The sequence below is a fragment of the Strix aluco genome, chromosome 11 (genome assembly GCF_031877795.1).
Source record: "Strix aluco isolate bStrAlu1 chromosome 11, bStrAlu1.hap1, whole genome shotgun sequence".
Lineage (NCBI taxonomy): Eukaryota > Metazoa > Chordata > Aves > Strigiformes > Strigidae > Strix > Strix aluco.
Genome location: NC_133941.1, coordinates 7,234,013 through 7,378,191, shown reverse-complemented (window position 1 = coordinate 7,378,191; position 144,179 = coordinate 7,234,013). Strand labels below are relative to the sequence as shown.

At 43.3% G+C, this 144,179-nt stretch overlaps 2 protein-coding genes across 6 annotated transcripts; both read right to left on the bottom strand.

Moving 5' to 3' along the window:
• Positions 1-36,624: 36,624 nt before the first annotated feature.
• LOC141928119 (monocarboxylate transporter 2-like) lies at positions 36,625-91,381 on the bottom strand. Of its 2 annotated transcripts, XM_074835805.1 has the most exons (6): positions 91,126-91,381; positions 90,640-90,897; positions 62,165-62,308; positions 56,477-57,352; positions 53,503-53,642; positions 36,625-36,866 (listed from the first exon to the last, which is right to left on the bottom strand). In XM_074835805.1, exons 2-6 carry the CDS (start codon positions 90,854-90,856, stop codon positions 36,804-36,806), a joined length of 1,440 nt encoding a protein of 479 aa, XP_074691906.1. In that variant the 5' UTR covers positions 90,857-90,897; positions 91,126-91,381; the 3' UTR covers positions 36,625-36,803. The 2 variants fall into 2 exon arrangements, with proteins under 2 accessions (XP_074691906.1, XP_074691905.1); XM_074835804.1 differs by lacking the exon at positions 36,625-36,866 and having other exon boundaries at positions 51,187-53,642.
• An 11,510-nt stretch (positions 91,382-102,891) lies between these two features.
• KBTBD8 (kelch repeat and BTB domain containing 8) lies at positions 102,892-113,768 on the bottom strand. Of its 4 annotated transcripts, none has more exons than XM_074835954.1 (4): positions 113,453-113,768; positions 110,842-111,052; positions 109,058-110,172; positions 102,892-106,517 (listed from the first exon to the last, which is right to left on the bottom strand). In XM_074835954.1, exons 1-4 carry the CDS (start codon positions 113,766-113,768, stop codon positions 106,054-106,056), a joined length of 2,106 nt encoding a protein of 701 aa, XP_074692055.1. In that variant the 3' UTR covers positions 102,892-106,053. The 4 variants fall into 4 exon arrangements, with proteins under 4 accessions (XP_074692055.1, XP_074692053.1, XP_074692051.1 ...); XM_074835952.1 differs by having other exon boundaries at positions 113,536-113,552; XM_074835950.1 differs by having other exon boundaries at positions 113,365-113,487.
• Positions 113,769-144,179: the final 30,411 nt, after the last annotated feature.

Sequence of the window (144,179 nt, the reverse complement as noted above, 5' to 3'; positions counted from 1 at the left end):
ATACAATTTGGATCTAGTTAGTGATTTAATTGCTTCATTGTCACTCATGATGTTAATGTGCTGAGACTGGGTGTTATCTCTTCCTTCCTCATAAAACTGTGGTCATTCTTTCAGCATCCCTGTACAAACAATATTGTCCTCAATCAGGCAACGAAGCTCTTGGGGGAGAGACCATTAACTGAGGCAGGAGGAATTGTTCCCTATGTTCTCTTATGGGGCAGTCAGGAAAGAAAAATAGTCATTCCTGAGGCTCTTGCCTACTGGTTCCTACCAAGAGAGTCTTAACCTCTTTACGGCTATGTGGATATATGCTGTACGTCAAGGTTTACTGCACCTCCGGTGCACTGTGCAGAATATGTGCCCCGCCACATTGTTGGCCTCTTTTTGCAAATGGAGCCCTGCTGAGGACAGGGAGGCTTGTCTTGTCTCACTTCGCCTCTCATAGCGCTGTCGGACATGGGCTTCATTCCCTTCCCACATAGCTGAGCAACACAGCAATTTGTCACATCCCCCTGCCACAGAGGAGGTCACGGGCTGGGCACATCTGCGAGCACAACTTGCGTGAGGAGCAGAGCCAAAAAGCAGGCTCTGTGCATCTAAGCATGCAGGACATTTTTTCTCATTTACTTGTATTTATTCCTTCTTCTGCATTCAACAGTGGAAATTTGACTGTGTTCGCACAGTAATATGCTTCAGAAGGATGGTTATTTAGCTGCTGAAGTGTCAATTGAATAACGTTACCACATGGGTCAGGAGCCTTATGCACCTCTTCTGTAAAGAGAAGTGCTCTCTTCTGTACAACACCCCTGTATAAATAGAGGTTGCACATGGGCTTTTGCCTATTCACTGGATAATGTACCCCAGGAAATAGAGATGATCTAATCTCTCTATACAGTTTCTGATTATGACACTAGTATGACAATTTGCTATGAGTTCTGTCCAAGCCTTTCTCATGGTCACAAAGGAAATCTATACTCGGGATGAGCTGTGTATTACCTTCCAAGTCCAACAGAGTGGCCTTTAACCCATCCTTTTGCTAAAGGGTTGAATGGTGATTAGAAAGGACATGCTCAAAGCCCTCCTCCCATCAGCTCTGAAAATCACTGAGCTTTCAGGGCTTTGTTGTGCTTTCGGATTTTATCCATTAAGAATCATGAATAATTGCCTGTTGGAGAGGACAGATGTAATTCTTTCCACATCCTCATGCCAGAGACAAATGCACATCAATGTTTTCATTGTTTTGTGTTGCCTTGTCTGCAGGTTTTGACTGGATGGTTGAACACATAATTCTTTGCATATCTTGGCTATAAATAGCTTTTTGCATGTATGTGTACTAGTATAAGATTTGGTACCTGAAATTATTTTGTTCCATACATGCTTCCCCACATATCCTTCTGTTTGAATACTCAGCCGTGGGATGGTACTGCACAACCTTGTTTACATTTGCTGTGAGCATGTTGCATCTCTGAGGGAAGGAAATGGGTGAGATGCAGGCCTCCCATCTTGGGTGTTTATTTCTGGGAATACAATGCATGCTTACTTTCTTTTCATTTTAAGGTGGGGATCATTTAGAAAAAGCCTGTTTGTACATCAGTGTGGAGTTGCATGGACTGAGGAGTTAGGGACAAAAGCTCGAAGAGAAGGCAGGAGGAAAAACATTGCTGGAGGAAAAGGTAGCTTCAAGAGGAAAAGGCCCAGGGTCTTCCTCCCCTCGGCAATGCAGAGCATAACCCTGCTAAGCAATTTCTTAATCCTCCTTTGATTTTAGCAGAGGTCTGAGTGCATTTGAGATGACCTCTAATGTCTCTACCCTGCAAGAGACACAAAAGCACAGGGTGCTATTTCTTTTCCTGAAGACACTGGGAAATCTCAGTGCTGCACTGCAGAAACTTAATAATATATTTCCAAATATCAGTCACTGAGATCTCATTAAAGTCATTCTCCCAGGCCTCCACCCCATTTTCTATCATATAGTTATTCCTTGAATTGAACAATTAATAAGTAATGGTCACATCTGTACTGATCTCATAATACTCTGTAAACTTTTAAAGACTATTTCAATATATATATTTCAACAGGCCCATTTGGGAGAAGGCTTAGTCCTGCACAGAGACAGTCTTTTGATTTGAACAGAGTCTCATCAGCAGGCGGTTAAATCAGGTCACCAATGGCAGGCAGGGAAAGGACAGGGATGGAAACAGGTAATAATTAATCAAGTCAACTGAAGTTGATGTGAGCCCTTTGCAGGACAGTTGCTGGATGAAATGAGCATCTGTCCCCTGCACACACCAGAAATTTGTCAGAGCTATAAGTGTTTAAAAACCTCTTCAGTACCTGCCCCTGGTCCAAGTCAGAGGTGACATGCAGAAACAACTGAGAACAAACACTTTCTGAAAGGGAGAGAAATCCATGAGCTACTTAAATACTCACAACTGTTACTCTGCCTTATCCTACAATGGCCCAGCAATAGCAGAGATAACCTGAAAACCAAAGATGCAGAGCTGGGCTTCCACCCTCTTCTCCAGCTTGCCCTCTAGTCTATGGCTCAGAGGCAGCCTGGTTTTTAGCTGTGCAGCCGATCCCCCTGCTTGGTGACACCAACAATGCACAAAACCAGCCCCTAATCCTGCTTTTCCCAGCTACCCAAAATAAGTCCCCATTCCTCCCAGGGATGTTTCCATTCCCCAGGACTGTGGCTGAACCCCACAGCTGTGCCCCTTCTAGGTCAGGCTTGGGGACACATGAAAGAAATCCTGAGCCAAAGCATCCTGCATGTACCTATTGCCTCACCGGCCTTTCTGCCCAGGTTTGCACAGGAAGGGATGCAAAATAATTACATTAATAAGCTTGCTCAACTTCTTCCTCTCTGAACAACATCTCAGTAAACAGGAAACCATGGACATAATGAATGAACAGCTTTTTCCTACGGTCAGTTTTTTTGGCTATCCACAGGAAGCACCCATGTCACAGGGATAATCTCTCTCCCTTGGTAAGAGAATAATGTTCGGTGTCATTTCTCTTGTATGCCCTGCAGGAAGCAAGAGCAGGATTTGACTCAGATAAAAGACTCAAATGACCCTTGTAAAAGCAGGAAACCATGCCAGTTTTCAGAGTAACAAAGGTAGATAAAGTGCACGTCAATACACCAGGTCCATGTATTTCACTATTTCTCTCTGACTTACAAATCATTTTTCAGGTAGTCTCAGAACTCTGGTATAGGGCAGAAATCACAGTGGGGTCATATATGCCACCAATTACGAAACCTCTCTGAACTTCTGGGAGGAAAAACCTCCTCCTTTTAAAACATGCATGCTCAGAGTGCCCTGGGTGGAAGTCCTGCTTCACCTCACTGCTCTGCAGTACACAGAAGGCAAAATACTGCTTTGTGTGAAATGTTTATTTTGGAGACTGTGTGTACAGGGGGATGACAATCCCCGTATACTCTGTTTTTGAAAATTAACTTGTCCTGGTTTGCATGTGCACGTGTTTGCTGTTTCTGCCTTATAAATGGAGCGAAGACGTGTCTGTGCTTAATCCAAATGTCACATCAAGCCTGTCAGCAGGAGGCACATTTCAGTGATAAAGGAGCCAAAATAAATGGAGTTCTAGGGAGAAGAGCCTGGGATTCAGGTGGGAGTGGGACAAGGCTCACTGCTGGGATGGCTGGCCCACAGCATAAATTATGAAAGCAGTGCTCTTTCTCTACTATGCACTAGATCCTTCATCCCATCTATTGTGTCCACTGTTTTTCTTTTTATATCTTGTCTTGCCCTATATTTTTTCCCTTTTTCTAAGCCACTGCTAAAAAAAAATATTTACAATTTTATAAGGGAAAGCAATGTATGACAGTTCTTCTCCAACCGTTATCTCCCAAAATAAATTAGAAAAAAAATCCCTCCCTTCTGTCACAGAGAAACTTCCAAACTGTTACTAACAGCAGACAAAGTCCATAAATCATTCCTAAATTGCCTATCAGGCCACAGTTGGGCTTTTATCTACAAAATAAAGTAGGGCAAATATATCAGGTCTATAAAGTTTAAGGACGTACTATTTACCGTTGGTAATTAAAAGCCAAGTGCTCTACAATAGGCACGCTGTTACACTGGACTCCAGGCTGATGTAAATTGGCACAGCTCCATTAGCCACAATGAGGTAAATCACATTAATTTTAGCGGGAGATTTCTTCCTTATACATCTTATTTTGCTACCAAAAGACCAGGTTCTGCTTTCCTTACTTGCATTATATAATCCCAAATTGATTTCAGTGGGACTATTTGAGTTGTAAGGTACTACTCAGCTTGAGTAGGGATGGTTGTACTTGGTCTTTGGTGTGCAATAGATTTTTTTTTTTTTAAAGCCTATAAAACCAGACATTTTCTTTACATACTCTTTTTAAGGACTATAATGTAAGTAGTTATAACTCCTCACATAATTTGTCTTTCTCTTACTTCAATGACAACAGATGGAAATAGTCCTAATCATGGAATTAGCTGGTGCAACTGGCTTCCTCAGGCATTCATACCAGCGAAGGGGTTAAATCAGTCAAGTGATGCCTGTCCCTTCGTGGGACACATAGCGTGCTAATGTCGGGTTTCTGAAGTCACACTACTCTGTCAGCTCTCTCCCTGTCAAGCAGGTGGTGAGTGAAAAGTTATTCAAGAATGGTGTTATGTACCCTTCATGAATTATGCATCTTAAACAAACTTACATGATCTGAAGCACTCAAGTGGAAGCCTTTTAGCTAGAAGCAGGCCACTGGAGAGCTTAGCTACAGATCTCCGATAATGGTTTAAAATAGTTCGCTGTAGTATGTCTGCTCTCATTCCCTCTTTGACTCAGTGGCCCATGCTCTGCTTCATTTCCTTGCTCTGGCTGCAATGGAGCTTCTGAAATCCCTGTAGGAAAAGACGATCTTAAATCATCTTCAATGGTTAAAAAGGCTATGCTTCCTTCTGCTGGAGCTTTGTCTTTTGATGGGCTTGGGAGGGAGGTGCTGCCTTGGTTTGGGTTTATTTTGAAAGAGGGAGAATGAGAGACAGAAATTCTGCCAAGGTCACTGTTTTTTTCCCTTTCAGGAGAAGATAATGAATGTCGTTTTAATATCTACTTTCAGTGAAAGGGAATCTTGCTGTGTCTTCATTGCAGCTGTGAGCTGGTTGAGGAAATGTCTTAGTCACTGTGTCACGTAATCATCCTGTGACAATATTACTTGGTACTAATTAATTTTTTCCTCTTCTGAATGCATTGCTTGGGTGCAAGATATGGCATTTCATTTCTGATCCTCTGATGATGTTAATCTGGTGGGAAGATGGGTGGACTGCCTATTTGCACTCCATAGAGCATGGCTTTTCAGCACCTGAAGTTCCTCAAGCAGAGAGAAAAAATAAATTTTATTTATTTAATTTAATTTAACTTCATCACCCTGTGCAGTCATGCTGGAAGAAGGCTACTTTCTCTAGACACTAAGTTGTGGTTTCATGACGAATATATACCATCAAGCTTCCATTGGATAGGGCTTTATTCTGCTAAAAGGTCCCTCAGCCTGATATAAGTCATTTTAGGTAGAGCAGTAGCATACAAAGGAAGACATTATAGTGCAGCTTATTATAGACTGATTTCAGGAGCACAAGTCACTTGGGATTCAGACTGTGCTGACAGTGTTAATACTACATCTGGCTTCTCCTTTGGTTCTTATGTATTTCTTTGTCCCTCTGTGCAAAGAACAGCAACACCTGCTAACCAAGGACACTGTTTATCTAAGCTTGTCCTGATTCTGTGCAACCACAGGGACTTTGCTACTGATTTCTTTGAGGTAGGAGCAAGCTCATACTCATTAAACCCACAGTGGTAACGTTACAGCTGCTGCCTCCAGAAGCAGCCTGAGATGGGCTATACCTCCACCCCATGTGTTAATATTAGATGGTGGAGATCTGGACAGTAACTTGTAACCTGACCAATCCCATGTGGCCAACTCACCCTGCTCCTGACCAATCCCATGCGGTCAAATCACCCTGCTCCTGACCAATCCTGTGTGGCCAACTCACCCTGCTCCTGACCAATCCTGTGTGGCCAACTCACCCTGCTCCTGACCAGTCAGCTCCTGACCACCCGTTGTCATTTAAAGGCTGGAAAGGGATGTGGCCACCTTTCCTCTGCCACCAGGTGTTTCCTCTGGCCTCTGACATCTCTGTTTCTTGCTTGTGTCTTCTGGCCTTGCTTCTTCCTGCATGATGGAGCAACAGACAGACTTGGGAGATGCAAGTTCTAATGTGAAAGGTCAGATTTTAATTTGATTTAATAGTGCTGTGATTGAAGTTGCTTGGGTTCCACGTGGCCTTCAGTTGTGAGCAATCAATAATCCTTGAGAGACGGCTTACTTGTGGGAGCAACCTTGGGGGCGGGCCATGAGTGAGTAAAGACTCAAGTTGGTATGTGAGACTTTGTACAAACAACAATGCATATGCATGGGAATACTTACATTGTTGAGAGTAATTCTATTCTTGTATAAGTACATTTGAGGAACTAGAATTACTAGGTCAAACTCTTTTGCAGAATTTTGAAGCGGCATCGTTTTCATCTTGTCAAACATTTTGTGAACAAAACCTTCCTAGGGTATTTTGAAACTAACATGTCGCTTAAAAAAATTCACTTTCTGGCTAGTGCTAATACTTTTTTTGAAAAACCGCAGAGGGAAAACAATCAATTTTCTTTAATGGTTTGTAACAGGGTGGGGTAATGAAGCCTTTCCACATTTCATGCTATGTCAAAGATGCACTTTGTATAAATCTGCCAAAAAAGCACCAAGGAAGAAAAGAAAATCTGAGATGCCTCAGTACAAAAAGAAAGAATTGCTTGGTTAAAGTTTGCAAAACACGTTGCTAAAACTTAGAAAATATTGGAATTTTTTGTATGCCTGTTTGTAGGGACTTAGTCTGGTAATTTGCCCTGTACCAGGACTTCAGAGTGAATAAGCAAGGTTTGTCAACTCCTATAGGAAAGGCTTGCATTTGGAAAACCTGGTAAAGAATGTGTGTTTGTGTGTGAGTTTCTGCCTCCTGTATCCCACATCTGAGTGCTTGGGTCAACACGGAGGGGCCAGTTAGGTGGAGTGGGGCAGCGGATGTTGCTACAGCTGAGCAATTTTAAGGTTCTTGTTTGAGAAACAAAGGTTTTGGAGAACAAAATTCAGTTCTTATGGTGTGAAGTTGCTGGATTGGATTTGTGCTCTTTCCCCTTCCTCCTCAGGGTGATATAGTAGTCAAATGATGAAGACTGCACTTAAAAACTCACGTTGCCTATGAAAATCACAGCTCATTCCCTGACTGTGCACAGATTACCAGACCTATTTTTGTCTTTAGTGTTTGTGTAGTCATAAAAAATATTTTCCCTTCAGGTAAAGATTTCTTGAAGTCAAGTTTCTTGTGTGTGCCACACCCTCAAACATGATGAGGACTGCTGCATTTATGGTGTAATTAGCTTTTTAAATGACTGCAGTTTGGACTGAAGGACACAAAGAATTTTTTTAAATGTTTATAATGAGTGTGCTGAGTGGCTGAAGAAATGCATCCTTTCGCTAGCTTAACTCTATATCCAGTGTTTTTGCAAATACATTTCTGGAAATACAGCTTAATATGAAACTTCAACAGCTTGAGCAAAAGTGGATGACATGGAGAGAAATAGGGGTACAAGAATCTAGATGTTCCACTTTCCTCCATATTTCTAAAACAAATCTGAGACAGTCTAGCTAGCCAAACAAGGGTTTAATTGCCAATGTGTCTTCAAGAGAAGAGCTAGCTTTATTGAGTGCAAATGTGTTTTTAAAAAAATCAGAAGAACAAAGGAGCTCAGTGTGATGCTGCAAGACCCCCTGTTAATCACTACTTTGATCAGCCTTTTCCCTCCAAGCTTCCTCAGCACTGGAAAACATCCTCCCTGGCACACAAGCGGGCTCCTTTTGCACTGGAGCACAGTGATCGTCCAGCCACCCTGCAGAGCAGCATACTCTCAGGGGCTCCTACTGCACCAGCTCTGCCCTTTGCTCACCCTTATTGCCATCTCTGGACATCCTTATTCTTATACAAGGATATTAAATCTATAAAATCTATATAAACCAAAACAATTTGGCCAATGTGCCTATAAGTAAACTCCAGAGAACTTCTGAAAATGGATTTTAAAAATCTGATTTTCTCAACTGTAGGTGTAGTAAAAATACAAATTGGAAATTTGGAAAGCAATTACTGCAGTCATTTAAGAGTGCCAGTACATTGGCAAGTCCTTGCCTTCTTTGAGACTAATCTGTTATCCACATTATTGCATAGCATGGTTACTTGGGGAAGGGAGAAAGAAAGAAATGGCAATGTTTGTCTCTTTGAGTGTAAATTGGCCTTGATTTCCTTCACTGACTTCCCCACTGTTCACAGTTGTTCTGCTATGACATTTTGCCTTGGAAGTCGTTCATATCTGCTTAGCGCTGGACACTTACTAAAAGGTTAAAGTAATTTCTCCAGCTGTACTTTGACCAAATTCTGTTTGGAGACTCCATGATCCAGACTGTGGCCAGAGCCCCTGGTGGGAAGTTTGCACCCAGGTGGGAACAGCAGAAGCCAATTGCTTTGCTGAGACCAGAATTTGACCTTTTAGCTGAGCATGTCACATTCATTCTTTGATCCTCTTTTCTTTCCAGAGCCATTTAAGGTGACATTAGAAAGCCAGCCTACAGCTAACTCATCACAGTAAATAAAGGGAAATTATAATTACATAATGAAATTAAGTCCCAGTCCCTAGTTACCTGGCTAATCCCATGGAATAGCATGGGTCTGTTCCTCCTGTCTCCCTTGGACATTACTGAGAGTAAGCCTGCAATATTCTTCTGAGTGTTTAATTGGGTACTTCCTTTCAGATAAAATTCTAATTTAAAACCAGCTATTCAGGTTTTATATGGTAAGTAAAAAAAAAAAAAAAAAATTTTAAAACAAAGTGGATCCATAAGACTACAAAATTATCCTTAAGTGTCACAAAAGGATTCAAGTAAATTTTTAAGCATGTGTAACATCCTTGATCTAACTTGGAGGCACTCAGTCAAACTGTTCCAAAATATCTTTTAAAACCAACTTGCTGAACTGTGTTAAATCTCTGAAAAGACACTCTTATACAGAATTAGACTGGATTAAATTGATTTTACCTTAATTTACTTTAGAAACAAAAATCAAATTATTATTCTTTTAGTCATGAATAACCATGCCTACAAAAAGGTAAACATGATTCAACAAATTCATTTTATGCTGGTGTCTAGTTATAATTTGGATACACTTCCCTAGTTTTGCTATGTAGACAAGTTCTACACCAAGGTAACTTCAGAATAAATCAAAAATTATTCCAGGTTTTCAAGATTCAGCAAGACAAATGCACAGCTGACCTGAGCAAGTGTTGGCTCTTGTATGGAGTAGGAGGTTGCTCTAGATGACCTTTAAAAAATCTGTCCCTCTCCAAATTACTGGTGTGCATTAGTGTAACTGAGTACACTGTGCTAGTTGTCCTCACTGTCAACTTTTATTTAGAGATGAATTTTTATAATGAAGTTCTTTTAAATATTTAAACAGAAGTACTGTTATATTTTTCAAGCTTCCAGATTATTTTTTTTAAATATAGAGATGGAAAACAGATAATTATGGGGGAAAAGAGGCATTCTATCATATGATGATAATATCTCAGCTAGGTTTTTAAAGCCCTGAACTTTGTTTTAAATTTAAACAAACTTAAACTGTCAGAATAAATCTGCTTCATTATGTATAGGGATGATGTTAAGATCTTTGCTTTGTTTGACATATACAAACAAAACTGGAAATATATATTGATAAGAAGTTTTAAATGTTCTGGGGATACACAGAGTCCATTTAAATCAATAGGAAAAAAGTCACAAAATCTGCTTTTTAGAGGTTTTGGATTTACAAGAACCCTTAGGGAAGAATTTTTGGTAGCACTTGTGTTGCTGAATTACACAGGTGCTTTATAAATCTCACCCTTTATCTCCAGTAAAGTCTCACAAATGCAGTCTGCTGGGTTTGATTTACTCAGATTGGCAGAGTTTTACAGGGCTTTTTCAGACTGGCATTTACTAGGAAAGGGGCTGAGCCCTCCCCTGCATTTCACATGGTCTCTGGAAAGGTGATGACTTTTAGTTGCTGCTTCTCAACCAGCCTGCCTTCATATCCTCTGTCTAAAGCTTTATGTCTCTTCAGGTAACACCTGCTTACCTTTATCAGTCAGTGAAATGATTCTCATTACGTGAGGTAGAAACCTGGTTCCTGTTCACACGAACACAGAGATGTCCTTTGGTGTCAGCCCAGACCAACTTTCATCTGTACAAAGGCCCTACACTGCCTTCAAACTCACCAGTGCCACAGGACTTGTTAGTTAAATGTGAAATTATTTTGGTCACAAAGCTCAACAAAATCATTAATGTTTCACTGAAACACTTCGTACGATCTTGAGAAAAGTAATTAGATTGACTTTCAGGTCTTTTAATCCTGTCTGCAAAATGCTTTGAGTTCAAGTGTCAGATACTGGTTAGAATCAAAAAGAATAAGGAAAAATAAAACACAAAAAGAACAAGGAAATATTTTTGTTTTAAAATGATGGATGACATTATTTGTCTCTGCTCCTGTGACTTTGCAGCTGGTTGCAATAATCAGTTTGGGACCACACGAGTGCTTGCTGAGGGTGCACAGCACAGGACTTGAAGTAATCAGACCAAACTTCCTATTGTAACCTTTAGTTCCATGCTGAATCAGGAAAACAGTACATGAAACAACTAACAAAGAAACCAAAGAGTACATAACTTCCTTTACTCCACTGAAAATTACCCTTATGTGCATCTTCAGAGGATCTAGCTTGTTTTGAACCAAGTCTTTCCCAATCTTCCCCTAGAAATACTGTTAAATGGTGCTTGACCTGTCTGAAATAGGACACCTGATTTTTACCAGCTGAGAAATTTTTAGGTTAAGGAGAAATCTGTACTTATAGTAGTCTTACCAACAGACTTCATTTATTCCTGTCAGGGCATACAGCACCCATTTTTAGATGCATTGAGCTGATTGTCTATTTTTTAATTGCATCAGTAATATTTTATATCTGCTGAAGTGGTATTAAAATTTAAATTATTTCAGCAAGCTAATAATTTATTTTCTACCTGGCAGACAGTCTCTCATGCAAAAGGGTAGACAAGAAGAGTGAGAGATGGTATATTAGATATACTTTAAGACTAAAGCACCTTCTGCAGTTCTGTAGGGTGAAGAACAGACACTTTGATATAGTCATTGTGGTTTATTGATCCTATTAACATTATCTTGTGGTAAAATCAATGCTGGAGTTTCAGTCTTGCAGGAGACATGTAAATGAGAAGATGAAAAAACATACCAAGGCAAATGGTTTCCTGATGGAAAAAAAGATATGAAAAGAAATAACAGGAGGAAGGTGTGTGTTAAGCGAAGATAGTACTTGGAGACAGGAGACTGAGTGCAGGACCTTACCAAAAGTCATCCTCAGTGTTTGATATAGAATGTGGTCTCCTGAAAAACCTCTTCACCAACTGGGACATGGCTTTGAAAGGCTGAAAGCTCCTGTTACTTGATCAAACCCTGAGCCCATATGGTCCCTTCTTGTCTCAGATCTTGAATAAATGGGACCTTTCTGCAAGTTCTGCATGTGTTTATGCAGGGTCTGTCTGGGCCAGGCACACAGCAGCAGCCCATCCTGCCATCAGTAATTCAAAACTAAATACAAATGACTGTCTCACGTCTGCAGTGCTTTAACCAGCACCAGTCCGTTAGGTGGGTTTTTTCCGCTTTTGTTCCTTTATACACATCTAGAGAACCAGGCTGTCACCATGAGCTTCTCCACTGCACCTGCAGTCCCACATTTAGGGTGGTCTTAGCCCAGATTTTATGGCAAGAGAAGAAGGGGGCTGCTCAACAAGCTATCTCGGGTTGGATGTACATCTTGCAACTGAAATGTGCTGCCACCTCCCTGTTCTGTGTCTTCAATGAACGCTGCTGCCACAGAGCATTGGGAAAACCCAGAGGTGTTGAACAGGAGAGACAAGAACATGAAAAGAAAATCTTGGGAAACCCTTGCACTCCTTTTGAAGTGTTTTAAAGGATTTTTAGAATCAGATTTTCAAGTAACTGAAAACAGCTCTGAGGCATTCACTCCAATCACAGCATTAACTTGGAATTAAATAGTTCTTGCTCTTCCCCACTGCAATTACTGAATGTGGTTTTTTTTTAACCTGATCAAATCTTTGAAAACAACATGAATTTGTGCAGTCATTTGGTTGAAGGAAGCTGCATTTTTAAAGGGAACTACACAGGATGTGCTCAAGAAATGAAATCCTGCTGGATGAATAGGTTTCACTGGATGCTGAAATCTGCAGGTAGCTCTAATAACATCTTTACCCTTGTGCATTGCAGCAGTAGGGCAGCATCACTCACAGATATCAATGAAGGCTCAGGTCTGCAGGCAGCGATGCACCCAAGCTGACAGGGCCAAAATAAATCTCTGTTCTGCTATAGCTGGGTCTGAACATAATGAAACATCAATGTCCTCTAGATTTATTTGGAGCGAATGGTGGTTTCATTCAGAAGTTTGGGGGTTTTGTTCTTCTTGCACCAAGAAGTCTACCTTTATAACAATGTGTACTTAATGATCAATTAGTAAGTTTCCAAACCACAATCCATATTACAGAATGACAGATTAGAAGTGTTGTGTGAGATCGTTTCCCTCCTGTAGTACACTTAAATTAGTATGGCTTCATTTGCTGAGCAGCTTGATCAGAGGAGCTGTCTGTGCATGAGTGAATGTATAGCTACGTTGTTGGTTTTAAAGTTCATTTGATCTGTAAAATATGAACTTACCTAGTTCTCTGCTCTACCACTTCAGCCATGTTATTAATAAAAGGTAAAATAAAATTTTTGGTAGAAATGTCAGTGATGACATGTAAGTTGTAGACTAAATCATGATCCCCATAAAACCCTCTTATCGATACTTACAAAACCATCATCTGAAAAAGAACCAAGGAAGAAGAGAGCAGCTGTACCAAGTGGTGTCCTGTCCCTGACAGCAATCAGCTGCAAACGGTTAAGGACAAAGGGATGGGCAGGTCTAGGTGGTGGTTCTCTGATGCCTTGGGCCATCCCTGTATGAGAGGTTTCACCCAGCAGCTGGCATCTGAACTACTAAAAGAAAATCTCCCTATCAGTGAGTGAGTCTTCCCTGTTCCCCTTTTGAATCAATTTATATTTTTTACTTTTATAATATTGTTTTGGCAGGAACTTTTGCAGGAATGTTGTTTGAGATTATATCTCCTTTGGTTTGTTTCATTACCTGCTCTCTGGTACATTCATTGTGTTCTCTAGAGCTCCTGCTTTTATGAGAAATAGGGAATAACTGTTTCCTGTTTAGCTTCGATTAACCATGCATTGTAGATCTATATCGTGTACTTCATTGTAGATCTATATTGTGTCCTACCTCAGTTATTTTTAATTTTAGGTACATAAGTAATGCTATTGGCCACTGAGCGCCTAAAATTAAGCATGTTGTAAAGTGCTTGCCTGTGTCAGGGCCAAGGCTTTTGTGCCAGTTAGCTTTCTGATCATCATTAGGCAGAGAAGTATTTAGATGTGCAGGTCTAGCACAGGACCCTTTGTGCTCCCTTTTCTCCACAAAAATAAAGTGCTGCCCAGTGAGAGATCCCTTGTGCTGAGCTTCTGCATGTAACTCCTGGAGATGCTGCTGGCCTCCAGTTCCTGTGTTTAGGACTTGGAGATGCAACCAGTGGAGCAAGACACTGGGTGCATCTGGGCTCCTGACCTTCCAGCCCTGCAGTGCTCCTGGCAGTGATCTTTATGTATGGAATAAGGGGAGCAGCATGTTTGGCCCAGGGGGGTGCTTTCAGGTTAAGTCCTGGCGGTTCCCTGAACCCCCTCCACTGAGTGCAGGGAACAGAGATCAGTGGAAAGGGACATAGTGTTTTGTATTGCATCTGCTTGGCCTTAATGAGCAGCTCCTCTGCTGTGCCTTGGGTCAAGATGTAGGTAAAGGCAAGGCAGAAAGGGCTTGTGTTCCGTCCTGTTGATTCTGGAGCAAACCTTGTTCACTTTGTCTTCTGAAATTGTATTCAGGAAGGATGAGGCCATAGGCACATCTCTGTTACAACAGCCTTCCAGTAAAAACAAACAAACAAAAAAAACCCCACAAAAACAAAACAAAACAAAAAAAACCCCAAACCAAAAAAACCACCAAACAAACCCAAAACTCTATAGTTCAAAAAAATCCCACAATGACTAAACAAATAGATCAAGACTCATTAATAACTACAGACTCCATTGCCAGTTTAACATGAGGAGCAATTTAATTGGGACCTAGACTGCTTTGTGTAGCTTCGTTAATGTAATTGAATAATGCATATTGATTTTTCATGGGGCTCAAATCTTTTTTTTCTTCATCTCTTATAAGAAAGCCTGTTAAGGAATTATTAATCACACTATAATTGCTTTAAGATCTATGCTCTAATTAAAACCATAAATTCTTTATTACATCTTTATTTTAATTAGACATCCAGAAAGACAATAATTTTTACAAGAAAACTTGTACAATAAAATTACCCCGTTTAGCAATGCTTCAAAGAGCCTGGTCTTAGGACACACAGACTCCAGTAGGACTTCCTAAATGAAGACGTGCATGATTCTCTCATAATCAGAATTAAAGATGTCCTCTGAATGTAATTAAGTAACTTTACAATATGATCTTCTCTGTGCAACAAAACTGGGTTCATCCACAGGAGTAAGACTTTACTTTCTCTTCTTGTTTTTCTTTTGTCTTTTAAAAATCTAGGATTGAAGAAGCATGTTCTGAAATTTTAAGAGTCTAATCAAAGGTTTAAAATATAATCCTACTGTAATGAAAATAAGCTTATTATCATAACCACCTTCTGGTATTTTCTTTTGGGTGTCTTTGTTCCTGCTGTGATAAGTGCTTTTTACCTGCCAGGAAGAATTAAAAATAAGCATATTTCCTCATCTGTGTCGAAGGGCCGGATATTTCTCTCATTTAACCTATTGGGAAACTAGGTCCTGGAGAAGAGAGTCTAGCCTTTGGTTTGTGTGTGTGGTTTTTAGGTTTTTTCCAACTGTTGAGTCCTATGGGTCTTTGTTATTAAAAATTGAAGATACTTTAAAAGTACAGTTTCACTTTTTTAAGATTAAAATTATTTCTGTAATGTGAAATAACATTGTGGTTTAAAATGTTAGCTAATCCACATTTTGCTTGGCTTTAAGTCTAGAACTTTATCAGAAAGGTCAATGAATAGCTGACTTGGACAGAAACTTTTCTTAGTATCTAAGCATAATTGAGAGTTCACCTTATCCCAGTTCAGGATAAAATGTCTCAGAGTGCTCAAAATGTTCACAGAGAAAACCTTGTAGGTTCCCCACTTGAAGGTGGGGTATGTGCCAGAAATGCTTATCATGATTCTGCAATCTGTTCGTGCCATGGGTACTTTTTTTATGGCCATAGTCTCACTGCAGTCAGATAAGGAACTTGGGCCAAACAAAACATGTTTTTAACCATATTTATTTTGTGGGAGAAATGTACCAGTTCATTCCTTATGGCGAGGCAGATTCTAAACTGTGGCTGGGTGCAAAGCACCAGGTGTAAACTGCAGCGATACGCTTGTAGCAGAAATGAATGCCTGTATCCTGTTTTCCTTGAAGAATCTGCAGTGTGTCTCCTTTCAAATCCCAGAACACCACTTCAGAGTGATGTGTTACTATTTAGGCCGACAAGGTCTGATTGAAAAGCCAGCTCATAGCCTAGCAGTTGGTAAATGGTAAAAAGATAGGTTTATTTGCCACTAACTCCTCCACTCATCACCAAAGGAAGCTGGTACACAGCCAGTGCATTGCCTAGACACATCACTTGTCAGATAATGTTTTGATGGTCACTTGATGCTCATTCAAAATAGATGAAATAAGGTGTTGCTGGAGGGTTTGTTATAGTGGCAATTAGATTTGCATCTCTGGCCCAGCTGTGATCCTTACCTGTGCCTCAGCAGTGACTGTTCATCTGAGTGATGCCATAGAGGTACCCAGGGGCTGCAGCCCCAAGCTGTTCAGGTGTGGGCTGAAACACAGAAAGAGGGACTTGCAAAGATCCTGGTACTTTCTCTCTTCTCTTCTTTTTTTTTTTTTTTTTTTTTTAACAGCTGCCACTCTTTCCCAGCATTTGTATGGTTCTGTTCTTCTGTGGATATGGCTTTAATTTAACCTCTACTTATTTACGGACTAGACTGCTGATGGTTTCAACATCTCCAAGGCATGGCAGATGCTGACAGTACATGAGCTCAGGGTTTAGGTGCCTCATTCTCAAAGCATTGCCTCCACCTAGGACCTGAAGCCAAACCTGCTGGCCTGATCCCGACCAGATCCCGGGGAGCCTTTCCATTGGTTTCAGTGGGCTTTAAATCAGGATAACTTGATACAGTGGAGGAAAGAAGTGACCTAAGTGTGAATGGAAATGTTTGAAAAATGTGGACATATTCCCTAGAACAGTCTGCCTTGGCAGTGCATAGCAGTCAGTCAGAAGGATGATAGTACCAGCTTTCATCTAAGTGATAATGAAATTATGGGGGTGGAGGGATGCAGGAAAATCTATGCTTGAGATGCAGAGGGGTGCCTGCCGCAGATAGATTAGCAAATAGATCAAACAGCACTGCCAGCCGTGCACTCCTCTGCCTCAAACGTTTCACTTATTCGGCAGTCCTTGTGAAGTTTGCAAGATGTATCTGCCCTAGCTCCTGCTTTAGAGAGTGGGAACATGATGTTTTTTTCAGGCTTGAGTTCTGAGGCTTTGCTTTCCTGATCTGTCTTTGCTTAGCCTGAAAACAACTCAGCAGGTCTTCTGTGGGAATTAAGCAAACAGACTACAAGGCTGGGAGTACGGTTTGAATACTTGAGTTGAGCAGCTGAAGTAGGGAGAGAAGAGATGTAACAGCAAGAGCTCAATTTAAGGTGTGTGTCCTTCTATGGGAAGGGTTAGCTGTATTTCTGGTTTTATTGTTGCTTCGTACATAAGCTGAAGTAAATCAGAATATGGCATTGTTTGTAGCTTGGCTGGTCCCCTCAAACATCATCAAGCTTCAGTTTTACCAGTAGGGCTTTGAAATTTATGAACCTGTGTTTACTGAGATTTTCTCCCAAAAAATAGACAAGAAGGCCAGGATTTGCCATAGAGTTGGCTAACAAGCAGAGCCAGAAGGCTGTCAGTGGAAAATATTAAATATCATTACTTTATAGGTATATTAAAAGTTATTAAATAATAGTTGATTTATAGAGCCCAAAGTACAGTGAGCCACTCAGGTGAATTAATGGGATCAGTCACTCTGAAAATCATCCTCAAACATGGGAAATTTTTAGACATCTCTATCAAGAGAGCAGATATCTATTCAATATTCTTGCTACCCAAATAGAAATCAAAACAATAAATAGGTTCCTATTATGTAGGAAGCAACATTATTTAACCTGTCAATACACTTCAGCAATAAATCAAAAGGGGGTTTTGACATTTCTGGCTTTTGAGCTCCACTAAATGCTTAAGACCTACTATTCATTTAATGGGAATCTCTGGGTAGATACTACTCAAAGATTCAATATCTATTTCTTTAAGAATCAAACAACATATGTCAAGCAATTATTTATGCAGATAATTTGTATGTATTTAGCATCCCTAAGTCACTGATCTTATTATAGATATAATCTGTTTTCCCCCTTTGAGAAACAAATAACCTTTTTTATTATTACAAATGACAGGAAATGGTTATTCTCAATTTCTCACGAATGTGACAGAGGGAGGGAGATATCACATGTCACTATTGAGCAGAAGTATAAAAAAGGAAATCCGTAATGAAATTGTGGAACTCATGGCTGCAGCATGCTGCAGGACCAAGGGAATAAAAGAGAATGCGAAATTAATTGAATAAAAGTCCATTGGAGGCCATTAAATGAATCTCTAGCTTTCAGATTTGTAGCAACTGGGGACATTGGATAACTCAAGACCAAGCAGTTGTAAGAAATAGGGCATCTGTTACTGGACACTTTGGAGGGAGAGTACTAAGCTAGAAAGGGTCTTGCTCTGATCTATGTTGCATGTTTTTAAATGGTAGGAGAAATAAATGAGAAACTTATAAATGATTACTTGTATATAATTATTTACCCTCAGAAGATGCACTAACCAGGCTTGTGTGTCCAACTGTGGGCGGGATTGCAGCTCTCCCACATGTGGGTGCTGCTGAGCAAACCCTGATGCTGGGGCAGAAAGAAGCACCTGTTCAGCCCCACTTCCACTCGGGGCATCCCAACACGCAGGCGCTTGCCAACTGCCCCAGCTTCCCAACGGGCTCATTCTGGTGCCAGCTCAAAGCAGTTTCATAAGAAGTTTCTGTAAATGAGCAGCAAAGCAAGAAATATCCAGAGCAATAACTCTTGTTTAAGCACGGCCAGCAGAACTGGGAACAGCAAGCCTAGCCAAGTGTCTGTGGCCTGTTTGGCGTGGATCAGTGAAGAACACGGTCTTTTTTTCCCCTCCCCTCCTGACTTTGACATGGGTGATCTGAGTAGAGCTTTTTAAGAAAATGGATTATATTGAGGCCATTTTGTAATAGTATCCATTTTAAAGTGTTCATGGCATGACACTAACCCCAGATTCCTTGTTTCCAAGTAGTTCCTCTGCTCTGGATCCATGTGGTGACTCTAGTGTCCCAAATCCACCCCACTTGCCCCCAACCTTGGGACATCTGTAGAGATACAGTCTTTCTAGAGCTGCGTCCATCCCTCTGATCCTATAAAGCTGATCCTCCAAATTGGGTAACTCCAAACACATCCCCTCACCCCACTGCCCTACATGTAGATTTTAGGGTGATATAAAACGCATCTTTCCATTCCCCCAGCGTTACACTGGCTTCCAACCTCCTAATGTGGTGCATATGCCTGAACACCTCTTCTCCCCTCCTGTTTTCTTGAAGCAGGAGCTAACTTCCTTTGTCATTATAGCTGAGTAAGCCTATAGGGACATGAACCACATACCTGCCTGTATTTCTTGGGGACAGTGTGACAGGGCTGCAGAAAGAACAGACTGAAGTTATTTTTCCCTCTATTATTACAGTTCCTGTCTGCACTATAGATCTTTATTGCACAATCCCCACTTGTTCTGCATTCAAAATGTCTCCATGGATGTGGATGCAAATTCCACACATTAGTACACTGACAGGAATTTAATATGAACAGAGAAAGCCAAGTGAAGATTGAAATCTTCAATCCTTTAGACATCCATACCAGCAGTGAAACTGCTAACTGTTATAAATGCCTGGTGACAGTGCAGCTGAACTCCAGGTTCATAGCAGTAAAAAGGCAGGAATTTTATTGTTTCTGCTCAGGTCTGAGAACACCCTGAAGGCTGCTTGTGATGGCACAGTTTGGCCAATATGGATTAGAAAAAATGGGAAAGCCTGTGCTCCACCCAGCTGCCGTTGGCAGCTCTGGCTCAGGTCCTGCCTGACAGCCCTGGGTTGGGGATACATACAGATCATGGTGCTGATTGCTCACATGGGGTAACTGGAGATAATTTTAACTGCCCAGTGATTGTGCTGAGCTCTGATGGAAGACAATCAGTGTGGTAACCAGCAGCTGAGTTGTATGGAAAGATGCATTTCTTACCTCCATGATATTGGGAGCTAAATTATGTCAGAGAGCTTTACACCTGCCTGCCTCAACTGTGACATCTCTGTTTCCCTTCCCTAACCCCCACCTGGCAGTGTGCTTTTCACTTGACCTGCCATCTGATCAGACACAGAATCTGTCCCTTGAGCTCTGTTTGCCCCTCCTGTAAGGGCAGACGAGATGGTGAGTCTTGCTTTGGTGGTGCCTTGAGGGCTGCCGGGCTGCCCCAGACTCCCTGGCGTAAGCACAAGAGCTGCTGCGGTGCTGCTGGGGGCTGAGCACCCAGGTACCTGCAGGGAAGGCTGTTTGCCAGCGGGACCAATCTGTCCAGCCTGCTGCCTCCCAGGGCTGGAAGAGCTTTTTTAGCTGTGAAACCCCAGGGGTGAGCACCTTGCTTGTGGCCAAGCTCTCAGCTGTCAGTTTTGTGAGGCTTGAGACCCAGAACTAACCTCCAGCTCTACCACCGCTGAGGATGGACGACTGTGCCATAGCTGAATGAATAACACCCAGTAAAGGCAACGAGAGGGAGAGGCAGCTACAGTGCAGAAAGTGTTTTGTCCATCAATTGCCCCCAATTCTTCATCCAGAAAGATTAAAAGCTGTTTGTTTGCAGTTATGTGTAATGTCATGCTCTATTTGTCATCTTATTAGCTCTCCTGGGATCATAAGACATGCCTAAATGCTACAGTGCCACATTTTAGAAAACAGCCTACTAAAACTAATTAATAGTGCACCCTAGTTAACACATGCAAACTTGGCATTATTAGTCTAATTAAAAGGATTTTAACAATCTGAGTTCTTTTCCTCTCTCCCCCTCACAGATTCCAACATATGCAAGTCAAGTAAATTAAAATCATTAATCACCATTGGTGCAAATGATATAGGTGCCTGTAACATGGGCTCATCTCTGAAGAGAGACACTAACAGGCCTCATTATGTTTAATTTCACTCCTTAGCAAAGGATAATAAATACAAATTGTAACATCACAATAAAATATTTAATTATTCACGAGTTTGGTAAGAAACATAATTAGCTCACTGGTACGTGTCTTCATTTGGGTGATAATGGATCCAATTTAGGAGCTTAACCATTTCTGGATAGAGGTTGAAAATGAGAATTTTTCCAGGACTTTATTGCTTAAACATAGAGAATGAGCCCATTTCCACAATCTCCATTACCTCCTGTGGAGAAAGCTGTGTGGACATCCCAGCTCACAGGCCTAACAATGTGCCCCATGTACCTGGAGCTCTCCTGCCCCTGAACAGGCTTGGGCTGATCTCTTCAGTCTTGCAGAGATAAGGGAAACTGAGGGCTGATGGTGTTTCCAGAGATGATACCAGAGCAATCCCAAAGAACAAGAGGTCAATATTTTAAGCTTAACATTGGTGGTTTTATTTAATTTGCTGCATAAAGACTCTGCTTTGGGCTTTGCATCTGGTTTGAAATTCAGGGTTTTCCATTCAGTTACAAGAAAGATGAGCCACAGCTGGGGAAGACCTGCTAGAGCATCACAAGTAGTTTAGGTTATGCCCCACTTGCAAAGGAGAGTGGGCTGGATGGAGAGCACGTTTACCCACCCCACCTCCCTCCAGCCCATCTACACCCCCTGACACAAGTCTGGGCATAATAAAAATGTCCCAAGAGCTGCTGGTGGTTGGGCCTGTGGCTTGCAGATGCAGTGTTGTGGCAGCTCAGGGGTGCAGGAGTTAAACCAGTGCACTGCTTGGTGCAGGAGGCAGCTCTGCCAGCAATTTAGCGGCTGCTGTTTGATTTTATGGGATCCTAATTTTATTTATTTTATGTTCTCCTTATTGCACGTATTTAGGTGACAGATGTGTACGTTCCTTAATCTCTTCCTCATTACCCTCTGAAATTGTAGCTGCATTTTGACAGCTTTCAGACAAAGATAAAAGAGGAGAGGAAAACTTCAAACATATGGAAATTTGCAGCGACCCTGGACCGACTCCTGGTGGGGAAATCGCTGAACACATAGTTAGAGGAATTAAAACTGGTGGCCTTTGAGTTCATGGTGTCTAAATGCAGATGTAAGGGAAAGCATTGCTCAAGCAGCCATGATCCCAGCTTTTGATTATGTATCATACAGGAGAGAAGGGAGCTTAGGAGTGGATTAATGCTCTGAACAGATGAATTCAAAATTGTATTTCCAATGCACTTGCCATGCACCTCTGCACTGTAATCTTTGCTTAAGGGAAAAAAACAAAACAAAACAAAAACCACACAAAACAAACCACCAGGAAAACCTAGGATGTCTCAGCACCTGCATGACGCAAACAGTACGATTGAAACTTACTTTTAAAGGTAATTAACAGCCGGGAGATTGATTGGTTTGGCAGAACACAGTGTCTTACCACAACGGGAATGGGAGCTTTATGCCAAAAGTAAGACAAACAAATCACTGTAATTTTTTGCTTAGTTTGAATTCATTTGCATTATTTGCAATACCCATTTTACTTACCCTGTCGTGATGTCCCCTTCACCATTTCCCATTTCTAAATAGATTTTTCAAAGAATCCCCTAAAACATGAATTATATTGTCTTTTTGAAGAAGGCATTCGAATTAGTGCAAGAGAGTGGGAATATAAATTTGCAATCAACATTATAAACACGGTGAGTTATTTCTTCCTCCACTAATTCTTCCGAGCAAGATTTACTGTCTTGGTGAGGTTTTTTTAAATAAATTAAATATAACATGAACTAGATAGTTGTTCACATGGAGCTGGAGCTGGAAAGGCTCATTAATCACTAGTTTAAATCCCAGAGTATCCAGTCATCCTAATTAATGATTCAGTGCTGAACTTTACTCCAGCAGTGGCAGCAGAAGCAAGCTATTACCCATCTCGGTTGGTAGGGACCGCGTGAGTCAGAGGCAATGAACCTTTGGGCTGGTGAGGCAGGGCTGCTGCTACCTGGGCAGCCCATACCGACCCACACCCATAGGGTGGGCAGTGGTCACTGATGCCAAATGCAGCTGCTCCTGCTACCTAAGAGCCACATTTGCAGCATGTGGCTGGTGTAGGGTTCAAACCGCAACGCAGCGGGATGGGTATGGGGTTGAGTACTACAAGGTAACTCTGCACATCTCTGGGGTGAATGGCATCCAGTCACTGCTCCTCAAACAGCAGCAGGCTCCCTAATATGTAACAGGGTGGAGCGAGAGTCAAAGCTAGGGCACCCGCAAGAGAGAGAAGTCATACGTGTCTCCAGCGGGTGCTCTAGAGACTTTTTAGGTAAAATGGAGCATATTTATGGGGGATGAGGGTTTCTAGCCCCCTGAATTCCTAGTAAACTGCTGGCTAAGGGGCTCCTTTTGGTGGAGATGCAGGACTCCGGGAAAGGGAATGTTTTGAAGCCATGTCTATGCATGGTGTCTGAGGTGTCCTCTGAATCTTGTCTGGGGTCCTGATACTTCATGCACGGGAATGGAGCAGCTTTTGTGCAAGTCAGGGCATAATTAAAGGCTGTAGAATTGAAACTCATTCTTGCAATAGGAAAATCATAAATCATAATCCTATTATTCAAATGAATTTACCTGCTCTTTAGGGCTACATTAGTTTTGTATTTCATTTATCTGTGTTTCTAAGGCAAATAATTCACATTCTTTCAGTGCTTTTTTTGCTGTAATGTTTTAGCATGTAAATGCTTTGCATTCCTCACAAATGCCAAGGAAAGGACATTGTTTTTCGGTTTTGTTGTAGGTGCTTTGTTTGTTATATATTGGCAAGAAACTCCACTAGGAAAGTGTACCATCGTGCCTTAGAGAACAAGAGATGCACTCAGGCCCTGGGTTAGCAAAGCAACAAATTTGCTTGCTACAGTCCTGCTGCCTGGAAGTTAATTAATTAGGTGGTCTTGAAGGGTTGAACCTCACTGACTTTGAGGACAGTAGGCTTCTTGTTTCTTTTTTGTTTTGTTATAGGCAAATTCTTACAAGAGAAAGTTAGCTTGAACATAGTCTCAGTGCATGGAAAATCTACTGAGAGTGGGTTTTGCAGTTGCATCAATGTTTTGGACTTAAGGGTTTTTCTTAGCTTTTGTTATAATTAACTTAATCATGAGAGCTCTTAGGACTCTACTCACCTAATTCTTAACACAGAATCAGGGCCTCTGCAGCAGCAAATAATTTTTATTCCTGTTGATTTTTATCCTGGCTAGTGGGAACTAGGAAATTTTAGCATATGTAATTTGAATTATTTCATGAAACATTTAACAAGGGCCTATTTCATTCTTCACTAAGGCAAGTTGATATAAGAAGGATGATGTTATGGTTAATGTAAATCATAATTATTACCAGGTGCATCACTGAACTGCGAAATTGTGCTAAAAATGTAAGTTTTGCTCCATTTCATATTGAAAAATTACTTTGCAGCCTGACAGCCATTAATCTCTGTTACAGGAATGTTATTCTTTATTTTGTTAAATTACAGCACTAAGACATAACAAGGCATAAATTATCAGGCCACAGGAGCCCACTTCACTAGGCTAAGCTGGGCTCAAACCCCTGATGGTGAGAAGAACTAAGTCATCTACACCCACCCCAGTGCTGTCCACCCTGGGGGGCACTTCAGCTCCCCACATAGCCAGGCCTTCAGCAGTTCCATTCCCTGAAACTTGTCTTCTGGACATACCTAAAATTGTTTGTCATGGCAGCACTCCATCTCTGTAGCTCCCACAAGGCTGTACCCTGGGCAGATCTGTGTGCTGGGTGCTCTTCATCTGTTGGCATTGCTAAATCCTCCCTAAAAATAGGTTTTATCATAAAGCAGGGCTCCAGGAAGACTTTCCTTTCTATCCAACAGCTTCATTCTTAAAGCAGGATGGGATATCCAGCTCTGAAGGAGGGGGGATGCAAAACTGTATTGCTTTATTTATCCCCAGGGGATGAATTGACTATTCCAAGGCAGAAGCTTGAAGTACTTTCTGACTTGTAATAACGATGCTTTACCAGAAGTAATTAGCTCTGTGTTGGACTTGGCAGATGGGGAAGTGACATGGCAAGTAGGACTCTAATAGTACTGTGTGTAGTAAGGTCTCTTTTTCTAACAGGAAGAGCACTCGTACAAAGGAATATTTGTTATGAAATACATAAAGTTCCTCAGAGCAAGGCGCTGCTCTTCTCAGTTTATGCCATAACATCAGAGGCATAGAGTCCTAGTAGTTTTTGCTTTATAAGCAGAAGAAGCAACTAAACATGAGTTTCTTACCACTGAATTATTCAATAAAAGCATATAGGTTTTTGAGATGATTCTCCACTAGACTTTTCATGTGCTTCCAGTGAAGTAGTTTTGGTTGGTCCTACTCAATTTACTGTGAATCCAGCTTCCAGCCTAGTGACTTCATGAATGGTATGAAATTCAGGATGATCTTTACTTTTGATGAATATGTCTTTCTGCATATAAATGATACCTCTTCTCTTCCTCTCACTTTTGGCAGCTATTCCAAATCAGTGTAATCATTGTAACTCTTCACAATAAAGTTTTAAAAAACATCATAGAATTGTTCATCACCGTGGCATTGCCTGCCACGCAAAGCTTTAGTCTAAGTAGGTGAATCTTGGGTGCTCTCTCTGAAGTGCCTGTCTCCCCCATTTTGTTGAAGCTCAGCTCCTTGTACTCAAATCACTGTCCAAAAGTCCTGAGGGCCCCTCCAAAGCTTTTTATTGATTGTGCAAGTAATACTTCTCAGAAGACTCTTTATTCATCTTTGACAGCTTCCCAAGACAGGATGAACAGTTTTGATAACATAACTGAGGGATAGACCAGAGAGAAGTCTGTCCGCCTTTAGTGACCATTTTTAATTTTCATTACGTCATCCTCAGGCTGCCGAGCAAAGGGGCTGGAGCGGATGTGTCTGTGTCTTGGCATCTCTTGTCTCTTCACTTGCAAAAAGCAATATTGAAAGTGTTAGAAGTGCACAGCGAAGCTGAAGTGTAGCCTGTGAAAATGATGATAACAGCAAATGGGAAACCATTTAATACTAGATGTGTTGGCTAGCTTGACAGCACTGCACGAATTTTGCCAAACCTGAAATGTATGCTTTGATAGCACAGAGTCAGCAGAAAAGACCCGAGCCAGCTGAATTGCCATGCTTGCGTTCAGAGAAATTGCAGCAACAGATGGAAGTTGTGTTGTACTTCAGGGTTTGCTAGAAGCACGTGAGAGCAATATGGAGCTGCTCTTTACCTAAGCAAGGCAAGAAGGGAGATTAAATACATTTCCCTAAAGTTGGTGACTTGGCCCAAATGGTGCTCGCAGGCTCATGAGTAATTTACCTGATCAAATTTGATTTGCACAGGCATACAATTATGAGCAGCTACCTTCAAATGTTTACTAAAAAATTATTGGCATTTTCCATACTTTAGCATCTGGCATATTATTATATAGAAGGCTTATTTCTCCTGGAAAAGTGTTGAAGTGAAAGGGGTTTTAGTAAGACCGTTACCATTTGATAGCAGGGAATACTGCACCACAAACATTTCTCTATGTGCCATTTTCTGGGCTCTTAAAAGAAATCTAGTGTCTCAGCCAGAAAGAACAGATGTGAGAAAATTACAAAATGGTTGCCAAGCATTATGAATTAACTCTGCTGGTCAGATGTTCAACACCCCTGGTTGATTGTGTGCTAATCTGAAAGTAGAGTAAATCAATCATTATCCAGGCTCAGGATATCTAGGTAGACCATAGGAAGCCTCTTGATTAATACCCCCATCCTCACCTAGATGATGGTTAGCTCTGCAATTCATGGTTAAAACTAAAGGCAGAAAGAATTGCTTTTTAATAACCTTGATAATAACCCTTCTGATAGCTCCATTTAGGCATCATTATTGAATAATAGCCTGTGCATGTCATCAAGTCACTCTGACATTAGAAGAGAAAATACACAAATATCCTGGTCATGCCACTGATCAAAACAAGAGACAAATCCTCTTCTGGGGCAAATTAATGTAGTTCCCTTGATATTAACAGAATGGAGTAGAATTTCTAAACAGACACAGAACCAAAATGATGCTTAAAATTTTTATGCGGTATGTAAAAGATTTTATACGTGTAAGATTCTTCAGAAAGCCTCAACTGCCCCTATGCTGTCATTCTGGCATTGTGCAGCATCTGAACTTGTGTTCAGTGGATTTGTGATAGACTTGAAGCTGCAGGGTGATGCGGGTGGATGGACACAGCAGCCAGGGGAGACCTGAGCCACTGCAGACCACAGAGCTGTGCGGAGATGGTCATGGGGGTGAACCAAAATTGTAGGTCTCAAAGGTTTACAGTCATTTATCACAGCTGCTGTTGTGGCAAAGGAAAGCAAGTCTGGAGAGACCACTGGTACACACACAAACAGAAAAACAAAATGTGGAATATTCCTACACCACTCAGAACACCTTATAGAGGGAGATGTGCTCGTTACTGGAATATGCTCCTGTCAGCTCAGCAGTGCCAGCATCAGTAAACCACAGTGAATTACATCAACTGCCTATTGTCCGGTCCATGACATACTGCATCTGAGCCTGCTCCCAACACTGGCATGTCTCTGCTGATTCAAATGGGAACAAGACTGTGTCCAGCATGAAGTAGCTGATACTCTTTGCACAGTTTGCATAACTTCAGCCACGCATGGCACATGAAACACCCATTTCATGGAAGCTTTGTTTATTTTTTTCCTCCATTAAACCAATTACTAGCTAATCATTTTGTATAAAATAACACAACATGACATTATTAGATCTGATCCATGCAAACCCTTTATGTATAACAGCCTTAGTTTAATTTCATTTGTAGGATTAACAAACAAATCTAACAGCAAAACTGGCGTTAATGAAAGCAAAAGGGAAGGCAAATAAATGTCACCCGTGTTCAAGGCAGTGTTAAATGATGTAAGTTTTAAATTTTCAGCTCTGATGACATGAAGCTAGGAGGAATCTTCATGCCATATAGTCAGCAAAGAGAACTAAAATTATACGATCTCATTATTGACTGTTTCTGTCAAGTTAACACTCTATGGTCCCTGTCAAAGTCCTTTCCTTTTTCTTTTCATGTTAATACTGCATTTATTATGGTATCAGCTCTCTGTGTGTGCACCCATTCCTCTGGATGGCCCTAGCATGAAGCATTTACTGGCTGGGCAGAGAGGTGAGACCTGGGTGAACAGCACAAATCAGTGAGAGGAGAAGAGAACAAAGGAGCAAACATGACTATACAGGTACATGGATGTGACAGCATGCCTGCTGCCTTCTGCAGTTTGTGGACCCTGAGGACTGCTGACAACTGAGGAGCTTGAGGCAAGTCAGCTCAGAAAACAGAGCTGCAAGGTGTCCCACAGGGCTCTGCAAGAAGGTGCAATAAACCCTGTCATTCACCACTGCGCACTGCTGTGCCCTGGGAGCAGCTTACCCTCATCCCGCCTGGTTCATAAGCCATCAGCTGTTTGTTTTGCTGCTTTGAAATTAATATCAGCCATCAGTCCTAAAGGGCTTTTCCAAGGAGATCAGTACTGTCCTCCAGTTCCAAGTGGGCAAGCTGAGGGAGCAGGAGGAGAGGTGATGTGTCGACGTTACTCAGCACCTGCAAAACAAGGCCCTTCTCTTGGGTCTCTTATATGCCAATGGACTGCTCTGCCCTGCAGCAAAGGCTGGGCAACAGATGGCAAACAAAGTCAAGGAGGTGGTGATTGAAAGAGGACAATGTTCAAATCACTTTACCTTTTCCAGATGTATTTAACCAGGGCAACAGATATTTTTCCCTATTTAGGAAACGAAAGACACATTTGCTCTACGTTTTTTCCCCTGAGCTATTCCTTACAGGCATGCTGTAAAGCCAAGATGACAAAGCAATAATGCAGAAGAACCAGGCTTTTTGAAGAAGGATTTGAAAGAGCATTTGCAGGGTAAACATTTCTTACTGTCCTCGTTCAGAGAGCTCTGGCTCTGTTAGGGATGTACAGTACCAATTGTTCTTGAGCTTCTAAGTCCTTCACAACTTTCTGTAGTCTGGTGCTTTGCAAATGCCAGTGAAAAACTCCCTAAAGAATCAAATCCCAGCCTAGCTAAATCAGAGATATAAATTGAAAGATGCCTATAAATCACAGCATGCTTTCGTAACTCCATTCATATGTGAACAATATGTTAGAGCCCCTGTATTAAGCAATGGAGCTGTGCCGAACAGCTCTGTGGACAATTCTGTATTAGCTGCCAAGAAAATACTATTTATCCAAAAGCTTTGCATACAGAAAAACATATACTGACTCCCAGGTGGCTTTTTCCCCACCCCTACTACTTATGGCAGAAAGGAATATTTTGAGCTGACAAGCCAATTAGCTGTCAATTAGCTGATTGATATGCTCAGTGCTAAACACCATGCAGCAGAACAAATTGTCACAGTCCTGGAACCAGGAGTTCAGTTTTAGCACATGCCTTCCTGTCCTGCTCTTTTTAAGTGGCTGTGAGGATTCATCCAGGAGTAGAAACAAATTTTGGTAAAGAAGGGCCCCCCGGGCTTTGCGCTTGCACTGACCCCTCAGCCTTGTGTTTGGGTGGATTTAGAAGGGTTTTGCTTCTCTTTAAGTTTTACTTTGCCAAACTTCAGAATCCATGGTAGCAAGAGGAGCTATGATTTCAGCATAAAACCACCACTGCTTGCTGGGTTGGCTTTTTTTGTCTTATTTACATTATTTCTAGTAATCCTTATTTACAATTACATTTATTCCCACCACTTTTAAGGTGAACTGACACACTTAGTTTGCTGTAAAATAATAAGGATTTTTGGTTTTTAAATAAGTACCTTGAGTTCTTTATTTACCTTCTCCTCTGTGAATATGTAACACACAGTCAGATCTCCTTCTTATGCATTAGTTATACATTACAGATTTTCTTATTCCCTATAACAATGGTTGTTTATTCAGTTACACTGTGGAAGGAAAAGGGACGCAAACCTGCTAATATTAGTGTCGCAGATCCTAAATATACTCCTTTCTTGCTCTCTCTCTCAGTGGAAGCTGACTTCTAATTGCCTAGCTTCATGCCTTCAGAAAGCCATATGATACCCATTTGTCTGTATGCTGGCATTGTTCAATAGCTGAAACAGTTTTTCTCCTTGTCTAGGTCTTATATAATGAAGTTTAAAATTTTCCAGTGGTTTAAAACAGTATTTGCTGCAGTAATTTTATTTTTTTTTCCACAGTTCCTTAAGTTTCTCTTGAAAGGTAAAGACAAAAAGTAATCCTTCTCAACAGTGAGTGGGTCTCTTCTCTCATTTATTAGGGTGATGGTTTTGAGATGCTGATAGAGGAGAGTTATGCTGAAGGAGGGAGATTCTTATTTCCCAACTGCATTCCCCTGGCATGTCCCTGGGTCTGTGCCTCAGCTTTCCCTCCCTTTCTGCGGTGTTTGATGAGGCTGTTTAGCAAAGCAGTTGTGTAGTGCCTACAGTAACTGTGTATCCTGACAGGGTACATGGGAGCTCAGGGGTATATCCAGAATTTCTGATGGATGCTTGGAAGCACTTCTTGGATGTAACTGCAAGACGGCAGAAACAACTGCCTGGCAGTTTAGCAGGGAGCGGTTAATGAGGGTGTTGCACACAAGTGGAGGAGCCTTTGACAGAGTTCAAGTGGGATGTTGTTTTCTTTTAGAGTGGAGTGTAATTTTTATCTGAAGAGTGATGCAGGTTGGAGAGGAGCTGAAGTAAGAGCGTGCTTGATTTCCTGGGTTGATCACGAGCCACAGCGCATTCATTGCCTTCTGTGACTATTTGTGTAGGAACCTGCCCACTTCTTATTTCCACCTTAACGTGACAGGTATGAAACTCTTCTGTTTAAGAAGGCAGAGGGACCCCCAAACGTGACAGCAGTGGTGTCACAGGGAAGCAAAGGAGGTAGGAAATGTGCCACACCTGCAGGGTGAAAGCAGGGATAAAAGGAGCTACTGTACATGCAGGATATCTTCATCCTTTTCCAGCTGTGACATGATGTAAAGAAAACATAAAGGATGCTCAGGATGAATAATTTAGGGGGAAACAAGGGGTATAAAATTGGTGAGCTGTGAATATGTAGCCAAGACAGCGACTTGAAGCTGTGTCTGTGCATCATTTTCAAGGCAATATTGGATTTTAAACTCTTATCTCCAGATGTTAATCCTTAATGGGAGCAAAGCTGGAGTTTGGCTTCCACAACTCAATTTGTAAAATAGCGGCCACATGTTCCCTTTATCCCCCCATTGTTTTTATCACATAAAATGCAAAATTGCAATTCCCCTGTTTAATTTTTCTCCTATACAGTCTTCCCATTCAAAAGAGTTATCATCGAAAAACCTATTAAGCAATTTTTTTGTCTCTTATTATGGGAATATGCGGTTTTACTGCAAAGGGTTACATTTTTCAGAGAGTTGAGCTAGCCTCTGACTCTGTGCCAGTTCATGAGTCCAAATTATTGATCCACTTTGACTTCTAGGGGCCAAATCCTTACCTGGTAGGGTCTTGTTCAACTCCTTAGTACGCACAGAGGCTACCATGGTACACACCAGCCATCCCTACATTCTGCCCTGCTGTTGTGGGCAGCAGAAGGTAACTGTCCTACTTGTTGTCATTAAAACTGATTTTGTATATAGTCAGCTGTACAAAGTGAAAATCCCTTTTTATTTCCATGCTTCCATTTTTGAGTGAGGATTTTTAAGTTTCAATTAGTCTGTGCAATGGAAGATGAGCACTGATGAATATACGGCTGTCTAGTTTAGCCCTACAAGGAGGGATACCTAAAGTTCAGCCCCTTGTTTATTCATGTGTACCTGGGAGAAAATTGCTTCTCTGTCACAGTGGCAGCTGTTGAATTGGAGGGAAAGAGGATTAATAAAAAGTGGTACGCAAGAAATTTGGAGAGGATGGACAAAGCCATGCAGCATTCAAGGGGAAATGATTCAGAATCGATCCAAGCTTTGGGGCTGCAGGGAAGAGCGGTTGGAAGAAGCTGGTAAATAGTTAATACATTTTTCCCTCTGAGGGGCTGACAATATCAGTGACAGGATAACAGCAGCGTGACAGGAGCTTTGCCATACGTGAGCGCGGTGGCTCATCGCAGCACGACACGCTGCTTGCCATGTGCCAGACGGGACATCTGCTCTGGTTGGAGGGGAGGCAGAAACCTCTCACTCCCATCCTTTGTACTTGGGTTTCTTTTAGGTAAGATCTGCCTTCCCCCCAGTTTCTCCAGGGCCTGAGGAAACTACAGGGAAAACAGAATGAGGCACATCTGGAGTGATGCAGCAGCTGGGAAATGCCTAATGCTGCAGGGGACAGTGATATCATGTGGATGGCTGTGACCTTTTCAGTATTCCAGATTTTGATTGATTGGCCATTTCCTCTGTTTCCCAGGCTGTAAACAGGGGAGCAGTGAAATAGGTAGCCAAAATAAACACAGAGTTACGCAGGCTAAGGCAAATTTATGTTGAATTTATGAGAGATAAAATTTTGCTACCTCGTTCCACCCATAAAAATTATAAAGAGAAAAGAAAGTGACATAAAATCAATCCATTTCCATGACAAAGCTCATTATGAGAAGAGAAAATATAGTCCCATATTAACTTGTTCTCATTACTGTTCTAAGATTTATCATGTCAGGTGCAATGTGCAAGGGAGGAAAGGAAAACCTGCTTTGCCCTTACCTTAAAAAGATCAAACAGACAAAATAAGCCAAATAATCCTCATCATGTTCAGTGAGCATGTATTTTGCCAAGCCTCACAAGGGGCACGATTAATTCAAAGGGTCTGACTTTGAGGAGCCCTTCCAGGAGAGATACTCTAGGGCAGGGCAGGTAGCCCTGCCCCGGCTGTTGCTACCAAACCAGCTCTTCCCCGGCATTGGTAAAAACTGGCCCTCGGGGAGGAAGATGCTACCTGAGGGCTTGGCAAGATGAAGGAAACCACTTTGAGTCTGTAACATCGTACCTCTTCTAAAGGGGGGCAGGAAGTGTGTCACAGCTATTAAAATGCATGAAGTTTTTTAATACTTATGAACAAATAACATTAAAGCAGGTAATGTGTTTCCTTTTTTGTGCCACTGCATTTATTCTGAAATGCTTGTTAAATGTAGCAGTTACCTGTTTTCTAGAAATTTACTGTAAATGTAGAAGTTGGGAATCTATAGAGGGCCATGGATATCTCAAGGGTGCTAATTATTTGGCTTGCAAATATACTAGAAAAGTTTTAATTGGAATTGCTGCTTGGCAAAGCACAGAGCTTCATGGCTCCAGCTAAAACCCTGGCCCTACTCCCACCAACATAGCCACAGCCAGGTCAGATCTAGATTGAAATAGCCACGAAAGGAGGTGTAAACAAGGTTCTTCACACTGCAATAAACCAGCCCAAACTCTCACACACGGGTAACAGTGTAGCCCAAGTGCCCCTTCAACTGACTGACTCCCAAATTATGCCACAGACCTAGATCCTTTGGATTGTTTATCAGCAATGGATGAGTTAGGACTGGTCCTTCCCATGTGTTTCAAGTAGCCTGGTAGGAAACAACCATATTCCTTCTGGAGGAACAGGATGATGGGGACAAGCAACTGAGCTGGAAAGGCTGATGCACAGTGTCTTTGAACTTCAGCTCAACTTGACCACCCACTGATGTGGCATGAGGCACCTGTGCAATAGGTTGGAAAGCTTGGATGAATGAGCCCCCCTTGTCACAAAAGCCCAGCAAAGAAGTCATCTGCTCCATCCAACAGGCAGAGCAAGGGGCTGCTCTAGATGTAATGTGGAGCGTCTTGTAACACCACCTAGCTGGTGGGGAGCAGGATTTGGAGTAGGAAACAGCTGATGGAAAAGTAAGAGCAGACCTGAGTTGCTCAGAGCCAGAAAAGGGAATTGCCACACAGGCCAGCCCCAAGGTCAGTTACGTTGTCTGACTGCTGTATTTTACCCACAGTTCTCATACTCAACTCAGCCTAAGCTGAGCAACAAGTCCTAGGAGAGAAGTCCAAACCTGTCTTTGCAGATGGACTCGTTGCTGCATTTGCAATGCAAGTCCACAGCCCTGGCTCTGAGGGGCCATTCGAGAGTCTAGTCTCATCCTCACATGCATTGCTCCTCGTGTACTGCTGAACAGATGCAGTTCATTTTGGAGCTGACATCTGGTGCTGTCAGAGTATATAACTGGTGCTGATTTGCAATGCAAGCTGAATACTCTGACCTTTTTGGTGCATTCATAAGAGATGATAGTCTGTATGCGCTATATAGATAAACTAGTCAGTGTGTGGTATATGCATTTGTTTGCAAGGATGACAAAGAAAAAGTAAATACACAAAATGAAGCCTGACAAATTTGGCTGATGTAAAACCTCACTGGTCAGCTGAAGAAGGGAAGAGATGACAGACAAATGGAGGGTATAATGCCCTGGTAAACACAGGCATTTCCTCAAATCAGGATTACAAATGCTGCTTCTCAATTCAATCAGCCTTGTCCTTACCCATGCAGATAACATTCCCAGCACTCTCCTCTGACTGGCAGAGGATAGCACAGAAGTACTGTGATGCTTTAATAGGATGGTTGCCTTCATTCTTCCAAAATTTGGGAGGGCAATGTGAGGTATAACTGAGGCTGGGACAAAGAGAACCATGTCAGGGATATCTGTACTTCACAGCATAAAATGAATCCTAACATCCACGAAACCTAACCTAGCGCTGACTTGGATGGGAACTTTTGTATGGGGTAATGCAACACCCTGTAGAAAGGGTCTGGAAGTAGGGACTCTCCGGACAGGCCAGGCTTGCTTTCCCATACCTGGCTCTGGGATTTATACTGTTGTATGGCTGGAATTGCTTGAGGTCTTTGGCCTACCTATTTTGTCTCTGCTTTGTGGTATTGTCTTTAAATATCTCAGTCTTTCATGAGTTTACCCCTACATGTCAGATTGGGACCTGGGGAATGGAGAGAGAGGCTCTTTAGGGAGAGGCTTTGCTTTACTTGAATGTTAGCATTCAACTCTCATGCACCCCAAAGCCTGTTGGCACAGGGAAATGTAGGGTCACACAGTGAAGACCCTCAGCTATCAGCTGAGAAGGGCACTTTATGCACTTGTGAAGTGTGAAATGAAGAAGGGATAGTCAGAGGGAGGGTGAGAGAGGCCAAGACCTCTCCTCTGTAAACTCTCACAGTCACACCTGCTGAGAAGGAGACGTGCATCCCCAGCTGTGCTTTGAACTTGCCCTGCATATTGAATTGCATTAAGTGGTGGAAAGCTGAGTGATCACAGGGCTTGACTGTAATGGCAGAGTAGCTTCAATAAAGTCAGTGCAGATAAAAGTGAGATACAAATGTTCATCTGCTAAGAAGCTTGGGCACTAAGTGACATGTTTAAGGGAGAACTGAACAGACCTATCCAAAGCCACAAGTTAGAGCATCCTTCCTCCATACAAAATCAGGTTCCCATACCTGTCTAAAGACTAACACATGCCCAATGAAGGCCAAGACCTTGTGCTGCCAAGAGAGAGTTGCCTGGGTCCTTGAGCCTAGAAGAGACTCATTATGCTGATCCCAGCTTAGTAAATCATAGGATTTCCCTTGGCTCCACCAAAGGTTTGCCCCATTACGGAGATTAAGATTCTAGCTCAAAATCTTTCAGGGACCTTTTGGATAGAGGTAGTTCTTCTGAAGGCATCATGGGGACAGTCACATGGGGGCACCCTGGGTTCCTAAATTCATGGTAGAGGAGGGACTGCAGCTCTCCCTAGGGCTGGTCTCCCCTCTGAGCTCAAGGGGTGAAACACCTCCTTGGGCTCCACGAGTTACAGGAAAAAGTTTCACAGCCTGTACCTCTCCTGCTGTGTCCTCTGCCTATCTGGCTTTCAGCAGTGAGCAGCCTAACAGATTATTGCAATGGCCTTGAGATCTGTGTGTAAAAGTCAGAAGTAAAAAGATTTCTCCTTACAAAACTGGCTCAGAAAAGTTGAATTTTAAATGAGTAGTTCCTTCAGCAGTGGGACTAATAAAAGCTGACTTCTTACAGTTTTGTACTCTGTCATTTGATTTTCTGGTAGCCAGGAAAGGGGAAGACTCCAGGTGAACATTTTCCTGGGTTTGTGTTGCTGATAACATCTTTCCCTTTGTGGACTCTTCCATGGCTGAGTGAGGATGAGGTCTGGCTGCAGCCTTCCCACCAGTGAGGATAGCAGCACCTGTTTTCATGACAGCCAGAGGATCTCAGTTGCCTTTGAAACTGCTGTTCCCCTTCAAATTTGGTGCAGATAGCCACATGGATTCAAAAATTATTCGGGGAGAACAGACATAGACACATAGAGGTACATGGAGTATGATCGTGTGAACCTCACTTGCTTGGGAAAATAGGCTAAAAAATAATAAAATGCAGAAGCCTCGTTATTATCACAGCTGAACAGTCCTTTCTGACATATTCTATTAAGTCGCTTCTGTTTCACTCAGGTTTTGCATTACTGGCTCTCCTTTCCACGAATGACCTTTTCCATGCCAGGCTTTGTAAAACTATTGCCATTCTTCATTTAGAAATTTGCTAAAGTGTGTTTGCAGAAACCATAGACTTTTTTTCTGATGAATAGTCCCTTTTTGAGGAAAGGAACAAAGAATTATGCTGCTGACCTTTCTTTATATTTAACAGGATCTTTTTGCAAGTTGAAAATCATACCGTTGACTCTAAGTAGGAACAGTTCTTCCTATTCTGCGTCAGTGTGTCTATTTGACTGTTTCTTAAGTACATCTGTAATGGTTTTTATAGCACAACATGTTTTGTGGGGAAGCCTCACTTTTTCATTCCTCATAAAACATAACTGAGAAACTGAAAGAATATTATTAAAACATTTGAGACGACATGGATAGGTTAATGGAGTGAAGTACTTAGTGTCCTGTATTTTGATTAGAGAGAACAAAATCTATCATTTATTAAAGCCATATTTCAGTTGTTTTGCAGCTTTTGTGGTATATTCAGGCTTCCTATCTCATGCACAGCACCACCATCTCCCCACAGAGCACAGAGGGAGCAGGGCTCCGATGGCCGGCAGTGATGAATTAATTGAATGTCTTGCTGCTGTATTGCATTTCACCCTGACGGGTGCCCACACCAGCATGGTCCTACGAGAGAACAGAGGGTAAACAAGATTTAGCTTGACCTTCCCAGTTGTATGAAAGTTTTGCTCGATGGCTGCATGTACACAAAATGCTTGTTCTGTGCAGTCTTATTGCCTGCTTCAGTAGTGTTACTTATTTCTTAGGTCATGAGGACTCTGTTGGTGTAGAATATTATTTGCTGCATGAAAAAGCTACTAAACATTCACCTTTACCACTGAACTAGTTATTCCAGGCTCTCTGTTGCTTATCTGAGACATGTTGCCCTTGCAATGTAGTACCTAAGCTTTGGTAATACATAACATCACGTGGTGCACTGAGCAATGATGTTCATTAGCAATTTGTGGTCCCATGGTATGTGCTAAAGGTAGATGAATGAAATCATGCAACTCCAAAGAGCTCATCCAGCAGCTCCTGTTCAACCCAAGCACATCCTTTTTGTGCACCTGTCAAGGGTGTACAAGAGCAAAGCTACGGGTTAGTAACGCTGGTCTTTCTGAGATGTCATGTTATAGATCTAGCAAGGAGCTCGTGCCCAATTACAGTTTGCTTCCTTCTTAAAACCTGCCTCCTGGAAGTCTCCCCAGTTACACCTTGTGTCCTGATCATGCCAGCCGTCTCAGGGATTCACCGTTCCTGATAGGTGTTCTCAGGGTTCGGAAAGATCGCTGGCTCTCCCCGTAAATCACCACTTTCCATTCTGTCTGGCTATAGCCAGGTAATGGGTTTTCATTCTCTCAGCATCTGGCTCGCATCTCACAGCACTGAGCAGACATCTGAGCCAGGGGACCCTGACGCATCGGGTTCAGCTATTTAACTTAATATTCTGCTGTTAAATGTGTTTAGGAGAGGAATACCTTGTGCTGCAGCCCTTTCCCATGCCACTATTCCCACCAATTGCCAGGGCTGGCTTGCAAAGCTGCCATTTCTGGTGCTACAATAAACTGAGGACTACTTCTCCACTGAAGAGCAGAGAAGTGGCACCGAGAAGTCCCATGAACTTCAGGTGCGCAGAAGGACCAGCTCAGCCTGGGCTGACAAGCCTCCCAGCTGATTCAAAAAAAATCTCTTTTGTTCTCCCTCTTTGTTTCATGCAGTAAATAAAAATTAATCCCCCAAGGACCAGAGCATTTAGGTTTAGCGTATTTTTGTTTGTTCAGAGCGTATCAGTCTGTTGTTCTTCCTGGCTAATCAGATAGAGCGGAAGCTAAAACAATCTCAATTTGTTGTTCCATTTTATTCTATACGTAATCACTGCTTCTCGTTTGCCTCTAAATAGCTGCATAAATACACATTAAATGCAGTGACATCTCTTTTGGGACTCGCTCCAGTGTTTCCTGGTTATTTTCTCTATTTGAAAGAGATTAGGTTCTCAGATATTGCCATGTTTCTTTTAAAACCCTCTGTACTGTGTCCATACAGGAATGGATATCATAATGCTGGACCCATTCTTGTCCCCTGCAGACATAAGGGGTTTGGTGACAATGAATGCATAAGAATAACATGTGCCTACATACCATGTGTGAAAGCAGAAAAAAGCTCTTAGTCTGGGTAGCCATGAAGGTTATTTTGGACTGACATTTCTTGCACTAGTCCCTTTTCTCTCAGATTTCTCTCTTCCCGGTCTGTCTCTGACTCTCAAGCTTCCATCCAGTTTGCAGGGATCACTTTGGGTTAGTGGCATGTGGATCCTCCAGAATGGCTGGCTCCTCTTTTTGTCTGGTTTCCATCACCCAGCAGACACATGCTGTCACTTTTGGCTTTTCAAAGAGCCTTCCTGCTCATCACAAGTCTAACGTGTGGATATTAGCACTTTAGGCTTTCAAGATTGAGGTAGATACAGGTGTCAGAATCTGAATTTCTGGTTGGCTGATAACTGTCCTTCTAATGTGAAAAGAGACATTTGATTCCATATACACTAACTGCCAGCTCTAGAAAACTGTGAGCATTAAAATTCTGCATAATTCATAAACTAATTTTGTCCCATCTTCCTGTGCTTTTTGAATTTGTTTCTCAGAGATGAGCTGGAGGAGGAAAGTTCCCAGCACCTGAAGAGAGTGGCTTTCAAATTTATCCATTCAGGTGTGTTTCCAGAGCACCAGTAACCTCAGGCGGGCACGTTCCTCGGGGGCTGCCACATCTGGCCAGCTCAGAGGAGGAGGAGGCTGAGCCCACACCCGTCCTCAGCGCACCACACAGTCACATCATTCATTTTAGCTTTCATTTTCAGTTTGTTCATTTTAGCTGGAGAATCAGCAGAGCAGCCTTGTCAGTTTAAGCCAACCGATAGGTAGGTTTTTGCACTGTGGCGGAATGAGAACTGCTATACCTTGTTCCAGAAGAGACTGTAGTTAACTAAAAATATTTACTGTAGGTTAACTATTTTACTCTAGTAGGGAGGCACGCACCCAAAACATAGACATATCGTGTGAGATTCACATATGAACATAAATATGTGCACACACAGGCATGCTCATTAGCTCTGGTGCTCTTCATTAGGAAGATGATCCCAGCTATCTGGTAAAGCACTGGGATAAATCCTGAGGGTGCCTGAGACAAAGTTATGACTGAGGTCCTATAACATAAATGAAGTTGAAGCCCAGTTCCTGGCATTTTGCATCCTTTTGTATTCCATGTGCTTCTGATATCCATGTGACAATTTGTCATGCCTGGTTATGTCAGCACATCGTGTTCAATTTATTTTCAAGGTGCAAAATGAGAGATGATCAGAGAAGTTCTGAAATATCTGAAACAGAAAAACTATGAGCTTAATTGCAGCATTAGGAGTGAGCGTGGCACTAAGCAGGAGCTGGAAGAGCTCTGCTCCAGGGAAAGCACCTGCTGAGCTGCTCCTTATGGAGGACCACTGCACACTGGTTATTGAACAGTGTGATATTGCTGCCCCCAGTATCCCCAGCGTGTAAGTGGATTGGTGTGGGTGCAGGGCTGGATGGAGGCTGGATGTCCACCAGCCCTGCCTGAGCATATAGGGTAGTGCTGGGCTTGTCATGCTGCCTGCTGCCTCGAGTCTCAGAGCAGGCAGAGGGTAGGGATGGGAGTACCCTTGTAGAAAAGCAAAATATCCTTTTCCTTTGTCTGTTTTTATCTCCCCTCCCAGATTTGCATGTATCTAAGAAAGGAAAATGTCAGTCATAGCACTAACAGAGTCATCTGACAGCAGATAGGAGTCAAGGGGGGAGGAGAGGTGGGGAACAGAGCTCTAAAAGTTTATAACAGAGTATAGTAGAAAAAAAACAGCTAAAACAAAGCAAACAGCAAGGGGAAAGAGAGGGCGTTGTGCATTTCTGCTGCAGAGAAATGCACAGAATTTCTCTGCGAGAAAATGTATCTGTCATGCTGTCGGCTAATTAATGACACCGAAGTTGAAAGTGATGGGGAAAAGCACAGGGGAAGCTGAAAACGCATTGGAAAGGGCATGTACATTCCAAAGGAAAAAAAAAAAAAAAAAAAAAAAAGTCGGATGTAAAAAGCCAAAGGTCGGGCGGGGACTGAGCAAGCCAAAGGCAACCAAAGGGTTTTTAGTGCGGCGCCCAAGAGCAGGGCAAGGCTGATCTCTAGCGGCTGCGGGCACAGCAGCTGCCGGCGGCTGCTGCTTAAATGCTCCCACACCTTCTGCTTTTTGGAGGTGAGGGGTATCTTGCGGGGGTCTCACTCCCAGCACTGCAAGTCAGAGCAGGGAAAATTTGCCCAGATTTTTTTTTTTTTCACCTTTAAATAGCACGCTAGAATGTATTTTCTCTCGCTAAGAAGCCGTTTTTGTAGCAGCGCTACCATGGGTCTCGTGGAGCAGAGCTCTTTCTCCCGTACTGGGTTTCTTGTCGAGAACTGTTTAGATAAAAAAGGAAAACGTTCATTTTACATATTTCTAGAATTTTTTAGATTCTTGTTCAAAGCAATTGTTTCTGGTTTATTCTCTGTGGAATACTTGGTTTGTTTTTACTTTCTCAGTGGTATCCAATCTTGTTCCTCCTATGATTGATGAAGGGAGAAAAGGTGGGAAAAGGAGAGGTAAAACCAGATGCAAAGTATTTTTCATTTGTTTGAAATAGTTTTCTTCCTTGTTCTAACAAAAAAAAAGAAAAAGTGATGGCCTTTCATGCATAATATTTGCAGTGCTATTAATAAAAAGAAAAAAAAAGACATTATTTCTTTGGAAGAAAAAAGGATGGTTCCTCTCCAATAGGAAAATGCAACTCCTCACTAAGCAAAGCACACACTCATGCCGTCATCCAGCCAGCAAAGCAGTTCTTGCTCAAATGTGCACGAGTCGATTAGTGCCTTGTTCACGTATTCTGGTTTCTCAGAGTCTCTGAAAGGGCAATTGGGAAAATCAGACGTCTTTTAGCCACCACTCATAGGAACCAAGAGGAAAGAAGAAATCCAAAACACATTTCAAAACAGGCAAAAATGATGAGCACTATGTACTTTGAAGAGCTATATAATATTGGGTTTGTCAGGCAAGTCATGTCCCCCTGGATTGTGCTGTACCACCTAAACCCACTAATTTGTTCTCAAGCTGCAAGACTAATAGTGACAATACTATTGTTTTTTCAGTCACTGTATGTATTTGTGTTCTACATAATGCTGACAAGTCACTGAAGCAGAAACCACACATTCAGAGCATCACTTATGTGATTGTTATACGCTCACGCATCCTTAATCTATGGGCTTTCTTTTATTAGCTGATAAAACACACAGCAGGGCTGTATATTTCTGTATGTTCCATTAGCAGTCATTGCTTAATAACATTTGCTGATGAACATTGCATAAGTCTAGAGACAAAAGCCTACAAACTTCAGAAAATTATTTCATCCATCACTGTCCATTGAAACTGGGTATTTTTTTTTCCAGATAAAATATTACCTTTCCTTAATTAAAGAAGATATGATTAAGAATACTTCAAATTGATCTAGCACAGTTCATTCAAGGGTGCTTTGCCTATCACATCCTTCTCATTCTGAGCGGTTTTCATTCTGCCCATACAGCAGCTAACACCCCGTGATCTATTCCCCAGCTGGGCTTCTCACAACAACAGCTAATAATATTATCACCAAAGCCACAACAACTTCAGGGAAAGACAGAAACACCTAATCAGCACATAACTGTAATGTAGTGGGAAGGAGCCAAGCTGAGCGATATGGGAATTTACAGAAAGGGCAGGTTTGTTTTTGTGGTTTTAGTGTCCAACACTGGTCTCATTCTCCTCCCACCAACTGCACCACTAAGATCCTCTTTCTTAGGTGAGTACAATCCCTCTGATATTCCTCACGTTTGAAAATCTTGGTAATTAGCATGGCTTAGGGCAGCTCTCGCTCAGTAGTGGAGCTTGGCCAGGGATAGTGGCTTGCGCTGTGCTGCCATAGTCAATGCCCATATTTTGGCTGGAGATAGAGCTATACACCTCAGATTGTGCTTTCAGCCCAGGGAATCTCTTTTTTTTTTCTGCCTCTTGATGAAATCTTTCATTTTTGGCAAAAGCAGGGCTGTCCCCTGCAGCTTCACTATGTGACAAGTGTTTATGGGAAGAAAGAGACCTTGCTCCTCAAGAGAGGGATGGTAAGTCCCATCCATCCTTGAGCCAGGGCAGGTCCCAGTCTTTCCATGTGATGCCAGTGTCCTGAAATTTCCTTAGTGTCTATAATGAAAGTATTTACTACAGGGCATTTTTGGTCTTAACATCACTTTGATGTTAAAGGGAAGAAGGTGTCCAGGTCTTACACAACATAGTAGTTCATGCCATGAGTTGGTCAGGGCTGGGCAGGAGCCTCTGGAGGCTCTTCAGGAGGGCATGGTTAATATGCTCATGCCAGTATAAACTGGAAGCAGAAACCTGTGCAGAGGAAGCTCCCCAGTTTGGGCACCTTAACTGTAGTTCCTTGGAGACCAGTTAGGGTTTTAATAGGGTGGACATTTTCCCAGACTCCTGCTGTGGGGACACTGAAAAGCAGGTACTCAGGGCTCATGCCCCAGCACTTCAAAGCCAACCCTGAATGGCTTCAGAGCCATTTTTTACATTTTGTGGCTGGCTGTCCCTCTCACGGCTCTGGCAGGCAGCACTAAAAGCATTTGTTGCCTTGTGATGAGGAGCTGCGTGACAGCCAACGGGCAATAAAAGTCCTGCAGCAACCCGCTGCTGTCTGTATGGATCCTTAGGCTGATTCATGCCTCTCTCTCTGGCAGCACGGGCCTGACACATCCTGCTCTTTCTGGCGTTAAGGAGAAACCAGTCAGCAGCTTTGCACTTGGAGGAAGCAGCCTGTAGAAAAATGCCGCCTCGTTCGGCTACGCTTGCAACAAGCAGTCCTGGCTACAGAGGCCAAGTGCCCATTTGGTGAGCTCTGCTGCACAGGAAGGTGTAGGGGATGAAAGAATTGCCCTGCTTCTATGCTGTTTGGGGGTCTTCCATAGAGGGACTGATATTTCCTGTGCAGGGTTTCCTTCCCCCTTGCAGTGCAGGCAGGACAGGCTGTGTTCCACCTTGAAGGGGGCACCAAAGGGAATGGTGGCTCTTCCTCCTCTGACTCCCATCCATGTAAGGCTACTGTGCTCCCTCATTTGGAGGTCATAGTGATGGAAGATGCACTTAAAAGCCTTCTTACTTATTTATATGCATACTTACATAGCTGCTACAAGAGCACTGAAGTAGTTTTTGCTATGGGCTTCTGCTTTTCTAGGTTTTTCCAGTTCATATTAATGTCATAACGTCATGACTGCATTTTAAAGTAGGCCTATGGGAAGTGCAGATCATGGTCTGTAGATAAGTGTATGGGTTTCTGTCAGCCCAACGGTCCCAAGTGGTGCTCTGCTGCTCTAGGAGCATTAGAGGCACTGAGTGTGGGGCTCATGGATGTACAGAAAAGCCACAGCTGGTGAAATGATAATGGCTGGTAGACAAGGACCCAGTGATGTCTGAGCAACCCCAGGATGCTTTTAAGCCACTAGGAAGCCCTAGAAACAGCCTGCACACATATGGATAGGACTGTCATGTGCATATGGCATCTGTACTCTGCATGCAGTGTATGCACAGGTAAGTGTGTGAGCAGTGCACAGAGTGCCCAGGACACATCTGCACATCTGGATGTTCTGAACATTGGCCAGAGTTGTCCTTCCAACTGGATGCCGGGGGCCTGGGCTCATGGCTTAAAATGGCACTGGAGTAACAGCCATGAGCTGGAGCAGTTTGTGTCCCTGGTGCTACCTCTAGCAGTCCGGCAGCTTTGTCCCCTTCTCCAAAGCCTCTTTGAACCTACACTCGCATTTCTGTTCACATTATGCAAAACAGAAGCACCTCCAGGAGCAAAGGCCTGCTGTTCTCATCAGTGCTCGCAAACTGCATGTGTCGAGGGGAAAGCCCTGCTCAGCTTGTGTGCTCGCCGTCATTTCTCACAGGTAATGGCTCCTGCTAAATCAGCCCCAAAACATTTCTCCAAACAGTGCTTAACTGCTTACATGCTTAGAAGTAAACCACATTCAGCTGCCTTTAACACCTTTCCATCTCTATTTTTATGCATTAAGATCAATTTCATGAACTTTTCTAGGTAAGAAGATTGCCATCAGCAGGAAGAATGTAGTAAATTAATTATAGATGTATGTTAAATTACTTTCATTACCACCCTCAGTTCTGAGAGGGAGTTGTGTGAGCAGGATGACTGATGAAACAGTGTTTTTACATATTCCCCAGGTAATGGATATTTTTACTCAGCTGCCAGTGTTGTTTCTCAGCTCAGAGAAGCTGGAATTACACATTTTAGAAAATGGAGGTTCAATCTAAAATTAGCCTCCAAACACTGCCAAACAACTGTGGCTAAGACAGACTTGCTGGAATACAAGCTCTCTATTCAGGGTCTTCTACTGGCAGCCCTCAGTGATGTACAAAGATGAGCTTAGGGAGGATTCATCATCTTAACACCAAGTACATCCAAATACAAGGGAGAGGGAGTCACCTGCATTTGGGGTGTTGTTTCTATACACAGTCAAAGACATAACTGCCAAGGCAAAAGTCAACATGAGTGGAAAGTTATTTTCCATATTCACCTTATAACAACCTTGGTGCAGGGTATTTTCTAGGGATTAATGACCAGGCCAGTTTAATGGCTCTCTGCTGAACTTCAGGCTATCAACTTTTCACAGCCTATCATTAATCCCTGGAAAATATCTAGGTTCATGATAGATACGAGTGAAAAATAATACACAGTGTGAAGGTAAGTATATTGCTAGTGTTTCATCATGTACTGGCCCTAATTGCTAACTTCAGATGCACTTCAGAATACAAGTACACTAGCTACAGATTAGTTACACTGTAATTACAAAGCTGCTTCATGGCACTTCTATTTATATAGTGTATAATTACTATCTTTGACTGAAAGCTGAAATCATGATATTATTGTCCCTCATGTTTCATACTGGAATGTATTATACAATACTGTATTTTGAAGGAGATCTGTAACAGGTAAGTCAGAGGACAAATACCAAGTGGGTAAATTAATTCAATATATTTCTAGCCACTGCACTCACATTTTTGGTTTGGTGGTTTTTTGTTTTGTTTTGTTTTGTTTTGTTTTTTTTTTAAAAAATAGTTTGGCAATGGTTTGCTATCAAAAAGAAAAAGATAAACCCAAACAGTTAGATAGTTTTCCAAAACATTGGGTTTAGTGAGAAGGACACCAGCCTTCTGGATATTTGGGATTTTGTAAACGAATCCATTGACTGAGGTCTCCAAATGGAGGCTCATCTTCAGAGAGGTGATGGTTCCTCCTTGTAGACCTCTGTTTAAATATCATAATACAGATGACAAGTTTGCACTCCATGCAGGAGAAGCCCCACGTGGCTGTAGCCCACCCTTTGAGCTGCAGAGACATTTTACTTCTGGTCTTAGTTAATCAGCACAGTCTTTATTAACTTCTTGGATGAGGTATGAGAACTCATTCATCTACCTTGTATCAAGCCACAAGCGCTGTTGTCCAACAAACTTTTGACAGACTTTCTGGAGAACACATCCCATGAAGAAGCACATGTGCTCAAAAAATCTTTCCACATAAATACTCACAATTTCAGGGTTAAGCTGACTTTTGGGAGTAATACTAAGAGATATCAAAAAAAAAAAAAAAGTCCAAAGAAATAAGAAATATGAATCATCACACATCATGTCCAAGATCTTGAGCTGTGAATAAACTTTATTATGTGGGTTGTCCTGCCTGGAAGAGTGGAAAGGAGAGCCCAGCCATGGAGAACAAGTTCTGCTGCCTCCTCAGTCCCCGGCTGTGGTCTGGGGTCGGAGTCAGCGCTGAAGGGAGCTCCCTTCTCGCTTCACATTGTGACTGGCACCTGGCTTTGAGGATCTCTCTTTCCACCAGATTTGAGTTACTCACAGTCTTTTAACACATCAATCCTGACATCGCTGGGGAATGCAGCCCCTCTGTGCAAGGCTTTAGCTTGTGGATTTTCCCTCCGATCTGTTGGAGCAAGGCTGGGACGTGCATGCATGCATGTGCACACGAGGTAGGGACTATCTCGGAAGTCTGAAGCACGTCAGAGAGATTTTCTTCCCCACACTGCCTCTGCAGGAGCAGGCCTGCTGTGGTTTCCATTAGACTTGTAGAAGTGCCAAACAAGCCCCGTAGTCTGCTGGGAGAATAATTAGGCTTGGCAAGTTTGCTCAACAAGCACTTATTGTACATAGTATTAATGGGTGATAGGTAGAGTCTGTGGTTTTTTCACTTAATAATGCATGGATCCTCCTAGACGTCCTAAGGATCTCTCTCTGGATTTATGTTTTCTGATCAGATGGCATAACTAATGGCCGGGGCTGATTACATACTGATTAAAAACTACTTAAAAATCTCATCTATCCAGGAAGGGAATGCCAAGCCCTGTAGTACAAGGGAAGTGCTTGTCCCTATTTCATTTCAGTTGTACCAGTTCATCTGTCACTAGCAGCAGGCGCTGAACGACCTTGCTTTGCACATCAAAGGGAATCCAGGATACATAAGGAATCCAAGGTGTCTGAGCTTAGTCAGAGTTAGACATTAAAGCTGACATCTTCAGTGAATGGGTATCTTCCCCTCCTCAGAAGCCAATGGATTTGATCAGAAAAGCGTAGAAGGTGGGAACTTCATGTGACACATTTTGTTGGGACACCTTTGCACTGAGCAGACAGAAGTCTAAAAACTCTGGAGAGCCTAAGGGAAGCCCGTGTTTCTCTGTGTTTCTTTTCCCATGCATTTAGTCTGGTACGACAAATTACAAATTCATGGGCTGGGGAGCTGGTAGTGGAAAATGGACCATTCAGAGATGATCATGGTGTGATGGGCAGTGCCAGCTGAGGTGTTTGCACCATTAAGGACTATCAGATGGTTAGTTTGAATTCAGACTTTGGCTCCTAGGGGCATAGTGCAGGACCCTGACCTGTGAGTGCATTGAGGACATCCCCATCCTTTCCATCATAAGATACCTCTTAGCTACCTTTGTAGCAATAGATATATATCATTCTTATCCCTCCTAAAATCTGCTGGACATGTATGCCTTAAGGGGAAAGACATAAAACAGAGCTGTGTTCATCAAAAGGCTTTAAACTCTATGCTGGCCTCCTGGGACTGCCTCTAGCCTGTCCCACAGCATTGGCTGGGAAACACTAATTCAGCTAAATGCCAGCTTCTGGTGTGATTTTAACAAGCCTTTGCAGAGAAGCAGTTTCTGCAGTGCTGGACATGCAGTCTCTGAAGAGAGGGTCCTTTGCAGTGTTCAGTTTACAAAAGATAGCTGACTGGGACAGCCGTGGACAGTTATGGCCAAATATCTCTCACTGAGTTATCTATGAATTCAGAGAAACCAAAATGTAAATGCATTTTTTTGAACACTGGGAGGGACTGTTATATTTGGAGGGTACAAACCTCAGTGTCTGTGCTAGACTGTCCATGAATTGCCCAGTCCCTGCTGCAAGAGATATGGTGTTGCTCCTCTGAGGCTTTCCCTCTCTGTTTTGCACTGTAACAGGTTTCTTAGGCTGTCCAGCAAAATTGCATCTTGAATTTCTGACTAAAATATGACCTACAACTCTTTAATGACTTTGTAGTGTTGGAATAGGGGAAAACATGCTTTTAAAAAGTATAGAAACTTATGACAGCCAAATGCAATGCAAAGGTAGTGTGTCTGAATAAGATGGTTTAAAAAGAGAAAAGAAAGTGAAGCATTTTCAGTCCAAATTAATCAGTAATACTAAAGTTGAAGAGACGTAGAGTATGTTTCAGAAAGCAGTAACATATAAACAAATAAATATTTAAAAAAGAAAGATTATTTTTAAATATCATCCAAATGTATGCTGTTTTGGAGGGAGGGGACATATAATTTTTCCCTTGCATAAATATCCTCTCTGCTTGATTGATGGGCTAAGAGCTTGGGTATCCTACACCATGTAGGCTTGCGCTTGTCTAAGCCCCCAGAAACCTGCGCTGTCGAATATGTGGAGGTTCAGCCTCTGCAGACACGTTGAAGTTGCAGGCACAAATGTCACAGCAGGGTCACACCTTGACAGGTGCTTGGGTCTGCAGGACAAGGGGTTGTACATTTTTTAAAAGGGAATTATGTGATGCCATTACCTCTGATAGCAGGGTCTTGACCGTGGTGACATAGAAGATCCCATTTACCTCTATATGTTCATTTTTTTGGTGTCAGAATGTAAATGAGCCTCTCTCCAAACACAAACAAAAGCATAGCAATACTTTAGTGAGTGCCAAAGCAGATGGCAAATCAAGTCTTCGTTTCTGAGCTGCACTGCCATTATGGGAAGCTTTGCTGACAGTTATGAATGTCACTCATCAAAACACCCTCACATGGTTCTGATAAGTCTAAATAGTACTATTTTATAGTCAATGTCACTGTCACTGCAGAGGGCACGAAAGTCGTCTTTTAAATTCATTCCTCAATGCAATCTGAATGCGCCTGTATTGTCTACTAGGCGTTTTCTGAACGCAGCCAAATAAATTTGGCGTCAACTGCCACAGGAACTGTCCTTTTGAATAATCTCTTGTGTTGTCTAAAATGATTGCAAATTTCAAACATATAGGTTGGCACTTCATTTTTTTTGTTTGCTTGCTTGTTTTTAACACAGTTACTACCAAGTTACTTCTCATTCGTGGTTCCAGACTTCTCTGGTCTCCTCATGAGTTTTGTACTTTCTGGACATGGTTTATCCTTTTAATTAAAAGGAGGACAATTATATTGTGTTCTATTGCTCCACATATTGCTGGTGAACATCCTTCCTCTTCGCAGCCATGAGCTCCTCTGTGTGCTGAATGTGAAGGACTGCCCAGAGCAGCATAAAGACACACCAGTGATGGTTGCGAGACTGAAAACTGCAGCCTCCTGCGCTCACTGCGCAAGACAGCCTGGTTTTTACACTCTGTTCCTTAAGTGCTGGGTACTGGTGTCCTCTTGGCCATCACCCCACTGAAGGTTTTCATTAACAGTATAAAATAAAAAGCACCAAAGCTCTTCTTTGTGATGAGCTCAAATCTACAGCTGACCTTGCAGAGCTGTGTCCCCCAGCCTTGCTCATCAGCCTTACTCCAAGGCAGTCCAAGTTACTCCTTTTCCAGGCCAAGACAAGGCTATGTGTGGCAAAGCAGCACCTGGCACAATGTGTGTTGGCAGAAAATGTCCCCTTCTAGTAGCGTGACATTCCACCACGTGGCACAGTCACTGCTTTATCATTCTGTTAAAAAGGGAGCTAGGAAGATGTACAAATTTTGCCACTTCAGAGTAAGCATTAAAATACTTTAATTCCTCCTCTATGCCTTTACATTTGGAAAGCTAAATATAGGGAAGGAAAAATTGAGGGGAATTATAAATAAGAAATGAGTGTGTGGGATAAATCTAAACCCAATGAATGGTACTTGTCACAGCTCCCCCGAAACACCACTCGTGCCTCACTAGCAGAACACGGCTGCAGGGAGTGCTGTGTTCCTGCCTGTTGGCTTCTGTTACGGTTGTTGGGAGTGATGGTTCAGCATCAAAATCAGGCTCTGTAGAAGTTCAAGCAACCTTGGAAACAATGGGCTATTGTTTCTAACAAGATCACAAGATAATGAAATATAAAAGATGTCTAATAATGGCACCCCAATGAAAGTGTTAGCAATCATCCTTGCACGTCTGATATCCCAGATATGCCCCATGTGCCTAGTACATATGTTTATGGTACAACACTCACATCTCTTGACTTTGCTACACAGGTGATTTCCAGACTTAAGCATGCACGTAAATATGAATATTTTGTTCAATCTGCCACACAAATACCTAAATTAGATGCACAGGCAGCTTCTACTCTTTCACAAGAGCTTTTTCTAATGGATATTTCATTTTGCACCAGTCATTTTTAATAACTTAAAATGTTGTTAGGAAAGTTTGAGAGTTTTCCAAGCCTGGATTACAGCTTGAGTCTGCAAGGTGTTGACTTCATGGGATTTGACTCAGCGAAGTATTTCTAGGACTACTTACATGCTTAGAAGTACAGTTATTTGGCATTGTTTTGCTGCATTGATTAGTGAAATGTCTGAACCTATGGTGGGGGGCAGGAGGCAGGGTAACAAGGAAGAGGCAGACCACCCGCCACTGAAAACCAGCCATAATTGCCAAATTTGTATTTAAACACTCTGGCTTCCTACGTGATAGAAATAGTACCATAATCTTAAAGACAGTATATGGTTCTATGACAGGAGGTTGAGTAGGTTAAATGAAGTGGCTACTTAATGTTAGAAGACTTCTGAAGCCGTAAAGAACTACTTATCCAATGTAGCACTTTTTGCCCTCAGGGACAGGTTAACAAAGGTGTCTCTTTTCCAGAGGATTTTCAGAGACAGCTGAACAGAAAGCCCTTTTATTGAAAATGTTACCTGTATTAACAAAATTTAATGATCTAAAAGGCTTGCTTTGGGTTTCTGCTAGACAAAAAGCCTTAGCATCAGCTCCTGCAGTAAGGACAGCTGGGGATCTGGGTCATTGGTCATAAAATTAATTGATGCAACCTGGTGGGAAGGTATGAAAATTGTCTTGTCAGATCCTTGCCACATCATTCTCAGCTGCTTTCAGATTCATGGGCCCACAGAACTGGAGGTGTGAGTCAGGCTGGCCCAGATCACTGAAAAAGTCAAAGAAACTGTGGCAAGATGCTCCCAGTGGTGCTCCTGGAATAAGAGGCTACGACCAAGAGCTGTATTACCATGTACATGGAGCCAGGCTAGAAACCGTGTGAGGATAAACTCCTTACTGAATAGAAAGGCAGCGTTACCCTACAGATCACAGCAGGCAAATGTAAACTCATTTCATTTTTTTTAAAAGTTTTATTAAGTATATGAAAGCTTTTAGAAGGCATATTGGAAAATGTTCAGGACCTTCTATCAATGCCTTTTTTACTGAAATACCATAGGTATATTTGACAGAAATAAAGAGTATTAAAAACACAACAAGGCCTAAGTATATGGTATAGATTTTGTTTTTCAGAGAAAATATAAAATACTACATAAGGATAAAATTTAAGTCCTACTGAATTCAATGGCCAAAGACCATTATTCTTTAGTGGAACAAAAGGCTTCACAGAAAAGGTTTTGTACAAGAAGATATAAGTGATCTAAATTTAAGCATATAGTATATATATGAAAGTATTTGTTCAAGACATTCTTCATAGTGGGTACACAAGTGATAATTAAACACAGTTCTTCAGTGACAAAGTCATGAAAAAATACTATCTGATCACATAAGGGTACCATTGAAGAAAAGAAGAAAAAGGATACCTAGCCTTTGGACTGGTGTTACCCTTGGATTTGGGTGATCTGCCTGAAGAGTCCTTGTTTTTATCTAGTCACTTGGAGCTAAATCCACAAAAGGCTGATGATTCAACTACATGATGCCATGCTCAGCATCCATGGCTCTTGGGCAACAGCTGCTTATTATAAAATACATCAGTGCTTGGTGTCAGAGTCCAGGTCTTTCCAGTTCAAAATTATCACCACTGGATGAGAGCCTCCTACGTGACCTTAGATCCAGCTCTGCATCACTGACCTGGGAAACTTTATTTCATGCAACAGGATGGCATGAGGCCACCAGGTATTGAAGTGCTAGCAACAGGGCGGTGCCTAACCCGGCCCAAACAAGGGGGAGGCAGCTGTGTTTGGATTCCCTCCAGGATGGATGCAACTTAACCACAATAAAAAAATATGGCACAAGGTCACAGCTCTAAGACAGTGTTTAACATCATTAATCCTGAGTAGTACGAAGCACAAATTAACCAGGCTGCACTGCAGAGAGGGCTGTGGTTTGATGCGTGACTATCCGTGGTATTTCCTATTTTCTAGCAGGGGGATACCTGTGCTCAGCAGGGCTTTCAGGCACCTAACTCACAGCAGTGGATCCCATTTCAGCTCTGGCATGCCTAAGCTTTATTCACTGATGCAATGATACTCATAGCTCCTCTGTGCTTCAGTTCTTCATTTGTACAATTAATGATTAGTAAGAACACTTACTGCCTCACAGGGGTAGTGTAAAGAAAAAGCATGCTAAAAATGGTAAGGCACTCAGATATTGGATAATCAGGACTTTGTAACCTTCTAGGGAAAATTTTAAAAGAATTTGCACTGTTCCAATGTAGATCAAAATTTAAACCCTTTAAGACTGCATTTCTGCCCTGCACAGAGGACCTGGAGGAAGGACTCCTGTACCATGTCAGCCTTGTGCTGGCCCCCTGCATAATGTCACCTTTCTCAAGGCATTTTGGTAAATGCAGAGGTCCCTGAGAAGGTCTCTGGTCAAGCCATGATGAGCCACCCCAAGTTAGTTCTTTCCTAGCATGCTCCAGCTACAAGGACAGGCTGCCTTGCTGCCACCTCGCACACTGGCATGTACTACCCTTGTTCTGTTGAAGCAGCAGTCTCATGCTGTATTTAAGATGAATGTAAGGTCTATTTTACATTTCCATGAGATAGAGGTGCAAGTCACAGTGCAGTTGCCAGTGGAAGGCAGCACCAAATCCCTGGGATAATTCTGACACTGCAGTCGAAGAGACTCAAAGAGTTTTGACTGTATGTCAAGAAGATCCAGCCACCACAGTACTCAATGCAAAGCCCGTTCCGGCTGCTGGAAGGACTCTGATGGCCATTGACCTTTTCACTGAGTAAATCTGTAGTACAGGGAATAAAAGGGGGGGGTGTCAGTTACACCCTTACTCAGCCCCTCTAGGAAACGGGAAATACCTAAAGAAAAATGTTGCAGGACCTTTGGTATGCAAATGGATACTGCACTGTGTCCCAGCACTTTATAAGAAACTAGACTTGTTTCTGTTCTAGTCTTCTCCTACAACAAAGAAAAGGATGCACATGGCAGAGCACAGAGCAAAATTTAAAACCCTAGTGTCATTTCACAGCTGGTGTCCACTTAAGCAACCCAGAAGCAATTTCCCGTTCAGCCCATGAGAACAGGTTTAAACTTCATTTGTGCCATTCACTTCCTTCTTTAGTCCTTCTTGTTCCTCTCTCAAAGGTTCCAGCTCAGGCCCATCCTGTGCAGTTTCTTTGTTCCAGTTATTTCTGCCTTCATTTTCTGTCCTTACAGGATCCTCTTTTGGATCCTCTTTTACCTTTCTTTCCTTCTCCTCCTTGGCAAGCATACGATAATTATAATAATTCATGATGAACAGGAAGGTTCCTGCCAGGACCATCACAGCTCCACATTTAATGAACATATATTTATAGTCCCCAAAGGTATCGATAAGAGTTCCTGTAAAACATATAATTAAAAAAAAAAAAAAGAAACTTAGAGGTGAAGGCAAAAATATTGTGTTTTGAGATCCTAAATATAAAGGGACACCCTCGTGGCTTTAGGATAAAATAAGACATTCTCTGGACTTCTGATCTCTTCCACGAATACTCTGATCCTGCAAATACTTCACACATGTTCCACTATATAGCCTGTGGGTAGTTAACATCGATACAGGTAACATTATGAATAATTTGTACAGTTAAGTAGAAGGGGACAGAGAACCTACATTGGGAAGTCTGGACTTTTCAGGCACACCTATTTTTTCCATGCAGAAACTAAGTTCTCCAACCACAGAGTCTGCAGACAGTCTTCACATTGACTCCAGTGATCACCTACAAGGATGTCCGTTCGACTTGGTAGTCCTCAGGCTGCCAACAAAGCAGCAGCTTTTGGGAAGACCTTTGTGAGATGGCACCTGGCCACTGGATATCATCTCAGACTCTTGACAAAGACCCTCCACCTTATTTCACCACGGGTCATTCACCAGCATTAGAGAGGACTCAGCTTTTGGTCACAGCTGCCCTTTCTGCATTTATACTCATGATCTAAAGATGAAAGGGCACTGCGTGGAACTGGGAAACATTAGTTCCAGGGAAAGCAAAGATGATGCTGTCAATGTCAGATAATTTCAATGCCAAGACAAATGTGACAGGTTCCTCTCAAAGGTTAATGCCTCTGCTACGGAGTTACAGAGTAATTGAAGGGAGATGGCTTAATTGAAATGTCAGTGTTCTCCATTATGTCAAAATGTAATGCAAATCTTATTGGGATTATGATCCTGAGCATTAATTCCCATTTACTGGTGCAACACAGACCATTCTTAACATCCCAAATCCTAATTAAAGTAACACCCACTCCTAACCTGGCCTTCACAGTACAGACAGTGCTCCTTGAAACTGGCCCATCATCCATTAGCTCTCTGACTTTTTAGAGTATGTTCTCCTCCTTAGAAAGAGGGACCTTTAATTACTTCCTGACTGACCCCTAATGTTGAAAACTGATGATTAATTATCCCACTGCATTACACTAACAAGGGATTTTATGGTCACCAAATAGATTTCTTGATCACAAAAATATTAATTTTTAACTGGTTTTGGTCAATGGTTCATCCTGAATCATTCCTAGATGTCTTGGTACACCATTTTCAATGCACTGTGTTTTTCATGTTACTGGTGAGACATCAACCAAATGCTAATTGCAACAATTTTCCTTTTCTGCTAATCAGGATGACCTAGAGGTCTCCTAAATAGGTTTCAATGAGAGTTTTAATGAGTAGAGTATTGGAAAATTCAACAGTAGGATAGTCTTGCCTCTTTTCCTTTGAGAATAAGATAAAGTCATAAAACACACTGGGAACAATTTACTTAGTTCATTAAAGCAGAACACTGCAGCAGGTTATTAAAATGCCAAAGAACCAATAAATTTGCTGCTTATTAAAATGGTGGGGAAAACCCTACAAAACTAACATTACTGTTTATTACATAGAACTGTTTAGCCTCATTAGCAGTCTCTGGTCATTAACTTAATCTTCCACACAGAAAATTATATAATTCAGAAAATGGTCATTTTAAAATTGTATTTTCTTTTGTTTGTCATTAATTAAATAATGAATCTCTAAGACAGCAAGAGGATACAGCTGCTTCTGTCACACTGTATGAGCTACATGGTAATATGAAGAATTAAATGGCTCTGCAATATTTGTTATACAGGGTATTAGCCAGATCTCAGTTTTGAATCCAGGTAGTGGGTTTAAACTGCCTTCTTTCTGTGCATTCTTTAAATTTATTGTGATACTGTCATATCAAAAGAATTAGTAGAGTTTAGTGTTTATACATCCAAATACAGACAGCACACACAACCTAATTAAACATTTTAGCATACTTACAGGTGAGCAGTTTCCAAACCAGTTATTCAAGCTTGCGTACAGGTTAAATGCAAATTGCAGGACAGGGCACATAGATAGGATGGTATCTGTACACTGACAGGATGTCACCTATAAAGTCATTTAATTCATAGCCAACTCAGATTTGATAAGGACTGTACTTGAGCCAAATGACAGATTCAAATACGGTGTCTTCCAGACATGGTGTGTTCCTTGTAGAAAAAGAAGTGAGCACATGCTACAAAGGCAAAGAAGCAGAGGCTGTTAAAATCAGAGGAGATCACGGCTCCCGCTTACCTTCGGATGACTGTAAGCCCTGCTGGAGGTTCAATATTGTCAGCATGGACCTTTGAGGGTCTCTGCCTTTTGGTATTTCAAACTATGCCATCCAAAATAAAATCTTTTATTTTCAGAACAGCCTTAAATCTATCAGATGCAGTAAGATGATTGAAATCCACAAGTGGAAGTACTCAGAGCCTTAGAGACAAATAGCAAGGCTTAGGTTTGAGTCAACAAGAGGATTTCACAGAACTCTTGTGTCTTACTGTGCTTAAACTGTGGTGGGCTCCATCCTTTTGCAACAGGAGGAATCTCCAGGAGGAGTCATCTAAAGTGCAAGATTCTTAGGGATGTAGGAAGTTCAAGTTCAGTTCAAGTGTTTGACAGGATCAGTGATGAAAAGATCACTCTCCAAACTGTTGACTTCAAATGGAGGACTACACAGAAAGAAGTAAAGAGGAAATTCTGGAGAAGATATCTAGGACTTGCCTTCCCTGTCCAATTACTAGTGGAAAAACAGTGGGTGGGAAGCAGAGAAAACACATTTAGAGCCACTTCTTACAAACTGTGCTTGCAAGAGTCTAAATATAAGTGACAACCCAGTGGAAGCAGAGGAAGGAAATACACTCACCTCCAATAGGTGGTCCCAGCAATATTGTGCAGCACTCTGCAATGGTGACCAGGCCAACAGCGCTTGTAAACCGGGCAGCTCCCACGAGGTCCATAAGTGTTTCAAAGAGCATGGCACAAACCATGCCAAAAGCCAAGCCAAAAAAGATGGAGTAGACAACGAGCCCTGTGTAGCCGGAAGCCAGTGGGCACAGAAGGTGGCAGGTGCCGTTGAAAGCAATGGAGAAGCTGAAAAAATATTGAATCCGTGGCCTCACCCACTTGCTGTTTGCAATGATGCCAGTGGTAGGTCGGGCAATCATATCCACGATAGCAAGGATCGAAAGGAGGAAAGCAGCTGAATATTCATCAATGCCGATGTGCTTTGCGTAGGGTGCCAGAAAAACAATGGGGGCAAAAAAACCCAGGAACATGAGCACATTTCCAATCAGGTAAATTAAGAACCCTCTGTGCTTAAAGAGGGAAAAATCGAGGTACTGATTGATTTTTTCACAACAGTCCTTTCCTCCTTCCTCTTCTGTTTTGTTCTCCATGGGGACATTTGTGGGACTGCTCATTTCCATGGCATCTTCAGTGACCTCTTCTTTCAGAGCACCCTTCCCTTCCTCAGCCATCTGGGTTTTGACTGATGCTGTGGCTGGACCGATTGGTCTGAAGAGCGCTCCCGCCACACAGCAGTTCAATAAAATTGCCCCAAGAATTAAAAAACTGCCTCTCCAGCCAAAATTGTCGAAAAGGAACTGGTTGAGAGGAGCCAGGGTGCAAAGCATCACAGGGCTCCCTGCCATAGCAAGGCCATTTGCGATGGGTCTTCTCTTCAAAAAGTATTTCCCTATGATTATCACTGATGGCTGGAGGTTGAGAGCAAGGCCGAATCCTGGAACAGAGAAAAATAGTTGTGATACACAAAGGAAGATTTGAGACTCGTTTATTCTGAGCTCGTTGTTTAAGGCAAATTCATGGACAATTGGTCCACTGGTGGGTTTTCAACATGATAGTCTGAATTCAAACTTTGCTCAAGATATCCCTAAGCTTCTGGCTGCTGCATTTGGGTAACTAGACCCCAGAAGGACACCTTCAGTCAGAGAACGCCTCTTCCTTTTGCACTGCAAATCTCTTGGGTGGCAAACCTAGTACAAAGAGTTTGCTGCAGGATAAATTGAAACTACACCCTCAATGAATGCTGGCTGGTTTTGTCCAGACACAGCAGCTTTGTTGGAGGAGAGGATGAATCTATTTAAAAAAATGAAAACTCCCAGTTTGAGAAAGGTTGTTCTGGCTTGGACAGCGCTAACCACCAAAGCACATCCTTCTCACATGCAGTGGGGGCTGGCTCCCCCTTCCACAGGTGGTGGGCACCCAACACTGCTGCCGGGCAGACAGACCTGCACAGAAAATAACATCATCCTTCTCAACCGCTACTAATTTGGTGCTGTGAGCAATTCAGGTCTGATGCAAAAGATTAAGAGGTCTGCAAGTACACAGCAAAACAGCTACTGAGGATGCTAATTAAACAGGACCCTAGAGTGTTTCTTTTAATTAAAATGTATTTTTATTGCATTTGGATATATAAATGGTATTATAAATCTGCATTGTTAATTCAGTTAGCCAGCTTCTCTTGCACAGGTGAAATCTGAAGGCAGACATACCGAATGCTGTGGTGGTCTCAACTTTCTGTGGTTCTGAGAGCACTAGCATATAATAATCTCTTCTTCTCAAACATTTCTATGATGCACAATATTTCCTTAAAAAGTTAAATTTTCAGAACTCCATCAAAATGACATTTAAAAATCATGCCACATACTTTCCACCCTATCATCCAGGAAAGAATGAGCCACATTAGAACAAAGCAGAAATGTAATCCTTGAAGTGATTATATCAGAGAACATGAATCCTGAAAATAGGGTCATGCAGATTTTTTCTTGTTCATTAGTCTATATAATTAGTTTGTTTAACTGTGCAGTACATAATTAGGCATATTGCTTTACAGAAGAGAATTTAGAAAGGTCAAGGTCCTCAAAATTAATTAAGGAACACTATCATTAGTCGCTGATTAGAATCCAACTAATGCAGCAGAATTCAACTGATGTTGAACAAAATTGTGATTTTTGCCAAGTCTAAAATTCTTTTTTTTTTTTTAATTACTTGGAAGTTTACAACATTAAAAATAAATTGCAATGGCAACATATTAAAATTAGTCTAATATGAAACACATTCTTAGCATGAAGTTTTCTAGATAGTTTGTATATTTGGTAGGGCATGTCTTTGGGAAGTAAAGCCTGCTCATAATGCATAAGGGGCCAAATTCACCCCCATGAGAGGGCTGACCTGAGAACTACGGAGGCACAACACAGCCTTGGTTAGATAACACTCTTGACAGCACTCAGATATAGGAATGCATCTTCTTTCACCTGAGAAGTTGCAACACAGTGGATTAGACTTTTCTTTAACTCCCTATTTCCCAGGCTGGTAGGCAAGGGCAGAAATTGGTCCATTGTTTCCACAGAATCATTTTTGTTAGGGACCTACCACATGTCGTGCAGAGAAGGAAAATCAGACTGTATGCCAGCTACCCACTTAAACAATAATCAACTCAAATTTTTTATTATGGGAACATTAATTTGCCAGTCAGACAAATCTAATTTAATATTACCTCATGCTCTTCCCATTAATTAAATCTGGAGAGTTTCAAATTGACTGACTGGAATTTCAATTTACTTTAAGCTTTTGGCTGACTTTAGTTGGAAATATTTATATCCATTTTATTCCAGTTTTCAGAAACTACAGCAGCTTTTCCATGGCTGAAATTGTTACTTAAATAACCACATTTTCTCCCCAGGGATATGACAGAGAGGCCTATCGGTGGTGTTGCATGAACAGAAGCAAGCCTGTGCCAGAACAAGTACCCTTCCCTAGATTAAATACATCTCCCTCAAAGGAAGTACGTGGTGCTACAGGAGTGAACTGTGTAGTTATTGATCTTGTTCTTACTTTATTAGCAAGTGAAGACCCTACCAGATATTTCAATGGTCAATATTTACAGCTGAGGCAAAAAATTCTAGTCTTATTAGCCAACATGCTTCACCCTAGATCCGAATTTAGCTCGTGGCAGTCTAATTGGTACAGATTGAACTAAACTCTGACCAGTTGTTATTGCCTTGTATCTAGCTTTGAAATTTGCTGCTTCTACCTCGACTTGAAGAAGAGGTTGCATGTCTAAACACCTATTTAATGCATCCATGCTGGCATCTATCCAGATCGACAGCTTGCAAACCCCATTTCTTTTTCTAAGCGCTATAGGGAAACAACTGAGGAAGAGAACATGGGTTTTACAGTGTATGCAAAGTGCCTCGTGCAGCCCACAGCTCGGTGCCATCAAGGACAGAGCTGTCTCCGACAGTGGAGCCCAGTCCCTGCTCTGCATGCAAATGGAAAAGACATAATCAAGAAAGCAATTGAGATTGCCGTGTCTAATCCCTCCACCGTAAACAGATACTTCCTGCTCTCCTCCTCTGAAGAAATTTCTATTAATATGCCAAAGGCACAGGACTGTAGCAGAGACCTCCTAGTACCAACTACCTTGTTTTTATCTGCATCCCTGAAAATTACATGAACACGGTCTTTCACATCAGTCTGTTTCCTTTTCAGGCTAGTAGGAAGGGGCCTAGAAAGAGAGTGATGTTTACAGGTTGCTTTACAGTCATTGCACATCACCTTTACAAAAGTCTCTCTCCTCATACAGTAATGCTGTCTCAGCCGCATGATGAGCGGGCAGCTTCATAATTGCCCTTGAATGCTTCCATGTTAGGCCTGACCAGTGAAAGCACTTCAAGCGTAATTAGAGGCATCAAGCATGTTAGCAGTATTACAAGCATCTTCCCTTCTCTGTCAAATTAATATTCCTTCCCCAGCACACACACCATGCCTGGAAATGATGGGTTATTAGCTAAGACCTCATCCATACAGCTGCCCTCATTCAGCAAGCAGAAGGAAAAGATATACACAACAAAAAACATGCTTTGCTCTGAGGAAACGTCACAGCATTAAAGATGAGGAGATATGGGGGCAGTTTGCCCCTGTACCCTGTTGCTGAGACAAGGGTTACGTGTGTGCTTTGAGCACAGCTCATACTGTCAGCTCTCTGGGGTGGGCAATGGACCAGATTTGCAAAGATATTAAGGAGCAAAAAAGAGCAGGGTCTTCATAAATCCTAGGCCCATTGGGGTTAGGCACGAAATTCCCTGTCGGTGTGTTTTTAGAAAAGTACCTCTGAAAATAGGAGTTGGTGGCTTCCTACAGCACTGTTCCTTGCCTGAACCCTTCTGCTCACCAAAATGCACATATTTTTAGCAAAGGATTTACAGTTTCCATGTGCTAATCCAGTGTTAGTCAACTTGCTAGAGGACATTTGTTTAGCAGGGAATGATGCAAGCTCATGCATCAATAAATATTGAATTTATCCATGGGAGACATTGGTTATTTTTATTTCTCATTGTTTTGTTTCTGGAATGTCTTTCAAGGAATCTGCAAGATTTATTCATTCAGTAATAACACAGTTTCATCTAACTACAGTGACTCTTCTTAGAAAGAGTAAGGTTTAAGAGAGGGAAAGAGAATCCTACATGGGGATTTATTCACTACTGTACAGATTTAATAAAGCAATATTGGTGTAGGAGAACAGGGTGACAAACTTTTTGTCCCAATTCACTTTGCTAGTGGGTGATTTTACGATTTTAAATGTTGAGCTCACACTTTTCATGTTCAGAAAGCAGCAACACTTATTGTGGCTGAAGAGAGTTAGGGAACATTCATTAAAACATACACCTTCAACCTCAAAAGCCAATTTTGAACTCATTGTGTCAGATGTCCTAGCTGCACTGGAAGAAACATTGGTTGTACCTTAGACAAAATAATCAAACAAAAATGCTTACAATTAAGCAGCTATATTCACACAGGCGGAGAACTCCAATCCATCTACCATTAAAAGCAATAACCCAGCAACTGCAGCCTTTAAAGATGCTGGACTTAGCCTATGCCTTCTGTTTGAGTTTCCAATATGGAAATTCATATTTCAATACAGACAATTCAAATTGTAACTTCAATAAGGAAATATAGTTTTATTTTTTTCTCAATAGGGAGAATATTGCATATTTTCAATCAACTCCAGTAGTTATTATTTTCAGATAAAGGACCTCCTAACCTTACAAGCAGGCAAAGGGCAAGTAAACTAAAGCAAACCCCTGAAATCTCATTTCACGTATCTCACAGAGGGAAGATAACACACAGTAATATAGGAACACAGGTGCTTTCATCATAGCAGCACTTTGTATCTCGAAGGGCTTGCCTTGCCCAGGGCAGAGCACAGTCAACCTGCATTCGCTTCAACAGGAGCTGAGGGCACTGATGGCCATCCTCACCATCGCCTCTGGCTGAGAGCATTCATCTGCAAAGAGCACATCCCCTGCTAAGATCCCGCACGCAGTGTTCAGCCAGGAACACAGAGCTTAGCGGGGGATATGCTCTTTGCTAAAGTTCATCTGGAGCAGTTAATAAGCAAGGGCCCTTGTCCCACCAGCTTTTCATCTCACCAGCTTCCCATTGCATTTGGCTAAGGTGCCCAATTGTGAATGCCCGAAGCCATCAGAAGTGAACCTCAAGCGTGGGTGGAAAGGAGATGCTTTCTTCTTACCTGTAATGAAGCCCACGCAGATGTAGAGCTGCAGGATGCTGGTGCAGAAGGCAGCTGAGACCATCCCAATGCCACACAGCAGGCCTCCAAATATCACCACGGGTCGGCTGCCATAGCGGTTTACTAAAATACTGCTAATGGGACCTGGGGAAAAAGTGCAAAATAGTCCTTGAGGTAGGTATCTTCTGACAGAAGGGCATGTTTGACACAAAGCAGGTAAAATTCTGCAATATCAGTGCCCCTGAGGTGTTGCTGACAGCATCTAGGGTGACATCAGGAAGAAAATAGAAAAAGAGGGAAGGATGATCCACACTGTGTGGAGATGGCAGCATGTCCCATGCCACACAGCGGCTGTGTAGTCGTTGACAGCTCCTGCCCCCAGGACTTTAAAGTGTCATCAGAGAAGGCAAACAGCAATAACAACTCAGGTGAACACATGATCCCAACATAGGAGCTTCTAGATTTATTATGATGCTAAACCTTACATACAAAGCAGTGGTTCATATTACAAGGCTGATATCATGAATACTGTTGCATTTTTAATGCCTCTATTTAATGCAGTTTCAATACTGCTGACCAGGACTGAAGCTTCAGCAGAACAGTTGTTAATTAAATCTTAATAGCAGTCTGTGTATGCAGAAACAGCTCAGAATGATGGATTAGCTGGAGCTCAAAAGAACTAGTTTGGTCTTGCATTTATGTAAAGAGGTGGTTCAGAAAAGTGCAAAATTATGAAAGAGGGAAATGGGTTAACAAACACTGTGCACACTGAAAGGAAGCATTTTAATCTGAGGAAGTGGAACATGCCAGCAGATTTGGGCGGAGGAGGAAAGAAGGGTGGTCTTGCATATGGTAGTCTCAACCAGTTGGAGGACCAGTAAAAATCAGAATCACAGAATAATATATGTCAGAGGGACTTTGAAGGTCTCAGAACCAACATCCTGCCCAAAGCAGAGCCAACTCTCAAGTTAGATCAGGCTGAGAAGTCAGAACAGGAGAAAGCAAACTGAGCAGGAAAGAGTAGTCCAGAATTCAAGCTATGAGATGTAAGAAAAAGATTCTGTATTACTCAAAAACCCTGAACCAAAATGCTGCAAAAATGATGCTGGCAATGAGGCAAGGGGATACAGGCAGCATTTAGTATCTTATCTTACCTGACTATTTCTGGTCCTGCTCAGCACACAGCAACAGTGTTTCGGAGCCCAGTGTGCCTATTTGCCTTCAATCCCACCATTATGAACAGCCCACACTGTCCACATACCGATTACTGGAAACAGGTATTTTAAGCTTACAGGCATCTATGAAGAGTTTGACTGTGGGATCTACCTCACCATAGAGCCATTTAGTAGGATATTTACCTTTGCTTAAATAATCTCAGCCAGAAATAGTGCCAGAGCTCTTTCCAGGCCCCGCCAACCACGGCACACTTGAGCACAGGAGCCAGACCCAAAAACTCCAATATTCCCTCAGAGCATGGCTGACAGCATCCGAACAAGTTCTCAGATGTTATAATGTGCAAGAATAAAAAACAGTAGGTATGACTGGTTTAATCTAGGGAATAAAGCCCATTGTTACATCTGTAACATATAAAATACTTTCCACTAAATGTCCAAGGTCAAAACACTCAAATGAAATACACGCAGGCACAGTCTTAACAGCTTCCCTGTAACTGTGTGATCTGTGAGTTGGCCCCATTGAATGTACCATTCAATTAAAATTTCTGTGAGTGCATAATTACGTGAAGAGTTTTTTCTCCTAATCCTTTAACTGAATTCACATGCACGCATCCTTTTGCTGCACTGAGCACTACAGAATTCAATGAGAAGTTCTGGGGAAAAAGATACATATGCCAGATGAGCACAGCAGGAAAGGGACCCCACTCTCACTGAGCTTCCCCTGGTCAGGGCTTGGACTTCCATCGTGCTTGAGCTGGTCTCAGTGTGTCCTGTAATTCAATAGACCGAGCCAGTGTTCCTCGGAAAGGCATCAACACATTCCTCTGCAGCCTAAGGGCACACAACTCTTCCATTTTTCAATTTTCCACATGTCCGTGTTTTTCCAGAATCAATCTAATTACTCAACTAAGAAAATGTGGTTTCAATTACCTTCTCCCACTGGAAGAGGGCTTTCACATTAGCCCTAAAACTACAGGATGTCATACTACGGAGCAGAGCATTTAAAGCCCACAAGATTCCTGCTAAGGCCCCTCTCCTGCTCTGACTTGGGGCAGCTTCCAGGAAGAGAAGCCCCTGATATGAGAAGTGAAACAAAATGCTCACATATGTCCCACTCTTGCAGCATCCACCTTGGGAGAAGGGATATATGGATCCACGTCCCTCTCACTGCAGTCCATAAGCTGTTGTATTGGCTTCACCCATCAGTAAGGATGGGTTTGGACCATGACAGCAGATGATGAACTGGAAGGGGCTGAGGGTGGGACACATTCTGCTCTGCTTCCCAGCTATGGGGACAACCCGGGGTAGAGACTGGAGTAGATGAAAGCAAAAGTTCATATCCCAACCACTGGCTTTACAAATGAGAGCACCCTTCCTGTTCCCCTTGGGCACCCTCCATGAACGTGCAGTTTCCTCAACATCCCAACTTCCCAGTGGTCACTTATTAAGCCACGAGACTGCAATTGCTCCCTGCTCTTGTCTTGTGTGGTCTCTCAGCAATGCCTTACAGCAGGTCTGAGTGACCTTCAGCAAACAGCCTTCATCTGCTGCAACCAGCGTTATCAGTTTTACAGGGGGATAATCAGTCACACTTGTTTGTCAGTCCAAGTGGGAGAGCTGTGGTCTCAAAGGCCTTATCTGTCTGGACTGGGCCGAGCTCACAGGGAACTGTGACAAACTTCAGAAGCAACATAAGCCTTTCTCCTTTGCAGCCTGAAACCTTAAGCCCAGGCCCTGTGAGTCTGCTTTGCTAAAGAAGCACAGTGTACAGCATCACTGCACACACTTGCGAGTGACAGCGTTTCATCTCCCTGACCAGCCTCACCCACACAGAACTGAGGGTCAGAGACCTCTAAGGTACTAAGTGCAGCCAGTTAGAGGAGAAAACAGGAGTAGCACATCTGAACCAAACCCTTCCCTCCACTGGAGAATCCACAACGAAGGCCATGATGAGCATTCAACCTGCAGGGAAAGTATCAGCTAGACCTACGCTTTACAACACACCAGAGAATCCAACCAAAGGCCTCAAACAGTTGGGAGACAAAACTTCCCTGAGCTGCTCCTCTTAGGCTGAAGGTTTTGTAATAGTCCTGAGCAGACCTTTCAAATGCACTGAAGCAAATGCAAAATCACATTCCCAAAATTACTTCCACTTAAGTCATTCTGGACCTCAGAAACGTCCGTAGGCTTTAATGGAGCAGCCTTTCAAAAGCTGTCCCATCTCTGGGCAGAAACCAGCACACACAACATGTCACATAGCTGTGCACACTTCAGCATGCAAACCCTGCCAGTTTGGACAGGTGCATGAAGCACAGACAAGTACGCCTTCACCCTGCCCAGATGTCTTCAGTGATCAGCATCACACCCCGCAGATCTAAATGCACCTCTCCTGCCCTGCTCTGCCACACGCCACCTATAGTGTATTTCTTGCAGGGGGCTGTTTAGCCATCAAACATTAGAGAACTTTAACGGCAGTGCTGTGGGGAGCTTCAGAAAACATCAAATAGCTCAAGTCAGGGCAGAGGAATTAAGAAGAGGGAACAACAAAGCCTGCACCACAGTTGTGGGAAATAGGAAACACAATTACTGCTTTGCTTGCAGCTATTGCAAAAATTAAAAGTATGACAGCCCCTGGAAACATGGTGGAATTGAAAAGCAAGACCTGTCATTTACGTTATTCAGCTGACATGGAAAGAATAAAGATGCTGTATATTACCACAGAGAAACCATTTATGGTAACAAGATGTGCAGCTTAGATCCCAAGGCACCTTTACGTGGTAATACCTGCCTGGTCAAATGTGCAGGAACCACAGGCTGCCTGTCCTGGCATCCAAACTAAATCATCCTTCCTTCCTGTGAGCCAACAGTGGGAGACGCTAGCAGGAGTTGGGGTGATTTTTGCCTCTTAATTTACAGAGTAAGGTGAGGACAGGGCAAGAGAAACAGCTGGCAAAGCTACCAGAAAGCTACCATTTACCTGGCTTTACCTTGCAGGAGCAGCCATGAGAACACTAAGTCCCTGAAAAGCCATGGCAAGGAGCAAAAGCCAGCTCAGCTGCTGAGCGTGTCCCCAATGTATGGCTTCTCAGGGACTAGAGCAGTCAGGGCTAGTGTCACCCAGCCAGCACTGTCCCCACAACCCACCACCATGGCAGCACTGCAACTTCTAATGAGGAAATTAGAAGTAAAATCTAATCGCCCCCTTTCACCCCAATGCATTATAAGGACAAGGCTGCCAACACAGGGGTGGTAGCAGCAGGTGCTTTGTGGGAGAGGATGGTGTTTCCACCCATCCAGCCTTAGGAAAGAAGACAGGTCCCTTCCACAGCCCAGCAAGTGGCTTTCTCTGTCCCAACAGACGTCCAGCCACAGCTGTCATTTATCATTCATCACAAGGGGATGACATGAGGCAGTGGAGGATGAGACAGGGGATACTGAGCTTCATCTTGCTGCTGGCTTTGCTCAGAGCCATGCGTGTGGTTCTGCACCTCCCCAGGCTCACAGGGCACTGCTGGAGGACACACTGGCCAGTGGAGCTACCATCATCCTCAGGTAAGAGCAAGGAAAGCCTGCTCAGGAACGCCTTGCTTTACATCCAAAGCCATTGCAGAGTGCGGTGCACACAAAGGGGGTTCTGCCTGCAGTAAAACCCTGCAGGCTGGAGAGCAAGTTTGCACCAAATATCCCCAAAAGATGCTGCTGGGATCATGGCACTCCTGGAAGACTAATGTCATGGAAAGCACTATCCTCAGCCTATATAAATCATGCCGGTTTAGTGTCTGTCCTGTATAAAGCCTCTCTTTTCTCATACCTGTGGCAGATTTCCATTTGTTGTTAGCTGGTACATGAAAGGCCATGTCAAAGAAGCTGATCTTGGTGGCAAGCAAAACACAGGAACTCGCCAGTGGGAAATACAGCAAACCCTAACTCATTTGTTAGCTTGTCCAATTACTTTTCACCTTGAGTTTTGTGTTTGCAGAAGTGAAAAGGACCCTGAAGAAGAGATTGTAAAACCGTAAAGAAAATGCAAAATACCCTGGACTCTTCTCTCTTCTCCTCCACAAAGCCAGGCCATCTTGTCATTTATTCTTTTTGAGCTGCTGAACTATGATCCAGAGAGGATCATAACGCAGAGTTGGCATTTAACAAGAAATATCAATCCAGACTGGCTTAAACTCTTGCAAGTATGACAGTGCTCAAAAAATAGAGAATTGCCTTTCTGTTTTCCTCAATAAGCCTTATGAATTTTTTATGAGCTGCAAAACTTCCAGTGTTGGTGCAAAACACCTATGTATTTTTAACAGGACTAAAACATTCTTCTCTCCCATACCTCTGACCATATATATATCCCTTATTTGTGAAGTTTGGTTTGTCATTTTTTTTAATTTAACCTAATACTAAGAGAAACAGTTTTTCCCCTTTTCTGTGGAACCTGTCTTGGATGAATTTCTGCTGAAATATTTCTGTGCAGGGCTCTCAGAGAGCTAAGAGCAGAGACTCTGAAAGACTGACCCTGTAACCCAGAGGCCTCCATGCAACGTGAGTTTTTTTCCAGGTTTCACAAGACTGACCTTCTGACAGTGTAAAGTGGCACAAAGCCATTGCAAACATCATACGTCTGCTGGTAAGACCATTTGATGGCTGTGCAGATGATAAAATAGCAACACTTTAAAATATTCCACTGCATGGACCCCAGTGCTGGCAGTTTTGGGACCACCAGAGCCCCCATCATTGGGGCTGCAACATGCAGCTCAGCTTTTCCCACCTTTCCGCTGTGACAAGGGGCTCTAAAGAGCTGTTACTGTACAGGGACATTGGTCAGCATCAAAAGAACTGCCCAGATAGATAGTTAATATTTTCCAAAGTACTGTGAAAACACAGATAATACTAAGGAACTCAGCACGACATGACTGGCGTTGACTATGTGGAATCACTGGGGATGTAAGAATGAGCGGAGCATACTCAGCTGGGAAGAAAGGAGGGGAAATCATTTATACTAATAAAACAAAGTCTATTATTACACTAGTAGTAAAACAACGACAGGAGCAGGCCTGCAATTTCCTCAGTAATAATCTCATTCCCTCAGCGGAATAACAACACTGCCTTTGGCCTCATAATTTATCCACCAGGGTACCAGCCCATTGTAACAGAGCAAACTCCTCATTACCCCGCAAATGAAAGCAAGCGCCCTGTGTTATTAACATGGTGCCAGAATCCACCAACCTCCCAAGGCAGAGGGGATCAGCGCCAGCAATCAGCACCCTGTAATGATGCACACCCTGAAAGGGAGGTGGCCTGAGAAAACACGGGGCACAGTCACAAAGGCAGGGGGGAAGGAATGGTGGGGGGGGGGGGGGGGGGGTGTGTTAAAACCTGCAGCCTTTCAGTCTTTTGCTTTGCTTGAAGTCTGAGGTCCAGGACCTGGGTGGCTCATGCTCTGAAGTGTCACCAGGGCTTGGAGAATGGCTGTTCACCGGCTGACTCACAGTAACTGAGCCCTGCACATGCCTGCTCCAGATCACCAGAGAAGAATTGGTGGTACCTGGTAATAATACAGTGTATTATTAGTCTCAGCTGCTTGGTTCAGAGGATTTGTTTTGCACCTGCAATGGCTGAGGATGCCACAGACAACTGGCGATTCCCCAGGCAGTGCTCTGGAGACAGGATGGCCATGCACACCGGGCTGGAGGACAAGTGGCAGTGAGAAAACACCCCAGGTGACACCCATGGTGTCAAATACTCCTCTGCTAGAGCCCAAAGGCAGCTTGCAAAGACCTGTCCACCCCTAACTGCCCTAATGCCTTCTGTTAGTATTACTTTGCATTGCAAATAATCATTTTTAAATAAGGAGGCTGAAGTCCAGCATACTCCATAGCAGCTCCAACAGCTGACCAGTCACCAGAAGCTGTCTCTCTTTCTTCCTCGTAGGTGAGGAAAATGGTCTGTATGTTAAAGGGGCCAAGGGCTGCAGTTTCAGCACAACCCCTGTGAGATGCACAAGCCAAGCATGGGATAGATTGCCTGGACATGCACTACTCGGTCATCAAACTGGTCGATCCAGGCTCTGTGGTGCTGGGTCTCCTAGGCACGATTGGTAACATATCCAGCTGAGAAGGGAGTGGGTGTAATGATCTGCTGCAGAAAACAAGTTGCGGCAGCTCTCCCTCCCCTGCACCCACCAGGCACGTCCTTGGGAAGCCAGGGACCCTGACCTCCCGTCAGAAATACATGCAATTGCCACTGCAGCATCCTGATGTGAAAAAAAAGAAGAAAAGCAAAGCAGACGAGGCCCAGGCTTCAGAAAGACAAAACGTTCTCTTCATTATCCAGCGATCTTATCTGATCAGTGCTTCAGCATTTCAATTTCCAGATTACACAGCTGACACGTGCTGCTCCTGCGGCGCATGGAGGAGCTACAGGCCAACAGCTCCAAAATTGGGGCTGGAGCCAAGGTCCTTCGTGTCACTTCGTATTTAGGCAATTAAATAACCACTCCTGCAAGGGGACGGCATCGCAGGTGCCGAGCATGCAGCTGCCTGCGCTCAGTGGTTTCCCTGGGCTGCTGGTTTGGATCTCACCCACACAGCAGATCACAGCCACTGACCTTCAGAAGGTCACGACTTCACAGTTTTTGAATTTCTTTCCCATGACTTTTTTAGCTAACCTTTTGCTTTGGCAGGACCACAGACTTTCATCCCTTCTGTCATTTGAATCCCAGCTGCAGAACATGAGTTCCCTACGCAGCTGAAACACCTATTCCCTGAGATCAGCAGCCCTTCATTAACCAGTCTTAACACACTGTTCTACGAGAAAATTGGCCCCTACCTGGCCATGCCCCCCAGAGGACTTTGTCTACCTCCTGGAAGCCCTACATAATTTGACCAAGAGACCAGTTATGCTGGTGAGCCATCCAGGGGCTGAAAAGCTGCAATGCTGTGGGACAGGCCGGCATCAACGCTCTTGCACTCCTTCCTACAGCAGCACTCAAAATGACTGGGGGAAGAAGCTTTGACATGTTTGAACTTCACTTGGAGGAGTGGATTATAACTTACACCTGGGCTTAACACCTGACTGCAAAGCATAAACAATCCCCCAACCAAAAGTCTTCGCTTTCTTCTTCCTAGTTCTTACTAATCTTGGTTTTTATAAAGTCTATCACATCTCTATTACTGCTGCCTGGTGACCTTGCTACCTCCAGTGAAGGGCAAAATGATAAAGCTTTGTGACCAAGTCCACGAACACAGAAATATTTCACCTGAACCTATAGTGCTATTATCGCTCTTAAGTAGAACAGGGCTATTTAAAAAAATAAAAAATATAAGCACATACGTGGTGACCTTGCAGGGCTTGAGTGCTCTCTGAGAGTCAGGAGAAGTATATGAATCTGAAGCTCCATCCATTACAGAAATCAAATCATTCCTCATGCAGCTTTCCTAACAAAATCCACGATTGTAATGGTGCTGCTACCCCGGGGATTGCCCCAGCGTGGGAAGATGTCTTGTTTCAATGACACGGGGAGGCTGATTGACTCTTGGTGGGACTCCAAGATGACGATAAGCAAAGGGATGAAGTCCAGCACCAGGCAGCTGAGCTCCGGGTACGCAAGGGGGCACCTGCCTGGGCTTGGGCCACAATGGCAGGATGCTGGATATCCACTGTGAATAAACAGAGATATTCCTTTTGTTTCAGTCTACACAAAATATGCAGGTGGTAAAGCACACGTCTAGGGAAATCCTACAGAAAGCCCTACTTGGGAATTTTTGTTGAACCAATGCTGTAAGCACATAAGTAGAGAGGGCTGACATGATACATTACTGCAAATATCACCTGTCCTCCCCTCCTCTCCCTCCCCTCTCTCATAACCCTCACTCAGCACTGAGGGCTGATGAAGGAGGTGCTCATGCCATTCACACACCCTCGGATAACTGAGGCATCCCAAGGGATGGTCAGACACAACACAGGACCCAGGGGACAGAGGTGCTGGATTTCCTGGAAAGCCCAGCGAGCAGCCGGTGTGCACCACAGATCCACACTGCACCCGTATGGGCTGGGCACCTCCGAATGCAAACTGTGCCCCGGTACTGACCCTTTTATTTCTCTGCTAGGCCTACGTTATAGAAAATGATGGGAAGTCCATAGTGCAACCATCCAAGCATGATGCACAAGGATAATCCCTTTGCTTTTCAGGAGTGAAGCCACTTGTGTGGGAGCTCACAGGCTTGGGGCTCTGGTTTTCTTAAAGAACAAGAAAAAGTGCCAGCACATGCTGTGGAAGCTCATTTCTCAGCAGCAGGAGATGAAAACAGCAGCAACAGCGTGTGAGCACAGTATCTGCAAAAGGACTCGTGCCTTGGAGAGATTATTTCTTAAACCAGATGACAGCCCCGTAGGCTGCTTCACACAGGCAACCTGCTCTCATGCATGCAGGTCTCTTCCCCACAGTGAGGGGGATGCCCAGCCGTTGGGACTCCACACACAGAAATCCACTGTAAAATGCTGGGCAATGCACAGCCCACAATTTTGCCAGGCACCCCCAACACCGAGCTTTTAGCAGGCAAAGCCTCCGCCTGTCAGGGCACATCCTGCCCTGGCACTTGTGGTCCCTCAAGCAACGTCAGAGCCAGAACTGGCTCGCAGAGAGTTTGCACCTCCTGAGCCCTGGCCTGGACTCCGCCACCCACTTGCTGCTTGTCCTTGAAAAAAAACCCACACCTCACATCCCCTGCCTCAGTTTCCCCTTTTAGTGCTGTGGTACTTCTGAAAGAACATTGTAGAGAGGTTGGTGCTGGTCTCTTCTCACAGGTAATTAGCGACAGAACAAGAGGGAACGGCTTTAAACTGCAACAGAGGAGGTTCAGACTGGACATTAGGAAAAAATTTTTCACAGAAAGAGTGGTCAGACAGTGGAATAGGCTGCCCAGGGAGGGGGTGGAGTCACCATCCCTGGGTGTGTTTAAGGGTCGTTTGGATGAGATGCTGGGGGATATGGTGTAGGGGAGAACTTTGTAGAGTAGGGCTGAGGGTTGGACTCGATGATCCCAAGGGTCTTTTCCAACCCGAATGATTCTGTGATTCTGTGATTCTATTTGCAAGCACTTGGGATGGGTGGAGAGCCCTGAGTGAGGTCTTCTGGAGGCAGAGAAGGTTTTGATGAAGTTTGGACCAGACCAGAAGAGAACATTGGCAGTTTTGATTAAGTTAAAAACTGCAGAATCAAACTCATTATTAATATAGCTTCACGCCACCACATGTTGTAAGGTGCTTTCTAAACCTGTCACTGCAATTTATCATGCTAGCAGTGTAATAAAATACAGCTATAAAATTTTGGATTAAATGTTCAAGGTCAATGGTTGACTTTCAGCTTCCCAATCTCTTCCTTGCTGCTTTGGCAGATGCTCTATTAAGCAGTTACAAGCTCTGGGAGAAAGTTTCTTTGGAAAAAAGACTCAGTTGTGGAGCATCTTCAGAACTAAATCTTTAGACATTTCATCCAATTACAAAACAATAAATAATAAATAACAAGAGTAATAAACACTGGCTGGCTCAAGATAAGGCTTTTACTTCAGAAACGCTCTCATTTTTCTTGTGTTTGCAAAAGGTGGCTCTCTGCTCCTATCTTTACAAAATAGGCACAAGGTGATTCCCTAATTTTAACAGAAATTTGGATGTGTAAGAACAGCACCCTGGAGATTTTGAGGGGAATCATACAGCAGCCTATAGCGAGACTGAGACCAAGCCTCCACTGCACTACATAGTGAATAAAAACAATGTATGGTCCTGATGCAACTTAGCGTTTTATGTATTAAGGGGCAACAGAAGCAGCACATATTTACATCTACATGTATACAAACATGCACAAGGCTTAAATGCACAGCAGTTGCAAAGGAAAGAGTGAAATTCTTCAAAATGAGGAAAAAAAGAAAGGTCAGATGTCTACGGCTCTAGCCCCAACTATTCAAACCTATCAGCTGAAATGACTCTGTGTCAGGATCTGGTCTCTGAGTTTCACTCAGATGACTTCTGTTGTTTCATTACAATGATGAAGGGAGCATTTTGGCCACACAGTCACCATAAAAAAACCTGAAAATGCAGATACTGTCCTAAGTACTAAATTATTCTCTCTATTCTGGCACACATACTAGAAAGCCGGCTCATTGTTCAAGCTCTAACAGTTGGCCATAATAAAAGACATTACTTCTTTCCGTGATCCTTACATCTCTTATAGCCTTAGAGGAAACTGTAACAGGTACAAGAACATTGCTGCTATTAAATTAGTGGCATCAATATTTCTTATTTTTAGAATGTTTGGCTGCTTCCCCTGATGCTGAATAGGGCAACTAAATTACTAGCAAATTAATACTGCTTATCTTTTCTTTCCTGGGAGCTCAACTGCCTGCTGCTTTCCTTGGGTAATGGTTATGCCCAGGCACTCATCTGTGGGCTAGCTTGAAATGTGTCACCCTTAAAAATGGGAGAAGGGCAGCTCAGTTTGGTATTGTGAACACAACATGGACGCACAGTCCAGGTCAGGAGGTGTGAAGGCCAAAGGCTTTTGGTTTTGCAATTACATTATTTAAGATTGTCTTCCTGAACAAAACTCATCCTTGTACATGAGACAAGACCTTGGAAACCTTGGTCTTGTGTTGGTATAGCAAAGTCCAAGGAGGCAGTTTGCAAAAGGAAAGCCTGCCAAGGGCATGCAGCAGCACAACGGGTGCCCTACGATGCTCCACATTTTGACAATGTTGGCATGTCCTCATCATCCCCTGAGCCTGATACCTGGGAGCTAAGGGAGCTGAAAACACCTTTAGAGAAGGATGATGGCATCTCCCCTGGTCCCTTATGGACAAATCCTGGTTCCTTTTCTTTCCATCTGTCAAAGACTCTGCTCTGTAATACTTTTCTCATTTGGGGTAAGGAATGAGCTCTTCGTCTATGATTAAAAAAAAAAAAAAAAAAGTAGAAAGATTGCAAAACAGAAATCCTTCCTTATCAGATGGATAGGGTTTCACACTGCAGGTCAGAGAAAAGAAATGTTTCCTTGAGCTACTCACTCACAAACCTCGCAGTTTGCCCTCCACAACTGGAAACATGGACTTGCTGAACACCGGCGAGAACTACAAGTACCCTATCATAAAGTCCAGGCTATCCACTTTACTGCACACTAATCTGTTTTACTACTTGTATTATAGTGACAGAATTGTTTTCTGCAGCCTAGTTCAGATTAAGAAACTGGGGGATAAGACACATTAAAACTTCTGCAATATATACTGCCAGAGCCTCGGCTGGTGTAAAACGGCTTCCTAGGGGAATTAAGCAAAAAGTGAAGGGCAAAACAGTCTCGGCTGCTGATTTTCAGTTTCAGTCTGAAAAACTGGAACTGCTTCGGTGCTACAAGCCAAAGCCTCAGGTGGTCACTGTAAATCTGCATCCATGCTGTCAAAGTCAACAGAGCTACTCCAGTGGAGATTTGGGTTAGTTCATGCAGGTATTTTCAGAAAATATGTTTCATTTGCATTATTTACGAAATGCAAACATAAGCTCTGTTACACAGTAAGCAGCACAGCCTAAAAACAAGTCCGCACACCAAAGAGCGTGCCAAGGAAATGAGGGACTGTCTGCTGAGGATGTTTGCAAACAAAAGCTGTTGTCAGTGAGAGAATCAGACACCCCACACTCTGCCAAGGCGGCGGGTGGCACAGCTGCCCCAAGCTTGGGGCGGGGGGAGCCAAGCTGGCCAGTGGGGTCAGTCCTCGTGGGGGACATCCCCGTGTTCAGATGCCAGCCTCGATGCCCCAAGTTCTGGCTTCGAGAGCCACGGCACAGCCCAGAGACCTGGCCGAACACCAGGGAGGGGACAGCAACACTTACAGCCTTTCCCTGCAGCCCACTGAGCAAACAGCGGAGCCTGTGCACTCTTGAGGAAAGCTTCCAAATCACAGCCATTTACTGCTGCTGGAGCAGGGGGAAGAGGTGGAGGTGAGGCAAGTTTAGGGCTTTCCTTTCATGGCTGGGATGCCCACACCTGACACCAGCAAATGCACCACTTGGCCCCTCCAGCCCCACAGGACACAGGGTCTGACACTTCGCGCAGGAGATGCTCAGTACACCCGCCGTGGTTCCTGCGCGGTTGTAGCCCACCCACCCCTGCACCTCCACGCAGGCTCTGACAGTTCTGCCTCACCACTGCTTTGGGAAAGGAAGAGAAGGAATGGACAAGCCATGGCAATAATTACCTGGTTTGGTCACTCTACTAGTTACTCAGGACTATGTTGAAAGCTTCCTTTGGCATTTTTGGAATTTCTTTTTTTTTCAGAAAAGATTAGCAAAAATCTAGTGTTAAGCTACTTTCTATTTTTTTCAGCAAAGTAAATCAAGCTTTGCTGCACAGGCATCCTAACAGCTCTAACGGGCACCACAGCAGAGCAAGACTTTGGCAGCTCACAGGAACCGTCGCCCCGTTTCTTTAATGAGAATTTCCAAATCACTGAAGTCGTTCATAAGTCAAACCCGCTCTGGCATTAAATGCCCAGTCAATCAAATTAGATGTGTTAAATATGCTCTTGGGCATGTGTGTTTCATTTGCTCCATGTTCTGCAAACTCCCACCACGGCACCGTCTGCAGTCACTGAGCGACTCAGTGTCTCAGCCTGGATCACTGCAGGGAGGGATGATCAAACAACCATAAATCTTATTCAAGAGCAGAGCAGAGGAGGGGAGGACTATTAAATGGACATAACTCTAAGCAACTGCAAGGCAGGTGGGAAGGTACAAAGTACAATCACCTGCAATTAAGTCTAACAGCTGTATCATCCCCCATATTACCGTATAATAGCATAAGCGAGGGTAAAGTTAAAGCTTGAACGCTTGGAGAGAAAGAGAAGAAAGTTGGTTGGAAGGTCTGCAGATGGGAGAAGGCAGAGGCGATCAGAGAAGCATTTCACCTGCTCCAGCACCAGTTTGTTGGCCATAACCTGCACCCCGAGAGGCTCAAGCCCCCCATCTACACTCCCGTGAGCAACTTCAGGTGCTGCCAGGTGCAGGGTTAATCTGCAGAGTATGTTCCTCGCTCGTCATAGTCAGGCGCAAAGCGTCTCTTCCATACCAGAGGGTGAGGGGACATGTTTTTATTGGAAGACAAAGCAGAGCTGGCAGCAACCCAGAGAGGCAGCCAGGGAACCCCCAGCCTACAGGTAACTACTTTGGCACATTTATTGCGGCGTTACGGGACAGGCAATGGAATATGACTTCAGCACATGGCAGTCTGCAGAAGGGACATGATTTCTGGGGCTGGTCCATCAAGGTCTCCCCCCACCCCACAGCAGAGCAAGGTTTCCCACTGCTTCACTGTGGATGATTGGTGGTTGAAATCATAAAATCATCATAGAATCATAGAATGGTTTGGGTTGGAAGGGACCTTAAAGATCACCTAGTTCCAACCCCCCTGCCATGGGCAGGGACACCTTCCACTAGCCCAGGTTGCTCAAAGCCCCGTCCAACCTGGCCTTGAACCCTTCCAGGGAGGGGGCAGCCACAGCTTCTCTGGGCAACCTGTGCCAGGGCCTCACCACCCTCACAGGGAAGAATTTCTTCCTCACATCTAATCTAAATGTACCCTCTTTCAGTTTAAAACCATTACCCCTTGTCCTATCCCTACACTCCTGATCAAGAGTCCCTCCCCACCTTTCCTGTAGCCCCTTTAAGTACTGGGAGGCCACTCTAAGGTCTCCCCAGAGCCTTCTCTTCTCCAGGCTGAACACCCCCAACTCTCTCAGCCTGTCCTCAAAAGGGACATAATCACCACGGTGCCTTGAGTCTCAGCTAACGTCTACCCAAGACTGAGTGCAATGGAAGAAACAGCATTTCCCCAGAAGGCTTACACTCTATGATGCCCTGAGCTGCTGGGAAGACAGAGAGAAATGTGTTAGGCACTCAGCCATCAGGAAGAGCAGCCGTCTCTGCTCTCCATCGGACACATGTAGTACACTCACCTATATTAAAACCCCAATCACAGCCTTCCCAACAAGTGATGTTCTGATTTTAGTACCAGACAACAAAATTTACAGCAGCCTCCGCTCCTTCACATACTTCTGGTACCAAATATTAGCCATCTCTCTTTGACTTCCAAACCATGCACCTTCCTGGACACTAATCTGTAGGCAAATGAACACACCAAAGGCACGGGCTGCCTACTTTTTATTTTTTTACACCTGCCTGCTACAGAGACATTCCACATAATTGACCCCATCCCTTTAAAACAACATTTAAGTAGCATCTAAATGACAAGCGGTCATCCGCCTGCCTCCCCACGACAATGTTTCCCTCCCCACCACAACCCACTTGCTCTCGTTCAGCCTATACAGAGCTTGGCTGTTTCCTTTTCACCGCAGAGTGCTTATTTATATTTATATTTTGCTGGGGCTAAGGCAAAAGTGCTTTTCTCTGCATTTAATAACAAGCCCCAATGGAAATCTATCCCAAAGCCACCGCGCTCCCCAGGGCTCGGGCTCAGAATCCCATCAGGTAGGCCAAGGGGGTAGCCTGGGACAACAGCACTGGCTTAAGTGTAGGATTTCTGTTTCTAAATTACTGCTTGGGTTTTGCCCTCAAAGTGCTCCATTTGTGGGCTCTCAAACAGGGGCTCAGCCCTTGCAGAGCTACCCTCCATGGGACCAAGCCTTTGCAGGTTACAACAGAGTAGATTACAATGGGCTCTGACTCAAGCATCGCTTCCACGTTACAAACCTTTACAAAGCATCTTTACTTTCATTACCAACTCTGCCCTCTAAAAACCACTACAGTGCACTGTTAAGGAAAAAAAAAAACAACCCTTTTTAAAAACAAAGAATATTTTCAGAATTGTTTTAATAGCCAGGATAAATATTGATGAAGTTTCCTGCAATTACAGAGCGTGGTTCCTGTCTACCTCCCATTGCAGATTTAATCAAAGGCAGCCCAAGTTTTTCATTGAGTCATGAAAGTGATATCAAAATCATAAAAAAGGAACAAAGTTATATGCACTGCTTTGCAACTGATAAGAATGATTGACTCTGGTGATTTCATTGCTGCAATTATAAGCTGCCACAATAAACAAGCAGCTACTTCGTTTATTGCTCTACTCCACGCTTACATTTGGCTGAAACCCAGACCCAGCTATTTCACACCAGCCTGTTCTCAGGGCTTTTTCACTGATGCCCACGGAAAGCTTTTGTAGGTAATCTTCTGATTTCTGGGTAGGGGACCACCACTGTTACCCTCAGCATCATGCCATGGTGGTATTTCACAGCTTCTTGGGTGCAAAGTTACAGATTTGTGTCAAAGCAAGGCAGGAGGATGCCAGTGTCTCTTCAAAAAACCAGCTTGCCTGTCCCCTGACCACTCTGACACAAGGAGCAGGGCTGGTGCTGCCCGCCTTTGGGGCAACGGAGGTGCTGCATGACAGGGCCAAGGCCATGCTTTGTTTGTAGTGTCAGAGGAATCCCCCAACGCAGCCGGTGGCCGGGGAAGGGGATACAGCAAAGGGACACACCATGCAGCTCAGCCTCTGGTGCACAGAGGACACCACACCCCTTTACAAAGGCTTCCACATAACACCGTGCCTGTATTAGTGAAGTGAGCCCTATTTTGAAAAGCAGCAAAAGTGTTGCACACCCAGATGGAAATAAAGGGGATGTCAGCACCAAACTGGTCGCAGACCACATTTTCAAAGGCATCTGGAGTCCCCCACAGGCTCAAAACGCAACCAAAGTGGTCAAAAGATGTCTGTACCCACTGAACCCAGTGACAAATTTGCAAGGCTTTGAAAATCCCAGCCAACACTGATTTACCTCCAAAAAACTGCCCTTTAGTCTGTTTAGGCTACACATACAACTTGTTTCCCTAAACAACATTGGAAACACAATCAGAAGATAAAGCTGTTGATAGTGCCCGTGCAGAAGGACGCTGGTGCTTTCCCTGTACGCTGGCCCGGAGCGGAGATTTCTGGCTTATTTCTGCTTTTACAACACACCGCGCCGCAGCAGCTGGTGCAGGTTTACTCACCTGCACCATACGTCGTGGCCAGCATGATCGAGGAGACCCACGCGATCTCGCTATAGGACGTGCCAAAGAAATCCTGGATTTCTTTGAAGAAGATGGCTAAGCCTTTGGGGAAGGCGTACGCGAAGCCGATAGAGATGAAAGCGCCGAAGACCACCGCCCAACCCCAGCCGCCGTCCGGAGGGCCAGGGGCTCGCCCCGTGGTAGCGGGGGGTGGCATGGCCGGGCTGGGGGAGCGGGTGCCCAGCGCTCCTCGGGAAGCTCTGAAACACAAAGGGCAAAGGCCGAGAGTCAGGTGTTGCACCCCCAGACCCCGAGCGACAGCATCGCCCCAACGCAGCTTCAATCTAGGCATTTATTCCTACCGTCGCACCTCACCCCTGCCATTCTGCGCTGCCATTTCACGCAAAGAATATCAGCGATATGTAAGAGTTCCTCCTGGCGTCTGTCCTGGGGCTGGGGGCGAGCGGGACGGTGCCAGAAATGCCCCGTGGAAGCGGGTAAGAATAGAAACGACGGCTCCCACCCGGTGCAGCGCCCCACTCGTGCGTGCCCACACCCCCGACCCCTTCCCCCGAACACGCGTGGGACCCCCCCCGCAGCAGCACCCACCTGCGGGAGCGCGGCGCGGCCACTGACCCCCCCCCCCGCGGCGGCGGGACGGGGCGGGGGAGCCGCCCGCACCGCCCCACGCGGGACCGGCCCGCCCCGGCAGACCCGGGCACAGACCAAACCTCCGCCGGGCTGGACGTGCCTTTCTGCTTTGCCCTTTCCCCCCCTGTTTTTCCTCGCCCCACCCCGCCCCAAGCCGAGGCGCTGCGGGAGGCAGCAGCAGCACCCAGCCACCCATTAATTAAACTATCCTCAGTTATTTAAATAGAAATTATTTTTCTTTTCCCTCTGTGTTTCCACCAGCACCTCTTTTCTCCTCACGAAGTTGCAGGCTGCTCTCCTCTCCCCGAACCACAACATCACTGCAGACTTGTGCGGTTGTCCACCCGCTATTTATGTTCACCAGTTTGTTGTATATTCTAGTTTTTACGTTAAAATCCATTTCGGGGAAACCTTAGCAGTGTTTGCTCTTGCTGGAAAGTTGCAGTTTTGCTACCGGAGTGCATCTTGCTCAACCTTGCCTCCCCCTGGCTTAAGTAACAGCCCCGTGGGTCTTGGAGGAATTCAGCCATGTGCCCTCTCAGCCCCAATTTTGGGAAAATTCACATGGAGATGGCAGTTGGCATCAACGCCCTGTCGCCTCCTGCTCTGCCTCCAGCCTCCTGGAAGAGGGACACGTTCTTCCCTCCATGTGCAACCATGAAGATTAGGGTATGATCTGGGCAGATTTTATAAATCATTTTGGTTGGTAAAAGATATTTCAGCTGCAAATCAACTATACTACCTGCATTGCAAAGATGGGCCTTTCTTCCCCGCTCCCCTAAGCAGAGCTTCCATTCCCCCTTGGCTTCTCTGAATGTTAAGGCTCAGACCAACTCTTTCCTAATCGCCTATAAAGCTGTATTTGAAGAAACAAGTCACACTAGTTAGGCGTGTGGAAATCAGCTGGTTTTAAAATCTGCATTTAAACACCGCCGCTGTTCACGTTTTTCTTTCCTCCTGTTCTTTTTGAGCCAAATGCCACCCACATCCCTGCCTGCCCACACCCTCTGCATGGGGATGCTGGGAGCCCTTCCCAGCTAGTCCAGGAAAGAGAAAATCCCTGCACTCACAAACGGCTTAGTAAGGCTTTGCCGCTGTCCCGTCTCATGCCCTTCTGGGCCTGTTCTTCTCTAATTTTGAATTAACAACGTGGTTTTAATAGCAATACCACTTTAGGTTCAGGTACAAATCCGTCAATCTCTGATGAAACGAGAAGGAGCTCCCCTCCTCCCAATTTCCACCCTCCCTCCAACATTCCCAAAACAGACCCTGTGTTACTGTAAATCCCATTTTCCTACATATCAATGAAGCAGTAATGGAGAGGGGGAAAAAAATCAGTGCCTTGCTCAGTAACTTTCCTGGCACAGTTAACCTAGAACTTTAAAGATCTCCTTCCAACACGTCTGTAAAATGTTTTATTACTACTATTTATTTCTTCCTACAAAACTGAGTAAACTTAAAATGACCAGAAGACCTTTACTCTCAGGTGCAGGGTCACAGCGTGATGACCTGCAGAGTTTTGTTTTGGTACAGCCTAGACCCACTTTATGGGCCATAAGGATACCTGCTTTTACTGCATCGCTTGTACAACGTACACTCCGGCTTGCACGAAGGCTCAGAGTGCAGTGGCGGGCAGTCTGCCATCGCAGGAGACAATTAAAGTCTCTCCAGCATGAAAACCCTGTCTGCAGCTGAACAAGGGGATGACCCAGGGGACAGGGCTGTTTTCCTCTATTTTCCTACAGAGGGATGAGGGTTTGGATTAGTAGAGTTTTTCTAATAAACGGGAATGACATTTGTTTCAGCAGCTGGTTTCTGTGTTCTGCCAAAAATAAAAAATTGGACCAAATCTAAATAAACACACATGAGATCGAACTTGGGCACATCCTTAGCTGCAGTGCAGAAGGTGGGGAGGGCAGATGGAAACCCCTGGGACCAGAGGGGTGAAGCAGCAGGTACAACTCCAGCCACAATCTCAGCTGGAAGGTGGGAGTTTCCTTCCGCAGAAATACTAAATTTGGTGTCATGTTAAAGAACGTCCTCTGCAGCAAACCCTGATGTGACACCTTCTGGGTAAACGTTCATACAAACTGGTGGCAAACACAAAATTGGAGCAGGAAACCAGTTGCAGCAGGAGCTATTGGGGGCAAACAAGTGGTTTCTGAAGATGTCTGAAAACGATTAGTCTCTGCCCTCCCGTTGCTGCTCTGAAGAGATGTTCACAAGCAAAGCACGGCAGCCTGAGGGCAGAGGGTGGGACTGACAGTAGAAAGCCTGGGCTCACTAGGTCAAAAAGGACTTTCCTAACAATTTGGGGAGACTTGGGCTCATCTCACAGCAGCTGCCTACGTGAGTGCTCCCCCTTCATTTCGGGAGCACAAGCTCCCCCCGGGGCTGGGCTCCACTTACTCATCAGCAGACAGCAGACGCTTCCTGGAGGGCAGGTTTTTTAATTTGCTGGCAAGCAGCAACAAAATTGATTAAAATTGCAAAATACCTTTTCAAATGACTCATTTCCCTATCACAGTCCTCCATGTAAATAAATGACTGCTATTGTATTCCCAGAGCTGTTGAAAGAAGAGAGGCAAGGGGGAAGAGTGGCTGGGGGCAAGGCAGAACATGAAACTCTTCCTCTCTCCCCAAAAGCTCCCATTTCCATAGCTTTCCATGACAGTTCCCATAGATATTTTAAGTCATGATTTTTAAATCAAATGAACTAATGTCCTTCACTTACTTAAGTCCAAGGTTGGATAAACAATATTTAAAATATAAGGTCACTGGGAAATAGTGACTAGTGTTGACAACCTTTTTCTTTTTCTGAAAATAAAAAAAAAAAAAGGGGGGGGGAGGGGGAAACCCTGGGCTCCCTTGAGAATGAAAAGCATTTCTATTTGTTCTCAGTGGACCACTTTGGTATTTAGAAAGAATTTTGTTCGAAGCCTTTTACACAAGGCATTTTATTGCAGCCAAAGGTAGGAGCTACAACTCTATAACCCCAGCAGTGTTTTTCCTTCATTGAGTCTTTGAAAGCCAATTAAAGGCTTTAGAAATTGCTTCCACATTAAAGAAAAAAAATACATGCCTAGCTCTGCTGCATCAAAACAGCATTGGGTAAGTGAGCTCCTAAAGAGGTAACTGCACTTCTTTAAAGCATCTGTGATTTTCACTTCCATGGCATACCTGCATTTCTCAAAACTATTCCATTGCCACTTTCCATTTGCTCATAAAAAGCATCAGCAGTGAAATCCAATCCATAACCACAGTCAAAATGGAGCTTCTGCATTAATGAATGAGATTATAAACAGCAATTGTCCGCAAAACCAATGGGCTGGACCCCGTGGCCCAGGGTGCCATACTGTTACTTTCTTCAGTGAAATCTGTCTTAGGAGAGAGATATGCCAATTCTCTGAAAATAGGCCCACACATTTATGTTCCTAATAACATTCTTAACTTTTTCCAAGGGATCAATCCATACTAATATAGATTACTACTTGGGAAGAAGTTTGAATTGAGCAAAATTCTTGGCTCTGGACCCCAACCAGATGCAATCACAAAACGGCAGCCTGGGGACAGACCAATAGCTCCCTGCCTGGCGAGCGCAGAATTACCCTTATTCCCCCGCGCTCTCCTCATGCTGAGCCTGACCAGGCTGATACATTCCTCAGCGTTTAGCCACAAGACTTCCAGCATTCAGGGATTTACCACTAATATTTTCATGCTTGAGGTTTTAATTAAAGGGAACCTAACTCTGCCCGGCAGCTCCCAGTGTGCCGGGCAGAGAGAGGGATGTGGGCAGCACCCCACCAACACAGCACCCACACACGCCCCAAATGGGGCACGTGGGTCAGGCGTGGTCAATCCACACCCCTTGACATCCCTATGGCTATTTTGGGGGGACCTTTAATTTCCACACAGCCTCTTCGTCGCTGTGTGAGATGCTCTGCTGCAGACAGAGCCACCAGCCCCACGTGTCCTTTCACCTGGCAGTGGGGTGACACTGTGCAGAGCCAAGGGACATCAGTGGTGGCACTGCTTGGAACACCCGAGATGCTGGCAGAGCCTCATGGCTCTGCTTTCCACCAACTAATGGTTTACAAAGGGGTCAAGGAGAGGAAAAACAGAAAGCTATGAAATGTCAGATTTGCTCTTCACTAAACCCCAGTATTAATAGTTCAGAGGCCAGGCAGGCAGAGGGATTCATATGACATAAAATAACTCTCTCCAGAGCCAGCAAACCTCTTCAATGGCTCTAGCCCTGCATCCATACTGTCAAACCAGCCAGGTGCATGAAGCATCGCTGCTGGATGTACTGGTTTCCTGGAGATGATAAAATAAACTAAGTAGTGACATCACTTCTGGTTTTCCCCTGTTGCAGGAGTTTAATCAGCAGCCCAAACCAAAACATTTGTGTTGGTAAAAAGATGGCTACAATTTAATCTAAATCTAATAACTGGAATGTTTTCACTGGGGAATTAAAACAAATTATTCCTTTGCTATTGCATCTTCATCTCATTTACATTTTAATCCCAGTAGGATCTTCCTCTGTTATATTTGGAAAATGACTGCAGAGAAAGGGAACAACAACATAGTTGAAGTACTCAAACATGCATTGAGAATTTAGCTGTTAACTTTTATGGCAGAAGTCTGGCTATGCCAAGCCTCGAATGTTTGAAAATTAGGACAAATACTGTGGTTTTTTCCAAACACCACTGAATGCAGAGCCTGCTGGCATTTCAGATCATGCACACAAACACGGGCAAACAAACAGCTGGGGCATAAGGTTGTGTTGAAGGTGTAATTACACATTAGCCAGAGCAGAGCAGGTCACTCTTTCATTTGTACCGAAAGTAAAGAGGACTCTTTACTGGAGAACACTGTGTGGAGAGGGAAGCCTCTGCCTTCCCAGCCTGTGGTTCTCCACTCCCAGACTCAAGCCTTGTTTTCCTTGATGTGAGGTTTTACCACAGGATAAAAAGTTCATACGTTTTTGCTCAAGGAAAACATGTAGTGAATAAAGGCACTTTAGTGTTGTCAAAGAAAACTCAGTACTATAGCCCATTTTATTCCAGTTTGCCTTACCTACTTTGCCTGCTTGTTCTTATTTTGAAGCCAAAGCACACACAAAAAAAAAATAAAGGACCTACATTTCTGCCCTGTCAAGGATGTCCTGGTAAACACAAACTGTCACACAGGTAAAACCCTACAGATCCCCAATGCTGTCACAGTAGCTGATCCCACCAGGGATACCTGGTTACACCAGCGACAGAGACAGCAGCTTCCTCCACCCCAGAGCATCTTCTGCCACTTTCAGCCAACTTAGAGTTTTACATACAATAATTATTTTCATGTGATCCTGTGCATCCCTTCACTTAGGAAGATGTGAAATGATGATAATGTACTAGAAAGGCAGCAACCACTTAAATCCTTGGAGTTGTTTCCAAGGGCAGCATTTGCCCTTGCCTTGAGTTATCCCAACACATATTCCACGCGATGCCTGCTAGGTATCTTAGACCCATTTGCTTGGGATGCTACTTTACTACATTTTTCACCCTGAATTAATTTAGCTGAGATTCACAAGGTCACAGCTTGAAAATACAGAGAGAGTTTCTCTGTGGTGGATGTACCCCCCATGCACTGCAGCCCAAGCACGTGGGCTTGGGCTCACCACTGAGCCCACAGTCTCCTGTGGGTTCTGATGGAAATATTCTTGTGAGAGTTTCTTTACTCATTTCAATGAAAAGGAACCAGGTTAGCAAAGATCTGCAGCTTAGACTGTCAAAACTAATCCAATGAATTGTGACTGCAGGGTCCAAACACATCCAGCCCCTCCACCAGCCCCTCCTCCAAGGCATGGCCCTAAGCAGTTGTGCCACAGCTGCATCCAGAAGATCACTGCTGTCTCCTCCAGCCCAGCTCCAAGGCTGTCCTGCTACAAATAAACTCTCAAGTAATTGTCAACAGGACAGAAAGAGGATCACCTGCCTCAGGGCTGCCTGAATAATGCTTCAACAAGGTGGACAGCTTTAGATCTCAGTAAACCCTCCTGATGTTTGAGAGAGGAGAGATAATACAGGGCCACCATGAAGAGGAATTCCAACTTCAGAACAGCAAAAAGCTGGAACTGCACAATGTTGGCTGAGCCTGAATTGAGGGTCAGTGGCTTGGGGACAGGGGAACGTCACAGGGGTTTGCGAGTAGTCTCTGGAACACTGCTGTTTGCAGATCATAGTACTCTGAGCCATTATATAATGCAGGTATTTTCCCAAAAAATTAACCCCACCTTGCCCTAGTTTTAAGGTATTAGAGGAACAGCCAATTAAAGCTATCATAAAGAGGCAGCTGGGGCTTTGCTGTTTTTTTTTCCCCCCCATCAAATAAAACTATTGTGACAAGTGATCATAACTCCATGAGGACTTCTTCTCTTGTTGTGAGTTACCCCAAGAAATCTTCCTCTAGGACTGTAGCATTCTGGGAGCAGGTACTGCTGTTTGCTGCATATATGTTGAGCACCTTTGATTTGCTTCAAGGACAAGGACGCACGGAGCAGAAGCCAATCTCGGCTGACACCCTGCAGCTCTCATCACCAGTGAGGCTGCTAGACACTGCAAGAGAGCGGGTGGGAAGCAGGTCTGCAGGATCAAGTCTGCAGCCACTCTGCATATAACCAGCTCCTCTTTATAAGGCAGAGAAAACCCAGCAAGCTCCCTCATTACCTTTCAAATTCAGTTAAATATTGTGATAAGGAAACAAAAACCAGAATCAAACATGGGAAGAGATCAGTTCATGCATCACGCGGTGTGGATAGCTGCGTATAACATCACCCGAGGCTGAACAGCCCTCAGTGCCCTTAACACAGGGTGATGCAATACACAATATTACTGTAGGTAAGATGGGACAGGCTCCTGTGCCTGCATTTTCTGTGTTGCTTTGCCCTTCTGGCTGACCGTTGTCCAGCAGATCAAGCACAATGCTTTAGTATTAACTTTCAAGGTCTTACACAGATTGTTCTTTAGGAGCTTGTTGAACTTTTGACACTGTACGTCCATGTTACCCCACAAGATCAAAAAGAGGAGGCTTTTGGTCCAAGTGTAGTATTTGCTCAAGCTTGCTGTAATCCTGGGTTTACAGAGTGACCTTCCCAAGAGCCCCCTAAGTGCCCCAGAAATGACTCCTCGTAAGACAGGCTTCAAAGATGCACCTATTATCTAGGTCGTGTTTATAGGCCACTCCATCACTTAACATTCCTGGAGACCTTTGTGAAACTGTTTACAGACACAGAATTAATTTCTAAAATTTCATTCAGTTCTCAGTCCCCTCTCCTAAATGCCATGCTTGGGGCTGAAATTTGCCATGTTTCTAGTGCTACACATCAGCAGATCAATCTTTGCAGCTGAAGGATGAAATCCTGGCTCCACTAAAGGTGATGGCAAGGTGCCTGCTGACTTCAGTGCAGCCAAAGTTCCACTTAGAAACAATATTCAGTGTTTGTTGAAGCTTTTTTTCTTGTAATTACTCTAGTGCAAAGAAACACATGCTGTCCTAAATGACTACTCTGTGTACAGTTAGCTGTAGCATTTCTGAATATTGTAAAACTGAAGTTGGGGTTTAAAGATATAATTGACTCTGAAGGGATCCTCTGCATGCCCTCAACCACTCTGGGCAGGCTTTGCTGGTGCTTCCCTCCTCCCTCAAACACAGCGTGCAGCTTCACTGGATGCTACAGAGTTGCTCTAGATTTATGCTGAAAGGAAGATCAAACTGAGTATTCAATTACTTATGCACTCAAAAGATATTTATTCCCCAAGATGAAACTCCTAAATCTGTTATTATTGCCATTCCCTCTTCTATTAGTATTAGCATGCTGCTGCTTTCAGATCTATGGAGATGTCAACACCATTTATCAGAAACAACAACTGAAAGATGAGAACATGACAGGGAAACGTTTAGAATTATTAATCATTTGCAAGAACAGAGGAGATAATTGATCTTCCTTAATTCTAGAAGAGTCTATAACCATTACACAGGGATTCTTCCTAAGACTTTTTTTCAAGATCTGTTTCTTTCATAGTTCATTTGTTTTTTTGATTTTTTTTTTTTTTTTTTAAACCCAGATGCTACAGTGACTTAAAAACTGAGTGAGGGAAAGAGCAACAACTACCACACCACAGGACAGACTCCCAGAGAGGAAAGGTGCTCTTGCAGTGATGAACATGGGTGTTTGTGAAAACGCCAGGAAAGGTGGGACAGGACCCCCCCTGCCAGCAGAGTGTTATTAGCCCAACATCTGTGTAAAGGTAAACTCAATGCTGAAAAGGAAAAGTCATCTTGCTTCACAGCATCTCATATTTTCCTGCTGATGCTGACATCCTCCTGTTGTTACATGCAGCATCCGGGAAAGTCAGGTGCGTGCACACGTGGCTGTAGTTTACAATGATAGCTCTGCAGCAATAAGATTTCATGAAAGTCTGTATTTAAAGATGGGAAGATCAATGATGAAAAGCACAAGTTTTATACTCTAACATCTTCTTCTGCCATCAAGATCACTGACAGCAGTTTCCTTGCTGTGCTCTCCTCTGTATCTTTGTCCAGGTGATGACAGCCCTAGCTCAGGGAATGTGGAAAAAGAAAAGCCAGAAATCTCAACCAGTCTGAGACTGTCTAATGCTCAGTTTCAGAAATCCAATTTTCAGAGGGCCCTGAACAGCCCCCACAGCCTGAATCTCTCTTCAGTCCCTTGCTCAGACTCTGTTAGCCCTTCTCAGCTCCTGACATAAAACCACCAGAGCCAAACAGCAGCCAGAGGATACACATTCATTGTTTTAAGGGGAAATAGGTGCTCAGTAGAGCTGCTGATTTAATAACCCTGGAAGTGAACCTTTCTGTCCATCTGCAGCAGAGACTGTAGCCCAAAGAGCCCAGTGAAGCCTCCTCGCTGCCCGGCTGAACAACTCCAGCCACACCTGAAAAGGCTGTTTCTGCAATCAGGGAAGCAGCTCATCCCTCACACCTCTCTGGTCACGTACATCCTCAACCCTGAGCATGCCAGGCAGCGCCGGTGGGTTAGTGACATCAGTACCTGCCCACTGGGAATGGCCTGAGACCAGCTCAGTGGCTCAGTGGCAGTAGGAGCCTTCAGTCTCCCTTGACAAGGGCTGGATTTGAATCAGTAAGTAAGAAGTTGCTTGTTCCTGTGCCAGCTTTCCAAGGCACGCAGATGTCTTGGGAATCGCGTGCTCAATAACACTAGGCATGAGCTGTCAAAAGAGTGAAGACACGGGTTGCCCAGAGTCACAGGCATTGCTCAGGGCACTGACAGAGTGATGTGTATCACTGCCCCAGGTGCCAGGTGAGCCTTACAGAAGCTTTCTTTCACCTTAATCCATCCCATATCAGATGCCAAAACAGCTCTTTTTTTTATTGCCATGTAAAACCAGTTCCTAAAGTGCATGAGATGAGTGTGCACAACTTCTGTGCACACACTGTACCCTGACATTTGTAGTGTGTGACCCAGGAAACCTCCAAAATGCACCCATCCTGAAGGTGAGGGTGTACTGAAAAGATCCTTCCATCTAGAACTTGTTTGTCTTTCCCAAAGTCTGTGTCACTCACTGATCTTGTTTGAGAAAGAATACAGGCTGAGGTAGATGTGTGTCAGTGTGGCTATTCTTATGTTCTTAAGTGTTAATCCTTTTATGTTTCACTGTTGCAAAACAGGCTAAGAAGAACCAAGAGTCTGCTAAGAGCCCAGCAATAACCTCCAGCAGCTGCACCTTGCAGGCATCAGCAACCTAAAAGCAAGATGGTCCTCTACTAACCATTAACAGCAAGGTACACACCAGCGGCTCAGATCAAAGTGGCAGACTGATACCTTGCATCAGTATCCGAGGCAAACATCCCCCTGAGAAAACCCACTTGGTGATTTCATTATGAGGACAAGCAATACCTTCCCACAACCTTTGCACAGTGGCAACTTTTGCAGCTATTGTGGTGCAAGTACTCAATGTTTTAACTTGAAGTAACCAGTGGACACATTTGTCCTTTCAGATAGGTTCTGCAGAGAGAAATCCAAAACAACATCCCTTAATAAATGACTTGCAGCAAGATTTTAGCAACAAAATTAGGGACTATTTAAAAACGTATTTACATACTACCTCAAGATTTACATGCATGTATGCCATGCCTGTTCATCATCAAAACTTCAGGTTTTGAGTTTCCAGCATCTTCTCTACAATCATGAGTGCAAGAAATACATTTTTTGTTTCAAGAAGAAAGCCAAGATATGAACAGAACGAAAGATGCAATACTAAATATGCTGAAATAACTGTTCAAGACTCAAATAATTCCACACATAGCTAGACTTCCGATAAAATTATTTTATCAAAAATTATTTCATTTCAAGAACTGGTGACATCCTATATGTTGCCAATAAAACACTCAGCAGCACTGGTTTTCTCTGTTTTGCCAATGTACATCATCAGAAAACAAAGCCAAACTTGCAGTCAGAGCTTTCCAATAACTTTCTCAAAGAAATATATTCTTCCCTCCCTTTTTGGGGTAGAGATCAGACCTCCTCTTTTCCAAACAAAGATATGGTCTTGCTTCACTTACCTCCTCCGTAGGTGGTAGCACACATGATGGATGTTATCCAGGCAATCTGGCTATAGGAAATGCTGTAAACAGCCTGGAGCTCTTTAAAGTAGATTGTGAAAGCCTTAGGAAAGGTGTATGCAAACCCAACTGAGATGGAGGCTCCGAACACCACTGCCCATCCCCATCCACCATCAGGGGGTACATAGCCCAGGTCTGAAGGGACTGAAGGAGACATGGTCCATCCAGATTTCAGAGCAAAAACCACTTCCCGGTATCCTGGAGAGCAAAGGATATGTATATTTTACAGAACATGCATATAGCATAACCAGGCATGATTTTAAAGTGTAGTAAAATAATTTAGAGGTAAAGAGGATCACCCACTCTTGAACGCTTGATCTTTTGCTGGTTATTAACAGTTTTATTGTTCAGTTTAACACAACCAAAACCATGCTTCCCTCTCCAATAACACTGACCAGCCCTTCTACCTGTATTTTAAGTACATACCTTCAAAATACTCCCATGGCTTCCGTGTTCAGGGATGGATCTCATTCAGAACTGAAGATAATGCCTCCATATTCTCTTCCACATCCAGCCGGTAGCTCAGTGTCTCACCTCAGGAGATGGCTTCTGTAGGTTGCCCCATCACCGTTGCTCAGTTCGCCCCTCCAGAGAGAAGTCAGTGCCACAGTTTTACAATTTTCAGAGTAACCACTTGCGTATTTTTCAGATGTGGGTAGAAAACTTTATGATTTCAGGTTATCCCTGCTTAAAAGAATAATTCCCATTACATGAGCAGCAGGCGATCAGCCCCACAGTCCGTCCAGCTCCCCTCTTCTGCAGAGGGACAAGGCTTTCCTGGCTGCTTGCTTCCCCCAAGCCAACAAGCAAACTGCGAGCAAGTGCTTGCAAAGTGACTGAAGTTTCTCCCTACTTAGGGGCAGCAACTCCTCTTGTGCCTGGCACATACCAGGTTAGCAGATTATGCTCAAGAACAACACAGATCAAAGAAGGCATTCACTCATTTGCATTCTTCCCATTTTCCCTGGCCATTAAAATAAGGGTAAAAAGAAAAAAATTATAATCTACATGCCTCTCAGGAGTTAATCCAAAAGTCTCCTCTCAAGGTCAAGATATTAAACCAGAGAGGAAAGGAGTAGGTCCCACAGCAAAGGGTGCCAGGTAGGTGCACCTGCATCTTTGTGGATAAAAGGTGGTTTATTGTCTTTATATATTCCAAACTCAGAAGCAAGTGAAGCTGATAGGAAGGGCATCATCAGAACTAACGGGAAGTAGCAGGCCCAGATATAAGGTGGACACATTTTGCTGGATGTCAGAGGTAGTAGTCAGCTAACTGGGGAGAGAGGGACCTTTGCTTGTCTTGGAAAAAAAAAAAAGGAAATAAAACCACCTTTGGAATAATATAGTGTAATCTGCATCTATTTGAGAGTCCATTGCCTCTTCAGAGATTCAAACTGTGAGTAGGAGAACACTACTGGAACAGTAGAGAAAAAAATATTATTTTAAGCTATTGATGTACCTACAGATATACTCCTGAATTCATGCTTTCCTTCATCTACTTTTACAGCTGTTAAGTGATAAAACTAATAGGGGGCCCTTACGCTACAGGCTTCAAGCTCCCCCTACGTCTGGACACCTGTGGCATGCACAGCAGAGACACGCTATCTCCTCTCCAACCTCAGCAGCTTGCTGGGGCACCCCCAGATTGTGAATTGAACTTACAGCATTAAGAGGAGCTGAAAGACAGTTCAAGAACACTGTATAAATATAATGAGATCTGGTTCGTAAACTCCCAAACTGCCATAAGCATTTATTCCCTGGTCCTCCCATGAAGACATTGTCCCAGAACCTCCTACTTCTTGTTAATCACTTACTGTCTAACTCAAGTTTATCCACTTCTATTTTATAATGGTTTTGTGCTGATAGTGTTATACAGCTCAGAGGCTTTCTTCCCTTCCCTGGTGTTATGCCCCGATGGTTTTACTGAGAGCAATCATATCCCTTTTAGCCTTTACTTCACCTAGGTAAAGAAGCTGTATTTTTCCCCTCTCCTTAACAAGGACCATGGGAACAGAGAACCTACCTTCCTCTGGTTACCTGTGTCTACACGCTGCCCATCATTTTGGTGGCAGCTAAAGGTGGTGAAAAGGAAAACAGCCCCAGCCAAGGAGAATACCACATTGCTTTTGGATGAGATTTCCAGATACATCAGGAAATATAGGGATGAGTTTAGGAAGCCCTCTGTGAAACACTCATCAGACCTCCATTGAAAGTTTTCAATTCCCCCCAAAGATAATTTTTTCCTATCATAACCTTTCTTCACTGCCTTTTTTATCTGAGACTGTTCAGCTCCATTTACATTTTATTTAAGGGAATTTATGTTAGCCCATGGTCAGTGTTGCAAAGGCATCGCTGCTGGTTCTGGAGTCCCTCAAAGGGCTAGAAATTACACTGGAGAAGGATCACTACCTGTCAGTCTCATTCTCACCTTCATCCCTCAGCATCCACTACCAGCCACTGTGGGTGAGGAGGGCTTGTGGTCAGATCCAGTCTAACAGCACGTAGAAACTGCACTGCACACGTGGCTGCAGGCTTTGCCCCACTGAGACCCATTTGACCATACGTTACCATTTACAGCCCAGGATCCTCACTGGAAGATGAGAGGAAGCTGGGGAAGAAGTCCTTTTGCCCTTCAAATTAAAGCCAGTTTACTCCACTGCTTGTCTGGGATTATCACAGGTATGTCTGCACAGGCAAGTCCAAGCAGGCACGACTACTGGTCACGTTTTGAGGTGGCCACGTGCCTGCGAGTGTGGGGCAGGAGCTGTGCAGCCACACGAGAGGCGGGCTGTGCTTGGGGTAGCATGCCTGTCTGGCATGCGTGGAAAGGGGCAGATGAAGAAACCCATGTTGGTCTGTACCCTCACATGAAAGCACTCTTTAAACAGGCCAAGAGCTGCTGCACTCTTCATGTAGTTGCTCCGAGGGCCACCTGGCAAATGCACACATAAGAACTACTCAACTCTTGACATAAAGAAAAACCCCTACAGCCCTAGACCTCTGTCCAAAGCAGATGAGCAAAACCCCGTTGTAACTGGAGGAAACATTGGTTCAAAATGGTAATATTTAATAAACCCAGTCTTAAAGAATTCTAATTTCTACCTGGATAACATCCAGGTACCAAGTTGTTGGGTTTTCTGAGATTCCATTGCTACATCAAGAGAAGACCAACTAAGAAGCCTTTTACAAAACAAAATAATAATATTTTACACTTTTTTTACAATATTTACATAAATATTTTACAACAAAATAATAAATAATAATGAAAGTGTCCTGTTACACTATGAGGGATACTATGTTATGATTTCAGCAGCAAGGAATATTGTACTTGTAAAGTTTCTCCTTTTCTGATACTAAGTCATAAAATGGTCTGAGAAATTCATGGAATATTATTTTTCCATTACAGGCATCCAGAACATACGGAACAAGTTATTCTGATGCAGAATCTATTATCCCCCATCATCTAAATTTTTCCATAGAACAAAATAATTGTCTTTTAGAATTTTATTAACTATACTTCATTACTGTAGGGTGGGATTTTAAAAGGAAACCCAAGTTAAAGAGTAATAGTGGTCATGTTGGAATGATTGACAAGACATTTAAGAGCATTTGTTACTTATCAAATACGCATTTCATTGCACTGTTTCTTTCATTTACAGTTATTATACCAAATTTAGGCCATTCAAATATTATGGAGGATACCAAGCTCCCAAAAATATTGACATATCCTAGTGGTTCTGAAATCAGGCAAAATAAAATTGATTAAGGGGTGAGCACAGTGAGGACACATTTCCTTATTTAACATTATGTTTGGTATTCACAATCTACCAAAGTTCAAGATATGCAAAAATTCTCAGGCCCCTTAAATGCAAATCTTTTTTGGCAGTCCTTTAAAAAGGTTGAGCCTGAACTTTAAATATATTTTCAGGGATTAACAAGAAAGATTATTTTTTATTACCACCAATTCACGCTGCTTGTAAAACTGTGACTAATTGCACACCACCTTTAAAAGTCTCACATTATGAATATATTTGTCCATTTAATTTCATTTTCTGTTTAATGGAAGATTTATTGAGAAGACATTAGCATAAAATCAGATTATGGCATCAGTTTCATTGTCCAGCTTTTCTTTATCAAGGCAAATTCTTACATAACACAGAAAACCAAAGAGAGGAACTGAAGTTAAATGAAAATGTAGTGTACACTAAAAAATAAAAATCACACCAGTTGACTCTTACTTCCCTGACTGTAAAACAAGGCTTCCAGAGGCTGGCTTGGAGGAACTGAACTTTAGGAATTAGTTTAACAGAGTTTAATAGCCTGAGCAACGAACAGACAGTAATGGGATACATTCACATTCTCCCCTTGTTTCTCCTGCGCCACCCCCATGGTCTGTGGAGACATCAGCACTAAGGAGGGCCCAGGACAATTCTCCCGCAGGACATTACCTCTGCCATTACCACCCTCTTAGCCATGTCTTTGTCACCTTAAAGTTTCTCTGCACCAGCCCTCCATCTTCTACAGGTTGGCTCTTAATTTCTTAATTTAATATCAGCTCCTTCTCCAATATCCACTTCAAGGAAATCTTTTACATTTTGATTTTCCTTTTTAATAACTGTTCTCTAAACTGTTTGATGTCCTCTGGGAAGCCCTTGTTTTCTTATGTCAAGGCCCATTTACCTCCAGGACCACGCTTGCTTTTTCCACTCAATATTGTTCAGGCCCTGCCACACCACTGAAGTAAAATTACAGACCTATAATTTTCCAGGTCATATTTAAACAACTGGAGACATATTTCATTTGTTGTTCTCCAGTTGCATTGTGCATGGAATTTCATTTGTCAACTCTTTGAGATCACCCCATCTCACCCTATCTTTGACAGGTTTTATCTTTGCTTTATTCCAAAAAGATTGAAAGCCCCACCTCTTTATTCACCTTTTATTGTAACAGAGGAAAATAATGAGTTACTTTTGCACAGGCATGGTCGGACTCAAACTCACTTGTAGGGCCTCTTATTTCACCCCTGTTTCATTTTTTGTGAAGCTATACATGTCTGGACTTCCAATTTCTCTATCCACCATTCCCTATAGGCTTCCTCTTTATTCCTGCTACTTTTTTAAGAGTTGGTTATTCACTGGGTCTTCTTTATCCACTATTCTTCCCGCCTCTTTAGGAAAGTGGCTGAGGCTACTATCAACAGCTTAAAAAAGAAAGGAATTCCAGGTCTCTTGCACAATCAAGGCCCTTATGTCTCAATCCAGTTGATATTACCAACTTCTTTCCTTAATTTATTGAACTTTTGTCTTTTGGAACCAACACATATGACCACAGTCCTCTATTTCATAAGCCAAATCAACCAGGGACTATTCTTGAACTATACAATTATTTCCTGCAACATTCGTTTTGTTTATTGGTGGGGTTTTTGTTGTTATGTGAGAGCACACCATGACAAGTCAAAACCAAGTCTAATGCAGCTTCACCTATTGACCCAGGGACTGCCTGGTGCCAAACTTCCCTCAACCCAAGCAAGCCACCACACACCAGACATAAAAACTCACTAACCGCCATCCAGTGAGACTGCTCTCTCCTCGGCAGAGGCGGGTACCACTCGGGCTCCCCTCCCTGTGGCACTCCAGTTGCTGGCTCCCCGGCAGCAACCTGCTCAGCTTTTAAAGTCATGTGCTGAACTCTTCCCCCACCCCAGATGCAGCTGAGATCAAAGGTTGAGATCAGAGGCTGTATCCTCAGATGCAAGACCTTCCTGTAACCTGCAACACCCTCTGCCACCCAACCCCTCAAGTTACATCCAAAGGCAACCGCATCCCACATTAACTAACCTTTCATGAACATTGTCCCTTCGCCCACCAGGGACAAATTCAGGGCCAAATCTCCATTTGCGGTGATTGGAGTGCTGACCTCTCTCTGATCTGTGGGTGTTAATAAATTATTTGTCAGATATCCCTTTTCCTTCCTCCCTCTCTTCCCTGTACATATTAACTTATTATTTCTTCGTGACACATTTCTGCAGGCTCTGCTCTCACTCTCCTCACAGGGAATTTGCATACAGAGAGCCCCTATTTTTACCGCATCCTGCTATAACAATTTTAACCTTCTGGCTGAAATTCTCTTGCATGGCCTCTGGGTCACCTAAAAGCCTACATTAGACTTATTTTGATCACTCAAGAACAAATGAAGGGATTCACAGGACACAGCAACACTTATCAGGGGTGAATTTCACCCTGGAGTGAGGGGAGGGGGTACAGAAACTTTCTGAATTTCTTGCCAGTAATCAAGCAGTTGACTTGGACTAGTGAGTGAACAATGTCCACAACGTGAGCCCATGCTTTACAGAGGTTTATATAACCCATTTTCAGTAGGAATGTTTCCACAAGACTTAGGTTGCAAATGCCCATTTGGGGGATTTAAAACATTCCCCTGCTGTGTTTATAATCCAGATGCTGCAATGCACTAAAGCGCTAGAACAAACAGGAAAAAAAAAGCTGACTGTAGGTGGGCCAGGGTAATGTTCTCATCCAATCTGAGTAGAAAACTCAGCAGAAAAGGTAAACAAAGAGAAAAATGATTCATCCAAGCTAACTTTGCAAGTCAGCATCTACTGTAGCCCATGTTTCCTGCCTTGTAGCCACATGCAGTCATCCATGCTATTTCATATTGCCCCAGAAAAAAATATCTTCCTTGCAACAACACAACAAATGCTTAAAACCACACACTAGCTCCCAGTTCACATTAATAAGAAACACTGCTACCAGTGCTACCGCAGCCAGCTCAGATGCTCTTCTCACAAGCACAGGACACACAACACACACACCCCTCCCATTTAGAAGAATTCTTCTACCAGCCAACAGTCACAGCACGCTAGAAAAAGTCTCCAATGGTCAAAAGATAGCAAGATAAATTCTTGGGAGAAATCCATCGAGGGCTATTAAATACAAAGATGCTACTTCTGGCATTGCAGAGTGCAAACTGCTGGAAACTGGGGAGTATTGACAGTTAACTCTGTTCTTGTCTCTCCAGGTATCCACTATTAATTCACTGTCAGGGAGAGAATACCAATTGGACATACCTTGGTCTGATCGATCTTACGGTCCGGCTCTAACTCACTGGTCATGGCTTCTACCAGTTACTCTTTCTAAAAATGATTTACAATCAGAAGTATAACAAGCCTATCTGGTGGTTTTCTGTCTTCTAAAAGGAGTAAATCCTTAAGTGACAGGAGGTCATCAGAAGGTGCCTATTGAAGAGGCTGCAGTCACACAGACCTAGAGTTCACAGGAGTCATTTCTTTCAACACTACACCTTTAGGAATAATGTTATTGTAAAAACTTAATGGCATTGCAGAAGGTGAAATTCCTTAGACTTTTAGAATTAAGTAGCTTCTTCACTGCTGGTCTTTCTTCCAAAAATGTGCTTTCTTCTTTGTTTGCAGACACTTGATAGTTCCCTTGGCTCTGAGTCATTTCAGAACTGTGCTTTATCAAATCAAAACATGAATTTGCCCACGTTAAATTATATTGTCCCTCCTTCCACCTCCGTGTTAATAGCAAGTGCCTAAGTTATAAAGGTTTTCTGCTGATAGTTATTGGGCTGTTACCATTTGTAAGCACTTCAGACACAATAGCAATTCAAACCATTGAGACTGCTTTTCAAAATCACTTTGGAAAAATTTGGTCACCTCCACTGGTGGTTGAGATGGACAAAAGCAGCAGCAGCTCTCCTTTACTATTTCACTGGCCTATGAAAAATTGAAATTTGAATGACTAATCAGATGGCTCTTGCTTCTTAACACTTGCTCTCCAATACTACTTTTGATGTAAAATGTGGTACATCTTTAAGAAAAACAAAATCCAAGTTTGCAGACAATTTAAGCACTTCATTTATTGGCTGTGGGAAAAGGTTAATTTGATATTCACCAAATATTCTTGTCTCTGAACTTCTCAGAATGTTTGAAGAAATCTGTTACTGAAGGAATATTAACAGAATCACACTGGAAGGGTAAAGTAATTAAAAATTTATCTACAAATACTTTTCTGCAGCTGATGCATCATATACCATCTTGACTTCAAATTAATGAAATTTGGAATTCAAGTTTACAGATAATCAAAAGTTATCTACGTATCATAAAAGAGAATCAAAAGTTGGCACAAACCGAGCATACAGTTCATACTTCTCTACATTTGGACTGGACGTTGTCAGCTTTCTACGACAGTAAGAGCTGTAGAACAGAGGTCACATGCAGGTCTAAGGAGACACGGGAACACAGAGAGCATTCTTTTAAATGAATTTATTTGGTACTATTTTGGTTGATGTTTTACAGGTATGTTATTATTGCTAGTACTCAGTGACACTTAAAAGATCTAAATAAGCACATACTGTCTTTTAACAGGTCAGGTTCCACACTTTAAAGAGAGTAACTGAGGCTGTCAGGGCACACAGCCTCCTGTTGTGGCTGCGGGGCCAGGCGAGGTCCTGGCCCACAGCTGCAGGAAGCGGTAGGATGTAGGAGCAACCTGTGACCTACTTTTATAGAATTGCATGCAGCAGTGGTCCCTCCATGCTGGGAAGGCCTCACCATCACTCAGGTACTATAAAGAGCATGACATCATGCTTTATCTATTTCCCTTTTGTTCCTCCTCAGGCAAATCTATGCCTTCTTTTCTCAAAGCTTATGACATGCAGGAAGCTGCCTAGCCCTTCAAAAACAGTCAAACCCAGCCAAATGTTCACTAAGTGGGGATTTTCAGCATTTTTTTTCTATGAGGAAACACAGTGGGGTTTCATACATGTGCTCGATCACGCTCACTATCTGCCACCACACACACCTCAACTTCTGAGATGTGTCTGGTTTAAATTACATTCCGTGGAGAGCCAAAGCGTTCAAAGATGTAGAGTCTGTACAGGTTTTGTGTGCAGTTAGTTGGCTAAAAAGGAAAGAGATCCCACTGTCACCTCCCATAAGGGAAAGCTGCCAAACTCAGCTTTTGTTATGCTTCAGAAAATCCACTATGGAGAGATACATTAGAAATCAGTTAGGTTTTGCTAACTTGTTAAACCATAGCTTGATCACATAAACTTAGCTAAAGTTAATAAATACCTGCCTCTTACAGTGGATATTTGCATTATTATTTGTGTAAAGTACAGAAACACGTAAGTCAGCAGTGCGGCATGCAGGACCTTAACTAAATGTTAAGAAAGGGGGGAGGTTCAAGCTTTGCTGGTATAACTCTTCCCCCTCTGAGAGACAGAGAGGGGAGTACATGTTGCAAAGAGACAAGGAGAAAGCAACAGCTGGGTGGTTATTTCTCCACCTGTTGACTGCATGTGAGTGCCCAACTGAGATATTCCCCTGCATGCAGCATACGTGAGCGCAATTCTTCACAGCCTTGGGGCTACGAAGAACCAGAGCATGAGTTCATGAAAGTGGACTGCCATGGAACAAACCTGGTGGAATATTTCATTTAAGTAATACTACTTTATTTCAGGGGGTGGGGGTGTTTTTCCATTCCTCCAGCAAATGCTTCAAAAATAACATGCCTTGCTTCCCAAAGGATGTCTGAAAGGAAAAACAACATGGCCAGAAAAGAATTCCACCCTCCCCCAGGACAGAAACAATCTCCCAAGTGTCCATCTATTTCTCTCTTCAAAAAATACATCAGAATTTACTTTAGTGTCCAAAAAAGGAAAATCACCTTTGACACTTAGAGGCTATAATCATTTGCAAAACTGACAAAACTGCTCCCTTAGTTAGCTGGGAGCCCTCCTAGTACCTGAATAGGTTAACTTGACCATGCAAAGTTCTCTCATCCGTTGACGTGCATAACTTCACGTGATAATGCATGCCAAGCATTAAGATTTCACAACAGTTACTAGGAAATTTGGGGCACTGAGGGACAATTCAATTATCTATTTTTTTGCCATGAGAGCAAAAGAGAAATTAGAAAATCAAAGAACATGGTCTAACTACTCCTGTCCAGTTTTGGCCCTGGTCCCTCTCCCTGGCTATTACAAACCTAGAGTGCCTTGTAGATATGACTTTGATGACTTAGCTGAAAGTTTGCAGACATCCCCATAAACATGTTTTATAAACCAGATAACAGCTACTACTAACTCATAGACAACCTGACTGTTTTTTGAAGGAGCCATGAGCACTGCAGCAAAGGATGTATCTGAAGAGCAAGGCACTCACTGAGGCTTCTGCTACAACTGCTCAGTTCGGTTTCTTTTCCCCTCCAGTTAAAAACCCTTAAGGAGATAATTCCAGTTAGCTTCTGAAGCATTAGCTTTGTCCAAACTGCAGACCCCAAGTTAATTTGAATTGTCCTCAGGAAGCCGACACAGTTTGCTTAGCTTTTTCTTGAAGTCTTTTGTTATTATGCTTTAATATAAATTTTTGTCTTGGGGATCACATAGGGAGGTCTCTCTTTTTTTGTTCCTGACAGCTTCAGCTCTTTTTTGATTTCTTTAAGTCGCAACAGTTCATTACATACTAGCATTTTGCAAAACCATCACTTGGCACTAGAGGATCTTTCCTTATAAGTTTGTAGAGTTTTGGACAGAGCAAAGGTGCTCCAAAGGAGACAGCAATCAGGGACACTCAGGTTAGGATGCTTTTACCATTCAAGTATTGGGTAGCTACAACTGCAAACTCCATACTGGGGATGGACAATTTGAACTCTCAGTTACTATTTTATTAGCAAACTCCAGAGACAGCATGAAAGTAGAGCCAAATCTAGTTAGACCTGTCTGCCTAACAGCAGCCATTAGTATTTCATGGCCCCAGCTGAGTCCTTGGATGTGGAAGCAAGTAGAAAATGCATACAGTTTAGTGTGTGTTGTTGATTTATTCAGCCCACTAAAATAAGTTAAACAGCAAGCCTACCTCTGTGCTGGCTTCATCACTTTTTCTGCTAGCTCTTCAAGAGGATGTGTCCCTGGTTTTTAACAGAGCAGTTGCAGATCTGGACAGGAACGCTGGAAGGCAAGCAGTGCCTCTGCTCTGCTAGCTAATTTCTCCAGAGAAATCATCCCAGCAACAGAAGGGCTGTGAACAGAAAAGATACCAAGATGGTCCTGTACATGTTGTCATAGGTTGGAGGAAAGGAGCTCAAGTATAAGAGGAACAATGCTGTGATCACACAAAATAAACCAGTGATTACACAAAGAGCCTGGGACCCTTGGGTGCTGTAACTGGAGAGCTGCAGGCTGCTCTTCGGTCTGACTGGAGGGGCTGTACCATCCCGAACCAGTGACCAGGAGCGTGGATCAGTTAGCACAAACTCACCCAAGGTTAGGATCATCCTGCAGCAGTCTCCAGAAAGGTGGGTACCGCACCGCATAGCTCACAAGCAGGCCGCCACAACAGCCAACCCAGCCCAACACTGCTCACCTGTGCCAGAGTTCATCTGAAGATACACAAGCACCACCAGACCAGACTCCTGAATCACTTCTGCCGTGACTAAGTGGCCCAGTGAAGCCTTCAGATCACACCCTGACAAGTTTACAGGCTGGGGCTGAGGGGGTGGCGGGGTGGAAATAACACCTGCAAGAACCTGTCAACAGGAGCACCTTCCCAAGAGAACTTGATGCAATGACAGCATCACCGCTGAAGTCCTTAGTCTCTGAAAGAGAACAAAGGTTCTTGAATAAAAAGTATCATTTACAGGCAGATGTACTAAGCGCTATCACTAATCAGAAGCCATATATAATTCTGGAGTTTTGCTTAAAACAGCTCAGGAAGAGGAGGCCTCTCGTTCTCAGCTCTGCAGCAGACTCCTTTGCAACCACATTACTGCTCTCTCCGTCCCTTTTGCCACCTGGGAAGTAACTTCCCTCCTAAGTGAGGATGCTGGGAAATCCAGCACAAAGCATTCTGGGGCTTTCCAATATACAGACTGGAAAGCCCTGCCTGACATTCTTGCTGGGATGTCAGCTCCAGCCAAAGACAGGGAGGAAAGGAAGAGGAAAGAAACAAGAACAAGACAACAAAGCAGAACAAAGCACCTTCCACCTCAAGCAACCGTGTAGTGCTGCCTTAAAAAAAGTGACATTACGTACAGCTGAGACACACAAGTGCAGAAATAGAACTGAACAAGCATCAAAGAGATACATCATTGGGTTAATTTTCAGAAATCTACTAAAATGCAAGAGATTTATCACACCACCAGTTGAACTCCATTGTATTTCAACAATAGGTTTATTTTAAGAAACATAACATGACATTAAGTAAAAATGCAAAATTGTGCAATTATGGCAAAATGTTTAAAAATCCACACATTTGCCCTCATAGGACTACAGTACTTCTTACTAACATACCTGAGCACTGAATGTTGGATGCCATTTCTAAACAGCCTTACGAACAGGGAGCTCTTCGATTTCTTGTGGAACACACACACACACTGCATGTTTGGTGCACCAAAACTGCTTTTAGTTATTCTAAATTTTACCGATGGAATCAAGTGGAAATTACAAAATGTTTCCTTCTAAAGTAACTAATAATTTTGGAAAAGAGATTTACACTCATGTAAGTCCTTACAACACTAGAAATTCATTTAATAAAGGGAAATAAATGAATGCAGAAAAAATACCAACTGGGGAAAATGCACAGATTACTGTTTAAATATTATCAGTACCTTTGGTGCATTTTTTTTTTTTGTGCTGTGCAAGTTTACTTAAGCCTGACTCTAAAGCAAAACTTTACCAGGAATCTGACTTTCAGCAAAATGTAGAAGCATTTAAGAATTGGCAAAATGTCACAGCTACGTTACTGTCTCAACAAACTCCTCATGCACAAGATTTAGTATATTCTACTCCCATGGCAAGTTCCAGGATTTAGCTTTTAAACACATTACAGACTTGGATCACACCCTCAGTTTGAATGGTTAAACAGAATGGAGATCTTCGTACTTTAGTGCAGATAAACAAAATTAACAAACCTACTGCAGAATTAACCACAGCATATTGTACTTCTATACATCACATGACCAGTCAATTGCTAACTCAATTCTATTTCATAGTTTCAAGTAATATATTGAAATTTGTTCTACTAAATAAATATAGAAGATTGTCAAAAAGCAGCAAGAAGTCTTGTAAATATTCAACCAAGCTTAAAAAAAAAAGAAAAAAGTTACATAACACTTTGCAAAAAAAATGGTTTTACACACAAATGCAACACTGTTAGGGAGGGTGCTTCAGAAAGCTTGCAGCTAGAGGCCTACAACAGCGCAAAGAGAGCTAGCCAAGGACTAAGGATAATTTTTAAAATGAAATTAGTTGTACTTTTAAAAAAAACTCTTATTCTTGGCTATGGATATATATAAAACAGTATCCAGAAGAAAACTAAACAAAGGAACACACCTCAACACTGTAGGAAAATGCAGTCTTAGCAAGAATTGTCAACTTCAGCTTCAGAAAAAAAAACAATCAGGCGCTCGCATTTGAAAGAAGCAGTTTGGTGAATCTCTGGAAGATGAGGTATGTAATGCAAAGAGGCATTTTTCTTGTTATCCTTTTCATTTCACAGTTTTTTTGTTTGTTTTTGCCTTTTAAACATTTTGTGCAAGAATTAAGAAATAGAACCAGGGGAGTATTTTCATGTATTAGAAAGATCCCATTTGGAAACAGTAAGACCACATAGTAAACAAACATTATCCAAATCCTCAGCCATGCCAGGGGGATAAACAATGAGCTAAATATTTGGCTTACTGAAATATCAGCTGTTAAGCCAGATAATGGTAAGCACTTACAGTCCGTGATGGCCACTGCCATTTCAAGTTACCTGGTTTACTTAGGTCAACCGAGAAAATAGGGAAGAGTAAGATAACATACAGCTCTGCAAAAATTAGAGCTGTAAACAAATTAAACCTGGCAAGTTTCAGCTGATACGAGTTTTAGGATTCATCTTTTCCCTTTTAAATCCAGTTTTCACTACTGAAAGTAGAGGCTGAACTCTGAACTTATTTACTTAAAAATAAGCTAAATGTTAAATACATAGAGAAAAGTGTTGCAATATATTGGATCCCTATTCAGTATTTGCATCTAAGATTATTTAAGCCATGGACACTTATTGCCAATTTTGCTTTAATACACTGGATAATTAAGACAGCTCAGTAGTGCAAATTTTCACATTATAGATCAGAATGAAATAGAAGATATTTGAGGGCCTGACTGCAGGGAGAAAAGAAAAACAACTTGTAAAAGTTAAGCCACACTTTTCCAAATTACTGGAGCACATGCCAACTCTGCACGTAGCACTGTACTTTAGTGGAGACAGAATGAACACTCCACACAAAAAGAAAAAAAAAAAAATCAATATTATTAAGGCCATATCCTGTCACCATTCTGTGCAAGAATACCACTGCAGTAAAAATGTTATGTTAAAAAAGACAATATGATGACAGGACAGGGCCTGAAGACAGACACACACTCCATGAAAAATAACAGGCTGTCTTAAAGAGCAGCATAAGGCTAGCCCATTTCAGACAAGTATTAAAAATGTACTAGCACCATCAACTTTTGGGTTAGAGCCCTTTATGGGATGAAAAAAAAAAAAAGGTTTTAAGCAGTGTCAAAAAAAATATTTTTACAGCACTACATCTATGTGGCAGAAAATAGGTGTTGGGATTTCCACTCCCCCTCCCCCCATCATTAAGCTCAATTTTAACAAAAACCCACAGACAGGAAGTGGTACAGTAATCTGAACAGGCCTCCGTCTGGGGCAAAGGTACTCCATGTTCCAATTCTGACTTGAGTTTTTCCTCCCAAATTGTAGTGCACAAACAACATCAAACATCTTAGCAGACTTCAAAAACAGTACAAAAAAAAGATCATTATGAATCAGGATCTACCATTCCTCTATGTACTTGCAATCTAAAATAAAAAAGAAAAAACAACTTAGTGATATTGCCTCAAATTTTACCCGTATTTAAAAAAAAGAGAAAAAGAAGAAAAGTCACTTCAAAACATCTTGGACATCCTTAGCTATTAATGCTAGATTTTCTTTCACTGTAGTGCATAGTTATCCTGGCTCTTCCACTTAATTTGCTCTTACCACAAAAACACCCCTCTAGTATGACATGATTAAGTGTTTACCAGAAAAAAAATGCTGATAATTGCACTTTGTAACCTCCTTCTCATTTCCCAGGAAAATATCAGTAAATATGAAACTGAACCAGTAATTCCCTCCCCAGACTGCAACCTTTAAAGAGCACCCATCCCCATATACAAAAAACTGTCTGTTTCAGCTTACAATAAATACTGACAGAATTTCTTTGTTTTCTTTTAAGACATGTTTTCTCTAGCATCAGATTACCACTGAAAGGCCTGTTACTGAAAAAAAAATTAAATAACTTTCTGAAGACACTGCGGATACAATTTAGCAACAACACATTCAAAATGCCGGCCTAAATCCCAGAGCCTATCTGGAGTCTCGTATACTTTTTGCCATTGGTCAGTAACCTCATCATACTGGTAGAGTGAATTCTTCCTGCTGGTTCTGAAAACATGTTCTTCAACAGTGACTTGAGTAGCTCTGACAAACAGATGGAGTTTATTTTTGAGGAGTACAAGTTTTATATACGGATTAATGGACTGATCACACGGGAAGTCTTTTTTTCGAGTCCACTTATTTTGTTCAATGTCATAGGCCTCTACGGTAAACATACGTTGATGGTTTCCACAGGTTCCAGCTATGTAGTAGATGGAGTCATTGTATACAGTTGCCAAGCCTTGGATTCTAGGCACAGTCATTGGGGTCAAAAATCCCCAGTAATCCTTCTGAGGATCATAGCAGAGAAAAAATTCCCCTGAAAAGAGAGAGGAAAAATAAAAACATAACTTATGCTTCATTTCCAGAACAGCAATTCTGCAGCTACTAAAGTTTCAGGTATGTTCTTCCACAGACAGAAACGGTCTACCAATTTTTAAAAGCTTTGATCCCATCACAAAAAACCTAGCACCATCGCCTGCTTTCTTCCAAGTGCATTACAAAAATATTAATAGCATGAGTAAGAACTACTCTGAGCTTCTATTCCAACTGAAGAAGGAATTTAAAACATATCAGAAATACAGTGTTTTACATATTTCCTGGCTATCCTTTACTACTTCTAAACCATGCTTAATAATTTGGGACAAAACACTTCAAGATTCCAGTCCTGAAACATCCGAAGTATTTGTTTTGTTCTTTAACATCTTCATAACATGTCATCTACAGACCATGGAGTCTCAGAATTCAGTGCTTGAAAGTTGTTAAATCTGAGCAAATAATCGTGTCTGGTACTACACAGATTTTGAAGCTACTTGTATCAGGTGGCTGGGTTACACATTAAGGTGGATTTGCTTAAAAGGATGCCAGGTGAATACTTGCATGAAGCTACTGATTCATCATTAGTTTTGCGATTAGATTATAAAACCTCTCTTCTGTTGACTGCACAGAGTAGCAGCTACAGACCATAGATAATGGAAGTTCCGATGACTGAAAGCTCATGCTCTGCAAACTTGATGAAAAGAACACGGATAAAAGCCACCTTGTCTTTTGTGAAGCCCAGGGGAAGAAAGGTCTAACATTTGCCAAATATTAGCATAACTCAAATTATAAATAATTTTACATGGCTATTTTAAGAATTTTAACCAAGCTGCTGTGTAACCAAGCACCTCAAGTATAACAAAGAATACAGAAATACAGTAAAATGGGTGGAACATAGCTCAAGAGATTAAGTCTTACAGATAATACATTTTTTGATTATTCATTTTTGTTCCACAGTGTAATCTCCTACGACTGATGCTGGCATTCTGTTGGCATTTTAATACTCTCATCAATCTTTATTGACTACTTCAAACTTATGAGCTTTCTCTAGAAAAATTACTGAAAGTTAACTTTGTTATACTACTTCAGTGCAACTCAATCAAGGTTTTATCTACCACACTCAAATAGAAAAGTTGCCTATTTCCCATCACACAAATCTTTATAATTTGCTGGTTAGCACAGTGAAGCAGCTTGCTTAGTTATGGGAGCACTGAGTTGTCGTTTAAACCACTGAAGCATAGAATTAGTGCAGCTAAAATTTGTAAACCAGATGCACTCTTATTCTATAGGTTATAATAATATCCATTTTTCAGCAGTTCTAAAAACATTTAAAGGATGAATGAATACTCTACTAAGTTAAATATTCTTCAGCATTCCTTTTAACCATCTAAAGCAGACGTCTGACCCAACAGAAGAGATAGACTGAGAGAACTTGCTAGTGTAACAGACATATTTAAAGCCACAGTTAAGCCTGATACAGAAACAACAAAAGAAGATGACAACTCTCTGCAAATCCTGTGGAAGCCCACCAACCTTACTGAGTGGCAGGAATGCAAAGTCAAGAAATCAGGTTGACTTCTTCCTGTAAATAACAATGACCTTACAGTATTCTCTAACCTGTTTCTTTCCTGTGGTCCAGCTTTGCAAGGAGAGTGACCCAAAGAGGGAGCTGGTATGGATCCAAGACCCCAACTTCTGCAGGTGTTTACACAGAGGTGGCCCTTAGCAAAACATAACCAAGACACCCACCTCCTCCTTTCTTTCTAGTTCTTGGGACTCTTACTACAGCCTCATAGCCCAGTCTCAGCACTTTTAAGTGTAGACTGCTATATGGCTCATGCATACACACAAATATGTATTTTATATTAATCCCATAAATAAAGGGAAGAATAAATCTGATCTATCCCCATAACGAGATTTTTTATGCATTTAAGAATCAATATCTAATACACCAGTAAGTCTGATCATTTACTGGAAGGACATAAAGGCAGTACTATAATTACTGACCAAAGAAACAGTGTTAACTAGGAAGAGAGAAACCATCTTTCTCAGTTACCAGGATGACTTCAAAAAGCAGGGTAAGGCAGGAAAGGAAGGCCTTGTACTTTTACATGTCACCAAGAATACAGACACCAAGAATTTTCACAGGTTTAGCTAAACAAAACAGCAAGTGCTTTTTTACAGGACAGTATCTTTTCTTCAACTGTAGTGCATTTCAGATAAAGAAGATTTAATAAAGAATTTTCACAGAAAAATTTAATACTGTCCTGCTGGCTTAGAACACCACCAAAACTGCTGTTTGTGCAGTAACTCAATACCACAACTTAGTGACACATTCCCAGGGCTGGAGAACTTCAGGACCAACCTCCCTCTTCCTCACCCACAGCTCTCCCTAGCCTTCCTCCCACTCCATTGTCCCAGGACACTCCTCAAGTGTCCAGTAAAGTTGGGTTTTCTAAGGTGCTTAAGAGAGCGCAGACAGTTGGACTGAACAATACCCACTTCCAATAAAACACCACATAGTCAGTCAAGCCACCTTACCCTGTAAAACATAGATGTTATCCTTATATTCCACAGCACTATGAAACTCCATTGCTACAGGCATTGGACAGACAGCTGTCCAACAGTTCTCTCGGCTGTCATAACACTCCACAGACTTGAGTGAGTTTCGCCCATCTCCTTCATAAACGCGACCACCTATTGCATACAGTTTACCACAGCAATGAACCAATTTGCAGCCTATTCTGGCTCGCAACAAAGGAGCTTTCGGAATCCACCTATTGCCAGAGTGATCATACATCCAAAAATCACTCTCTGCTCTGTGGTCAATGGAGACCTCGCTGCTGCTTGGTCTGTAACCACCCGCAATATAAATATCGTTATCAGGAGATACAAGAATTCCAACCTCCCTCAAGTCATTTGGTGGCTTGCATAGTTTAAACACTCTCCCTGTGACCGAATCTAAACAAGGCACTGTTTGCTTCTTTCCTGAGTGTTTGTGGGCAGCATCAAAGCATATGATCATTTCAGAAGCGGTCATTCCAAGCCGTTGTGTATAGCCATTGGCACTATGTTGTCCCTTTTGTACACAGCTTTTGGCCATAGCCTGTGCAAACATGGGAGGGATTTTCTCTAAAAATGTCTCTTCCAACAGAGGCATACGGATGCATTTGGCAAATATTTCTGGAAGGTGCACTTCTCTCTTATTTTGTTCATGCTCAAACCACCTTATAATGCTGTCATAAACATGTTCTTCTTTGTCTACATTTAAATCATCACTGTCGAGTATACTTATCAGTTGGTCTTTTCTCAACTGAAGAAATTCTTGCTCTTTGGTGACACTCAGAAACTTTTTACGAATGTAGTCTTGCGATCTGTCTTTGAGTTCCTGATGACCATAGTGATCAGCAAAGATAAACACCCCAATGGAGTTCTGTGGGTCCAAATGACTGATCATATATTTAGCACACTGGTCTTGTATGGAAGGGATCTGGAAGATACTAGCTGCAGTGAACAAAGCTTGAACGTTGGCCTCTGTCAGCATTACTCTGGAGGTATATGCATAGTTCAATACTAAATGCATTGACTCTGCTTCAACACCAACTATACGAACTTCCTTCTGGGTACTCTCTGTAAGGCCGCTAGTGAACATAGATCTACAAAAGAAAAAATATTTAGCAGTTTATTTGTAATTACCTTCTAACTACAGGTATAAGAAATTATATTGTACAGCTAATCGCAATGCATTCGCCCTTATATCAGCACAAATACTTTTATCACTGATGTTACACTGTCCTGTTTGGGTACCTAAATTTAAGATCAGTTCTAGACTTACTGAAACAAAAGTGGCAAGCTGGAATTTCTTGTTTAGTTATCTCCCTAACCCCCTATTAAAATTTAGTCAGTTTACAAACAAAGCTCTTGACATAGCCAAGTCTTTGCACTCAACTTTCAACATGTTATTCCATGTGCATATTCTAGCACACCAGAATATATAACTTTCAAAGGAAACAAGTAGTTTAACTATGCTGTTACTGTATCCAAGATACCCTCAATACTGGAGGCATTTTTGTTTTGTTTTGTTTTTTTAAATAGCGTTACATTTTCTCCAGTGAAACTCTCCTTTGATAAACAGACACTGATAATTCATTGATCTTAAAGAGAACAATAATCTTTATGTACTAGGTGCATTATATTATCAATAGTTAAATGGAATATTACTATAATGGAATATTAGTATAGGTGTAATTTTTTAAAATTTTCATTTAACAAAAATAAGTTATAATTCTGCTTTTGATCACCACTAGAACAATGGACTATTGTACCTGAAATAAGGACTGATTGCAGCAAGAACATTCCTATGACAGGAGAATGTTTTCCCATGATCCACTTCCACTACGATATCCGTCAGTTGTCCTTCATCATACATGGTTTTAAGCTGTTGAAGAATACTACAAGCATGGAAGGGGTCCATCCCGCTGCTGACTGTGTTTGAAGAAGGAATTCCGTTCAGTGTTTGTGAAAACTTACTTGGTTCTACAAAGCAAAATTGAAACTGTTTAACAAAAAACAGACAAACAGCCCCCCGCCCCCCCCCAACAAGAACTAGCACAAATTAATATTCCGTACTTTCTCACTGTCACCATCCATCAAGAGCAGGTCTAAACTTTACATCTTTACTGACCCTTGAAAATGTATCTCAATATCTTTTTCCCTTTTCCCAACGTGCATGTAGTTTACTGTTAACCTATAAAATTATATTCATTAATATTAAGAAAAAAATCATATAAATAGTTCATATTTATTACATATCACTTGGGAAGGGGGAAATTAAGTCAAGAATTACAATGCTTACTGACTTATAAAATGGGAAAAACAAAGAATGCATGAAATAACCCCCCAACCTTCATCACCATTACGCAAGTCTGTATGTACTTAACTCCACACTGAAACAGGAACTGACTACTAACGTACACGAGTGATGGTTAATAGTGTAGACTCATGAAACAGCCCTGATAAGCATGTCAGACAACAAACTTAAATTCAAATAAATTTGTGTATAAGGTTACATGTTTCTCTTTACAAATAAGATACAATTATCATTTAAAATTACTCAGGTGTGAATGAGCTCGCGTATCATTGTGGAAACATATGAAGTGGAGCATATGCTTCTAAGTAACACGTGATATGGCTAATGAAGTAAATCCCAAAGTGAAAATTGAGCAATATCTCAAGCACAAAAATCTGTTTCGTAACAGCAACAAATTTTTTACCAACAACAACAAAGGAGAGCTCAAAAGAAAAACATTAGGTGGCAAGAGCTGCAAATCAGGTAAAGCTGCTGACTGCAACAGAGAATGCTTCCAACAAATTTTGGGCAACACAAAGGGGCAAAGAGGATAGCGAACAACAATGTTGATGATGAATAGGAGATTTAAACTCTAACTCGTGGTGATATACAGCAGTTACAATTTCTCTTACTCAGAATTCAGACACAGCTTTGAGCACAGTCACAATTGAATCAGTAGGGATCTACTGTTGGGCACACATTTCCCATGGCAGGCTTGGGGCCAAATATTGTCAGTGTCTCTTCAAAGTACTGTTAGGAAAAGTCTTCAAAACACTTTTTTTTTTTTCCCCTCAAATACTTAAATAAGTAAATACTTAAAGTAAATACTTAAAGGTAAGATCTACAACAGGGGAGTTTATCACAGTAACTGAGTTCCAACATACAAAACTAACCAATCATTAGGGAAGGTGAGAATTCGTACTTGAACTTGTTTAGAAACAACGTTAATCACTAGCAAGCAAATTCCAAGTAAATAATACTTTGCTAGATCGGTTCCAAGGCTTCCTACCTAGCAACACCTTGATGTACAAGAGAACTCTCAAGTAGCTCATTCCAGAAGAGTTTAATTCACTTTCTAACAGTGGAAAAGATGCAAAATAGTTCCTCTCTGACTCTGCCAGTCACTTGGGCAATGAGCACATGCAATCAAGGCAGCTGCCAGTGCTGGAATAGATACTCGTCCCTATATTCCAGTTTTTCTATTCAGTTCTTGACACTACACACATTACAGCTTTCACCCCATGAAACCTTCCCAGTCACTTTAATCACCTTAATTTTCTCCCTCCTGCCCCAAGCATCTTTTTCCTCTATTAATATTCCTCTCACTTGCACCTCAAAATGTTATGTCTGTTCCTCCAACATCACCCCAAAATACTCTCTACATTAATTTCTCAGGCACCCTTCCCTTCTCCACTCCCCACATGTTCACCTTCACAAAACCCTTTCATCATGGATAGCCCCACTCCTCCCTCTCGACTCAGCTCCCCTCACGCAGACCACAGTGCAGGGGTGTCCCTCACAGGAAACCCTCCTTCCACCCTAACAAAGCCCACTGCACACCTCCCCTCAGAGGGCACTGCTCTCTCCCCTCTCTCAGGGGCACTCTTACCTCACAGCCCTGACCCCCCTCCCCCACAGACACCTCCCAGGCACCCTCCTCTGCTATCACCTTCCCCATCCGAAAGCGACACCCCCACACTGGAGGCCCCTTAGCCAAGCACCCCTGCCCCTCACAGTCACCCCTCAGCCCAGGGACCCCACGCACCCCCCCTCCCTCACACGGTGCTCCCCAAGGACACCCCCTCCATGAAGCACCCTCCCCGACGCCCCTCAGCAGAGAGGCCGCAACCCCCCTCCTCTGCGTGCCCCCCACAGAGACACCCCTCAACACACAGGCCCTAACAGCCCTCAGCAGCGACCCCTCCCCGGGCGCCCCACCCCACAGGCCGCTCCCCCGCTTCAGCCCATTCCCCTGTCCCGCTGGCCCGGCCGCACCGACCTCCTAACGCTGCCATTCTCGGGGCCCCGCTCCGGCAGCGGGAGAGGAGGGGAGGGGGGGTGGGGGGCGGCCCGAAAGGAAATGTCACCGGCGCTGCTTCCCCTGCGCCGCTTCCTCTCCGCGGCCCGCTTACTCCCGCGGAAGCCAACCCCGCTCCTCGCACCCACCAACCTGAGCCGCGCGGATTGGCCGCCGCCCCCAACGCCTGCCGGGAAATGTAGTGCCGGCCCCGGCGGCGCCCCGCCCCTGGCTCGCGGGGCATGCTGGGAGCTGTAGTCGTTCCCCCCCGGGGAGGGGAGTGCCTGGGAGTTGTAGTTCCCAGCAGGCGGCGGCGGCGGGGGGGGGGCGGGCTCTGCCCGTCGCGTAGCAACGGGGAGGTGGGTGCCTGAGGGCGGAGCGGCCATTTTGGGGCCCTCCGGCAGCGGCGTGTGGGCAGCGCTCAGCATCTTGTGCCAGAGTGCTGGCCTCGCCAGGAGCACCCAGCAGAAATGGCCTCGCCACGTAAATAAATCCCCGCCCCACCCCCCAGTTCCTGCTTTTTTAGGCCTTGCACTGCCTCTGCCGTCCATGCTGACCTGCACCTCCTGGGGCAAACCCTCCCAAAGGGGAACAGAGGTGACACCCACAAACTGTCTGCCCAGCAGGCCGGGCAGAGCACCCACCACGGTCACTGCTGGAAAACAGACAGAAAAGGGGAAAAGAAAATGCCTGCCACCGCCCTAACACTGCAAGCATGTGGTCAGGGGCGTGTCTGGATGCAAGACCCAGAGCTATGCAAGGCTGAATTGACCTGTAATGAAAAGCATCTAATCAGCTGCTTAGTCTGAAAGCTCATCACACCAGGAGTCTTTTTTGTTTTTCCAGTGTTTGTACCCCCCAGCACACTGGCCAGCCGGATCAGCTGTACCAGTCCTACATAGAGAGCAGCTGAATGTCTCCAGCAGACAAGCAACCATTTTGTTGCCAATGACCTTTAATCACAAAGCACATTTCTCTCTCCAACCCGGAGATCAAGAGGCTGATGGTCACCAGCTTTTCCAGTTTTCTGCAGTGACTAGCCTTCTTGGTAACTGAGTCATTATCAGAAGTTTGCTGTGGAAGAGGTTTTCCTTTTTTCTTCTTCTTTGTGAAGCGCAATTAATGAAAGAAGAATTACAAATAATGTGAGTGTTACAAAGTCCAGTATATTTTTCTGGTTTTAATCAAAATAGGTTTAATACAACTTTGCAGCTTTTAGCTGTGAAGTTTTGTTAAGAAAAAAATGCAAACAAAACCAATTTAAATAATATTTTTTAAATACATTTCCCTTTAACTCTCAGAAATAGTAGCGTGGGTACATTACCAGTGCTCTAAAGGAGATGAATTTAAAGGCAAGAGCAGCACCGTTTAGTGTCACCCGACTGCTGCTTACATGGTTTAGCTTTCACTTACGAGGCATAGCTTTTCCCTAGTTTAGCAATTATCAGTGGTGTCCAGGCTGCTGTCGATAATAGTGCTACACAACACAGGAATGATAGAGACTCTGATGAAGGAGGTGTAAAAGAAAATAGAATTTCACATCTGCAAATCGATTCTGCAGTTTTCCAATTTCCCCATTCAGCTATGGCACGGCCTGTGAAATTGTTCCTAGAAATATAAAGCGAAGGGAAGGAGAATACCTCCACTCTTACCTTTTAGCAAATGACATTGCCTGATACAGTTCATTTCCTTTGGTGTGGACACAGGCCGTGCTGGATTAGTGTTCAAAATGCAGAAGCGAAATGGAGAATGTTTTTTAATATAGATACCGCATTGAACCGGTACTTTGGAGCACAAGCTTTTGTTGGAATAGCTTACCTTTGTATGGTTTTTGGTGAAGCAAGTAAATTACCATACATACAGGTTTAAATATTCTTCACAAGGCATTCATATCAGCACTTGGTCTTAGTCTGAAGTCTTTCTCAGCTGTAATATGCCATCACCCACTCCCCTCTGGAAACCTTCATTAGCAGTCCCTAGCGCTCCGAAGATTTAGCACAATGTAGCACTCCCATGGAAGTCCAGGAACATGGCTTTTTCATCCAGCTCTGCATATTATTTTCTGGATCTCTCAGGTACAAAATGAGAATGTTGCCTGTGCAAGTTGCTCTGAAATCTGTGGCAGTCACCTAGCATGTTAAAGCTAGGTATTACAAATGGCATTTGCATTACACACAAATATTTGCGTTACACACAAATATTAGAACCGGTTCTTTCAGAAATTACAAGACGCTTAATGAGTTACAGCTTCCGTTCCTTCTGCTGCATCCTTTTCTTTCTCTCTTCTGTTGTCGTTTTGCCTGGAAAGTGATGCAGGCCCAGTATTTGAGCATAGAACTAGAAATCAGAAAATTGGGTTCTTGGCTTGGTGCTGACACTAATTTACTCACGCTATCGATCAAATAATTTGATTTCATGGATTTTGGCTTCCCAGGAGACAATGGGGAGCTGTGAAGTCCTTAGAGATATATTGATGTAAATTCCTTTAACAATACTATAATAATTTTTCATAGGGTGGTTTTGTTGGGGTTTTGGGTTTTTTTCAATTCTTCTGGTCAACAATGTACTGAGACTGATGATACCGTTTTAAGATTTTGCAAGAATTCAAAATGTCCTGGTTATTGAGGGACTGGGATGCTTTCACTTATGCTTTAATTTCACACCTAATTTATCATTCCTGCAGATACAGCTTGAAAACATACGGCTGAAAACACTTGGTGGAGAAAGTGTTTTTTTCCCATTTCATATTCCAAAGGTTCAAAAATAAAAATGAAATCATATCAACTGAGAAGGAACACAGAGTCCATGTCTGTCTTTTATAAGTGATTAGAAACATTGCCCCCCTTATGAACTCAGAACTGGCACTGCTTGTTCTGGGATTCTTGCCTTCAGAATAAAGAATGTCTTTGTTATGAGCCCAAGCAAGAAAAGAGGGGAAGGAAAAAGTTTCAGGAGAAAATGAACAAAATACACACTTTTTCAGATATTTGAGAACTTAGAAGATATCAGAAAAAAAGGTTTGAATAAACAATGAAGTTATTGAAAATGTTCCCCATCTTCGTTACACCCGCAGAACAAGTTAATTAGAAAACTGTTGTTTATCTACTTCCAATATAGGGACCAAGAGAGCATCATATCTTTGGCAAATTGTTGGTTTGGGTCATCTGGTAGAGAACTACCTGAACCATCCCCAGTGCTCCCGCTACACAAGAGGTGATGCACAGAGCACTTTTGCACAATCCAGCTCTTGCTAGACAGTGTTAGGTAAGACTTTTCATATTTTGTCCTGCCAGAAAAATGAAGATAATAAATGCAACTGGACCAAAATGTAAAGAAAAATATGAATAGGGGTTTGTTCAAGCAGCTTTAAAAGGGAACAATTTTTAATCCACATGAATATTTCCATTATCATTTTGGATATCATGTTTAGTTTAAAGCTGTAGGAAGAAGTCACAGCTGCCTCTTTTCCTTTTTTTCTTGGCCCTTCGCTGTATGGTGTTTTTTCATTAAAAAATGGAGGGCATCATGAAAGGAAGGGCCAACCTACCCCCACACACACCATACAGTCCAAACAAAGGAAAGTAAGGTTTGCAGAAACGTGACTTTTTATTTTTTCACAGCAACAATTTGAATGGTCACTTTTTTCATTAATCTTGAGTTTAAAAAAAAAAGCATTAATTTCCAGCAAAATAAACTATGAATTTAAATACAATACCAGTAAAAAATATTAATACTTGCTATCTCCCAAATATGTCTCAATTACTAATATTTACAATTCTTCAATTATTTGTATATGTTAATTCATCCTGTGAATCTGTGAGAAGTAATACAGCTGATACAACTACACTCTGAAAACCCCTCATATGTTAATTGGAAAAATCTTGATATTCACTGTGGAACAATCTAACCTTGAAAAACAATCTTTTACCAGTTTGTCTTTAATGCATAAAACACTGCTCATTTTCTTCAATTCTGTCACCAAGGGGCACATTAATTTAGCTGCACAATAATTTAATACATTGATACATTGATTGAAGCAGAGAGGTTTTTGTTTAGCGGTTCCAAGAAATCACGCGTTTCTTGCAGAATTTTTAAAAAGACAGTTCTTGCTGCAGTTTAAGTAGGGGGAATTGTGGATCATTAGGGAGAGTTGCCCTTCAAAGCCGATCGATCCTGCCGTACTGAGCACAGTGGGCATTACATCAGAAGAGAGGGAAGGCTGGCAGGGGGCAATTAATGGGGCAGATATTGGAGTGCCTTTTCTGATTACCCCATACTGTACAGTGGATTTGGCCTTGCTGAGACAGGCTGGTAGAAACAAGAACCCTGATGAGACATGGCTCTGCTAATGTCAAGAAGTGCCACTTCCTAGCAGCAGGAGCAACTTTATTGAAACCATCTGTTGTTTTGGAAGACACATGTGCGCGCACACACGCATACTTCCTCCTCCCAATGTGTTTAACCTTTCTCTGAAGGCTGACTGAAATCGCACAGCTAATCCCTCCTTAATCTCAGAATGACAGGCTCCACAGTTTTCAGCAAGTCCCAGCAGCTACTGAAAATCTGGGTGACTGACATTGTTTAGGTGATGTGACAGTGATGTTTTCTGCAGCAGTCACTTTAGAACAAAATACCCATTCATCCACTATCAACGAAAGTTTCGCAAGAGCAGTCTGCTATTACTAGGAGCCTGACAGAGAAGGCTTGGGTACCTGCCTAGAGACAAGACATCTGTACTCCGCTAGATCTGCTCTGCACAGGGGACAGAAGAGGAGATTCAGTGAGTTTAGTCACAGTGAAACCTCATTTTTCAGCAGGTATAACCCAACAGCAATCTCAAAGGAAGCAGCACTGTTTGGGTTACAGCAGACTCGGAGCATGAGTCCTGTTCCAATTTGTCAAGTCTCTAATCGTATTTTTATGATGATCCCTCCTTAAGACGCCAGGACCCTTAAGCTTCTCATGGCTGTGTTACAGAGGTGTGCACCAGAGCCCTGGTTGCCAACAGAAGATGTGGCACTACCAGAGCATTCACTGAGACCGAATTAACTCTAGCCTCTTTGCAGGTAAAGTATTTCTGTTGGTATTTCATGCACATCTGTGCATGTTTAATTTCTTATTCCTAAAAACCGTGTTTAAAAACACCACTTTAAAAATAACCATCTTCCCAGCTATTTGGAACAAACACTGCATGTCAGACCTGGAGTCTCTGAAATCCCTCTTGCCAGCAAACAGGAGCCATATCCTCCAGGCCTCTTGGCCACTCTGTAAAACAAACCACACACAAAGGGGAAATGTGCCCCATCCAGAGCAGAAAGAGGTGTGTTTCTGACCTTGTCTCCAGAACAGGTTTTCAGCAAGTAGTTTAATCTCATCTCCAAACCCTTCCGTTGCAATGGTGGAAGATGTAACAACAGAGAACAATAACTTCTTGCTGGCCCTTCTCTCCTCCATCCAGTTTTGCTTCTACCTATATGTGTGTGTATGTGGTGTTAAAACTCTGCAGCTTGCATAGAAAAACCCATAAAGACCTCAAAGAAATAGGTCACTGATGGCCTGGCCAGCTCCCAGGCTGGGACTTCAGTGCACAAATGTAGATGTAAACTGATCCAGCCACTAGTCAGAACATGGTTCAACCACAGGAAAGGTGCAGACACTTTCCCAAGAGCACAGATGGCTAGAGAAAGGGGAGAGAAAACCAGAAGGCACCTCTTCTGCCTGGAAGAAGCTGAGAAGGTTAAGAGCAAACTAGTTTTCATTCTTAATGGGGGAGGTGGCATAGCTGCAACCACATTTGTTTCTTTTTAGGGAGAGTGCAGTAAACTTGAATCACTCAATACCATCCTATGTCACTGGGCCATTCTGAAGTCATCAGTCAGAGCTGCTGTGTTTTCCAGTTCTTTCTCTCTTCAGTAACTTTTTCCTGTGTTTTAAAGAACTTTAATATGGAAAAGACAATCCCTGGAGCTGTACCAGGAAGGAGAGTATCTCTCCCCTTCATGCTTTCAGCCTGAAGAACACAGGAAGCTTAATACACTGGAGTTATTTTCATAACTCAGAAGGCCTGTTGCTTTAAAAAAAAAGTGTCTCAGACATCTAAGTTTTAATGGCTATTTTTGAGTTAATACTATCTGCCAACAAGACAGAGCAGTGTGGTGTTACAGACATATTCACTGAATGCAGAAAGGTAACAACCATAAACAATCTTAACATCCTTGAAAGGGTAATGGATAGTATGAATATTTTTATAAGTGCTCCTGTATTTGGTTTTTTGTATAGAGGAAAGTCCAATGTGTCAACTTTCATAAGGAAATAAGTTTAATACATGGTGCTAGGTTCTTTAAGTAATGGGCTGTGATACAGGTGTCTCATTACCTGTCCTTATTTACTTGACTGTCCAAATTCAGTTACATAGTTTATATTCTATGGGTTCAATTTGGAATATTTGACTGTTTATGAAAACTTTAGGTTACATATTTCTGGGTACTGGCAATTTTTATTTTCTGTTTGTGGCTTTAGAACCTTTTCTTATTGTGGTCAATAGCTTTATTATTGAATGGAGGGACACTGAGCTGAGGTCCCAGGAGAATGCCTAGTCTGTTATTGACTGTATAAAGTGTATTTAATGGTTATGTATTAAAAAGAATGAAAGGTTATTTCCTCTAAAATCTCTGTGCAACAGAATAAATCAGATAACTAGAAATCATACAATAGCTGGATTCCTAGAAATTATTTGCAAGTACTGTGTTAGGATATACAAAAAGAAAGATGACTCATTCTGGCATCTAAGGATTTTTCCCCATTTGACCCCCACCCTCCCCCAAATAACATCATACAGGTTTTGCTAATTCTTTTGCCAAATAAGACTATGTCTAACTGCAGTCACTCAGCTTTAAAACGGCCCAAGGAGATACTAGCAGCAGTAAAGCTGCAGTGATGCCAGCTGTAATACACATCAGCCACCCAGTTTAGGCTTCAAAAACTTCAGTGATGAAGCTGCTCTTGGGTCCCTGGACTACTCAAATTGCAGCTAGCTGGATTGTCCCCACCCATCCTGCCATTGCACCTCTGAAGCAGAGGAATACTTCCAAATGGAATTGGTTTTAGTGTCTTCATTTCTCCTCTAAAAGGCTGCCTTGATGATATATGGAAAATAATTGCCAGTTTAAAAGGCCATTTTGAGAACTGCCTTTTTGAAAATCCTGTCACATGGCACAGCTTTAAAGCCTGGAACTCTGTTCCTTTTACAGAAGGCCTTGAACTTACTCTGGGCAGACGACTTTCATATCCTCTTGGATGGAACACTTTCACATCCCCTAAGCTTATGTATTTCATGAGAAGAAGCTGTGGGATTTAACTGTGCTGAGACAACATGCCTGCTCTTTAACCTAGTAGAATAAAGAAGAGCCTTGCAAGCAAAAATAGTTAAGATAAAATCGTTCATGTGATACTTGGAGCTAGAAGGGCATTCACTTTTTTGCTGTTGAGTGGGAAGGGTTTCCAAAATTTCAAATCTGACTATTTAAGAATTACACTGAATATCACTATCTTGACTACTGAACCTTCCTAGGCTTGTTTGATAAATAGATGATAAACTGACATATAGATAAAAGTGATAAACTGACATATAAATAAAAGTAGAGCTTCATGTATGGATACCTGTATAATCCTGCCATGCCATCCATTCATATTTAAACTTAATTCTTTTGGTCTGTTACACAAATTTAAGAACTACTGAAAGACACATTAGAGTCAAAAACCAAGGTTCTTATTTGTCAGGCTCAGGATGGGACCATGCTATGCTGAAATGCAGAAACTGCCAGCTGTTGTGCCCCGCCAGCCCCTTGTTCTACATCTAGCACTCACTTGAGCTCCACACAACCATTTCTGTTTCAACCATATGAGTTTTTGCACTCAGCCCTCCTTAGGAAGAAAGTAGGAAACAAATGAGATGTCAACAACCTGGAATTAGATACATTTTGAAGAGACTGTGACTAGTTTCAATTAGGAAGGCAGCACGTGGTAAAAACACTCGCAAAATCCATCAAGTAAAGAAGGAAACCGCAAGGTCTGCCAAGAGACTGCACAGCCGGTGAGCCAAGCCAACAATCTGCCATGTGGGGGAAAGGGAAGCTCTACTTTTGAGGTCACATCTCAAAGAACAACTACACATACAGATTTTTTTTTTAAGTAGCCTATTGGTGCTAGGTCAGATGCTGAGCTGAAGTAGTCTAACCCCCTTAATTGGGACTCTGTTGCCTTTTAGTTTGTTTTATGGATAAGTGGTATTACATTAAGCACTTCTTCGCATAGCATATGCGCACCAGTGCACAGAAGCTCCATGCAGTAGCCTTTCCCTGCCTCAGCCCAGGACAGGACATTCAGCATATGCACAGCGAAAAGACCTAAGGGCCTGATTCACTATTTTTTCCCCACCCTTGGCATGCACTCACCATAAACAAAATGGCTTTGCTCTGAGTCACATGCCAGGCAAGGGTAGGACGTACAGTTCCCAAAGGATTCTGAGACAGCCACACTGGACATCAGGAAAGCACTCATCCTGGAGGATCCATCACTACTATATCTGCACTTTTTCAGGAGTCTGAATGCACCTCCAAAACTAAACTTGCTGATCACCTAGAAAGCAAGCCTACAACAAATGTGACTGCAGACACAGCTGGGCCAGCTAGGGCCCTGCATGCCAGTCAGCTCCTGGTGTGATCTTCAGGCCAGCTCTAGCAATGCCGTAGCAGCCTCACCAGTCCCTCCCAAGACCTGGTTTGGTGAGTGTTCCTGCACCTGCTGGGAAACGGCCCATGTGTTGGGTTTGTATGGTGGGGTTTTTGGTGGAGGGGGCTACAGCAGTGGCCCCTGTGAGGAGCTTCTCAAAGCTCCCCCAGCTCCAAGTCAGACCCACCTCTGGCCAAGGCCAAGCCAATTAGCGATAGCAGCCATGCCTCTGTGATAACATATTTAAGAGGAACATGTGAGGAGAAGTTGTGAAGGAGACACCTCTGCAAACACCGAGGTTGGTGGAAGAAAGGAGGAGAAGGGGAGGAGCTGAGCCAGAGCAGAGATTCCCCTGCAGCCCATGGTGAGAGGGCAGGCTGTGCCCTGCAGCCCGTGGAGGTCACCAGTGGAGCATATGACACCTGCAGTCCGTGGAGGACCCCACACTGGAGCAGGTGACTGCACCTGAAGAAGGCCGGGACTCTGTGGGAAGCCCCCACTGTTGCAGTTCGGTGCTGGCAGGACTGCAACATGTGGGGGCGACCCACGCTGGAGCAGCCTGGGGAGAGCTGCCTCCCGTGGGAAGAACTCATGTCAGAGAAAGTTTGTGGAGGACTGTCTCCTGTGAGAGGGACCCCACGCTGGAGCAGGGGAAGAATGTAAGGAGTCCTCCCCCTGAAGAAGGAACAGCAGACTGACCATAACCCCATTCCCTGCCCCCCTGCACTGCTGCTAGGGAGGATGTAGAGGAATCAGGAGCAAAACTGAGCCCAGGAAGAAGGGAGCAGTGGGGGCAGGTGTTTTTAAGATGTGGTAATACTTCTCACTGTCCAACTCTGTTAAGTGGTGCTGGTTTTAGTGTTTTAATTAGTGTTCTTTTTTTTTTTCCTTCCCCTAATGAGTCTGTCTCTTGCCCATGACCATAATGGGCGAGTCATTTCACCCTGTACCTGTCTTGATTCCTGAGCCTTTTGCTTTATTTACTCCTTCCCATTCCTGAGGTGGAAGGGGTGAGCAAGCAGCTGCGTGGTGCTCAGTTCCCTCTGGGCTCAAACCAGGACAGTCCATCACTCCTGCTGCCCCAAACAGACCTCCAAGCACATGAAGACCTCCCCTCCCAGCTCTATTCTCACACTAAATCCAAAATGCAGCACTTTACCAGCTACTGGGAAGAAAATTAACTCTATCCCAGCCAAAACCAGGACAGTGTCCGCCCCTTATTCTATACCATTTACATCATGCCCAGGTCCCATACTTTCCAATACATCCCAGCTAATCACCATCACCTTTCCCATCCTCTGAGATACATATATAAATAGATATATACACCCACACACAACTTCATAAACTTCAGATTTGTTGTGCTTGCTTGTCATAGGCATGGAGAACACTCAGAGCTCAATTCTTTTACTAATCATAGCAATAGTACAAATGCTAAAAGGGAAAGTAATTTTAGTGCCATTTTCTTCTTGCAGAGACTGTTCATTTCTAGCATGCGCTGTCCAGGCAAGATCTCAGGGTAGTCACTCTTATTCACCATTCTTTTTACATAACAAATGATGGGAAATTAAAATTTTCCTCTATTTGCCAAAGAAAATAGCAAGTGCGCTTTGGGGACCTGGTAAGACAATTAAGGACCATTTTTAGCAGCTAGCATGTCCGCTCATTTCAGCTAAAAGATTCAAATCTTTATAAATAAGGATTTTATAAATTCAGATCCAATAAAGATTCATCTTCTTATCATTAAAAAAATTTAAACCCAGTTCTATCATAGTCAGTATAAATGTCCCTTTGAGGTAAAGGGAATGCTGGGAGAAAATCCACTGTGAGCCAGTCACTTCTCCAAGAGTAGTGGAGATAACAGTATGGGGCAGAACTTAATTCTTTCCATGACAGAAATTTCAACAGTTGGGAAAACAGAAGTGGGTATTTGTTGGGGTTGGCTCCTGTCTGCTTGTGGTAATAGTTTTCTATAGCTTCCTACATTTATATGCAGACTACTGATCCTGGTATTACAGCTTTCCTGCCAAAAGTAGTGAACCAAAACATACATATATATTTAAATTATGTATATTATGTTTATTGTGTGTAATACACTACTTTGTACATACTTTGCCTCAAATATATAGGCCTGGCATTGAGCTAAAGAGGTAGACCTGGAATTAGATCCAACACACATGGTTAAGTGTAGGGCATCTGTTTCTTTTAATATATTAAAAAGCTTACCTTTCAGGCAGAGGCCAGGTTTAGCTCCCTGTCTTATTGTTCTCCTCTATCTAAAGCTGAAATGTGGGATTAGTTCCACTCTCCAAATTCAATGCATAGCTAAGCTTACCTGATGTGACTTGAGGACAGCTACTCAGCAGGGAGGTTTGAAACCTAATAGTGGAACAGGAACAGAGAAACTCCCCAGCAACTATAGTGCACCAGCGTGTGAAAGCTGGAACTGTCATTTCAACTGCATGTCAATGTGGAAGCTGCGGACTGGCTCTTGGCAACCACGCGCGGTAGAATGAGCTGCAGTTCCAGGAGAAGAGGCTTGAACAGTAACAATGAGGGAAGGAAGAGAAACTCAGTGCCAGCATTGTGGAAAATTAGCTTGATTGGGAAGTTTGCATTGCAAAGTTTGGGATTTAATACAGCAGTCCGTTTCAAAATCTATTTGGTTTTCCAATAGCATCCTGGTTTTGTTTCTTAATGTTATGGTATAGAGAAGAAAAGAAGCAGCAATTGCAGAAAGGAGATAAGCCAACTCTAAGTGCCAGAGGAAGCTGTGAATGTCACACCACGGTGCTCCACGCTCAAACAGATGTGGCCATGTACTGAATTCTGACACCCCATCCCCTGCCAGACCTCACCTGGTATGTCAGAAGAAGATTTAGAGTGAAAGAACACGGAAAATACAGGAAAAACACAGAACAGTGGAGAGCAGACATACCTTGCACAGATAGGGAATTGCTTTCCTACAGCAGTGATCTCACTCCAACCTCTTCTTCACCAAATATGCCCACAAAGCTCTCTGCATACATCAACATTTCTCTGTTAAATCTGTCAGCACAACCCAAACATACTCCCCTTCAATGATAACACTCTTGCCAACAGGACTTGACTGCTCTTGCATACCAGTGATTTTAGTTTACTCAGACGCCAAGGGCTGGTGTGGATCCACAGGCAGTCAGAGGAGCTGTGTCACTGATTTACTGACCTCTTGGACAGAAGGAGTTCCCAGCCAAGGTATCAGGCTGGTTTCAGTGCACTACCTCCTACTGTCATCCCATCAGCTAGTGGTATCGCAAACCCCTTGTCTTATCTCTGTTGTCCTCTTTCCTTGAGGTATAAAGGATGGATGCTCAATGGGATCGCCAATTCAACTTTTCGCTCTTTTTTTTTTTAAAAAAAAAAAAACAAAAAACCTCCAAACACTACTTTGCATGACCCCAAGATGAAAGCAAAGAAAATACACCCCCCAATCCTGCATTTGCCAAGGTTGGAATTCACTTCTTACTTTGTTCCGAGCCAGACCTTTGGCTTTTACCTCCATCCTGTTGATTTTGAGGCCAAGTTTTTCTGAACTGCAGCTGTGCAACTCAGCATCACTTCGGAACCCTGACAGAGCTTTGCTGTTTTACACCAGTGGAGCATCCTTACTTGAAGGCAAAGCTCAGGAGAACTCCAGCATTTGATGAATGCAGTCCAGTTTCCAACCAACAATATTCATTTCAAGGCCAGGATCTTTCAAACTCCCTGTGCTGCCACACATTACCTGCCAAACCTTCCCACACTTGCGGACTGGAACAATACCAGAAGAGTTGATTAGAGTTAGTAAATAACATGGGATGAAAACAAATTAGGTAGTAAAAGGACCCTTGAGGAATTAGGAAAAAAGCTCTATAGCCTTTCAACTTATTCATGATTTACTAGAAAGTTGTATAACGTAGCAGGCCTAAGAGCTAGCTAAAATGCTTCTAAGGCCAAAATATCCCAATTTGAATAGCTAAGTTGTGTACTGAAAGCCTGGGGAAGTGCTTAAAGGAAGCTAAAATGAAAACCAACACTCTCCCTTTCCCCCACCCCAAACCTTTGATTAAAAAAAGCAACAAAAATGCTAATCTTCTGTGGTTACACAGAAAGGCTTAAAAAGTGGCTGACAAACCACATGAATTATTCAGGGACAAGGTTACTGCTATTCTACACACATTGCTCCAGAATGTGAGCGCAAAGCCACACAAGCACAATAATTCTATGAGTGTTACAGTGATAAAATAGTTTCAAATAACCACTGTTAATTGCATCAACATGATATAGCCTTTCTGGATCGTTAAGGATCCATAACAGACTGTCTAAAAATGGAAGGCCCGATCCCAGTCTAAACTGAACAGGTTTTATATATTACACAACTCTAGGGGAACAAGTATTACTTTATGTTGAAGAGATATGGTCAGAAGCAGCCCCGTTCTTCAATCTGATAGCAGGCAAGCATCTAGGAGGGTTGAAGACCAATAGTCAGATGAACCATTTAGAGTTTCCATACTCATAATTATCACCATCTTCCCTAAATCCAGAAGAAACCTTGTGTCCATGCAGGCTGAAGTCATGTATGTATGTGCATAGACACATTTCTTTAGCAAAAAAGGGAAGGAGGAAACAGCAGGTCTGTTCTAGAGCTGAGTCACCAGAGCAATTGCCCAGATCTCAGACCAGAGAAGGGAACCTGTGTGTTAGACTCACTACATATGTTTAGGAAGAGAGATGGCATTAGCAGCCTCCACAAACCCACCCTTGATCCCACTTCCAGCCTAGGTGCCTTGGGGTCTGGCTGAGAGACAGTAGGATGCCTCTGGCTCCCCTGTATTTTTCTTTGCCACTCACCTGCTGCTGCCCTTTGGTAAACCCTTCAGCTTGCTGGGCAGTTTACTGCCCTGTAGAGCTCACTGAGGAAACAATCTATAGCTGATAGGGGGAACTGAGATAAGGAACTCATTAATAAGCTTTTCTAAGGTGTCTGCATATAACCCAGCATCTCTGAAGTACAAGGTAGAGAGCAGGGCAGCAATTCCCTGAAATTATCTCTGACCAGGTACCTACAGAACCAGGGACCACACAGAGCCATATCAGCCTGGCTCCATGCTGCTGAAAGTCAACACCCTCAGAAACAACCACAGAGATTTTAGTACATATTAGTAGCTCTGCAGCAGACTGACTTTTACCCCAACATACATAAGACAACCCTAGGACTTACCTTAACATTGTAATCCACATAGTGCTGCAATGATTGCAGTCATAGCCCCTTTATTGTCACTGATACCTACACAGCTGTGATTATAATCCCAACGAAGACAACCTGGTGCTGGTCTCACAGGGAAAATCACCTGGTGCTGCAACCCATCAGGTTGATAAAGAAGCCAGCATGGTAGCGAACAGCAATGCTGTTAACTGCACAGCTGCATGCAATGATTCATTTTCTGTCAGTGGGCTTTGGGAGGGGATGGAAAGTTAGAAAAACAGTCACAGAGAAGCTCAGTTACAAAAAAACCAAAGGTAAAGCTTCCAATTAAACACATAGCAGTCAAGTTAAAATTATAGGTGACAATTACTGTAACTTGATTAGGCACAATAGCAAATTCACTTCCCTAAATCACTTTCACAACTCTCCTAGGAGGTCTGAAAGATGTAGTATATGAGGTTCATTTAATTTCTAATGTAGTAATTATCACTACTGAATAAAAAAAAAATAGCAGTGACAGACCCAGGAAATAAATTTAGCACTTGAGGTTTTAATAAAATTTTTATGTGCAACCCCGTTGGTTAGAAATTGTTTAATCAATCTTATCTGGTTCACAGACTTTCTGCTGAGCTTTTGCTTCATGTTATTACAAGGCAATATGCTGCAGCACCTTCTTAGCATCCCAAGTTGCAAAGCCTATATGCTATTGCTATCCAAAGCTAGCGCAAGCTCCTCTTTCAGTTGTGAATACCCACAATTTTGTTCACGTACAGCCAGTTGTAAGTGCTGGTAACTTAAGAGCAGGGTCCAGCCCGCTTTGCCTGGCTGCCATGATGGGACCTCTGCTCTAGGTGTAGCTTATTTCTATGGCAGAGGTATCTGGTGAGCTCAATCAGGTTTTCAAGATATTAGTGTGTAGGAGACACTGCCAGTCCTTTCTGAAGGGACTTCATGTTCCAGGCTTTAATATAACACTTCCAGAAGTATCCATCCCAGCCTCTCCTGGCCCCTCCAGGCTCATCCCAGCTGCAGTCAGCACATCCAGAGGCCAGTCCAGTGGTTTGCACAGGGGTAATGGAGGCAGATAAAGAAACTAAGTCTGTGATCCACAGCTACTGGCATTTCTGAGATTTTCCTGACCCTAGAGGTTTTACTTAAAATTTGAATTTCCCCAAGCTCCTGGGTACAGGTGGAGAGAAAGCTGAACCCAGATCTCCTGTCCTGCTGCTTGCAGGGTCACTGCCCTGCATAAACTAAGCTGAAATGGTTTATTTCTGTTTGCAAACCAGGTCAGTGTGAGTAGCAGAGAGGTTAAAATGCAGTTATTAGTATCTAAGAGAAAAAAAGGCAGTGTATTAGTGGGAATCCTGGCCTGTTTCTTTATTTCTTTTATTTAACCTAGAAAGTCCATCTCCACAGTTGAACAAAATTACTCTCACTGCCAGGCTGCTTAAAATACTCAGTTTTAAAGCATGCCAGTATGAGTTCCTCAGTATCCTTCTAACTGAACATTGGTACCATTCAGGAATCCCCAGAATGAGCACGGCCAGGCAGCCTGTCCAGTGCAGACAGGACTGCTGGCAGCACTCACTTGGCTTTCTCCATTTTGTGCATCAGAAACTGGTTCTCCCCCTGCCAGCAGGATTCAGCTCTGCTCTCTCTTTGCTGGCACTCTCTGCCCAAACACACAGAACAATCAATCATCCAAGTTGTTTTGTTGGTTTTTTTTCTGTTTGCAGTTAGTACACTAATAATTCCTGGAGTGACCCAGTGGCTAACAGGTAAATTGATAGCTCCCAGATCAATAAAAAAAATCAATAAATATTTGAGCATCATCATAAACAAAACTCATTCAGGAGATTAAAGGACTACAACATGGTAATTTGAAGTGAGAGAATAAACTGCTGCCCAGAGAATTAATGTAACTTTCTTCAATTGATTTATTTCAAGAAAAAACATGGATTAAGCAATATTTTGCCCTGCTGCATGTTGGTATGGTTTATAACATGTCCTGAAAGTCTTCTGAGATGCAGCCAGCCAAATCAAGCCATCTTCATCTGACCTGTGAGGGTCTGTCCTCCAATTTGCTGCTTTGTAGTTGGTTCCTCCCACAGGACCCACACCCTGTACCCCGTCTCCCACCTGGCCTGCAGTGGCTGAGGCCATTTCTGCCTGGGGAGCCCTGCACAGGGCCCCATATTCCCCACCTGCAAAGGAGGTTTCCTGGGTGAATGCATCTCCAAAAACCCACCTCTTGACGCAGCTTGTGGCATCCTGGTCCAACTTTTGGTCTCTGCCACAGTTTTAATGCTAACCCTGCTGAGGGCTTTGAAGGCAGGAGGGGCAGTGGCAGGACTCGTGCTGTGGCACAGCGAGCAGGAGGCTCTGTGGCAATGCAGCCAGCGCCTTCCAACATCTTCCAAAGCCTCTTGAGACCAAGGGTCAAAGATGTGGGATGCCACAAATCCTGAGTGATCAACTCAGAGTTAGCAGTCACTAACCAGGCACCCAGAAATCCCCATGACCTTCAAAAATCCTTATCTTTGTTTTCACCCATCTATGCAGCACCAAAGCCATCAAAGCCATGCAAAATGTTAATTAAAGCACAACTGAAAATAAGAATTTACTTTCTTGACTTTTTAAGTTGGAGTCTGTGTATCATTTTGACATACTAAACAACTACAGCGTATAGATACTCGGTGCAATTATATTTTGACAGCCCATACAGATGCTGATTGAGCCCCAGCGAAGGAGAGCACGGAGGGAAGCTGTCCTCGAAATATCCGGGATGCGGAGAAACACTCGCCTGCATCTTCGCTCAGAGCTGGCAGCGCTGCTGGGATCCGAAGGCCACTGCTGCCATCTGGTGTCACTGTCAACCGACGGAGGAGAGCTGGGATGTTGCAGACCGAAGGTGTGTTCACTCAAGCTGGATAAATGAGAGGTGACTTGGTCCCAGACATTGAGGAAGGACAAAGCCTTCCCTGGCAAAGGATGGCTCTGCACATCTGAGCCGCCTTACGTCTGTCTCCATCTAAACGGAACCAGCTTGTGTGCTTGAAGATAACAGGAGGAGACATAAGAAAGGAGAACAGAAATTGCTTAAAACACTTTTTGCTGAGAGGAAACACAGTCTAGCAGCGTGAGTTACGGGTCAGCAGCTGTGGTCATCCTGCTCCGGCAGAGCCACTGGGAAACACTCGTGGAAGGGGGAGGCTCACAAAGCTACAGAGTGAAGGGGGGGGTTCAGGTCTCTGGGAGCTCAGGCTGGAGCCATGTGGGGAGGAGGAGGCAGTGACTCAGTCATGATTAGGTCTTCTAAGCCTTGGTCTTAAGTAGTTTTACATATGAAGGCAACATTCCTTTAAAATGCATCCTCACTGTGGAATTGGAACCATTTAGAAGAGAGAGTGGTTCTTCCACAGCCATTTGTTGTTCATTTTTCTCATCTATCCTTTGTCTATCCACACAGGCTTGCCAACCCTCAGATGCCCTACAAGCTGAAGCCCTGTAACCACGGCATCTCCTTCATTAAGGACAGCATTCATACAAACAGCCCTTGCACTTTTACAGCCCTAGGGGCCAGGCCTGTTCCCTCCTTTGTCCCAGCACACTGACTGCAGTGGCAGAACGTGCTCTCTACTATGACAAGTTCAAGTTGCAAGCCCTCTTTCCTCCCTTTCCCAGTGCAATACTGACTCCAGGCTGCTGGAGAAGCATTTGTCATATAGGGCTGCAGAAACCTGATTCAAGGTACCATTTGGGGCTGAGCAGGGTGCTTGGATCCCGGGGACAGTGGGCACAGGGGGCCGCCCCAGTTGTGGGAACCTGGACACAGCACTGGGTGCCACCACGCTGCCCCAGCTCCCTGCAAGCACAGGCACAACTGTCTGCAGCACTGGGTCGTTTCAGAGCCAGCCAGGGGACATTAGTGGCATTAGAGACCATCTCCAGATGTCTCATGCAATTTCTCCTGACCATGATGCATCACTGTGTGTATTTCCATCAACTTAACTCCCAGAAAAACAGAATAAATAGTGGTGATCTGGGAAAAGGCTCCTTTGCATTTACCATCAGTGTGAGAGCTTGCAGGGCTGTGTCCTGGAGCCACATGTGCATTTCTCCATGGGAATTACCCCTTGTGCACCAACATAGGCCTGGGGGAAGGATCAGGCCCCAGGGAGCACCAGAGACCCCCCTCCATAGTCGCAGGGCCAGCTGGCTGATGGGTTCATTAAGTGCTCCTGAGAGCTAAACCCTGCCAAGAGCCAGGCTAGCAAGGGTGATGTGTTTCTGATTTATAAGAAGTGTTTCTGATACATGAAGGAGTGATTTATTTCAAAGAGATCAGTGACAAAGGAGATGTTTGTGCCTCTTGTCACTGCAAAGGACAATCTCTCTTGGCATGGGATAGTTGTTGAACAGACACTGTTCCTGGATGCTGCAAGACCCAGGTGACATCCCAAGAGAGGGGGCCTATGGCCTCCTATTCCCTCCGGAGACAATTATACTCAGTAGGGAATCAAGCCAACAAGCCCAGGTATCAATTTTTTAAGTGATGGCAATAGAAGGACTCACTCGTCCCTTTTGCTGTCTACAGGTTGGAAAGCCACAGCTTCTTGCTGAACTGCATAGCACTAAAAGCAGCTGAATCAATTCACCAGCAATTACAGATCCAAGGCACAGATTTGCAGCAGGAGAGATGCTTCAGGATCTCTCCTGAGGGGTAGCAATAAAGCTAAGTTTAAGGCTATTTCCTAATCCATCTCCTGGATGCCCACTTTTTCTGCCCACTCCCAGGCCTCGCACTCTGCTTAGCAGTGATGCACGCCTGCCTTACAGCTTTTGCGTGGCCCAGCAGTTGGTCTGGGCAGCTTCACGGATGAAAGTCCCAGGGCAGTTGTTGGGGCTGTGGTCCATCTCAGCCCCTGCAGCACACATCTGCTTTACAGCCACTTTTCTCAAAGGCACAGTGATATCCAGTTCTGCCACCCCACTCATTAGATATGGTTATGGCTCCAGTTCTTTTTTTTTAAGTAGCAATCATGGTGTATGTTAGCAAAAACCCCAAAGGGGTTGAGTTTCAGACCTTGTTGACAAGCAGGGACCCCTAAGTGGCTCTAGGTTTGGACAACTGTGTGGTAATCATAATCTGGGTTTTGGTCCTCAAATCTCACTTGTTCCCAGGGTTTTGTCAGCCCTCTAGACACACAGACACATCTGTGTACTTACATAGACAAAAATGAAGGGATACAGTAGCAGTGGTTTAATCCTACAAGGACTTAGACATGGGCTTGACTTTACACACTGTGAAGAGCTCCAAAAAAATTGTGGGAAGATGATAAATGGGGATTAGGATGTTGGCCAGGAGTGTGAGAAGAGCTGCATTCAATTCCTTGTTTTGGCAAAAACTTCTTTTGAGCAAATCACGTAGGTCCAGTGCCTCAAAGCCTCATGGGGGTCACTCTTACATTCTTGGAGACTTAACCCAAGGGTCACAGCTGTAAAATGAAATTCCCCTGCCTCCCAAAGGTGCCTGATATTAAATCTCATCATGGGATTCAGGTGCAAAGCTAATGGGGCAAGAGGGACCATAAGTCAAGAGACAGATGGGCTTGGGGGACACTGGGAAGGCAAACAGCTTGGACAATCTGGTGCAGACTAGTTAAACCATGGAGCTGCTTCTAGAAAAGAAGAAAATATCTCCTGGGAGAGTCAGTGTGGATAGAAATGGGGCTTCACATTCATTCACTAGCTACTTTCTGCATCATCCCAGATCTCAGTGTGGCCAGTTCCCTGCAGCAGCCACAGCTCGGGGGTCCAAGCAGGCTCCAGTGCTGCAGACACAGGGGTCCTCAAGCTCTCAGATCCAGCAGAGCCAAGGAACCCCAATAAGTAAATACAAAATTTTCCAAAACCTTAAAATTTTCTGCAATTCCCGTTCTTCAGGCACTACCCCATTTAAAAAAAAAAAAAAAGGTCCACAAGTTAAGCATGAAATAAAGCCAGCAGTAAGGGAATAATAAGTATTTGATCAGCTCCCAGGGTATCAAATAGCAGTAAATTGAGCTTCAGTTTAAAAAGCAGACAATTTTCAGTGTCATACCACTACATTTTCAAAGCTAATTTAACTATTCCATTAAAAAATGAAAACATATTCAAATTAAAACATCCGTAAGATATGAAAGGGGGGAAAAAAGCCTTGTTGGAAAGAGGACATGAAATGCATCAGTAATTTCCCATCAGGCTACAGTTCCCTTAAATGACCATGACAGTCAAAGATGAAATAGAAATTTCTATATCAAACAGGAACACAAAGGAGAGCTGACCTTTGATCAAATGTCTGTTTGTAGTTTTGACAAGGAAATTTGCATTGAAAGAATTTATGCTGGACACTTACAGGAGAAGTTAACTCCCAGCATGTAAAGGAAGAGAGAGGTCAAACCATCCTTAAACAGCCTGTCAGATGAAAGCCACGCTCTCCTCGCTCTCCTCGCTGCGGAGCTATGTGAAGTTTCAAGACGTTCAGTCTCTCTTTCTGAAAGCCCGATGCTGTGGGTTTTGTGATGCAATTTTTCAAAGTGGTATTTATGCAGGGGAGGAAAAAAAACCTGTTTCAGGCAAACAAAGGCTTTCTCACACAAAGAAAAGCCACTTTTAGCAGAGCAGCAGAAGGCATATTAAAAAAAATCAAAAAGCACTGATTAATTATAATATTTAAGCTATAGGCTTAGCTGATCCTCCTTGTTTTCCAGCAGGAAAAATGAAAAAAAAAAAAAAAAGGGTAGCAGGCTGAGAAGGGAGGTCTGTGTCTGTTTGGCCCCTGGTTTGTAAGGGAGCTGCAGAGGGGTGAGTGCTGCTCTGGGGCTGCTGGAGAGCCACCCGAGAGGCACCGCTTCATCATCTGCCTCTTCCTGAAAGCAAATGTGAGCTTGCAGGAGTGGAACTCTGCCTGCAAGGTGTTGAAATGTTCAGCCGAGAAATATCAGTTCAATGAGATATTTTGTGGTCGTTACATAAATAAGAGGAATTTGTGGAAATCCATAAGAACAGGGAGATTTTGGGTTTATCTTGTCAGGAAAATTACTGCTGCTTATTTGAACTCTTACTACAACTGTACAATAAGAGTCATTTTCATACAGGTTTTTACAAAAGCTCCCACACTATGCAGCTAAGAGATTTACCAGATTCCTTCGGCAGATGATGCCCTCCTGATACATGTGATAACCTCTTGGATTGTCTCCTTTCTTCCTTGTACTTATTTCTTTAATATTTCCAAGGTTGCCGATTTTCCTCACAGGCAGCCCTCAGTTTCACTCCTAGCTTTTCCCCAGTAAGGACTCTGGAATTGGGATGGATTTTTGGATGTTTCCAAATCTGCCTTTTCCGGGGTCCTATACTGTGGTTTGTTGCTGCAATAATAACCACTTGCATGCCGTGGTCTACTCGTAATCACAGACACATTTAGTTTGTTAATTAAAGATATCACTGAAGATCTCCTGCATTTCCCCAAAAGGCTGCCTTGCCTCTTTGTTTTGCCTTTCAACTGGAAGTTAAGTCCTATCGCTGCTTGCCCAGTGGGAATGCTTCCCCAGGCAGGTGTTCGGGGGTGCCTGGTTTCCTGTGAGATGCCTGGTGCAGCCCAGCCGAGCATCCTGCTTCTGGCCAGGAGAGGTCAGTGAACGCACACACAGAGCCCACAGTCTCCAAACCTGGCAACAGAACTATTGTATTTAATGAAAATAAGCATTTGGCAGTTTCAAGCTCCAGAAATGGGAGGCATCGTCCCCTGGTACCAGAGGCTGGTGCCAGAGTCACTGCAAGCTGCCTTTTGGGGGATGCACCGTGGTGCAGCATGGCCTGATCCCGGGGAGCTGGCAGCCGATGAGAGGCTAGCAAGCCTTCCAGATGTGCTCCCTGGACCAGCAGCTGCTTCAGCCTTTCCCATCTGCTCCACTGGTTATCCTCCAAGATAAAATTTTCTCCTGGAAACATGCAAGAACCAGGCTATAAAATTTCAGTGTACAGTCCTGCTGGGGCAGGAAAATCTCACCCAGGGTCTCCAGGTGCCAACTGCCCTTGGAGAGAAAAGCGCTAAACAATTTGGGAATGCTTTAGTTGCAGGTGAGACATCTCAAAGTGACACATTTTCCATCGGGCAGTCTCTCTGCTTCCCTCTCTACCTCCCAGTTAATTGACTCGCAAGAGCGCAACATCCCATGCACAGTAACACTACCAGTGGCCTCCATGCTGCAGGGGGGACACAGTGACACCAGGAGATTGCCCTCCAGAGAGGGGTGGGGATGGGAAGAGAAACAGCTAAGTAGCCAAGAGTTTTCTGCTGCATCTATTCCTTGGAGTCACTAGTGTCCTTCCTGCCTCAATTAATTTTATGCATTTTGAGCACTCTCCATGAGCCCAAAACATCTAGTTCCTGAACCTATTATGGGGTGCTGCTTATTTAAAATATTCACACTCTTGGTGTTTCTTCTCACTGTGGTTTCAGCTTTAGTTATAGATTTCTTCTATTGCTTAGAATGCAATCCTTCAAAATTATAGGAGTCTTTTAACAAACTTCAGTTTGAATCAAGCATCTAGTTTGGTCATCAGCAACACTAGCAACACAGGCCTGCCCTTCCAGCATGGGGCCCTTTCTAGTACAGGGTTACATGTTGACCCTTTAACATATTTAGGTAATAGATAGTAGATACATGCTGATAACAGGAGCACACACACATTTATCCTGGAGACTGCCAGAATATTAAATTATTGTTTAGGAAGTGGAGTGAAAAGCTTCTGCTGGGAACAGGTGCATGGCTCAAATGCTATTGTGGCATTTAGATTAAGAAAGGAAATCTTCTGGTAAAAAGCTTACAGACAAATAATTTCCAGCACCCAGAAAGAGTGAGGTTGGGATTTGTGACTGAATTAAAGCTGAATTAAATCTCAGAGGGGAGGATCTGGTCTGTGATTCCCAAGAGCAGCACAAGCAGACTTGCCTTCAACACCCTCTTTCTTCTGCTTTCTTAGTGCTGAAAAAGAAAGACTTCAGCCGAGCAACTTCAACTGCTTTTCCTGCTGCTTGGAAAATAGTACCATCTCTTTACAAGCAGATATGACCTGAGTTCATTTGAACTATACCATTTCATGCCAGTGATGAATCTTGTTCTCAAACTCCAGCTATCAGAGTTGCCATACAAGAAAGAAACACATGCTCTAGTCCACCTGATCCTTTACACCAGGACAGGGGTTTTCATCCTGTGACCTCTGTACAGGGACCCCAGGGATGGTGTAAATGGTGCCTGGAAAAAAAGCCCATATTCAGCCAAGTGAGAACCTTCCAGAAACCCCAGGACTGAATTGGTGATGACTGGAAATCACCTTTTAAGAGTGTGGAAGAGTCTTCACCTGCTCCCTGAGACCTGAGCATGCACAAGGATGAAGGAAGCTACATTCTGAGCATCCTAAACTGCTGCAGCTGATTCCCCACCAGAAGCAGAGAAACTAAGGGGTGACAAGTTACCACAGTGCTTTGAAGGTAAAATCCAAGTTTAATGGCTAAAACTTGTCCATAATAAATGCATTTCCACCCTGGTTCCTGACTGTGAGCTAAAAGAAGCCAAAAACAGCTTATGAATTATTACTTGCTGGCCTGTGTGACCAAAGATCTTGCTGTTGCAGGAAAGCAAAACTATCTGGAGCAGAAGACTGGGAAGGGTGAGGCTACCCAAGGCTAGGGCAGCTTTCTGAAACAAAGCATATAAAGTCACAGGAAAAGAAAAAAAGTTTTTCTGCTTAAAAAACAAACAAACAAAAAAAACCCAGACCCCCAAAAAAGCAACATTGCATTGAAGAAGCAATCAACCAAGCTATGTTTAGGACATGGAGCAAAGTGTTTCATCTTAGTAGGTAGGTGGACTTGGAAGCAGGCTTTGTCTGCAGCACTTTGGGGACACCGAGCAATGTCACAAGCAAGAGCGGGTGGTGGCTGCTGTGGCCAGTAGTCACCCTTGTTGAAGGTTCCTGCACAGGCTATATTGCATCGCTGTTGATTAGAGACCAGGATGCCAAGTCATAAAAAGCCAGATGTTCAAATAATACAAATACACATAGCCTCAGCCACTAACATTTTACAAACCAAGGAGCACAGCAAAAGCAAAGCACTTCTGTGAAGAACAGCTAATCTGAAATCAAAGAGCAACTTGCTCAGACAACTTGTACTCGAGTTAAAAAGTGAAGTTGCTCAAACACCGGATCACAGCTGAGGGAGAACGGCTGTCATTGCTGCAAATGCAGTGGAAGGAGCTGATGGGGAAGCAAGGAAAAAGGTGAATACCATTTCCCCAGAGTGAGAAATATCCAGAGGAGGATTTATAACTTTGGATTTGTCAAAAGTGTCTTAATCTGACAGTAAGAGTCGCTTATTTGGGGACTGGAGGAAATGAAATCTGCTGTTCTTGTGCTGGTGAATGAGAAGGATCCATGAGGGAGGTTATCAGAGCACCTTCACCTCTTGTACCACTTCCATCAGAGGAATGAAAAGAGCAAGCAGGAGAATTTGAGCACTCAGAGGTTAACATGAAGAAGTCCATCAGAGGCACCCAAGGTCTGGGGAGACAGTGGTCCCCATCACAAAGAGGCTGGGGCTGTCCAGGCAGGAGCCCACCCCTCTGCACCAGTGTCTCCAGGAGCTGGGCTGGCCCTGAAATTACCTCCTGTGAGCGCTTCCTAATCCACCCCCTCTAACCCACTCCAAATGAGCCATGGGAGATGAACTTGCAGACCCGCGCTGCCTCCCTTGCTCTCCCAGGAGTGCAACAGTGTGTTTAGTGTGGGGGGACCTGGGGGGGCAGGACAGCCAGAAACCCCCACACCTCACCTTTTAGCATCTCTCTGCAGGTCTGTGTGGAAGGAGGAAGCTCCAGCTCCCTCCAGTTAACCAAACCCCCAGAGCCACCCTCAAAGTCCCTCGTGCACACCACGAGCAGGTACCATGGGCTGAGTGCAGATGGCCCATCTCCATTAGCAGCAGCCACAAGCTCAAGAGCAGTTTATCTTGGGGTGTGAGCTGACCTAGCTCTCAATATCCAAATATTTCACTCTAGGGAGGTGCTATCTGATCATCTCTCATGCCCTATATACTCTTTGTGATTTGGTTTGCAACCCAAAGCCATAGAAGCTCCGAGTGAGGACAGAGGGATCTGTCCATCTTATTTCAAATGCAGCCTTCTGCCCCCATAAAAGCACATCATAAATCCCTCCAGCACTGGGAGGAAGCAAATTAACTTCGCAGGAGGTGGAAGGAAGCGGGTGGCCTTCTGGCCCGGCCATCCCTCCCTCCTCCACCACCATGACAGGGACAGCGAAGCCAAGGCAGTGTCAGAGCTGCTTTCATGTCCTGCCAGCACAGTCCCCATGGCCTCCACTCCCTCCAGGGAAGGGGTGGTGGGTTGAGGGGCCCTTCCCACTCCAGCACCATTCCTGGAGGCAGGACTGGGGCTCACCACCCCTTGGCAGGGCTATGAATCTACTGGTGTGACTTGTCCCCATTCCATCCCTTCTTGCGACCACTGGAAACATTTTATTTTCCTCCCCTGGATGGTTGTTGGCTGTATCAGCTCTTTTCCTTGTACGATTAGGAAGGCGGCCAGAGACTATTATCACATAGAAGAGGTTCCAAATAACCTCAAAAATAAAAGATTTCTAACACACACACCCACAAGAACTGGTTGGGAAGAGCTTCATTATTCCAGAAAACATTCAAGGACACACTTAAGCCCCACTGAAGCCTGTGCTCTCCTGCAGAGAGGTCACACTCCCAGAACAAAAGGTGGAAAGATATCACCTGGTCCATGAATGCTATTTCCAGCCTTTTTTTGTTGTTGTTGTTCCATTTCACCATTTTCTCATTGCTACTGAATCAAGCTGAGCTCAAACAACCCTCAGTCTCTCATCCTGTTGGTGCACATTGCAAACATCCTATTCAGAGCGCAATGGGCAGCGGCAGGCATTGTACAGGTCAGCTGGAAAGGGGGGAAGGCATCGGAGAACCAAAACAGATGCATTTTGTAAGGAAAGCTGGCACGTCACTTGTGCTTTGGGAGGAGCGGGTTCACCTGGAGGAGCACAGAAAGCTGAACCCCTGCCAGAGGAATAATCTGGTAAACTTCTTAATGAATATTTCTGCAACACAAAGTCTCTTTGTGGATTTAAATTAATCTAAAACACATTCATTAATTCATAGCGAAGAATTGAATTATATTTTGTTGCTGACCTCCATGTTGTTTGTCTATAACTAGATTTCCCCTAAAAGGCAGCAGCACTATTTAATCATAATGCCAACCTCTGGATCTACTTCAGCAGCAATTACCCTGAGCTTTGACTTTGATATAATTTATGTTTCAGAACACATCATAAATAACTCTTTCTTCTCCTTTCATTCTGCTGTGTGAATGTGTACGAACCCGTGGAAATATGAATCGCTGCCTATTTATCACATTCAGGCTGCATGAATGAATGCTGCTGCCCTGGCCATGTGTCCTTGGCCACCCCAGTCTGCCCCATGGGCACACTTTCATGTTGTTGTGGTGTGAGACGAGCACCATCGAGCTCCGTATGCAATACCACCAGGCAAAGTGGTCCTGAAGGTGCCATAAGCTGGACCACAACCAGCCTGTAGACCACAGCTGCAAACCCCCCAATCCAGGTGATGTCACTTCACTTTCCTGGGATGCCCAAATATATTTTAAATAGGAAGAAACTTGAAGGAATATTTACTATCCTACCTACTTGTATAATTACCATCCTTACCCCTTAGACTTACTGGGGTGCAGCCAGTCATCCCATGTTCAGTTAATGGTGGCAAGTCTTCATGTCCCTTTTCTGTTCCTTTCAATAAAACACCACTTTTTTAAAAGGAGACTGGTTCAGCCCCTTGCTTAGATGTAGAAGAAAGATGAGTTCAGTGCAGGTTCAGTTAGGAAGAGCCCCAGGACAAAGTCTGAAAGCCAGCAGTATGAAATTCCCAACCACCCTAATAAATTTAACCCCAAATCATCAAAAATCCCATGAGATTTCTGCTGGTTTGGATCCAAGAAAATCCCATTAAGCAGTTCTGCTGTTTAGATGCATAGGAAATAGTACTTTGGGTTTGGGGCAGGATTTTAAATGCTCTTATCCTTTTTGAAATTCAGGGAAAAAAATCAGTTCTGCGTTCCAGTTTTGGTCACTCTGGATTTTCAACCAGACATGAGCATGTCAGCAAAGACCTGCTCACATGGGAATGAGCTGAGCTCCTTCACAAATAACTGGTATTTCTGGTGCCACTGGGCAAATACAACCCAAATCCTGCAAACAGCATAAATGCTTCATGTCTCAGCTGCTGGCAGCCGTGCTGAGGGGCAGCACTGGTAGCTACAGAGACACAATTAGCAGGAGAGGTAACTCATACTAGAGCAAACTGGGTGGCAATGGGCAGGTTCAGATCCTGTGTGTTTCTATCAGCAAGGGAGTGTGAACCCTAATCATGCTGAAAAACACTTCATGTGTGGTGGAAACCCCCTCTAAACGCACAGGAGGGTTTGCAGGTCTGTGTTCACAAGGGCAAATAATAGTAAAGGTGCAGCATGAGCTCGATCATGCTGTGCTCTTCCAGCTGCTGAAACTAGGAGTCATTTGCTCTCAGTGAAGTGCAAGGATTTTAAATGTATCTGTCAAGATTGGCAGGAAGCGGGGAAAAGGTTGCAGAAATCTGAAATGTGCAATGAGCACAGTTGGGTCTTTGTAGAAGCAGTGGTTTTTCACTGTTATTTAGTTTGTTATGGATGAGTTTGACCAAAAAGGATGGCAGATTGCAGAAATTACTATGCATTGATTCTTTTGTTGTTGTTGTTTTGTCATAATGTCAAAATAAGACTAAAAAGTGCTTCTGCAGGAGTCCGACATAGCCTTGCAATTAAATTCAAGTTGCTTTCATGAAGAATGACAGCCCAGCAGTGGGAGAAAAAGCTGCAAAAACAATGCTGAAGACTGTCAAAGCAATAAAAATCACCTGTTAACTTCTGCTCAGGTACAAAACTTCAGGCCTCTCCCAAAACCTCCTTAAATTATCAGCTTTTGCAGTGCCATGAAGATGGAGGGCAGCAGGAGGATGGTTGATTTGGGCACAAGCCAGGTTCAGGTTGTGCCAGTCAGGTGCTTTGCTGTAGTTTTTGCATGCTCCTGTAGGCTCCCTGGAGTGCCTGAAAGGGCAGAATTTGGGTATCTGCACTCAAATGTGAAAACAGACTCAGTTGTTGTCTGTGTCCCCCATCCCTGGCTGCTCCTGTACATGGGATGTCCCTGAGGAGTTCTGCATTGTGCTGGGGCAGGTGGAGAACCTACATGACCTCACACACCAGTGTGGCTCAGCGGCACCCCTGGCACGGCTGGAACAGCCTCCCTCTCCTCCAGCACAGTCCCCTCAAACCCCACCAAGCAACTGCTCCAGAAGTGCTTTTTGCTCTCTATTGCCAAGTGGATTTGCACCAAGAGCTCATCCTGTTGACATCCACATGTAAATGAGTTCAGTTTTTCATTTTCACTGCACTGAATTGTTCACAGACTCCCTGTTTCAGTGACCAACTCTTAGCGCTCTGGACCACAAGAGGAGCTCCAGTGGTGAGGGGTGATGGAGGAAATCCAAAGGTGCATCAGAGCCAGTATTTGTCAGCACAGCTTTCACGAATCTAGTACAAAACTGATGGCCTCACCAAACCCCAAAGTGTCCTTTCACAGAAGTGTTTGTCACTTCCCAGTAAAATCCAGTGGTTGGGTACAGACTCTGCCTTTTGGCTACCCTGGGGTTGGTGGGTCCCAGATGAGGCAGCCCCAGCCCAAAGCAGAGCCTGAAACTCTAAACACCTAAGCCCTAAATTTTGATCTTTGAAAGGATGGGAAATTCCCATCAGTCTTTCATGTTTCTTAGCCTGCACAAGGGAGGACTTGAAATATGGGGCCTTGATAACATTGAGATGACCCTTGTCTTTACGGTTCAGCAATTTTTCATGGCAGCTGCTGTCCATCATCTGTTTTGCACATTGGCCAGGTGAGCCCAAAAATAAACTCCCTGTTACTAGCTGTGATTATAACCAGCTTGCGTTGCAGAAAGGCTCCTGCGATCACCCTCTGGCCTCTCCCATCACTGGGAGAACTCAACCAGTGACTTCTGCATCAAGCTTAACATTGTGCAGTTGGGCTGGTGGATCAGGAACTGACCCTGAAGTCTCCAAGTGGGAGAGAAGTTACTAATGCTCATCCCTTCAAATTAAAATTCCTGTTCAAACCAAGCTCCTGCTTCTCAGTTTGAACATGGTTCCATCCCCCTGTTGGGACATCAGTCCTGCCAGGCATGCCTTTGCTGGCCACCTCAGGCAAGTTGCCCGACGGCTGGTACCACTACATCATGCTGTGTGTAGGCTGGCACAGTCCTCAGGAATTTTTCACTCTGTCTCTCAATAAAAAGCCTTTGAGTTAACAGCCTGCATTTTTTCCATCTGATTATTCTTCATTGGGACCCTTATAAGTGAAGTACCATCCAGAGACAGTGGCTGTGGCCCATAAATTTAATCACTAACCTTTAATTCATAAGTGGCAAAAACAGTTCTTCAAGCATCTGAGTTAATCAGGCTTTGCTGACAGTGGCAATCAATTGTTCAGCGGTCTACTTTTTGCTTAATTACTGTTGGACTACATTGCATTTTCAAAATGTCAAGCATCGTCTTTTAGAAATGCGATAAATCATTTCTACATGACGTGCAAGGCTAGAGTAGGAGACTATTATTCTCTCACACCTGACCTTGGTTACAAGGAACAGAAATTGATCATTTACTGTAGCAGTGAAATATCACTTAAGGAAAAAGGAGTCTTAACGAAGAACTCCAGCTAACTAAAAGGAAGGGGAGTTACTTTCTGGCCATGCAAGGAAGATGCTGGCATGGGGATGTGGCTCTCTTAAAACTCTTCTGTTAATGAGGTACTGTCTACACTGGAGATCAAATGTCAGAGTATCAATTGCAGCAGGAATCCACAAAGCACTTGTGCCCAGATTTTCACTGTGTCCCAGGGAGACATACCCTGATTCTTGTTCGTCTGATACCAGGCCAGGATATTTATGTGTCAACCAAAGAGTTGTCTAGTCCTCTTGGTTTCAAAAAGGATGTCTCAGTGGAGGCAATTTAGTCCATTGGAGAAGAAAAAACTGTGACTATTGAGATTGCATTCATTCAGAAGAATTAAGGCACTTCTCAGAACATGACCTTTCCAAGAAGAACATCTCTGGGGCCCACCAGCCCCACCTGTGACATCTCACTGCTGGCACCAAAGTTGGCTGCACGAACCTGTGGGGGTATGGGTGGAGGGGGCGTTTGCTGGAGCTGTGACCATCATGGTGCCCGTAGCTGAGATGGGCAGAGAAGAGGCAGTTTCTCCATGGTACAGCGCTGCTGCTAGCACCTCATCTGGCCCCCATTCTGCCCTAAGGGACTGCTGCCAAGGGTAAGTCCATTCCCATTTGTCTCCATCTGTAAGAAGTAGTGGGCAATTTTTTAATTGTCTGTATTTACAGCGACTAACGCAAAAGAAACCTGCTCTCTTCTCAGTCCCCAGAGACTAATGGGGTGGAAGTAATAAATGACATCTTCCTTGCTGAGAAATGGGAGGCATTTTCAGCAACAAGATTGTGCTCAAGTATGTTGAAAGCAGTACACGGATTGTGGCTAGTGTCAGCCAAGATGATATGAAGATAAAAGACATCCTCTGAGGATGCTGCCAGAAATAAGAAGGAAGAGGCTGTGCAGTGAATCAT

Coding starts and splice junctions, on each gene's coding strand:
- KBTBD8 (XM_074835954.1), bottom strand. CDS start 113,768: ATGGCCGCTCCGCCCTCAGGCACCCACCTCCCCGTTGCTACGCGACGG. Junction 111,053..113,452: donor GCGCAGGGGAAGCAGCGCCG/GTGACATTTCCT, acceptor TTTGCTTTGTAG/AACCAAGTAAGTTTTCACAA. Junction 110,173..110,841: donor GCAATCAGTCCTTATTTCAG/GTACAATAGTCC, acceptor TTTCTTTTGTAG/ATCTATGTTCACTAGCGGCC.
- LOC141928119 (XM_074835804.1), bottom strand. CDS start 90,856: ATGTCTCCTTCAGTCCCTTCAGACCTGGGCTATGTACCCCCTGATGGT. Junction 62,309..90,639: donor TGCTACCACCTACGGAGGAG/GTAAGTGAAGCA, acceptor CTTTTTCCCCAG/GTCCCATTAGCAGTATTTTA. Junction 57,353..62,164: donor CTGCGTGGGCTTCATTACAG/GTAAGAAGAAAG, acceptor TCTCTGTTCCAG/GATTCGGCCTTGCTCTCAAC.